The 137399-nt window shown below is 51.6% G+C and overlaps 6 protein-coding genes and 2 long non-coding RNA genes across 15 annotated transcripts in view; 4 read left to right on the top strand and 4 right to left on the bottom strand.

The window, feature by feature from the left end:
* Positions 1-15586, bottom strand: part of ARHGAP25 (Rho GTPase activating protein 25) — a 19724-nt gene extending 4138 nt beyond the window's left edge. The window contains exons 1-10 of the mRNA XM_039564389.1: positions 15526-15586; positions 11236-11429; positions 9133-9220; positions 8604-8723; positions 6192-6399; positions 3377-3509; positions 2417-2490; positions 1743-1864; positions 1037-1230; positions 1-526 (exon numbers count right to left, since the gene is read on the bottom strand). The exon at positions 1-526 is cut by the window's left edge and continues 46 nt beyond it. Of these exons, the coding sequence (XP_039420323.1) occupies positions 1-526; positions 1037-1230; positions 1743-1864; positions 2417-2490; positions 3377-3509; positions 6192-6399; positions 8604-8723; positions 9133-9220; positions 11236-11429; positions 15526-15586 (1720 nt within the window). The remainder of the gene's footprint in view (positions 527-1036; positions 1231-1742; positions 1865-2416; positions 2491-3376; positions 3510-6191; positions 6400-8603; positions 8724-9132; positions 9221-11235; positions 11430-15525) is intronic.
* A 3243-nt stretch (positions 15587-18829) lies between these two features.
* On the bottom strand, positions 18830-42340 carry CDS2 (CDP-diacylglycerol synthase 2). The gene is made up of 13 exons (XM_039564281.1): positions 42272-42340; positions 30124-30266; positions 29178-29274; positions 28710-28807; positions 27755-27894; positions 27329-27387; positions 26856-26938; positions 25719-25806; positions 25303-25371; positions 24601-24753; positions 24201-24320; positions 23568-23671; positions 18830-22963 (listed from the first exon to the last, which is right to left on the bottom strand). The coding sequence occupies exons 1-13, from the start codon at positions 42332-42334 to the stop codon at positions 22834-22836; spliced, it is 1347 nt and encodes a 448-aa protein (XP_039420215.1). The 5' UTR covers positions 42335-42340; the 3' UTR covers positions 18830-22833.
* On the bottom strand, positions 41139-41625 carry LOC109143399. The gene is made up of 2 exons (XR_002043529.2): positions 41540-41625; positions 41139-41433 (listed from the first exon to the last, which is right to left on the bottom strand). It is a non-coding gene; the product is annotated as an uncharacterized LOC109143399 (long non-coding RNA).
* A 634-nt stretch (positions 42341-42974) lies between the features above and the next one.
* On the top strand, positions 42975-47060 carry PCNA (proliferating cell nuclear antigen). The gene is made up of 6 exons (XM_039564463.1): positions 42975-43293; positions 44233-44330; positions 44734-44801; positions 45816-46010; positions 46310-46433; positions 46537-47060. Exons 1-6 carry the CDS (start codon positions 43073-43075, stop codon positions 46617-46619), a joined length of 789 nt encoding a protein of 262 aa, XP_039420397.1. The 5' UTR covers positions 42975-43072; the 3' UTR covers positions 46620-47060.
* Positions 47061-49323: 2263 nt separating this feature from the next.
* On the top strand, positions 49324-54986 carry TMEM230 (transmembrane protein 230). Of its 3 annotated transcripts, XM_039564466.1 has the most exons (5): positions 49324-49420; positions 51364-51491; positions 51897-52019; positions 53158-53325; positions 54418-54986. In XM_039564466.1, the coding sequence occupies exons 2-4, from the start codon at positions 51393-51395 to the stop codon at positions 53296-53298; spliced, it is 363 nt and encodes a 120-aa protein (XP_039420400.1). In that variant the 5' UTR covers positions 49324-49420; positions 51364-51392; the 3' UTR covers positions 53299-53325; positions 54418-54986. The 3 variants fall into 3 exon arrangements, with proteins under 3 accessions (XP_039420400.1, XP_039420398.1, XP_039420399.1); XM_039564464.1 differs by lacking the exon at positions 54418-54986 and having other exon boundaries at positions 53158-54394; XM_039564465.1 differs by lacking the exon at positions 54418-54986 and having other exon boundaries at positions 49398-49443; positions 53158-54394.
* Positions 54987-55244: 258 nt separating this feature from the next.
* Positions 55245-66541, bottom strand: LOC104683757. Of its 2 annotated transcripts, none has more exons than XR_750842.4 (3): positions 66257-66541; positions 62434-62551; positions 55245-56892 (listed from the first exon to the last, which is right to left on the bottom strand). It is a non-coding gene; the product is annotated as an uncharacterized LOC104683757 (long non-coding RNA). The 2 variants fall into 2 exon arrangements; XR_002043528.3 differs by having other exon boundaries at positions 66415-66541.
* A 40-nt stretch (positions 66542-66581) lies between these two features.
* Positions 66582-118823, top strand: SLC23A2 (solute carrier family 23 member 2). 2 transcript variants are annotated; one of them, XM_039564462.1, is made up of 16 exons: positions 66582-66672; positions 88882-89153; positions 90345-90443; positions 95522-95638; positions 96776-96933; positions 99823-99911; positions 101163-101233; positions 102367-102548; positions 105505-105625; positions 106257-106413; positions 108446-108593; positions 109154-109259; positions 112038-112167; positions 112277-112414; positions 113497-113592; positions 114060-118819. In XM_039564462.1, exons 2-16 carry the CDS (start codon positions 89022-89024, stop codon positions 114290-114292), a joined length of 1977 nt encoding a protein of 658 aa, XP_039420396.1. In that variant the 5' UTR covers positions 66582-66672; positions 88882-89021; the 3' UTR covers positions 114293-118819. The 2 variants fall into 2 exon arrangements, with proteins under 2 accessions (XP_039420396.1, XP_010389019.1); XM_010390717.3 differs by lacking the exon at positions 66582-66672 and adding an exon at positions 81088-81184 and having other exon boundaries at positions 114060-118823.
* A 2370-nt stretch (positions 118824-121193) lies between these two features.
* RASSF2 (Ras association domain family member 2) lies at positions 121194-136546 on the top strand. Of its 4 annotated transcripts, none has more exons than XM_039564423.1 (13): positions 121194-121296; positions 122659-122834; positions 125850-125937; positions 128364-128439; positions 129251-129402; positions 129911-129999; positions 131599-131747; positions 131836-131937; positions 133441-133492; positions 134052-134173; positions 134431-134636; positions 135050-135147; positions 135335-136546. In XM_039564423.1, the coding sequence occupies exons 3-12, from the start codon at positions 125879-125881 to the stop codon at positions 135129-135131; spliced, it is 1089 nt and encodes a 362-aa protein (XP_039420357.1). In that variant the 5' UTR covers positions 121194-121296; positions 122659-122834; positions 125850-125878; the 3' UTR covers positions 135132-135147; positions 135335-136546. The 4 variants fall into 4 exon arrangements, with proteins under 4 accessions (XP_039420357.1, XP_039420358.1, XP_039420356.1 ...); XM_039564424.1 differs by lacking the exon at positions 121194-121296 and adding an exon at positions 122058-122138 and having other exon boundaries at positions 129254-129402; XM_039564422.1 differs by lacking the exon at positions 121194-121296 and adding an exon at positions 122058-122138.
* The last annotated feature ends 853 nt before the right edge of the window (positions 136547-137399 follow it).

Genomic DNA, 137399 nt, shown 5'->3' with positions numbered 1-137399 from the left:
TTTCCAGCTTGAGGATCATGCTTTGCAGGAACTCCCTGCTCTCCTGCTCAGGTTTGGAGTCCTCAGCAGGGCTGCTGGTGGGACTGGCTGGTTCCTTTGGCTCGTGGCTGGGACTGAAGCAGGGCAGGAATTCCTTCTCGGAGATGCTGCTGGCAGGGCTGGGGCTGGAGCCGCTGCCTTCCCCACTCTCTGCCTGGGAGGGGGGAACATTGTCGTAGGTTGAAGCCCTGTGGAGGTCGAGCAGCTTAAAGAGATCATGAGACAACGTTCTCTTGTGTCCATCAGAGCCCACGGGGCGCGTGCTGCTTTTCCAAAAGTCACTGGCAAAGACATCGTTCTTCTCCTTGCAGCCCTTCTCCCCTGGGGGAGCCGCTGCCAGGAAAGATTTCCTCGTAGGTAAAGTCTGAGTTCTTTTCCTTGGCTGTGTTTTCCACATTCCCTGTGTGTCTTTGGACTCTGTGTCCTCCCCGGGGACACTGGAGCTCGCAGCTGGGCCAGGGGTGCTGCTGGAATTGGGGTGATCCCTCTGTAAAACAGAGCACGGCTTTGGGAGAGCCCGTCCTGCTCTGGGAGCAGACAGGTGACAGCTGCTGCTGTGACTGCAGGGTTTACAAAGGCCACACTCGAGCCTGCTGGAGGAATGGCCTCGCTTTTCCATAGAAAACTATTTTGAATTGCACCATGATTACCATTAAAAAGAACTTTTTGCAGAGATTCCTTCGGAGAAAAGCCTTTAATACCCAATGCTTTCCCTTCACCAGCCTGAGCTGGAAAGGTTTCACGTGTTCAGCTGTTTAGCCAGAAAGCTTTGGGAGTTTTCATATTTCCCAGAACAGCAGATTTTCCACAGGAAAGTGGAAAGTTTATCTACATCATTTTCCTGATGTAAATATTCCAGGGATGACAGATACAGCTTTTGAACCTATAAATAGCACTTTATATAAAAGTGGTTTTAGGGCTCGCTGACCTGTCAGAGCCTGTCCCAATTAATCACACGTTTAATAAATTGGTTATTCCCCTGGGGATCCCTCCTTACCATTTGCCTTTGGATGGAGCCTCTGGGAGCTGTGGGGCCCTCTGCAGCTCCCCAGCCCACGGAGCTGCGAGGGACAGGAGCTTTCTTCTCGGTTTTTTGGGCAGGTGGGGAGGGAGGCACATCCTTGGATGGGGGAAAGAGCTTTTCGTGGTCACTGATCATCACAGTCATCACCTTCTGGACCTGGGGTGTGCCTGGAGGAATTAGAGATTGTCAGGGGCAAACCCAGTGCCACAGGATCCCTTCCACCACTTGGATTTCCTGCCTGGTCTTTCTGGTGTCTAAAATGGAGATGGAGCAGAAAACAAGGAGAAGGATCACAAAGCCAAATAAAGTAAATGCAGTGAGTAAAAGTAGGTGAGTACCCTCATTTCTTTGAGTTTCCTCTGTTCCCTGGAGAAGGATTTTACACCTCCCTGCTCCAAGCAGCACAGAGATGATCTCACCAAATTCCTGAATGGGCTGAACTCCATGAAGGGAGCATGCAGTGTAATTCCTGAGGGGGTTTTGTCACCACAAACACCTTTAGAGCCTAACAAACACAGGGCTTGACTCTGCCCTGCTGTACTCGCTGTGCCCAGGCACGCTTCTGGCTTATATCCACAGCTCCACCACAGAAAATCATTCATTTCAAGGCTGTGGATGCAACTCAGTATTTCAGCATGCCAGGAGTTCCTGTGCCAATGATTCCAGCAGTCCCTTTTACCTCTCATGATAATTGCAGGGTCCTCTATCTTGGGTCTGATGAGGTTCACTCCAATCACTGTTGCCAGGTTATCCACACTCATCTTATTGACACTGGAGTTGAGTTGGATTTCATAGAGAAACCTGCCAGAATTGGAGAGCAAATATTTCCCATCAGAGGTGGAAGAGTACAAAAAGCCTCACTGGTATAAAATCCTGGTTCATCCTCCCAGCTCTTCCTCTCAGTCACAAGAACAGAAACACTTGGCCTTAGAACTGGAGCTGGGTCTTACTGGTACCAGAATAAAAACCATCATGTGAGGAGCTGCTCCCCTCAAAAACAAATCAGAAAGGAAGGGAATCCCCCCATCAAATCTCCAACCGGAGAAAAACCACCCAGGCTGGGTGAAACCTGGAAGTTTTGGTGCACAATGTTTTTGTCCAGGAAAACTACACCTGGTTTTAACTCTCAGGGATTTATCAGTGAGTCTGAGGGTGGTGGTTTATGCTCAGACATTGTCAGGGGGTTTATCCCCGGGGCTGAAATTCTCCTCTACAAAAATCGGGATCTGGTGACTCAAAGGCAACCAAAGCACAGCTTAAGCAGGCTCTGTCTAGAGGAGTCATCCTTTGGGATGACATTTCTGCTCCCCAACACCAAACCTGAGCTGTCCATGCCTTGTGCAGAGCACTGACCTGCAGATGTAGCTGAGGAGGTTGTAGTTGTCTCTGGGGAGGAGGGACAGCTGCTTCATGAGCTCCTGGTGGCCCTAAATGCGAGGTAAGAAACAGCTCCAGGAGGATTCACAGGCACATCTGGGCCAAGAACAGCTTTGGTCACTCCATCCGTGCCTTTGGGGGTCTCCTCCTGGGGACTCCACCAGTCCCAGGGTGGCAGTGGAGTCCCCATCCCTGGGAGCGTTCCAAACACACGTGGATGTGGCACTGGGGACAGGGGTTAGTGGTGCCCATGGGGGTGCTGCTGGGTCATGGCTGATGGTCTTGGGGATCTTTTCCAACCTCGTGGATTCCATGACTCTGATTCTCTTGGCATTTTCCATCACTGTTTTGTGTATTTCCCCATCCCTGGAAGTGTCCAAGGCCAGGTTGGATGGAGCTCTGGGTAACCTGGGCTGTGGAAGGTGGGATGGTGGAACTGGATGGGCTTTGAGGTCCCTTCCAACCCCAACCACTCTGGGATTCCTTGGTCCCGTGTATAGGAACGGTGCCATTCCTCTTCCTATAGTGGCTTGTTTTGCAAAGGGAGGCTTCTTTTCCACCAAATTACATATTAGGAAAAGACAATTCCCATCTGTTCCGCACTTCTCCCTCTCCCAAACCCCCACTCCCCTCCTTGGTGTCCCCCAGGGCCCTCTGCCAACCCCATGCTCAGCTCAGGAGTGTTGGGCTTCCTTCCATCCTGGTTCTCACACTGGCTGTTTGCTGCCAAGGGCTCCACAAAAAGAGGTGCTGATCAGAAATTTAAGCTTTAACATTCACAAACCCATGTGGTCAAGCTGGGAAACCCCACTGGCTTCGGGAGAGTTTTTTCTTTTTCATTTTTTTCCTTCTTTTTTCCCTCCCCAGACTCCAAAGCTCAGTGACTGGCACTGCTGTGCGCCCTGGCACGGAAACTGAAAACAAAAGCATCTCTACCTTTGTCTCATCAGCTTCCAGAGCCTTCCCACAGAGCAGGAAATCCTCGTACTGCAGCCAGGGCACCACGGGCTCCGGGAGCTCCCGCAGGTAGAGCTTGAACAGGGAGGCCACGGTGTGGACATCGGTGTCCCTGCAAAGTGCAAAGAAGCCACTCAGGGAAAGTCAGGCCCAGCAGGTCAGCAAACCCCCACAAGGCTCTGTTTGAGCTCTGTGGGCAGGTGTGGAGACAGAGAGATGTCAACAGGAGGCAAGAGCAACCTGGGGGAACCCACAGCCAGGGAATGGCCCCAGCTGGCAGCAGAATAAAGGCTTGGTGGAGATTTTCCCCACCTTGAGGGTGGCAGGTCCCAGTGTCCACCCCTGGGCTGAGCTGGGATAGCAGGGAATTCACTTCGAGGGCTCCTGCCTCCTCCCGAAGCCGAGTTTTGAGCAAGCACAAAGCCACGGTCTCAGCTCTACCCAGCTGCCCTGCCCTCGGAAATGCTGGGCCCTGGCAGGCAGTCCCTGCTCTGGGCTGCCCCATCACCCAGGCCCAGGTCTGGGCACAGCAGGAGCCAAACCCAACAGCAGCTGTCCCTGGCACGACACAGGCTCTTGTGTTGCCTCAATCTCCCTCCTTTGCTTTGTGAACCTAAAGTCACTTTTCCTCACCCACTGGACGACTGCAGAGCCACGGAATGAGCGGGAGCTGCATTTCTGGAGCACCACCCTGGTCCTTGTCACTGCATTTGAAGGGGTGGAAACCAAGGAGAAGGGAGCAAAATCCTTCTCCCGTCTCCCGTTCCAAGCAAAACCCTTCTCCCGTCTCCCATTCCAAGCAAAGCCGTCCCAGCCCATGCTGGGCTCCCGAGGGTCCGCGTGCAGATCCTCCCCTGCCCGGCCACACTCCCCAGCGTGGAGCTGGCGGAGCCTCCCTGGGATCTCAGAGCAGCAGCAGTTACTGGGGCTGCTCTGCCGGGACAGGTGTTTGCAGCTTTGCAGCCCTTGTATTTACATTCTGTCAAAGGGACACTGTCAAGATCATGAGCCTCTATTCTGACCTACCTTGAAGTCGCTAAACTCTTATAAACTTCAAGCAAAACCCCCTCAGGTCAGTTATTTTTAGAATTGGTTGGGGTTGTAAAATACTATTATTTTTACGAGCACACATAAACACAGAGGGACGTTTTCAGAGCTGTGTTTTTGTAGGACCTACCAGTACACCCCACTGGGCATGCTGGGTGCCTGGACTGCACCAGCAGCTTTCTAACACTCCCCACTCCACCCTGCCGTGGCTGAGTGTGTGTAAGTGCTCCCCTGAAAACCCAGACAGGCAGCAAGGATGGCACTGAAGGTCGAGCCAGCACCTCGCTGCTCTCAGGTCACTGCAAACCCCATTATCTGCCTTCCTCCTCACTGAGAAAATGTTTTGCTTGGGGTGCCAGGGGGTTGCAGTCACCCTGAGACCACCCTGGCCATGCTCATCCTAAGCCCTGCAGCACAGGGGGAACATCCCGGGGAGGGCTGAGCTCCCCGGCCGTGCCCCGTTGCAAAACAGGGCTGCAAACATTAAAGAAGGTTTCACCTTCCCATGGCCCTGCACAGGTTCCAACAGGAAAGCTCCGAGCAGGGCTCAGTGCCCAGGAAATACTCAGCTGCTTTGCTCCATCCGGCTCTGCCCGGCCGGGGGATTTAGGGGAAAGTGATGGGGTTTTCCTAAAAAGCTCAACAAAAACGGGGGAAGTTTTGTGGTTAGGGACAGGCCTGTGAGCAGAGAGACGGGGCTCCTGCACAATGCTTAGGCAAGATGGGCTTTGCACAAAAATCCAGGGGAGCTCCTGGGTTTGGGGGCTCCCTTTCCTCGAGCATCCCAGGCCTTGGTGGCTCTCAGGGCAGCTCCCAAATTCCATGGCCAGTGTCACCTTCACACACAGCAGCACCCTGGGCACTCCTTGTCTCGGGCCTGGTGCACAGGGCAGGGCAGGAATTGAGCTGAAATCCTCACCTGAAGTGCCGTGCAAAGGCAGGACCCACTTTTCCTCTGTCCCAGCTCCGGGGCTGTGGCTCTCACCAGCACAAACTGGGGGGAAAAACCCTGGAGCAGCACAGCTGAGCAGGGCAGGGTGGGCCATGCCTTGTGCCACTGGGGCCAAAATCAAGGGATCAGGGGGGACAGGACAGAAAACCCCTGGAGAAAGGGAGGCACCAGAAAGAGGGGGAGTTCCCCTCCTGCTCTCATTTTTCACAGGGCATGGCAGAGGCAGCAGCTGCAAAGGTCTCTCTCCAAAGCCTCTCTGAGACCTACGAGCAGGGACAGGCAGCTCTCCCAGATTTAGGGAATTCTCCGTTTCCTCCTGGCCCTGCAGAGAAGGGGGGGCAGGGGGGCACAGCTTTGCAGCAGCAAAAATCTCCCAAAATCTCTCCCATCTCTGTGTGATGCTGTAGGGAAAAGCATCAGGAGGAGAATACCACGGCAGGGAAAGGAACAACTTCTGCTGGGTGTATGAGAGCATCCTCTGGGCTTGTCTGGGACCCTGCCCTTGCTCTCCTTTCTCAAAGCCCTCAGCTGATGGGCCAAGCTCTTCCCTTTGCTCCTTCCTTGGCTGCTCCAAACCATAATTGCTGTGTGTGGCCGGGATTTTCCCAAACGCTTTCCTTTCTTTCCAGGAATCTTATCTCAGCACCCTCTGGTTGTGTGTTTGTGGTTACTGCTGAACCCTCTCTCCTCCTCAAGCCCTTCTGGAGGGTTCTGGAGGGCACTGCTGGGCTCTGGGGGTTGGACTGGGTGCTTTTCCCTGGAATTTGGCAGTGGGAGAGGGGGAATCAGCGTTACCTGTCGAACGAGGGCCTCTCCCCGGCGTCGAAGGCGTCCCGGAGCTGTCTGACCAGGTTGTCCTGGCCGGGCAGGCGGAAGATTCCCTCCTCACTCACTCCATGCTCCCGGATGAACTCGGCGCTTTTCTGCACCAGGATGGGCACCTGGTGCTGCCCGAATTTCTGCTCGTAGGCCATGGTCTCTGCCAGGTGCTGCCCGAACACCGCTGGGGACAGGGCACGAGGTCAGAGCAGGAACCCCAAAGCTCCGCTGGGGACACCTCACCTGCCCCAGCAGGAGCTGCTGCTCTGCCAGGCACCAGAACCCTGCAAACTCCTCGGCAGAAACAAAGTTCTGCAGAAACCAGAGCCTTCCCCGAGGAAATAACAGCAAAATAAAACCTTGTTCCTCCTCCAGTAATTGACAGTTCTCCAAATGACTGAAAGCAAGCCTTGGGGTTTGCTGCCTGTGAGCAGGATGCTGATCCAGAGCGAGACAGGGACAGGGCACAGGGAGGGAAGGAAGCTCATCCCACAAAGCTGAGAAAGCACAGGAGACAACCAAGAAACCAGAAAAGATCCTTGCAGGGATTTGGAGCTGGAATTCTTCCTGATCCCATCGCTTTTCTTCCCCCTCCCCTCTCCTGACCTTCCCCTGTGCTGGGGCCAGCTGTGCTCCAAGGGGATGGTACCTTTCCTTCGGAGCAAAACTGCCTTTTTCCTCCTGAAGCCGCGGCAGAAGCAGCACCTGACGGGGGGCAGGCAGCAGCTCCTCCTCGGAGCCTGGGGCATGGCAAGAGCAGGCAACTCCCAGCTCCAGCCGGCTCTGGAATATCAATGGCAAAGGGTCCCCTGGTCCTCTGCCATACTCCTGCCCTAGCAGTGCCCGTGGTGTGTTCCCCTTGTGCTCTGAAGGCTGAAATCATTCCCCTGCATCCTCCAGAGCAGGGAAATGCAGGTAAACACCCTCAGCTGGAACCACAGGGCTTGTCAGCACCTGCCTGGGCATGGGGCTGTTTCATTTGTCACTCACACTTTTAAATAATGAACATAAACCTGTCACCGTGCACACGAGGAGCAAATGTCTCTCTTTTTTTGGCCTCTGTGCTGTGGTAGCTGATACTGAACTGGTGATTTCACTGCAGATTTGTTGGTCTGGAGACACCTCCCCAGGGTGCTGTGATGCCATGGGAGTGACAACCAACCCTGCAAAACCACACCGAGATTTTGGAGATGCTTTTGCTGTTTCTTTACTCTCTGCAGCTTTTCTGCTTCTTGGTGTGCAACAAGCTCACAGGACCTGGGCCACAGGGCTGCTCCCAGGTGGGCTCTGCCAAAACCTCCCCCATGCAGGGGTTGCTCTAAAAGCTCCTGTTGCCTCAGTTTACACTGAAGACAAAAAACCTCAAGTTTTGGGAGTTTTGGGATCTGCTAACCTGTGTATTGACATAAAATGCAGCTCCACAGTCCCTGACTTCTCTGCTGTCCTCAGGGCCCTCTGTGCTGCTATAAATTTACATTTTCTTTCCTATAAAGTCACTTAATTTACCTGGAAGAGACCAACAGCCTCCTAAGTTTAAAAAGGATCAGAGGCAGAGCCGTTATTAAATATTAGAGCCAGTTGGGACAGTGCCCTGGAAATTCCTGGCTCAATCCTCCGTTCAGCTGGGTGATGCTGCCTCCCCCAGGGCACAGCCTGCTCCCGTTCGGAGGCAGAAAAGCTCAGGGATGCAGAGGAAAACCAGCTGGGACAGGCTGGGAGAGCTGGGGGTGCTCACCTGGAGAAGGGAAGGATCCAGGGAGAGCTCAGAGCCCCTTGCAGGGCCTGAAGGGGCTCCAGAAGAGCTGCAGAGGGACTGGGGACAAGGCATGGAGGGACAGGACACAGGGAACGGCTTCCCACTGGGAATGGAATGGATGGAATACTGGGAAGCAATTGTTCCCTGGGAGGGTGCTGAGGCCCTGGCACAGGTTCATGCCTGGGTGTGAGGAGGGTGAGGGTGTGACCCAGGCAGGCTGAGAGCAAACGGGGGCAGAAAGGATGGGCTGAGCAAGAAAAGCCAGGGGAAAAGCAGAGCGAGGAAACTGGCAGGTGGAGAACCACATTTTCCAAGGCTTTGTCCCTGAATGGGAGTTGTTTTCAAGAACACTTCCAGGGTCAAAAAGCCCAGGAGGAAGTTGATAAAAGAAGATGAAGCCAGGCCAGAAATGTTTGCTCAGGCCTGGCTTTCCTCACCACTGCCCGTGTTTGCAGCAGCCCCAGCGCCGGGGCTGCTCCCGGAGCAGCTCCCAAGGGAGTCATAAGGGACACGTCCCAGCCTCTTTTTCCAGGGATTTCTGAGCCCAGCTTTGAACCCCTCACCCCGAAGCGCTGCAGGCCCCAGGGCAGTGGGAGATCCTCCCTCCAGGAGCTGTCCCTGCTCCCTTTTACCTCCCGACGCCGACCCCAGCGCCCTCCGGATGGATTTCACCCACTCCTCCATCTCCGCATGGGAGCTGGCCATGAGCACACAGCTGTCCTGCCCTGCCCGGCTCTGCTCTCCAGCCACCCCTGCAAAAACAACACATTTAAGGAGAGGATTGGAGGAGAAAAGGCACATTTCTGTTGTTTTCTTCGTCAAACGCTTTTGGCTCCGAATTTCCCCATTAAAGCCCCGCTGGCTGCAGGGGAAGCGGAGCTCGGACATTTTGCACTTGGAGATCTGCAAGAAAGGAACAGAAACTGCTGCAGCTGCAGCCTGGCAGAGCTTCTCCTCACCATGGGACATGGGCACTGACACAGGGCCTTGCTCCAGCCCTGGGTGAAAGCAAGAAATTCATTTTCCCATGAAACAGAGCTCTGGGAACCTCGGAAAGAAGTGGGAGCGGGAGCACAAGGACTGGGAAAGGACTTGCCTGAGTGATTTTGGGTAGTCAACCCCCCCAAAAGCGTGCAAGGAGGAGGAGTGAGGCATCCTCACCTGGGATGATTTCAAAGATGAATTTCCCTCCTTCCTCTGGGTTAGTGGCCACCACCTTGATGGTGCTCCCCTGGAGAGACAGGCAGCCCTAGGACAGAGCAGAGCAAACCCCTGTGTGCCACCTGTGCAAGGTCACAGTGCCACTGAGGGTGGGGGTCCTGCCCTCAAACACCCTGCAGGAGATATATTTCATAGAGGTGTATTTGTGTAGATAAACTACAGTGACTTTTCAAACAAGAGCCACTTCTTAAATGCCAATTTTTCCAATGAAGTGATTCTCAGAATGAGAAAATGGTTCTTTTGCTCTTTCCTATCTTTTTCTCACTTCTCATGTTCTTTCGGCCCTTGTTGGGAGTGGAAGAAGAGAAAACGAAGGAGAATGGACTTGGGAAAACCCCAGAACATCCTGTTTCTGCTGGGCAGGGGTAGGAAAACTGTTCCTTGAACACAGCATCACTTAAACCCAAAAGGCAGCCCTAAGCCGGCAGGAGAGGAGGAGAGAAAAAGAAGAAAAGGGATGGAAAATTAACAAATAAAGTGGAAAACAGCCATTTCTGGGGACCTTCCTTTCCCTGGCTGTGGGGGCTGGCAGAGGGATTGGGGTGACTCAGCCCTGGAGGCCTCCCCGGGCAGGAAATGAGCCTGCGCCTCTAAAATGAAATTTCTCAGCCATTTCAGCCTCCTGGAAGCCACCGAGCTCCTGGAGCCCAGCTGCTTCCATCGGGATCCCTGCTGGGACCCACGGGGCTGGATGCTGGGGTGGTGCAGCAGGGGCAGGGCAGAGCTGCCATGGGAAGGTTTTCACAGCACTTTCTGTTCCCACATCCCATTTCCAGCTCCTCCCCAGCACCCTGGAACAGGGCAGAGCCAGAAAAGGGACCTGGATCCCACCGGGCTCAGCCTGCTGCTCCCACCCCGAGGATCCACGGATCACCTTCCCCCGGGGGTGTTTTCTATCCCCAGAGGAGTTTTGCTGCTGGTAACGCTTTGTAGAGGGAACAGCCTTTCTGGCAGTGGGGACTTTTCCCTGGAATTTCTCCAAAGGAGGAAAAGGTGGTAGATACTCTAGAAGTGAGTTACAGTATGGAGAAAATGGTGGGGAAATAAAATAAAATAATTGAAAAACCACCTGATTTCTTCCAGGCAAGTGCACTGGCCAGAGAGAGAGGAATTTCCTTCCCTTCCAGCTGCCTCTCCTGTGGCAGGAGTCCTGAGGAAGCAGCTGCCCTTCCCTGCCATCTGCCCAGCCCTCAGCCCTGCCAAGGCCTGGCTTGGGCTGACCCTCGCCCTCAGGCTGTGCTGAAAATCCCGCTGATTTTCCCTAAAAGTGTCCTGCCAGGTGCCTTTCCCACCAGAGCAAGGACAGAACCTCTCTCAGAGCTCCCACCCCTCGTGCCCTCACTGCTGTCCTGGAAGGAGAGCCGAGCTCTCCTCCCCAGCCTGTTTCTCCTGGGAAATGGTGACAGCTCCCAGCTGGGGACTGGACTGGGCTTTCCCAGCTCCCCAGTGCTGGGGCTCAGGGGGTCCCAGCCCCCAGCAGGGCTTGCAGGCACCTGAGGAACTGAAATGCATCCATGAAGTTCCCGATCAGGACTGCTCATCTCTGATACTGCCCAGAGGCAGAAAACTCCTTTAATACCCAACTCCAGACCCACCCCAAACCATTTCATGGAATCATGGAATTCTGGAATGGTTTGGGTGGGAAGGGACCTCAAAGATCATCTTGTTCCACCCCCTGCCATGGCAGGGACACCTTCCACTGTCCCAGGCTGCTCCAAGCCCCGTCCAACCTGGCCTTGGGCACTGCCAGGGATCCAGGGGCAGCCCCAGCTGCTCTGGGCACCCTGTGCCAGGGCCTGCCCACCCTCCCAGGGAGGAATTCCTTCCCAATATCCCATCCATCCCTGCCCCCTGGCAGTGGGAAGCCATTGCCCCTTGCCCTTGTAAAAGTCTCTCTCCATCTTTCTTTTGGGCTCCCTTCAGGCCACAATTAAATCACCCCGAAGTTTCTCCTCTCCAGGCTGGACAACCCCAACTCCCTGAGCCCCAATTTCCAGCACGGGGGAGATCAAGGACCAGCACAGCCCAGTAGCCTCGCCCTACCTGCGGCTTGGCATCGTCCTCGTCCTTGTAGTAGTAAAGCTGCTGTCCCTTGAGCACGAAGTAGCGGTGCTGCCAGTTCTTGACGATGGAGCGCTGCTTCTTCAGCCAGCCCAGCTTCAGGGGCCGCTCCAGGGCGCTGGGGGAGCCCGGCCGGGCGCCCGCGGGGTCCCCGCTCATCACGCTCCGGGAGCGGGCTGTGGGGACAGAGGGACACGGGGAGTGGGGACAGAGGGACACGGGGAGAGGGGACAGAGAGGGACACGGGGAGAGGGGACAGAGAGGGACACGGAGAGAGGGGACAGAGGGACACGGGGAGTGGGGACAGAGGGACACGGGGAGAGGGGACAGAGAGGGACACGGGGAGAGGGGACAGAGGGACGCGGGGAATGGGGACAGAGAGGGACACGGGGAGAGGGGACAGAGAGGGACACGGGGAGAGGGGACAGAGGGACACGGGGAGAGGGGACAGAGAGGGACGCGGGGAATGGGGACAGAGAGGGACACGGGGAGAGGGGACAGAGAGGGACACGGGGAGAGGGGACAGAGGGACGCGGGGAATGGGGACAGAGAGGGACACGGAGAGAGGGGACAGAGGGACACGGGGAGAGGGGACAGAGAGGGACACGGAGAGAGGGGACAGAGGGACACGGGGAGAGGGGACAGAGGGACACGGGGAGTGGGGACAGAGAGGGACACGGGGAGAGGGGACAGAGGGACACGGAGAGAGGGGACAGAGGGACACGGGGAGAGGGGACAGAGAGGGACACGGGGAGAGGGGACAGAGAGGGACACGGGGAGAGGGGACAGAGGGACACGGGGAGAGGGGACAGAGAGGGACGCGGAGAGAGGGGACAGAGGGACGCGGGGAGAGGGGACAGAGAGGGACACGGGGAGAGGGGACAGAGGGACACGGAGAGAGGGGACAGAGGGACACGGGGAGAGGGGACAGAGAGGGACACGGAGAGAGGGGACAGAGGGACACGGAGAGAGGGGACAGAGAGGGACACGGAGAGAGGGGACAGAGGGACACGGGGAGTGGGGACAGAGAGGGACACGGAGAGAGGGGACAGAGGGACACGGAGAGAGGGGACAGAGAGGGACACGGAGAGAGGGGACAGAGGGACACGGAGAGAGGGGACAGAGGGACACGGGGAGAGGGGACAGAGGGACACGGGGAGTGGGGACAGAGAGGGACACGGGGAGTGGGGACAGAGGGACACGGGGAGAGGCTCTCGGCCCTGCGCCTGCCGAGAGAACTGACCCAAGTTTACAAAGGAAGTGGCTGCAGTAGCTGCCACTGTGAGCTTCCTTTTTCCTGCGTGGGAGGAATTGTCTTGCAAGTGAGAACAAAATCATTAGCGCTTTTTGGGGGTGTTTTTTTAATGGGAGTGTGTGGTTTTTGCGCCCTCCCTGAAGCTGCAGCGACAGCACAGTGACCCAAACAGTTTGGATGTCACAGTTTTGCTCTGGGAGAACCTGGTGTTCCCAGTGGGGCAGAACCCACATTTACGGGGATGGAAAATCTCCAAGGATGGAAAAATGCCAGCATGGATATAGCACTGGGCAGAGCAGTGTCCCTGTCACCTGTTTGCGTGGCCCCACTGGTGCCAGGGACTGGTGGCATCTCCAAATGCCTCTGTGACAGCAAAAGTCTTGGAGGGATCGCTTCCAGATGGGATTTTTGCCTCTGGACCAGGCACTGCAGCCCCCCAGAGCCAACCCAGCTGGGCAGAGTTTGCATTTAAGACTGCAAGGCACAAATAAGGCCAGGACTCTGGGGGACTTCAGCCTCACTGGTGATTTCCTGAGGTAGAAAATGCTTGGCACCCAGGGCTTCAGTGGTTCAGTTCAAGGGTGTCCCCACTTCCCCTTCCAAAATCCCCCAGAGAAAGAAACTCCACTGGGTGTTCCCTTTGTCCTGTAGAGCACTCCAGGCTCACCTCCCACTACAAACCTGCCACAGGCTGCAAATCATCTCCCAAAAGCCAAAAAGGATTGTGAATGTGGAACCCCAAAAAGGATTGTGAATCCCCAATCCAGCCTTCGAAGCACCCTGGGGTGCTGCACATTTGGTGTGTGCTGCCATGGGATGGCCCTGAAGAGGATGGGGTTGGAAGCAGGGACATTGCACAGGGATTTCCCAGCCAGCTCCCCCAACAAATGCTGCTGCTGGGGATTACCCTGATGGAAAACCCACATGGGGTTTCCAAATTGCTCCTCCAGCCCTGGCAGCTTCTTTGCTCAGCAAAGTGCTCAGGACCCCATAAATCACATTCCTCCATGTCCCATGGCTGTCCCTGACCCCTCAGGGTGAGGATTTTTGGGGAGTGACCTGCAGGGCTGGAGCAGCCACTGGGAGTGAGGAGCCTGCTGGACACAGAGCTGAGCCCAGCCGTGCTGATGTTGCAGCAGCACAAGGTTTGGAAGGAGAAACTGTGGGGTTTTAGGGAAAATCCAACGGTTTGCTATCTTTTCTGGGGGGATATCAACCTCCCCCAAAGCCCAGCACTGCATCAGGGCTCTGCTGAGGGAAAAGGCGCTGCTGCCTGGGGCTCCTCCTGCTCTCAGCCTTGAGCTTGACTTGTCCGTCCTTGCTGGAAATGAGGTTTATTCTCTCCCTCCTTGCAGCCCTTCCCAGCCCCGCCGGGACTCTGGGCACAGAGGGATCCCCTGGAGTCCCCTTCCCTGAGCATCAGCCCCAGGCTCGAGGTGCAGCCTGGGCTTAGTCCTGGCTTAGCCATGTTCCTGCACACCCATGAGCACCCTTGTGAGCCCACAGCTCCATTTCACTCTGCACAGGGCAGCTCTCCCCGGACTTTGGGCCCATTGAAGGCCAAAAGAGCCATTTGTTGTTTTTATTTCTTGTGAGGGGAGGGAGCTGCCCCGGGGCCCTTGGCTTTGTTTTCCGTAAAGTTTTCAGCATCCACAAAACCAGAACCACCGAGGCCGCAGCTCCTCCCTCACTTGTCCAGCTCTGTTCATTCTGTGCCTCGTGCAGCAGAGCTGGACAAGTACAGCACACCCAGCTCAGGTGTGGTGATGGAATTTGGGATGCGGACAAAGCTTTTCCCCAGCTCCAGCACTTGGAACCATCTCCTCCTCCAACACGTCCCTGCACATCCAGCCCTGCCCCTCTCTGCGCTCCCCCAGGGCAGGAAGGAGCCACCAGAGCTTTGGTGGTGCCCCAAAAGTATTTCCTGTGGCAACGGCCTCTGGGGTTGGGCATTTCCTCCAAAACATCCTCGCTGCTCCTGCAGCCCCGGGACCTCCAGCACGGGGAGGTGCCCGTGTGCTGCTGCCCTCTCCCCAAAAACAGGAGCCACAGTGTGGGTGCAGGACAAGGGCAGAGGGGGCCCCATTTGGGGCTTTGTGTGCAGAGAGTGGTTTGACCACTCTGATCAGAGTGGCTTCGGACAGAAATCCAAGCTGCCTTTGCAGGAAAACCCAGCCAGGCCAACCCTGGAGGCTGCTGCAGTGCACGGGGAGGGAGAGCCTGGCAGAGACCAGCGGGGTCCAACCTCTGCTCCAGGGGAAATCCAGCCCCAGCGCGGGCCCTGGCCAAGTTCTGGCACCAGTGCCAGGATCACGGAGGGCCTGGGCCTCAGAGCATGCACAAGGCTGGGCTCCTGCAGCCCTAAATCCCCGCCCCGGCTGCCTGACCCTACCCCAGGCTCTGGTATTTTGCCCTCAGAGTCCACACAGGGATCCCACACTCCTTCCCAAAGGTGTTCTCCGGTGGTTTCCGTGCTGGAGATGGATCCCAGGGTGGGTGAGAGCCCTGCAAAGCCTGGGCAGGGGTGGGAGGTGGGTCAGGAAATCACAGGGTGAGGCTATCCCACGGCCCTGGGAGTCCGAGGGCTCCTCACCACCCCGAGAGGAAACCACTGATGTCAGAGGCGCCGAGACACCTGAGCCAGGGCGAGATTGTTTCCTCCAGCCTGGGCCATGCCAACGTGGCTCAGCCTGAGCCTCACCTCCTGCAGGGTTTGTGCCACCAGAACGGGCCCTGTGTGGTTTCAAGCCTCCCAAAGCTGGATTTTGGGGGGCAGCAGCCCTGTCCCCCTGTCCCCCTGCTCCCACAGCATCCCTCGGTGACAACTCTGTAAATCACTTCTTGCAAATCATTTGCAAATCATCTGCTCTCTCTCAAAAGTGGCACTTGAGGGCCAGGTCCCCCCACTGAGGCCGGAGCCAAAATCTCAACCGGGCTTGGCCACAGACACCCCAGCCCCTGCCCCGCCCCGGGCACCGAAGCGGACACAGAAGGGCACAAAGGAACGGTCACCGTACCTATTTTTGCAGCATCCATTTTCAGATTGAAATCCCAGTTCCGTGGCAGCTTGAGTGACATTCTGGATCAGGAAGGGCTTTTTTTTTTTTTCCCCCAAGGTGAGCTTGCTTAGGAGATGGGCTGGAACCAAACCCTGGCGGTCCCGTGGGGATCCCGCGCCCGGGGTCGATCCCCCCGCAAAGAGCAGCAGCTCGGCGAGGGTTGATTTGCCAGCGAACTTCCTGCCTCCGAGAGCAGCTGTGAGCAACCCCATAAAAGTACTTTCCTGCCCTGCTTTCCTGCAAAGCTCTGGCCCGGCTTCCCCGGCAATGCTCGCAGGTGATGCCGGATTTGCTCCCCTCCTTGTCCCTGTCCTGGCTGATGGGGACACCCAGCCCAGCCCGGGGCTGCTCCCCACACGGCGCTCGGTGCCTTTGAGGAAGTGGTGTCAGAAACACCCGGTGTCCTCCTGGTGCTCTGAACACTGCTCCGAGGAGGAGCAGCCCCGCTCGGAGCTGCGGGGAATGTTCTGCTCAGGGGCAGAGCGGAGCTCAGGTGTGAGCTCAGGGTGACGTCTGATGGCACCGGGGTCTTTGATTTCTCCTGTTAATTGCTGAGAGGTGCCCACGGCTGATTGAAGGCTTTTGCAGCGGTGAAAGCCAAATGGGGATGAAATGAGGCAGCTCCTGGAGGAAAGGCCATAGTAATCGGAGCAGTGAGGACCAAGGGATCTTAGAACCATGGAATGGTTTGGGTTGGAAGGGACCTTAAAGCCCATCCAGTGCCACCCCTGCCATGGCAGGGACACCTCCCACTGTCCCAGGCTGCTCCAAGCCACATCCAACCTGGCCTTGGACACCCCCAGGGATGGGGCAGCCACAGCTTCCCTGGGCAAAGGTGGGATGTGGACACAGAACCCACCAGGAGCAGTGGATCGAGCAAAATCCCTGCTCACAACAGTGAGTGTATCCTGGTTCGTGCTGGTTTTCCACCCCAGAACAGGCTGTGCATGCCCAGAGCAGCCTGGGCTGGGGCTGGGCCGAGCTGTGGCTCTCGAGGCGCAGGAGGATCAGGCAGGGCTGTTACAAACACCCCCAGGAGCGGGCAGGGGGCTCCCAAGGGCTGCTGGAGGCTCCAGCCCCTGTCTCCCCCCACACTGGGAAAGCCCAGGCCTCGTGAAGAGGGAAGTTGCCCCGAGCAGAAGCAGGAACAGCGGCAGGGGAAGCGCAAGGGGATGAACAAGGACGTGGCCACTGGTTCCTGTTGTGATTCCCAGCCCAGCATTGTGCCCAGGAGCCCCTGAGCCACCTGCAAAGGGGATTTGTTTTTAGTGTTGTAACACAAACTGAGGAAAGGAAGGAGCTGAAGGCTGCGCTGGGTGCTCGGTCACAGCACGGCCAGGGTGGAGCTCGCTGGGCTGATCTGGGTTAATCACAGCTGAAAAACGACTCTGCTGCTTTGGGCAGTGACTGGAACCAGCTCAGAGATCCCCAGCTCACAGATTCCACTGCCCAAAGTCCAGAGAATGTGACAGTGTGGAATTTCACAGCAGAGCAGCCCAGGATGTTCCCCCAGCCTGAGGAGATTAACCCAAAACCCTGCTCTGGCCCCAGACTCCTCGATGGGCTCCATTTCTGCTGTAGCCCGAGCAGAGGGCCCCGAGCGAGCCCTGGATTAAGCACCAGGTTTAGCTCTCAGAAATATCTGCAGGCAGCTAAAGGAGCTCCACGGGCTCACACGGTGTGATCCTTTTTCTCTTCAGCCTGGTTCTCTCTGGCAGCCCGGAGCAGCCCTTTCCCACCCGCAGTGTCATGGGCAGGATGTCACGCGGCCCTGTCCCCTCCTCCAGAACGGAAACTCTGCTTGAGCCCAAAGCCCTGCAGTGCAGCTCAACGCTGTGGTCACACCACAGAGCTCAGCCCTACCTGGCACCCCAAAACCGCCCCTCTGAGTACCCCAGAGCTGCTTCAGCCACCTCCTGCTCCTTTCTTAGCCACCCCTCAGAGCAGCCTGTTCCTGAGCTGAACCATGGAATTCTGGAATGGTTTGGGTTGGAAGGGACCTTAAAGCCCATCCAGTGCCACCCCTGCCATGAGCAGGGACACCTCCCACTGTCCCAGGCTGCTCCAGCCCCAATGTCCAGCCTGGCCTTGGGCACTGCCAGGGATCCAGGGGCAGCCACAGCTGCTCTGGGCACCCTGTGCCAGGGCCTCCCCACCTTCACAGCCAGGAATTCCCTCTCAATATCCAATCTAAACCTACCATGCCTCAGCAGGACCTAAAAAAGGCAAATCTCAGCCCCTAAAGTTGTTTTTACATCCCTCTTCAGGTCACAGGGAGGCAGCCCTGGCTTGAGGCTCACTGTCTGTCTGGGGCTGGAGCACAGCGGGCACCAGGATTCCCAGTGGGAATTTGCAGTTTTCCATGTTTGACTGGCACAGGATGGGGGGGAGGCAGGGGGGAGCTGCGGCTGAAGGGCTGGCACTGGGCTGGGCTGGGCCATCAGCTCTGCCTGGCACTGTCACCCACGGCCCTGGTGCCGCAGCTCCACGGCTGCCTGAGGACTCCAGAGTCCCCTTTCTGACAGATTTAACACCAAACGATTGCTCAGCCCTCGAGTTGCTTCACAAATTGCTGGATATTGCCCGGTGCTGCCCAGCAATGCCCTGCTGGACTGGGAGCAGCAGTTGGAATGTGGGAGTTGGGCTTTGGAGCCACCTCGCAGGGATCCCATCGAGAGTCGAGCTCTGCTGCTGCTGCTGGAGGCTGAGGTTGTCTGCAAGTGCCCACAGTGACAGGAAGCCCTGAGAGGCTGCTGAGGGGCTGCTTTGGCTTAGCTGATAAAGTCAAAAACAGACAAAATAACACCAGAGCTAAAAGTAGCATTTTCCTGGGTAAACAGAGGATTCTGCCCTCCTGACCCCAGGCAAGGCTGGAGAAAGGGCTGAAATGAAAGAATAACTTATGGTAAGTGGAACTCCCAACGATTTTTCACATTCCCAGTGAAGTCTTCAGGTAAAATGAGCTGATTTTGCAGGGGGAGCAGTGGCAACACTTCCCCCATCGTTGATCAAGATGAGCCTGGATGATCCAACCCCGGGGTCACCAAAAATCCCACTGGGAATGGGGCTGTTCATGCAGGACGTGGATGGTCCAGTCCTGCCCACCCCTGTCCTTGCTGCAGCCCGGTCTGCTCTGGGGAAAACCCCTGAGGAAGGGGAGCTACAGGGCAAGGAATGAGGGAATGTGAGTTTGTAACACCCAGAGCTGCCCTGTGGAGCACGGAAAGGTTTGAGCGTCCCAGAGCGCTGACTCAAACTCCCCTAGAGGTAATGGAATTTATATTTATTTAACAGTAACATACAGTATATAAATAGGGTAAATACTTTAAAATATACAATATTTCACATTCGAACATTCGGTCAAAGAAAGGCAACTCTACGTGTGTAGCTAAAACCGGAATCAAAGGAGCAATGCACAGAGAAAGAAGCCAGTGGTGGGAGCAGGCCAGGGCTGGAGATCTGGGATTACACAGGGACTACAGGAGTACAGAGCTGCCAGCCCGGGGCTGGGCAGCGAGGGAGAGGCCACGGGAGCTTCCATGCGATGCTTTAGGGACTGGGCTGTCCCCAGGAGGGGCTGGATGTGCCCACCCAGCCCTGCCCTGCTCCCACCACGCACAGGGGGAAGGGAGAGAGGGCAGGACCCCACTGCAGCCAGGCTGGGGGGGCTCACTGCACACACGGGACACAGGAGACATTCCCTGGGAGGCGGCACTGGGATCCCACAGCCTGGGGCCAAGCTGTGGGTGATGCTGCAGGATCCCCAGCTCTGTGAGCCACGCAGGAGCTGCCCCTTCAGCTCAGGGGCACTGCTGAGCCCCTCATGCAGGGAATGTCTGATGAACCCCGGCTGATCCCACAGAACCCAGGCCTGGTGCTTCCCTGAGCAGGGCTGGCCCTGCCTCGGCCCTGCAAACCCAGCTGGGCTACACCCAGGCAGGGAAAAGCCAATTCCCACCGAGGTGTCCACAGGCCCAGCCCAGCTGTGCATCAAACCTGTGTCCAAACCCAACAAACACTGGGGGTGCCCAGAGCCCTGCCCAGCACTGCCAGCCCCTCACACCACACCACAGCAGCTTCCAGTGCCCTCCCTGTGGACACTCCCTGGCTGCCTGTGCTGTGACCCTGGTGCAGAGGTGGCTCCCACACCACACCACACTGACCAAATCCTTCCTGTCCCTTCCTCCCAGCCCACACACACAAATCCCAGCTGACACCACCTCCCCCTGCTGCTCTGCTCTTCCCTTTGGAGCTTCCTGCTGCTGGAGCCCACTGTGAACCAGAACGATTGTGCCACGCTGAGCTCCAGCCCTGCAGCTGGAGCGCTTCCCCATCTCTCTCCTCACCCACCGGCCCTGGGGCCATTCCGGCCCCTCCACACCGAAATTCCTGAGAGCTGCAGCACCACCAAGGTCCTGCAGGGCCATGCGTGCTGCTGCACATCCCTCGGCATCGGTCCCTCCCTCAGAGACTCCCTCAGGAACAGCAGCTTTTCACCTTTGCTCAGGGAGTTGCCGACTCCCCATCCCTGGCAGTGCCCAGGATCAGGCTGGATGGGGCTTGGAGCAGCCTGGCCTCGTGAGAGATTCCCTGCCCGTGGCAAGGGAGGTGGGACAAGAGTCCAGGCCCCCTCCAACCCAAACCCAGGGTCCAGCTCCCACTCCCGTGAGTTCATCTGCACAACTTGCAAATAATCCCAACAATCCCCACCTCCCCGTGGATCCACCGTTCCCACTCCCTTTAATGAACTTCCAGGCAGGAAACCCTTCCCAGGCAGCTTTCCCCGTGGGGAGCAGCCCAGGTTTGGAATCCCACCCTTCCAAGAGGAAGCAGGAATAAAGCTGATCGGGAATTTCTGACCGGGGAAGCCACCCACAGGCAGAGCTGCAGCTGCTGCCGCTGCTCCTCTCGCAGCCACTCCGTGGAACTGCTTTGCCCTCCAGTGCCCACATCCAGCACTTACACCCTCGGGAAAAGCCCAGATCTGCCCCAAAGCTGGGCCTGCAGCAAAGCTTTGCCCCGCTAATTACACCAGAGGAGGAAGGAAAGCTTTAAAGCAGACGAGCAGGAGACTAAAGACCCACCAGAGAAATTTCTCACTATGAACAGAGCACACCTTTGTAATATTTATCAACACTGTCACTTCTGCCTGTGACCCAACAGCCACGACAAGGGATTTTGGCAATGGGCAGGGAGAATCCAGCTGGTCCCAGGGCAAACCAAACCCTGGCACTCCCACCCTGCTCCCACGGCTGCTCCTGACAGGGGCCTCACTTTGCCCCGCTGAACTCAGGCAAACCCTCATGAAACACAGCCCAAACACTGCCCCTGGGCAAGGCCAGATGGAAGCACCTCCTTTCTCCTCTGCAGTTTCTGTATCAGGGGCTTGGACCAATATTGGTTCTGTCGACAGAAAATAAACCCCTGCCTAATTCAAGCTGGAAGGGAACAGTCTCCACAACCAGGAAAATCTGTGTGAACCCCAAACCCAATCCTGACCTGGCTCAGTGCAGAACTTTGCCAGCACCAACTGAGAATACTTCATAAAACCAGAGCCTTCTCTGCAGCCTGTGCTTTCCATCAAACACCTGCACTTGGAGTACGACCTTCTGCCCTGTGCCTCCTGCTCAGGGAGACAAAGCAGAGCCCACCACAGTCCCACAGAAATGCAGGGGAGAGGCTGGGACCTGCTCCATGTATTTACACACACATGAGCTCTCTAGTACACTCAGGGTAAACGAAAGCAGTGGCAGAAGCAGAATATGGAGTAAAAACTCTGAATTTGGGGTATTTTCAGGTGGTTTATTTTCTGTCGATGCCAAGCCAGCTCGCAGCAGGTGCAGGTCTCATGTGGGGGGTCTGTGGCTAAAGGTTTATGGCAGCAACTGCTTGAAAACACCAAGGTACTTCTGTGTGAACTCTCCCTGTCACTCCTTCCCCAGGTTAAAATCAGGTAAAGTTTCTCTCTCCCATGCACAAACTATGGAAAGAAAGAAAATCAGAGTCACCTTGTGTTTGGGAACACTGCATGAGGTGTAAATGGGGATATTTTCACTATCTGATCACAAAAAAAAAAAAAAGGAAAGTTTTACAATCTTTAGGGCTATCATTTTTAAATAATAAAAAAGTATGACAAAATAAAGGAAAGTACTTCGGTAAAACTTGCAGCTATAAAGTACAAACTATTTCTGACAAGATTCAGTAAGCAAAGCAGGACAGAAGCCTGCAGAGAAATGAACCCAGACTGAAATGCAACACAGACCATGGTAAACTCAGCAGCACGACTTCTACAACTCAAGTAATGAACAGACATGATCCCTGAAAGAAAACAAAACCCCCAGCTGCAGCTGGAGCCCACCCGGCAACGAACCCGGCTGGAAACTGCTCCCCAGGTTACTTCACATAGCCCAGTGTGGGGTTTCCAACCTTGGAGAAATGAAGAAGTGTGGTTCTTAAAGGTTATTTAACGGGGCAAAACAAACCAAGTTATGTAAAAGTTGTTCTCACTTGGCAGGAATTGCTCAGTGAAACTTCAACGTTCTTTAAAACTTATTTCCTTCCATCAGTTTTGAAGGAATCTGAACCTCCCACACTCCCACACACAACTGCCACTTTCTTGACTCCTCGTCCCCATTCTGTTCCTGGCTTAATTGGTTACAAAAATCTGATTTGCCAAAATATCAGCCCTGAAGGGAGGGGATGTGAGAGGCAGGTGAGAGCAGCTGCAGGTGCAGGGCTGGGCAGAGGAAACAGGGCTGGGTTAGTACAAGATCCTCTTGCAAATACCTTGTGCAAGGAGATTGCCACAGGCTGGGACAATTCCCACTGCACTCCCAGTTGTCCCTGGGGAGAAGGATGGTCCCCAGGGCTGCCACCCTGAGCACAAGGGCCAGGGCAGGGCACAGCCTCCCCTTCCCTGCCAGGCTCTGCATTCCCTGCCAAACCCACTCACAGGGAAAGCTCAGCTCTGCCCACACACCCCAAAGGTTCAGAAGAGTCCACCAGGGGAATCCCACCCTCCTGCTCCACCCAACACTCCTTCCAAGCCTTAACTCCTTCTCAGCTACAAACCCAAGATTTGCTCATTTGAACCAAAGCTCTATAAATATATTATTAAAAAAAAATAAACCACAAATGCAAACATTTACCAAGAAAGGAAGAAAAGTTACAGTGAAATGAGGCCTTGTTATTGTCTTAAATCAGGCAAGCCAGGAATTCCCTGGAGGAGGCCTGTCTGTTTTCAGTCCTGTTCCAACCACCTCCTGTCTATGCGTCCTCCAGGCTCCCCAAAATTCCCCTGTCCACCAGGTGTGCTTTGAGCGTGTTGAAGATGTGGAGCTGCTGGTCTGGCCTCAGGGTCAGGAACTGCTGGATCAGTTTGCTTGGGTTGGGGCCTCTGCAACACAAAAGCATCGTCAGCAATGGGGGCTCAAGGGCAATTCCATCAGAATAATGGGCTGACATTCACTGCTGTGCTGTCCATTCCTTCCCCAGGTCTCCCCTGGGAGCCCAACTCCATCTGGGATGTGGAAATGGACTCAAAAGGCACAGGAGGCTGCAACACCCCAAACCCAACCTATCTGAAGAGGATTGTGCATCTTATCAGCAGGTGCTGCCCCTCGGAATTCAAAGCAGCCACATACAGGCACTTCCACAGCTCCCCCAGCACATCCTTTATGCACCCACAGGCTTTTTCCTCTGTGCTTGGCTACAGAATGCTTGTCAGTGCTGCAAAATTAGATTTTCCTGCTCGTTTGACTCTAGAAACCTGTCCAAGATTCACAGAAGGAGCATGGAGGAGTTTCAGTGGGACTGGAATAACAGCAGCCCATGGGAAGTGAGGGTTGTGTTTCCAGCTCTGCTAAAGGTCCTTCCCCTCCTCAAGCTCCGTTTCCTCTGTGTTGTATTTCCAGCTGTTTAATCTATCCAGGAGCATAACTGCCTGTGATTCCCAGCCCTGGCAGTGACAGGAAGCCCCCAGCCCAGCAGGGCCCACGCACCTGATGAAGCTGGCGATGTACACGTTGACAAAGGTGGCCATCAGGTACTGGCAGTCGAAGCGATCCATGATCCCCCCGTGCCCCGGGATGGTGTTGGCAAAGTCCTGTGGGAGCAGAGGGATTGCACTGAGCCCTCCCCAGGATCTGTGCTTGCTTTTGTGCCCCCCCACACTGCACTCACCCCCTGCTCCAGTTCTTCCCAGAAGGCAAAGTCAGACCAAGGAAACATTTTGTTTCACGTCTCCCTGCTTTTGGATGTTGCTCTGTTACTCAAAGGTCAGGAAAGGCAAATGTTTTCCTGCTGCCACCCTGCCTTGCCTTTCAAGGCATCTTAACTGAGCACAGGCTGTTTATATGTAAAACCAGCCTGCAAGATATCAAGGGAAACCTCAGATTGCAAAATTTCCTGGCTGGATCTTCCTTCCTCTACCTGCACCACAGCAGGGTCTAGAATATCACAATTAAAATCTTAAGGTCTCTTTCCTTTTGGTCAAAAAAACCCCAGATCCTGCTCCAGCATCTTATCTGTGACTGAACAAACCTCCCTTCCCTCGGAGCCCTGGGACTGCACCGAGTGGCAGCACCCACTGCATGTTTCCTCCCCAAAACCTCCATGACTTTCTCCATCCTCACCTTGATTTTGAAGGCCCTCTTGAAGCCACTGGCAAAGAAGCCTCCGAAGGGCCCGATGAGGGAGGCGAAGGTGGAGAGGGCGATGCTGTGGATTTGGAAGGGGTACATCCGCACTGTCTTCTGCAGGACAAACAGCACACGGGGGTTCCAGTGAGAACAGCACTGCCTGCCCCTCCTTCTCTGCCCCCCAGGCTTTAGCTCAGTTAGTTTTCACATGGGTTCATGTCCCACCAGACTTGGGATAATTCCTTTGGTGTCTCAGTCAGCAACAGGCACCACTACATTCCCCTTATTTCTGGATGCATCTCTGTCACGTTCCTTCACATCGAAACACAGCCCTGCTCTTTCCTTAGGGGTCCTACCCCACTAAATGAGACCCAGGGAGCAGAGAGGGTCGTACCCAGCCCACCACAGACTGCAGCACCACGGGGATGTTGTACTCCTGCAGCTGGAACAGCTCGGAGGGCTCGCAGTCCACGGTGAAGCTGTTGGTGTCGTTGTTGAACTCCACGGGGCAGGTGAAGCAGCGGTACCCAGACATCACATAGGACAGCTCCAGGAAAAAGAGACAAAGGAAACACGATCAGTGCTTTCCTCAGGGATTTCTCAGAGGGAGAGGCCATGCAAGGAGATGAGGGAGGAGGGAACCATGCTCCCAGCTTCATTAAGGAGATCACTGCCCTGAGCAGCAGTAATTGGCTGAAGGCAGAGGAAAGGCAGTGAGCAGGCTGCACCCTGAGGTGGAGGGACAGCAACAGCAGCCACAGAGAGGGACATAAAAACGGGGCAAAACACTCCAGGAGTGTGGAATTCCCCACACAGCCCCTGAAATGATGCACAGCACCATCCAACAGCAGCAGAGGGAAAATGGTTAATTATTGTAATGAGCACATCACAGGTTTAACAGGGACTGAAAACTTCCTCCAGCACTTGGCTCCATCAGCAGTGTCTGCACACAGCCAGGGACCACTTCAAACCCTGAGCAGCAAGGAAAGCTGGAATATCTGACAGAGATTCAAGCCTGACTGCATTTTTTAAACAGAATACCGTGACCCTATGAAGGGAAAACTCCAGTGGAGGAAGCACCATGATGGCCACTTACCAGCAATCCAAACAGAACGGTGGAAAAAAATCCTCCAATAAAACCCTCCCAGGTCTTCTTTGGGGAGAGCTGCCAGAAAGAGAGCGAGGGGGATGATTATTGATACACCTCTGCAGTCCTTCCCCACTTGTGAACTGCTGAGGCCAACACAGAGTGCCACCAACCCACAAGTAAGAGTTTGGTCAGAAGCTGACCCCAGAACCTCGGTCTGAAATGGTTCATTCATGGTTGGACTCGATCTTTCCAACCTAAATGGTTCAGTGATTTAGTTTTATAGCCTCAAAGACTGGGATGCACACCAGGTTTAATCTGGAGGCTTGCTTCAGACCCGTAAGAGGCCACAAAGCAGGAGCTGGGGGAGCTGGGGGACCCAAAGGAACCAAAATTGGCATTTTGTCCCCCAAAGTGTCCCAAACCTTGATGAGCGGCGTGCGGCCGAAGAAGAACCCGAACATGTAGGCCATGATGTCATTGCAGATCACACAGGAGATGGGGACAATGAACCTGCAGGGGACAAGGGTAAAACCATCATCACACAACTCCAGGGCTCAGTGAGCAGCTGCCACCACAAGGCACTTTGCAGTGCCACCACACCAACGTCCCCTCCTCCAGTGCAGTGCAAGGAACAACCATGGGAAGCTCTGAGGGGAATCTGAGGGTTTCTCCAGTGCTCTGGACTAAAAAGCAGCTTGTGTGCCCGCAGTGGCCTGTTTGCAGCACATTTTCCTTAGCCACCCTCAGCAGGGTGTTGGACTCTCCCCTCCTGACCTCCTGTGGAAGTATTTCCTGCATTTTGGCAGTCAGCAGGAGGGTCCCAGCACACTCCGGGCTGGTTGGAACACACTGAGGAACGTGAGCCTCAAAGTGGCCAGAATTCATTCCTGGCCCTGCTGGTTTTGGCAGAACCACCAAAGGGGCCTCCCCTGTGCACAGCAGCTGCACTGAGGTGGCAGCAGCCCCCTCCTGCCTTTCAGTGCTGAAGCCCCACAGGAGCAGCACCTCCCTGGCCATTCGGGCTGTGGGTATCAGCAGAAAGCACCCACCCAGCCCCAATGCCACCTGAAAGGTCCCTGCACCCCACAGCAAGTTTACAAAATTCTCCTTTGCAACATCTCTCTACATGCTGAAGTGGCACAAAGCAAGTCCCAAGTCTCTGAGGACTCACTCAATGTTTTGCTGCTCTGAACAGGCTGGTCCCTCACAGGAAGCACCTTCTCCTTGGCTATTTGTTTTTGTGAGAGAAGTTTTAACTCAAAACTGAATTTTGAGATTAAAAAAATGAGGTATTAGGAATTTAATCCTACTGTAATGGTGGTGAGGCCCTGGCACAGGTTGCCCAGAGAGGTTCTGGACTCCCCCATCCCTGGAAGTGTCCGAGGTCAGGCTGGAGGGGGCTTGGAGCAAGCTGGGATAGCGGAAGGTGTCCCATGGCAGGGGTGGCACTGGATGATCACTAAAGCCCCTTCCATCCCAAACCAGTCTGGGATGCTGTGAAAACACAGCTTTTTCAGGCTGCAGAAACCAAAGCAGCTCAGGAGGCAGAGAAAACTCACCAGATCATTCCTTCAAACAGGTTGTGGATGATGAGGTGTGACTGGGTAACAACAATCAGCAACGTCACGTGGGTCCAGCCAAACTGGAAGAGAGGAGAGCACATTGTCCAGCCTGCCCAGAGCCACTGCCAGCACTGCCCAGCTCAGGTGCTCAGAGCTCCTCAGAACAGCTCAAGCACGAGGGTACCAGGGCACTTCACCCGCAGAAAACTCATTTATTATCTACTGTTTGTTAACCAGTCAAATAAACAGGATGAGCTGTCTTGTACTGAGTTATTTTGGCACCATGGGGTTAACACTGGCCTGGCATCTCCACAGGCCCCGAGTTTAACCTCACCAAGACCTGAATTTAACCTCACCAGGCCCCAGACTTTAACCTCACCAGGCCCCAGACTTTAACCTCACCAAGACCTGAATTTAACCTCACCAGGCCCCAGATTTTAACCTCACCAGGACCTGAATTTTAACCTCACCATGTAGAACTGGAGGCGATAGTGTTTCTTCACCAGACTCAAGACAAACATGCAGAAACCTGAGGAGAGACAGAAGGAAAGTCAGTGGTGGGAATGTACCTTCAACAGTCAGAAATACTTTTGGGCCACGATATTGCACAGCTGCTGGGGGTTCTACTTGAATAAAGCAGCACTGTGGAGTGGGAAAAGCACTGCTGTGGAAGTCACACCAAGCAGCACTTGGACAGATGAACAACCTGGCTGTCCCAGGAAGATTATGGAGTTTTCTCTTCCAGAACCTCATGGAAAAGATTTGCCAGCACAACTCTCCCCATGCAGCCCAGTTACAGCATCCCTGGGGAGCAGAGACGATCCTGCACTGGACACAGCACTCCAGGCAGGAGATTTCTTCCCTCCATCCCCGACATTAATCAAGGTGGTGCCCACCTGTCAGGTAGAGGGCGAAGGAAATGAAGCGATGGTATTTGCTGAGGATCCTCAGGGGCTCCTCCCTCTGCACCAAGGTGAAGAAATAATCTGTCACCGTCTCGCCGTAGAAGAAATAATTCACACACAGCAGGAAGTACCTGGGGAGGGTGGGAATCTCGTCAGCAGGAGCCCCAAAAGGCTCCTGAAGTGGCTGATCCCTGAGGTCCTGGCACTGCTCTAGGATGCTGCCAACAGGTTTTGCTTCTGCCAGCCAGAGCTGCCTCCCCCAGTTCGGAAATGTCACCTTCCTTCCAAGGAGTGGCTGCACCTCTGAGCCCCGCTCTGGGATGGGTCACAGCTGGCATTTGGGGTTGGCCGTGATGCACAAAGACCCTGTCTTTAGGTGGCACTGCTCAACTGGCCTCTGCCTCCCAAAATCCCACACCCTGTGCATCCCAAAACCACTCACCTGCTCCATACCTCACAGAGCCACCTTTCTGGAGCCCACTTTTGGGGCTTCTGTGCCCCAAAAGCCCCACTCCTGCCCTCTCCACAGCCCTTATGTAGTGACACGACAAGGGGGAATGGCCTTGAGCTGAAGGAGGGCAGGGTTAGCTGGGATATTGGGAAGGAATTCCTCCCTGGGAGGGTGGGCAGGCCCTGGAACAGGGTGCCCAGAGCAGCTGGGGCTGCCCCTGGATCCCTGGCAGTGTCCAGGGCCAGGTTGGACGGGGCTGGGAGCACCCTGGGACAGTGGGAGGTGTCCCTGCCCATGGCAGGGGTGGCACTGGGTGGGCTTAAAGGTCCCTTCTAAGCCAGTCCATCCTGGGATTCTGTGATTTTCCTTTACAAGTGCTGCCAGCACAGGTCACTGTCAGCACACAGCAGCCCAGGGCCTGTGGCTGTGTCCCCTGGGTGCCGCAGGGGAGGTGTCAGTGCTGCACACAGGGATGGGGAGCAGCCCCTCACTCACCAGCTGAGCGTCCTGAACCAGGGCAGGTCGTAGGAGTGGTACACGTTGTAGCCAATGGTGATGATCTCGTGGAAACATTTGATCTGGACACACATCACCTGCACAGAAAACACATCCAGGCACTGTAATTCCTGTTGGTTAAACACCTCTTCCCTTGAGGAGACAAAAACCAAGCACGTGCAGAGCAAAAGGTCCTTCAGCAACTGCAGGAGCCTCCCAACCCCACGTGGGAAGCTCAGGATGTCGTTTTTCCCTCCTCTTTCCTCTGCCAAGGAGGTTTCTAAAAACTCCTCGTGTTAGTTCCAACTGCAGCCAAATACTGACCAGCAGATTCCTCCCGGGTTTCCTCCATGGAGAGAGGAATCCAGGACCTCTAGGACACGAGGTCCTGAGCTCCCCACGCCAGCAGTGTCCCAGCAACTTCCCCCTGCTGCAGTGAAGGTCAGGACACCTCTCTGGAGCACTTACTATTGTCATTAAGACCATGGGGCCCAGGTAGATGATGATGAAGAAGAAGGTGATCATCGCCAGCGTGAGGATGCCTCTCACCCACCAATTCTTCCATCTGGGCCATGGAGAAGGAAAACATCAGAGAAGGACAAGACAGAGCAAAGCAGACAAACAGTACTGTGCTCTCTGTGTGTCACAGGAAGGAAATTGAGCCCTGGAAACCCCAAGCTTCCTCTCAGCGGTGCAGAGAGACCTTGATGTGCTGATAAAGGCCTCGCTGCAGCAGCTGCACTTCAGCCCCACTAAATGCAGAAAGCTTTACCCAGGTGCTGAGCACCTCCCAGGGCACTGGAACGGGACAGGGCAGCCTCTGCTCCTGTTCTGCTGCAGCTTTCCCACACCTTGGACAAGCTGCAGGATAAATTCAAATAAAGTGGGGACCACTCCCCCTCTCTGCACTGCTTCCTGTGAGGAGAGATGGCCCCTGTCATGTTGTACCCTCACTGCTTTCCTTCTGTGAGCCTCTCCCACCCTCACAGCACACTAGGAAAGACACTTTCCTTCTGCTGTGACATAAACAAGACACTTTCCTCCCAAGCAGTTTGTGGAGAATATCCCTGGCTTGTTCCTAAATCCTGTCCTTGTCAGTGCAATTCCTCAAGCATTCCTGCAGAACTCAGTCACAGCAGTGGCTAAAAGCCCCCGCAGCTCAAACCTTTGCTGTGAGCGCTGCCAAAGCCAGCCACGAGCTCTGTGGGCCTGCCCCACCGAGGCCCAGACCTGCCAGGACCCAGCAGGCAGCAAGAGCCCCCCAGCACTGCTCTGCCCCCTCCTTTCCCACCCAAAGCCCTGACCCTGCTGCTTCCCACGGCCCCAGGGGCTGGGAGAGGCTGGGGAGCTGCTCCTTCAGCTTCCAGCAGCCCCCACTGGGAGAGCACAGGGGAGGATGCTCAGGGAGGGTTACCTCGAGGACAGGTTGGAGAGAGCCCTGTTCAGCACCTCTGGAGTGTCATCCGACGTCGGCACTGCGGACGAGCCCCCGAAGTCGGATTTGCTCTCGCTGTCTGACGCTGTCTCTCCATCCAGCTTGTTCTCAGACTCTGACTCCTGCAGGTCAAAGAGAGCCAAGGAGCTTCAGCAGCCACTCGGAAGGACCCTGGGCCAGCGCGCTGGCTCCAACACTTACCACCCTTCTGCTTCGGCACAAGAGAGGGAGGAGAAGAAAATATTCTGGGTGTTACACAGGGTTAAACCCATGAGAAACATCCTCAGGTGTTTTAGGTGGCGTCCAGGAGGGGTTGGATGGTCCCTCAAACTCAGCAGCAGGCACAGAGAAGGGCCTGTTCCCCCTGCACAGCTACAGATACCCCGCAGTTGATTAATGAGGATTTCCGAGAGAGCAGCAAGTGCTCCGGGGCTTGTTAGCAGGAAGTTTTACAAGGTCCCAATCCCCAGGCAGATCTCAAAGAATGTAACACTGCCCAAATTAACCAGGAAGAAAGGCCTCCAAGTGGACAGGCTCAAGGCTCCCGGACAGACTTCTGAAATGCTGACTACTTGAGGACACTAAAAATAACACCGAGCCCATCCTCAGGCAGCTAAAGAGGAAGAGCCTGGCTTATCACCCTGGCCCAACCATCCCCTCTGGCCACAGAGGAAACCCGAGGTGCTGGAGAGGGACACACGTGCTCTGTGTTTTCCCTGCCCCTTGGACTGCTCCAGCACCCAGCCCCGAGCAAAGTCCTGTGTTTAGGGGTAAATAAACACAGGAGAGGCCGCTTACTGAAGGCTCTGCACCAGCCCAGGGGTGGGAAGGGGATTTCAGGTGAGTCCTGGCTCTTCCCAGTGGCAGTTTTCACTCTGACCCAGCTCCTGAACAGAGGACAAACCCACAGCTCCACGTTTTGCCCCTCGCTTCAGCTGCACGGCTTCACCCTGCTCCTCGCTCCTGGAAGCAAGGAAGGAAAGGGCCACACCCTGGGGAGCATCCAGGCAAGGCAGAGTCCACACACTTGGCCTCAGCCCACAGGCGATCTGAAAACTCCAGGAGAAGTGAGTGTGCCTCCAGGAAAAGCACAGCGGGAGCTGAGGTGACAAATGCTGGGAGCTCTGCAAACAAAGAGACTTCATCCCTTGGGGCTGCCAGGCAGCACTGCCCAGCTCCAGAACAACCAGATCTGCTGGGGCTGGCTGGGTGCAGTTCATGGCTGGGGGTATTTGGAGTTCAGTAGAGCAGGAAGGCTGGAGCTGCTCCCTTATTTAAAGCAGAAAAAGGTAATTACTCCCCCAGCTGGAACGTGTCAATGGCTGCAGGCCAGGATCTTAAATCAGACAAGGACAGTGAGGCACTGGCAGGTGGAGGCAGCTAAAAATACATTGGTGATGTCAGAGATTATTCCCAGGGATGAGCAGAGCTCCAGCCACAGCAGCACCCAGTGTCACCTCCTCCCTATCTTCCTCCACGCTCCTTCTTCCCATTCATCCACTGGGAAGGAAGAGATTGGGTTTGCTTTCAACCCAACACCTCTGCCAGCACTCACACAGGTTCAGGGAGCTAGCAGTGAAATGCAACCTGGCTTTTTTTTTCAGCTGTTTTTTAACTGACCCATAAAATCCACTTGGACCTCAGATTTTGGAGAGATTTAGTGCCATTTAGACACTCAAATCCATAAGGCAGCTGCAAATGGCAGCAGGCAAAGAGACTGGAAATGATAAAACTCCCTGGAAACCACAGATCTGGCATCTCTGAGCACAGCACAGGTCAGGTTTTGGGCAATCTGTGCTCTGTATTTAGCTACAGCCTCTGTTCCCATTGCAATGCTTTCTCCAATAAAAGGATTCTCTGCAGAATTCCCCTGGGAGCAATTGAAATAGCTGCAACCAGAGGAAAATCAGCTTCTCCTCTGTACAGGCTAAACTGAAAATCCCCAAGCACATTTCTCATGCAGTCCCGGTGTCCCTCACCCCACACAAGCCGCCAAAGGCTGGTAAAAGGAGCAGCATCCCTGTGTTTCACTCCCCAAAGTGCAGAGCACGCAAATCATTCCTGCCTGGGGCCAACAGGAGCAGAAGCTTCACAAAGTGCTGAGAGACCAAAAGGAAGGGAAGGAGCACCTGTGCCTTCCTCACTTCCAGTCCTGGCCAAGAATGGGAAAGAAAAGCTCAAGGACTGAGGAATCTGATGGTGCAACCGAGCTGATGTCCTGATCCCTGCAGTGCCCGATCCCTGCCACATCCTGATCCCTCTCACAGCATGATCCCTGCTGTGCCTGATCCCTGCCACATCCTGATCCCTGCCACATCCTGATCCCTCTCACAGCATGATCCCTGCAGTGCCCGATCCCTGCCACATCCTGATCCCTCTCACAGCATGATCCCTGCTGTGCCTGATCCCTGCCACATCCTGATCACTGCCACATCCTGATCCCTGCCACATCCTGATCCCTGCCACAGCCTGATCCCTGCCACATCCTGATCCCTGCCACATCCTGATCCCTGCCACATCCTGATCCCTCTCACAGCATGATCCCTGCTGTGCCTGATCCCTGCCACATCCTGATCCCTCTCACAGCATGATCCCTGCTGTGCCTGATCCCTGCCACATCCTGATCCCTGCCACATCCTGATCCCTCTCACAGCATGATCCCTGCTGTGCCTGATCCCTGCCACATCCTGATCACTGCCACATCCTGATCCCTGCCACATCCTGATCCCTCTCACAGCATGATCCCTGCCACATCCTGATCCCTCTCACAGCATGATCCCTGCCACAGCCTGATCCCTGCCACATCCTGATCCCTGCCAATCCTGATCCCTCTCACAGCATGATCCCTGCCACAGCCTGATCCCTCTCACAGCATGATCCCTGCCACAGCCTGATCCCTCTCACAGCATGATCCCTGCTGTGCCTGATCCCTGCTGTGCCCGATCCCTACCACATCCTGATCCCTGCCACATCCTGATCCCTGCCACAGCATGATCCCTGCCGCAGCATGATCCCTGCTGTGCCTGATCCCTCTCACAGCATGATCCCTGCTGTGCCTGATCCCTCTCACAGCCTGATCCTTGCCATATCCTGTTCCCTGCCACAGCCTGATCCCTGCTGTGCCCGATCCCTGCCATATCCTGATCCCTCTCACATCCTGATCCCTGCCACAGCCTGATCCCTGCCAGATCCCAGCACTGATTCCCTACACCACCTGCACCACACAGATGTTGCAGGTAAATCCATGCAAAACCACATCACCAGGTCACCTGAGCCACCAACTTCAGGGCAAGGCCAACCCAAACCTCGTCTGCAAAGGGCTCCAAGAGCAGGAGCAGAGCCTCGCTGGGTCAGTCCAGCTGTTCCCCACTTCACCCTCAGCACTGGGAACAGCAGAGGTGGAGCCACAAACACAATCCCCACAGCTCCCACAAACACTGCCAGGTTATTCCCAGAGAGCACAAAGGAGCTGATCAAGAGGTTTGTCACCATAAAGGGAAGTTGTGAGGGCTCAACATGAAATGCAGGACTCATTCCTGCCATGTCTTCCTCGCTCAATTTAAGCCTGATGGAAGAAATTGCCAGCCAAAGCGAGGGATAACTGACATTTTAACATCTTCACTTTGAAAACAACTGAGCAGCACCAGGAGTGAGCTCTTCTCCCTCCTCAGATCCCCCTGAATCGGAGCGTTGAGATTTTATAGGACATTGTGCCAGATACAGGCTACGGAGAAGACTCAGTAAGTGACACTATTTTTATACCTTTTATGCAAATTGCCCCCATCAGCCTACAAATCATCAGTTTAAGCAGCTGAGTGGGTGTTAAATAACGTGTTTAAGCCTGAACGTGATGCACCCTGAATCCAGCTGTGGCACTGCCTGGGGACACCCTGTGGCACTGCCTTGGGGACACCTCCCACACATCTCCTCGGCTCTCCTGTCCTCCAGCCCCATGTTCCCGAGGATCACCATCCCAGGGCGCTGCTGTCACAGGCAGGGATGCTCCCAGGTCTGTGCCAGGGGGATTTCAGCTCCTGACAGGACAGGCAGTGCTTCTGCAAAAGCTTGGGGCTGCGCAGGGCAGGGCTGGGCTGAGCTCGGGCTGTGACCAAAACCCCCTGCAACACCACCACCACCAGGGGAGCAGCCTCTGAGAGATCCCAGTCAGTGCCCAGACACCTCCCAGCAATCCCAGTCAGTGCCCAGACACCTCCCAGCAATCCCGGTCAGTGCCCAGACACCTCCCAGCAATCCCGGTCAGTGCCCAGACACCTCCCAGCAATCCCGGTCAGTGCCCAGACACCTCCCAGCAATCCCAGTCGCTGCCCAGACACCTCCCAGCAATCCCGGTCAGTGCCCAGACACCTCCCAGCAATCCCAGTCAGTGCCCAGACACCTCTCAGCAATCCCAGTCAGTGCCCAGACACCTCTCAGCAATCCCACCTCTTCCCACTGCTGCTCCTGCACGGGCACAGAGCTGTCTCCAGCTGTATTTAATCCATATTCTCCTACCACAGCTCTCCCTCACCCATTTTTCCTGGAAGTTCCTGATATTCCCCGTGTCCCCTCCTCCCGGGCAGGACACTCAGGACGTCAGACATCCACGTGCAGGATGCAGAGCTGGGAAACCACTAAAACTCCTCAGTAAGAGCAAAGCCGACCTTCCCTCTGGTTACCTTGGCATCTGGCTTCATCCTTCCATTTCTTTTACATGGTGAGCATTACATCTCTTAAAACACAATCAGAGGCAAAAGCTTTTACTGTTTTCGGGGGTTTTAACCAATATGGAGTTATTAAACTAAAGAGCTTTTTTGTCCAGCTCTGTAGGTGAGCCCAGGGCTCCTTCTTCCACTTATCGTCTCACTATTGAACACTTCTTACAGAAGGAAAAAGGAATGCAGGAATAAAACCGAGGCAGCAATGTCCATTTTATCCTAATTCCTTGATTTCTACACAAGTCGTGATGAGGAGAAAGAGCAAAACCCCAAATCTCTGCGAGGGCTGTTTCTCCTGACTGCTGAACCGGAGATGGGAAAAGCCAGATACCTGCTCACTTCTTCTACTCATGGCATCAACAGCTCTGAGCAACCTTTGTCAACAGGGATTTCATGACCCTGAGGAAAAGATACCCAGAGAAATTAGTTTGTCTGAGCTTTCTTTAAACAACTCAACTACTTCAAGCAGGTGGTAAGAAATTTGTGCTCACACTGAAATGGTTTTCTCAGAGGAAGCCGTGAGCGCTGGGTTTTTTACACAAATATCCACAACAGGATCTCAGTTGCCATAGAAACGAGCCTGCTCTCTCCCTGCCAAAAATCTTCTGCCCAATACAGATATACAGTTAAGTATTCAACGGTGGCAGATTAAATTAGTTCAAGAAATGCCGTTATTTAGGTACTTTCCTTGGAGGCAGGCACTGTTTTAGACTTCCTGCCAGATTTTAACAAAAAGCTGTGACAGAAAATGTTATTATAAAATAAATGCTGAAGAGGGAAATAGAGTTGCTTTTTCAGGCAACAGAGCTGGCAGCTGGAACAAAAGGGACCAACTGTACCTCTGTTCTCACCTCTGAGAACATCTGCAGGATCAAAGCAAATATAATTAATTTAATGAATACAAACCCAGCGGCCTCAGTAATGGAAACCTCAATGTCTTCCAGAAGGGGCTTTAATTCCTACATTCAGGGAAACTGCTCCATTCCTCTCTTCCCCCTGCTTTAACCTCCACAGCACATCCCAGAGCTGCTGTGCCCCCCAAACCCACCTCAGAGGGACCCACCAGGGTCCAGAATTCATCCCATTACTCCCAAATTACAGGATATTCTCTTCCAGGGGTTTACAGCTCGGGAGGGTGAAACAAGAGAAGTCTGGAGACCATTAACACCAGAAGGAAGAATCAAACTTCCAGGCTTGATTTGTAGGAAGGTTCCAAAAAGCCCTGGGGTCTTTTTGCAAGTGTTTTTTACCCTGGTCTTGTGCTGTGACATTACCTGCAGGGCAATTAAATTCAAGTTTCTCATGTCCCCCCCACCCAGACATCCACCAAGCTGGCACCTAGTGCTGGCTGCCTGATTTGTTGTCTAAAAAACCAACAAAGCTCAGGTTTCATTTATGTTGATATAGGACTGCCTTCCCCATCCCGAAATAACCACATTCCAGTTGAAAACAGGCACAGAAATTAGGACATGCCTAAAAATGGAGCCCTTTAGCAGATAACAACATCACAAAAAGCAGGAATGTTTGCACAGTGGCTGAAAGAGCGGAGAAAACTCATCCCTGATCCCAAAGCACCGGCTTTGTTCGGCTCAGCCACGGGATGTGCTGGGAGCCAGGCTCAGTCTGCAGCCAGCACAAGCCTCTGGTACAGGAGCCTGATCTCCCTGAGAGCAAACAGGATTCATGGAAGTCACACAGGATTCATGGAAGTCACACATCCCCGGGACTCAGCAGGAGCTCCTCCTCTGCTGGGACCCCCAGCACCCACTCCAGGGGCTGCTGCTTCCAGGAAATCCTGGAGGAAAAGGCAGCAGGCACCAGCTGCTGTGTACAAAAGGAGCACAAAAATCGGTGGGTGGTTCTGGCATTCCCCCAGAATTTCCTGCTGCTCAGAAAGGAACCTGCCTCCCCCTCTGAACACGTGATGGAGACGTTTTGGAGAGCGGCTTCTGGGTTCTCCTGGGTCTAAGTGGCATCCTGGTGCTCCTGGGGCATTTCTGAGCTGGCACTTCACTGCAGAGACACAGGAACAGGAGAGCCGAGCTCCAAGAGCCTCTGGGAGTTGGTGCCTGAGGGAGGCTGGGGCTGTGTCTGCTGGAGCCTGCACAGACATTTCAATCTGCTGTTGTTTGGGAGAGCTGGGAGCAGCGAGAGGGAGAACAAACAGCTCTGCAGCAACTGTTCACACTGGGAGGTTACTGCAGGAAAAGGCTATTTTTGTCCTCTGCAATGAGAGCCTGCATCACGCCAAGGCCAGTGGCTTCTGACCCTCAATTCCTCAGGAGTTCGTACAGATTTTTCCAAAACATGATGAGAGAAAAAAGAAAACCCTACCAAGCCATTTAATTTGCTGACTCTGAGGGGGTATCTCGCACTGTCCTGCTCACATTTCTCTCCCAGTCCATCCCACTGGCTTTACCTGGACTGCTCAAGGAGTGCACTTGGACCAGTGTGTTCAGGTATGATCCTGACCAACCCAAAGCTGTGGTTTGCTGAAGTCACAGGGGTCACCAAGGCCAGGCTGGACGGGGTTTGGAGGGCCCATGGCAGGCATTAAGGTCCCTCTCAACACAAACCAGTCTGGGATTCTGTGATTTTAAGGGTTTTACCTCCCTGGGGTCCTGGGGATTTTTCCTGCTTGGAAGATACACACAAACATCCCAAGTTCCCTCTTCTCAGCACCAAACATCCCCCCCAGGAGTCACCCCCAGACAGCACTGCAAGCACATCTGGAAGCAGGAGCAGAGACACTGTCCATGGACAGAACAGTCTGAGTGCCTCAGCCTGCACCAGGGACAGCAGGAATACCCCCCATCACCTCTGCCATCCTGATCTCACTCTCAATAATAACAGCAAACAACCAGGAGCGAGGACAGACTGCTGGAGCAGCAAGAGAGAGCCCGGGAAGAAGCTCCCAGATCCACTAAGATCCAGCAGGAACACAGAAAACAGGACAGCCTGGAGCTGATGGAACACTGCAAAGGGGGACATTCACCTGTGCAGCCCTCCAGAGTAGACAGAAATAAATCTCCCACTCACTGAACAAGGATAGGAAAGGGAAGCCAGCTCGGAACTATGCAAAGGTCTGAGTAACAGGAAAAACAGCTTGGGGGTTTGACGTGAGCACTGGGAGTCTCCCTGCTTTCTCTGTCACACACAAGTGCTGCACACAGAAGGAAACAGAGCTATCCAGCCTTTAAAATGACAAAATCTTCCTGGGATCAAACTTCCCTGGCATCACAACTGAGCAAGGACACAGGTCAGTGAAAGGAGCAGTGGCCAAGTCAAACACCTACCAAAGGAAGTGCTGGCAAAGGTGTTAAATTTGAGAGTCACTTTTCCACTAGGAACACACCCAGCCCAGTCCCTGTGGCCACAATTAACGATGCCCAGGAGTTGTCAGGCACATACAGAGCCGAGCATCAAACTGCAGGGAAGGCTGGAGTGTCCTCTCCCAGCAGAGCTGAGATTGTGAACATCTATCAGCAATACATGAGGCTCGTGCTCCAGCAAACTGGTGCTTGGAATTGAGCCCAAGATCATATTAAGAGCTATTAAAAAAACAATCTTATGGAGTGGACCTGGAAGCAGACTTGGACTTCAGCCTCCCTTTATGGTGGGTGAGATGAAGAGAGGCATCACTGCAGTGGTTGATTGGGTTTGGTCCTGCAAGAGCCTCATCTTGTTATCACAAACTCCCAACTAGCAGGAGCTCTCCTGGAATCTGGGAAGTAACAGGATTTGAGATTGCCTGAACCTCCAGAGTGCCTGCCCTGTTATTTCTCTGTGTCCTGCACCTCTCCCAAGCTAAAAGCCACAACTGGAGCTGCTGCTCCCATTCCAGCTCACCCCAGGCCACTGTCCCCAGCCACCCTCCCTCCACCCCCCTGAGCAGACCCAAGGGACAGCAGAGCCCTCGTTTAGCTCAGCATCTTCAGAGCACGTCAGACCACCAGGGAATTCTTGCAAAATGCCTGGAAGCACAAGGAATAAATGCCTGGAAGCACAAGAAATCACGAGGCTTGGATGCCAGAGTCTTTCACTTTTTGTACCACACAGACCAGATGTAGCCAGATAAAAGTCACATTGTCAGGCCCCTGCAAAACCAGGCTGGAAGGAACCAGAATTTTCCTCATGAAACCCTTGGTGACACAGAAGGAACCAGAATTTTCCTTATCAAACCCCTGGTGACACTGAAGGAACCAGAATTTTCCTTATCAAACCCTTGGTGACACAGAAGGAACCAGAATTTTCCTTATCAAACCCTTGGTGACACAGAGTTATCCCACCCTGGCACAGACAGCTGCTCGTGCAATGTCTCAGCAAGTAGATGGAAAAGGAAAAACCCCCCAGTCCTCACTGTGGAGTCACACAAAGTACAAACAGCTACTGAGAAATGATCATAAAATCCCCCCAAACCAGCAGGAGCCTTCAGGAGCTCGGCAGGCACCAAGAAACAATTTTCTTTTGCGCTTTTCCTGTTCTCTTTGGGGGCTGCAGAGAAAATGTGATTTCATGGGATGTACACAACACTAGAGGGAAGGCACTGACCTCTGGGTTTAGATTATGAATGAGACCATAAAGCAGAAGAACGAGTCTCTAAAGACCGGGATATCCTTGGGAGAGGGTGGGACCTGTAAGAAACTGGAACTTGTTTCATGGTTAAGCCCTGGCACAAAAGCTGTGGTGCTCCATCCCTGGAAGTGTCCAAGGCCAGGCTGGACAGGGCTGGGATAGTGGGAGGTGCCCCTGCCCGTGGCAGGGGGTGGCACTGGATCCGTTTAAAGGTCTCTCCCAACCCAAACCATTCCATGATTCCAGGATCCACTCTCAAATACCAACAGACGCCATCAGGTAACAGCATCCTTTGGGCTCAGCCAATGGGTACAGGCAACACCAGGGCAAGGTTCCCTGGCTTTTCACCACGGAGAGGAGAGGGAGCTCACTGACCAGAACAAACAGATGTTGCCTTGTTCCCTCTGAGATGAAGACTTTGTGCTGCACAGCGGTTTTAACAAAAATCGATTTTAAAACGTTCTGGCACGAGGATCTCCTGAGGCAGCCCGGCCTCAGCTGTGCCAGCAGGGGGGACACATCAAAGCTGGGCCAGAGTGCAAGGGTCAGAGCAGCAGAAAGTGAGTCCAGTCTCTCACTTCCCAGTGCCAAAACAGGAGAGTGGCAACAAGCACAAAACACCGCGATCTAAAACCCAGCCTCGATGTTTGCATCCCACTGAAGCGCGTTTCTGTCAACATAGAGCTGGGAGCTCTTTCCAGAAGCCTCCAGGGTTTCTGTCGAATAAAATATGCACTGCTGAATTATTCCCCTTGGCAAGGCTCCCCAGCAGGCACGGGAATGCCCCCTCTCGGAGCAGCACCTGCACAGAGCCCTGGGCAGCCCCAGAGCACCGGGAGCGGCACACACACGAGCAATTCCGCTGCTCCCAGGCTTTTCCAGGCATTTCCCCCGCACTGAAAACACAACTGCTGGATCTCAGGGCAGGAAATCAAACCCTGCCACCGAGCATGGAAAGCACAACGCTGAGGAGGGTGTCACTGAGGGCAGGGGTAGTAACCAGGTAACCTCCCAGCAGCTGCATTTGGCAATTTGGGGAAATTCTCTGCTCCCATCGCTGCCTTCTATTAGGAAACATCACATTCAGCACCTCAGAGGAGCTGTTCCTCACTGCTTTTTTCCCTCTTGCAATTCATTTTGAGCTGTTTTACGAGGAGCATCAACATTCCTTCTCTCTAGTAAGGAACCTCCAGGTCGCTGACTCAAAGGAAATAGCAGAGGGGTCCTTCCGAAGGCTCATTATATGTGAAAGCACTGGCGTGGAGATAACAGGATTGCCCTGGGAATAGCAGCCCTCTGACCTTCTTTAGGAGCACAGCACGAGGAGCTAAAGCGAATCCCAGCTGGCCCAGGGAGTTTGTTGTGCGCCAGTTAAGCAGCACGAGCCCTGCCAGCCTCTTGAGGGAGGTCTTCCAACTCCCACTAAAGTTCTGGAATAGAAAACTCCCTGAAGGTTTTCTGCTGCAGAGTAAATTCCAGCTGAGATAAATGCACTTATCTCGAGGCCTCACCCTTTGCACAACCACCACAAAACTGGAGCCATCTTAGAGCTCCCTTCCCTCAGGTAAGGAAATGTGGTGGCAGAGAGCTCCAGGTTACTGTGAGAGAGGCCCAACCTCCAGATCCACACCAGGGTGACCCATTCCCACCACTGCTGGCTCCTTCTGCCCCAGATCCCTCCCTGATCACATCAGCACAACGAAGTTTCCTCAAACCTGCCCACACAGCCTCTAGCAGGTGTTTAATTGGCATTAAAAACCACATTAAAATCGCATTAAAATTGCATTAAAATCGCATTAAAATTGCATTTAAATTGCAAAAGAGTTTTGTGTGATGACTTCATGCTGCTCTCAACTGCACCCTTCGTGCACTAGGAGAAAACATCAATATGATGCTGCTGAGGGCTGATGGACCAGTCCAGGGTCGTTCCCAAGGTAAGTGCATTAAACACCAGCACAGCACGAACCGCTTTTCCCTCCAGCCTTTGGTCCCTGTGACCCTGCAAATGTTATTTACAAAGTTTTCCCTGACTGTTTATTCCTCTTGGTCCCTTCCTCTTCAGGGAGACGCAGGAGCAGAGATGACAAAGGTGACAAATGACTCACAGAGCAACCTCAAGCATCCAGACGGGCTCAGGCTTGGAACAGAAGAGACGTTACAGGAAAACAGAGCCAGGTTTGCTTCCCATGGCTCTTCTGCCGTGAAAAAGCAAACTCTTTCCTCTGGAGAAAGGCAACGTTAACCCTCATTAAACTCCCACAGAGCCCTCGCTGGGAGGGCATTCCCTGGGCATGACTTCGGAGGCACCAGAGCCTTCCCTAAGGGAACCCGAGGGATTCGGAACCCCCACCCGATTCCCTAAGGACGGCTTAGGAGGTACCCAACTCCTCGCTAAGGGGAGGTTTGGAACCCCCACCCGATTCCCTAGGGGTGATTTCGGAGGCGCCAAAGCCTTCCCTAAAGGCAGGTTTGTAACTCCCACCTCGGTCCCTGGGGCTGGCCTGGGAGGCACCGAACTCTGCGCTGAGGGCAGGGCTGTGACCCCCCCACCTGAGCCATCCCACAAACGCAGCTCACGCCCAGATCTCCGCTCCCACACGGCGGATCCGCTTCTCGGAACACCCCCGGGGCCGGGCTCCGCTCCTCCGCGGGTGTCGCGAGGGGCGAATAAACCAAGTGCGGGGCAAATTCCCCGAGCGCGGGGCAGCCCGGGGGCCGCAGAGCGGCCTCACCGCGGGGCGCCGGGACCCGGCGGCGCACAGGCCCCGCGACCCCCGGCGCTCCCCGGCTCTCCCCGTCCCCCCAGTCCCCTCACGCCCCCCGGGGCCGCTCCGCACCTTGTCCTGGGGGTCCCGCGCCCCGCCGGGGCCGCGCCCGGGCCGCAGCCGCGCCTCGCTCATGCCGGACCCGCGCCCGCCGCGCCGCGCCCCGCCGCCGCCGCCAGGGGGCGACACAGCACCGGCAACAGCCGCCGACCAATGGGCTGCACGGGCCGGGCGGCGGGGGCGGGGCTAGCGCGGGGATGGCCGCGCCCAGGTGTACCCGGATGGTGTGGGGCGCCATGATGGGTGGCGCGAGTACGCCGCTGAGGGAGGGAGGGAGGCAGCGAGCGAGCGGGCGGTCGGTCGCTCGGTCGCCGCGCGCGGGAAGGTCCCTGGGCGCAGCGTGAGGGGTTTTTCTAAAGGGACAAACGGGTTTGTGTTATGGCTGACTTTCGCTCAGGCCTGGAGTTCCTGTCAGGATCCGGTGCCTGAGGAGAGGCGCGCCACCGAGCCGTCCCTACGGACAGGCCCCGTGTGTGCCACCGACGCCGCTGCACGGATCGGGCCCCGCCGCCATCGCTGCGCAGCGAGGCGGGCCGCGGGCCTCTGTAACGCGCGCGGTGATTGGCTCCCGCTGCACGAGGGGGCGGGACTAAACAGAGGAGCGGCGCTGGGATTGGGCGGAGAGCGGGGGGGCCTGTATGTGAGCTTGAAGGGGGTTGGGCTGCAGGAGGACAGCGGCGCTGGCGATTGGCTGCTGCGCGCCGGAGGGCGGGGCAACGAAGTGTATAAAAGGGCTTGGCGGGCCGGCGCGGTTAGTTTTCAGTCTTTCCGTCGCTCGATTTCGCCGGTGCTGCTCCCCCTGGTGTTGCCAAGATGTTCGAGGCGCGCCTGGTGCAGGGCTCGGTGCTCAAGCGAGTGCTGGAAGCCCTCAAGGACCTCATCACCGAGGCCTGCTGGGACCTGGGTTCGGGCGGCATCAGCCTGCAGAGCATGGATTCTTCACACGTCTCGCTGGTGCAGCTCACGCTGCGCTCGGAGGGCTTCGACACGTACCGCTGCGACCGCAACATCGCCATGGGCGTCAACCTGTCCAGGTCAGGCGGCGGCGGGGTCTCATCGGGCGCTGGGATGGGGCGGCCAAGCAGGCCCGGGGGCTGTGGCGCTGAGAGGAGCAGGAGCCGCCGGGGAAGGGGGTTTGTGGGGGTGTGAGGGCAGATCTGGGGGCGAGGGGGTGCTCTGGAGGTGAGGGGGGTCCCGGGGGCGCTCGGAGCCCCCTCAGCCTTTCCCTCCCCCCCATTCCCCTCACGGCTCTCGCGCCGTTTTTCGCGGCGCGCGCGGGGCCCGTCGCGGCCGTGACGTCACTGCCGGCACCAAGTGGCGGGAAAAGCCGGCGCTGGCGGGGGCCGCCGCCATGGCCGCTCCTGTGGGGAACGAATGGCAGCTTTAGAGTCCTGTCGCTAGGAAAGTCCCTACAGAATTATGCGGAGCGTCAGGAAGAGTAATGCCAGTAGGTCGGGGAGGTGATCGTTCCTGCTCCGCTGCTCAGCCCTGTGAGACGCTTCTGGAGTGCTGTGCTCAGGTCTGGGCTCCTCACGAGAGGAGCGACACGGAGCTCATGGAGCGGGTCCAGCGGAGGGTGACAGAGATGAGGAAGGGCCTAGAGCCTCTCCGTTATGAGGAAAAGCGGAGGCAGCTGAGGCTCTTCAGCCTCAGGAAGAGACGGCTGAGAAGGAACCTCATCCCTGTGTACAAATACCCAAGGGAGGGGTCAGAGGATGGATCCAGGCTCTGCTCCGTGGGGCCCAGGCATGGGACAAGAGGAATAGGGAGGAGCTGCTGCACGGGAAGTTCCACCCGGATATGTGGAAGAACGTTGCTGTGTGGGTGTCCAAGCACTGGAACAGATTGGCCAGGGAGGCCGGGGGTCTCCCCGTACACCCACTTCTCCAACAGTGTTAAAACTGTGTATATCACATCCCCTCCTGCTCGGTCAGCTCTCAGTCCCATGAGTCACCTGCCTTTCTCCCCTCCAGCATGTCCAAAATCCTGAAATGTGCAGGGAACGAAGACATCATCACCCTGCGAGCCGAGGACAACGCAGACACCTTGGCCCTGGTGTTCGAGGCACCGAGTGAGTGTTGGGTTTGGGAGCTCATTTGTTACTGGGATGTGTTCAGGCAGATTCATAAACCACATGGATGCAGGGGGGAAAGAAAGGGCAATGGATCCTGCAGGAATGGGAGAGGACACCTGATTCTTAAACTCTTGGAGCAGCCTGGAGATTGAAACTTCATCAGCTTGGCCAGTAGTTTCTTTGTAAGAGGAAGGCTCTTTGAGGCTGCACACAGATGCTCTTGGCTGTACCTTTGCAGCCTGTAAAAGGCTGTTTGGGGCATTTCCAGATTCCCAGCTCTAGGGAAATGAGGTGGATCTTACTGCCATTGTGGAGGTGGTTTTACTTGGAGGGAGTGGGGAGGAGCAGCAGGCAAACTGATGGTTGGAAACACTTGGTGTAACTGTGCTTAACTTCGCAGATCAGGAAAAGGTTTCTGATTACGAGATGAAGCTGATGGATCTCGATGTGGAGCAGCTGGGAATCCCAGTAAGTGACAACTCAGGTGGCTGGTGGCACTGGTGTGGAACTGGGTGTTTGCCACGTTCCCATCAGATTCTGTAACACAATGACCTTTGGACTGCTGGACAAGCCTGGCACTGGCCAGGTGTCAGTGCCCAGCGCTGCCCGGGTGTCACTGTCAGTGCCAGCCCTGCCCGGGTGTCACTGTCAGTGCCCAGCGCTGCCTGGGTGTCACTGTCAGTGCCCAGCGCTGCCCGAGTGTCACTGTCAGTGCCAGCCCTGCCCGGGTGTCACTGTCAGTGCCCAGCTCTGCCCGGGTGTCACTGTCAGTGCCCAGCTCTGCCCAGGTGTCAGTGTCAGTGCCCAGCTCTGCCCGGGTGTCACTGTCAGTGCCCAGCTCTGCCCGGGTGTCACTGTCAGTGCCAGCCCTGCCCGGGTGTCACTGTCGGTGCCAGCACTGCCCAGGTGTCAGTGTCAGTGCCCAGCTCTGCCCGGGTGTCACTGTCAGTGCCCAGCGCTGCCCAGGTGTCACTGTCAGTGCCCAGCTCTGCCCGGGTGTCACTGTTAGTGCCAGCGCTGCCCGGGTGTCACTGTTAGTGCCAGCGCTGCCCGGGTGTCAGTGCCCAGCGCTGCCTGGGTGTCACTGTTAGTGCCAGCGCTGCCCAGGTGTCAGTGTCAGTGCCCAGCTCTGCCCGGGTGTCACTGTCAGTGCCCAGCGCTGCCCAGGTGTCACTGTCAGTGCCCAGCTCTGCCCGGGTGTCACTGTTAGTGCCCAGCTCTGCCCGGGTGTCACTGTCAGTGCCCAGCGCTGCCCGGGTGTCACTGTCAGTGCCCAGCGCTGCCCGAGTGTCACTGTCAGTGCCCAGCGCTGCCCAGGTGTCACTGTCAGTGCCAGCCCTGCCCGGGTGTCACTGTCAGTGCCCAGCGCTGCCCGGGTGTCACTGTCAGTGCCCAGCGCTGCCTGGGTGTCACTGTCGGTGCCAGCTCTGCCCGGGTGTCAGTGCCAGCCCTGGCAGGGTGTCAGAGGTGTGTCCCCCCCAGGAGCAGGAGTACAGCTGCGTGGTGAAGATGCCCTCGGCGGAGTTCGCCCGCATCTGCCGGGACCTGAGCCACATCGGCGACGCCGTCGTCATCTCCTGTGCCAAGGACGGCGTCAAGTTCTCGGCCAACGGCGAGCTGGGCAATGGCAACATCAAACTGTCCCAGACCAGCAACGTGGACAAGGAGGAGGAGGCTGTGAGTGGGGCGTCTGCGGGGCTCACAACCAGCTCTGCCCTGGGGGGCAGCACGGGACAGGGGAAGGGTTTGGCTCAGAAGGGACCTTCAGAGGTCACGGAGCACAGGCCCCACGGGGAGCAGGGACAGCGGCCAGGGCTCCGTTGGTTCGTGGAGTGCAGGCCCTGAACCACTCGGGGTTAGGGCCTTACCCCGGGAGCTCCGGCAGGGCAGGGCAGCACTGGTGGCCTTGGCCTGAGCTGTCCAAGGGGTCTGGAATTCCTGCAGCTGCCTCTCCTGAGCCTGACCTATTCTCCCAGGTTACAATAGAGATGAACGAGCCCGTCCAGCTGACCTTTGCCCTGAGGTACCTGAACTTCTTCACCAAAGCCACCCCCCTGTCCCCCACGGTCACACTCAGCATGTCTGCAGACGTTCCTCTGGGTGAGTACCAGTGGCTCTGCCTGACAAGTCTTGGAGAATTAGAACTTGAGACTGGATTTTGTGTAGAACCTTCTGAACGCCCTTTTTTTCTTCTCTTCCGCAGTTGTGGAGTACAAGATTGCTGACATGGGACACTTGAAGTATTACCTGGCCCCAAAGATCGAGGACCAGCAGGAAGGCTCTTAACTGGAGTGGCACTGAGGGGGATCTGCTCCTGGCTGGAGAAGGGAAGGGTGGAGGCAGCAATTCCAGTGCCCTGGGGCATCCTGGGAGCGCTGTAGCCCTGTCTTGTAGATATCTCTGTAAATATTTCTCAATTTACTATTTTGCTATACCGGTATCATTGGAAATAGGAAACCCAAGTTTTTCTAGTCTGTTCCTGAACTCCCAATAATCTCTTGGATGCTGTCTGAAGGTGAAATTTCTTACTCCTTTCAGCTTGTGTTGGAGAAGAGGGGCAATATTTAATGGGTCAAGACGTTTCCTGGAGTTTCCCCTGCGGAGCTGTAGTTTAGGGTTGCTGTTTTATTACACCACAAGTTTATGTGACCTTACTTCGTTTATTTTTGAAGCTGATACTCTGACTGAAACTTGGAAAGTGGAAATAAAAGAATATAATTTCCTGGAGTTTTTCCTGTTGAAATGGGGGTGGGTGAATCAATGCTTTTGCAGCTGTGCTGATGTGCCCTGATTCCTTCCTCAGGGCTCAGAGTTGCAGCGTTGATCGCTCAAAGGTGGGAGAGGGGTGCCAGAGTCTGTTCCTGGGCCTCCCCACAGGGCACTGGTGTCACTGGGAGCCACTGGGCTGTGACCCCTCCTGGGTTTGGCTGTGCCGAGCTGCAGCTGCAGCTCCCTGGGTGCTTCTCGCCCACCCTGGGGCTGTCAGGGCCGGGGCTCTGGGCTCTGACAGGAGGGGGCAGCCGGGGGGGTCGGGCTCTGCTCCCAGGGAACAGGGACAGGAGGAGAGGGAACGGCCTCAGGCTGGGCCAGGGAAGCTCGGAGTTGGATATTGGGGAAAATTCCTTCCTGGAAAGGGCTGACAGCTGGACTTGGTGATCTTGTAAAGGCTTCTTCCAACCTCAACGATTCCACGATTTCAAGTACATTATTTGGGAGGCTATGCACTTCCCACGGCTCAGTAAGACACGAGAATCCTGGACATGAACTGCCTGAAAAGCTGTCCCTGGGCAGCCCCGGCGGGCGGGCAGCAGGATGGCACCAGTAGGATGGCACCAGTAGGATGGCACCAGTAGGATGTCACCAGCAGGATGGCACCAGCGGGATGGCACCAGCGGGATGGCACCAGCAGGATGGCACCAGCAGGATGGCACCAGCAGGATGGCACCAGCGGGATGGCACCAGCGGGATGGCACCAGCAGAACGGCACCAGCAGGATGGCAGCAGCAGGATGGCAGCAGTAGGATGGCACCAGCGGGATGGCACCAGTGGGATGGCACCAGCGGGATGGCACCAGCGGGATGGCACCAGTAGGATGTCACCAGGTGGCAGCGCCGGCGAGGGAACGAACTCCGCTGGGTCAGTGACGCTGCTGCCGTGGGAGGGACAATCCCTGCTCGGAGCTGGGGACGGGACAGCCCCGGCTCTGGACGCCCGTTGGGACCAGCACTCCTGGGGATGGCCTGGAAGTGTCCAAGGCCAGGTTGGACGGGGCTTGGATCAGCCTGGGACAGTGGGAGGTGTCCCTGCCCAGGGCAGGGGTGGCACTGGATGGGCTTTAAGGTCCTTCCAGCCCAAACCATTCCAGGATTCTGATTTTTAGACACATTTTCTGCTCCTGTGATGCAGGTGCCTCCCTTGCTGAGCTGGCTCGTGTCTCCAGATCCTTTCCCATTCATCCTCCAGCTTCCTTGGCTTGCTGGTTAATTCAGCACCCTAATGAAAACATCTGGAAAAGATCTTTTGCCCTCAAGGTTTTTAGCTCTTGCCCAGAACAGGGGGGGTGCCTTAAATAACCAGGGTCTCCTTTCCCCTCCAGAGGTGATGCTGGGATGGAGTTTCCTCTGCGGTACCCATGGCAAGCAGGCACTTGTGGAAGAATTTTGCAAAAACTCGGGCTTTAGTGAGGAATCCGAGGTTCGTGATGTGGAAATAGGGAAGGGTTCTGGGAGGTGATGTAAAGCATAAAGCTGGGCCAGTGATTGAAGCAAATTCTTTCTGATGCAGCTTCCTGCTCTAGTGGGGGTTACCAAACTCTTCTCTGTGCTGTTCTACCCATTAACAAATTGTAAAAATCAGCCAAATGCTGTAATTTATTTAGGTTGTGGGTTTTTTTACAGCTGAAATGACAAATTGAGCAGCCTCGTGTTGCAAAAAACATCCTTTAACACTGGTATTTACACACTTGTGTCCTGTCTGCTCTGCACAAATCCTGAAAGCAGCTGGGGGTTTCCTTTGCCGTTGCCATGCCCAGATAATCAAAAATGTAAAGAATACTCCTCTTAAAATACGACAAAAAACCCCAAGTGCACACGCACCGCTCAAAAATGGCTGGGCAGGTTAATAAATGCTGGGTGTGTTTCTCCCTGTTTGAGAGAGGAAGCTTTCAAGCTTTATGTTTAGATTTTCTTAGCAAGGAGAAATTAAATAAGAATTCTTTTGGAATTTTAGGAGCTCTAAACCCACCCTGCACTCCATTAAGTCACAGGAACCTCCTTGGGGAGCTCCTCGGAGGTGCCACACCCCCAGCTGTCCCCCCGATTTAACATTAGCTATTAAATTCTCTCTATAAAATGAAGTCCTGCCCGATGTCTGTCACCTCCCCAGCCCTGCCGTGTGACATCCCGCAACGTCCCCACCTCCCTTTGGAGAACCAGGGATGGATAAAACCCCTCCGAGCTCCGCGGCCGCCGGGCCCGGGACACGGGACAGCCCCGGCCGTGACCTGGAAGGGAAGCGGCGTCACCGGGATCAACTTCCCGGGGCCGCGGAAGGACGGGCGGGGCCGGGATGGGGCTGGCCGGCGGCAGGTACCGGGGCTGGCTGGCCTTGGGTGGGTTTGGGGTGTTTTGGGGTGGGTTCGGGTGGGTTTGGGAGCGGCGCGGGGCCGCGCGTGCCGGGATCCCCCATCCCAAAAGGGCCACAAAGCGACATCCCCGCCCTTCCTGGCTCCCCGTGGGGGGAGATTCGGGGCTGTGGTTGAGGGGATTCAGGATTCCGGATGGAGGTGCCGTGTTTGGGTTTCCTGGCGCTGCCCTGGCGCCTCCACGGGGTTTAAAGCACAGCTGCCACATTAGAAATTTTGAATTTCAGCGTTAATTGTTTTGGCCAAGTTGCTCAGGCCCCGAGGATTTATTTATTTGGCTCACAAAGAGCACAGCACTGTGCTGGTTCGTGCTCCTGAACCTTTGTGGTGCTCACTTGGTGTGAGGCTCAGTGGGGTTGAACCTGGCCCTGAAACGTGAGGCCTGAGGGAGTATTTTATATTTCTATTTTATACACGTTTGTCCTCAGCAGCCTCTTTCTTGTTGGTAAGTGAGGCAATGGGAAGGACAGGGCAGCTTGTGCAAGTGTAAAATGGGAATAATTCCAAAGAAGCCACTGAACAGCCTGGTAAATAATGGGGCAGAGTCGGGAAATCGGGCACCTTTCAGAAAGGTTGGTTTATTCTGGCTTTTCCCCCTCCTGCACTTCCACCCCGGGCATGTGGGAGAGCCTGGGGGTGTTTGGGTCAGTGACCTGAAAAACAGGGATGTGCAGGGAGCAGGGAATGCCGCCTGCAGCTGGGGCATGTTTCCATTATCCATGGGGCTGAAAATGTTTTGTCCGTGTTTGGGTTTTGCTACCAACCAAAACAAAAGCCCAAAGTTCAAATCAAAGGTTCAATGGTGGGGATTTCAGATCAGAGGGGATTTTATAAAAGTCAAGTTTACAGCAGGAGGAACGAAGCTGGGTGGGGAATGTGGCCAGCAGTTAGGGAGACAAAGGGTTTCAGTTCAAGCGGAGACTCAATATTTTGAGTGGATGCATCACCTCTGATGCTGAAGAGTGTTGTGGAAACAGAGCCTTTATCCCTTCCTGTTGGCACCGCCGGAATGCGCGCTTTTGTTCTCTAGATTGCACACGTTCTCAGAAGATAAAAGCGCTATTGAGGCTGGCAGGTGTGGGAAGCCCTTTCCTGCCTCTCCCCTGGGAATCCCGGTGTCCTGCTGGCAGAGGTGCTCGGCCCAGACCCGGCCCTGCAGTGCCAGGGGGAGGTTGGCAGGATGGATCCCGGCTCCGGGCCCTGGGAAGGCTCTGAGGGTCAGCAGCTGGTCCTGGTCCCTGTCCCCAGGGTGCCCCTGGGCACAGAGGGGCAGGACTGGCCCCTCGCTGGGGCCCTGCGCTGCACACCCTGCCCGGGGCTGTCCCTGGGGTTTGGTGACCTCACCACTCACACTCCGTCCCCCTGTCCTGCTCCCTCTGAGTCACTCCTGCTGTCTCTATTTCATTCCAGTTTCCAGTGGTCAGGGTTGGGGTTTTTTTTTTTTTCCCAAAATTGCTCTATTGCAAAATCTCCTGGTGGTTGAAAAGCTGCTTTGTTTAGCTCTGGTTTGGGTTTATTTGCTGGTGTCCCGTTCAGAAATAGCCGGAGCTCAGACGCCTCCGTGCTGGCAGCTCCTTGTGGAGTGAGAGCTGGGTCATACCCTGGGCACTGCTCTGGAATTTCGACCTGGTTTGAAGCACAGGTTCTACCTTGATTCCAAATACTGGCAAGCCCTGTTGCAGCTGTACCCATTTTGTATTTTAGGCTTCAAATGAAATGCGGAGATCCTCTGCCTGAAAAGTTTTCATTTATGAAGAGGAGCAAAGATGCCCTTTGGGTAGCACAGCCTTGACACAGGAGTTTCTCTTCAGAAACCTTAGTTCTGTGTCTCTCAGACTCCCATCACCCAGTTTTCTCTCCTGGTTTTGCTCTGCCCCTGTTTTCCAGGCTGTAGCTGATGCCCAGGCACCCCTGGAATGATGTCGTCACGGACCAATCTCTCTGCTGGGATTCCCAGTAGCAAAGTCAAATATTCCAAGCTCTCCAGCACCGATGATGGATACATTGACCTGCAGGTAAAAAGTGGGGAAGGAAGGTGTAAAACCACAAGGATGGGCAGCCACAGCTCAGCACTGCACAGGCAGCTGCTGCCTGTGCATCTCTGGTGGAGCAGCTGCAGCTCAGAGAGGGACAAAGCCTGGTGGGAGTCAAACCCTCGGCCCTGCCCCTCTGGAAAGCCCAAAGAGCCTTGCTGGGAACAAGACTGGGAGCAGATGTGAAGGGATGGGAGTAAGGGCTGGCTCAGCAGGGTCTCCATGGGCAGAATTCCTCATGGAGGGGCCGTTGCAGAGCCCAGCAGCAGAGCTGCTGCAGCACTTTGCCTCATGTCACCTCTGCCAGCTGTGGGCTCACATCTGTGCTGCAGTGGGAGGGGAGCTGTGCTGGGTTCAGCTGTTCAATTTTTGGGTTTTTCCATCCAGTTCAAGAAGAGCCCACCAAAAATCCCCTACAAGGCCATCGCACTGGCTGTGGTGCTGTTCATGATCGGGACCTTCCTCATCATCATCGGAGCCCTGCTGCTGGCAGGGTACATCAGCGAAGGTGTAAGTGGTTAACGGCACCTCTGGCACCGGTTCTGCACTGTCCTCAAAGCTGCCCTGAGCCCTCATTGACCATCAGGAAACAGCCTCAAGTCGCACCAGGGGAGGTTTAAATTCAAAATTAGGAAAGGTTTGTCATGGAAAGGGTGGGAAAGGCCTGGCACAGCTGCCCAGGGCAGCGGGGGAGTCCCCGTCCCTGGGAGTGTTCAGAACACGGGGATGTGGCACTCGAGGACATGGGTTAGTGGTGACCATGGGGTGGTGCTGGGTCATGGCTGGACTCGATGACCTTAAAGGTCTCTTCCAGACTCAAGGATTCCACGATCCTGTGGTCATGTTCAGTGTAGGAATCCAGAGCCAAAGGACGTGAGCAGGGAATTCATTCCCAGCACAGCCTGGCTGTGCTGGCAGCCCCGCTTCCCTGGCAGCAGAGCTCTTGGATCCCCCAGTCAGCCTGGCTGGAGCAGGCTCAGAGCTGGGCAGGGCATGTCCAGGGAGGGCTGAGTTCCCGGTCCCTGTCCCTGGGGAGGTCACATCGCTGTCCTGGAGAGGCCTCAGCCCGTGCAGATCATGCAGGGAGAGGGCAGGAGCTGCCAGACCCGTGTGGGGCACGGCAGTGCTTCCCCATCTCCCTGTGGCTGTGATCCATGGAAAGGGGATCTGCTCCTGGAGTTGTGGGTGCTCGTTGCCCTGCTCCCTGTGCTGTGTGGGCTCAGGGTACCGTTGGCAGCTCTGTGTTATCTCTGGGGGAGCAGCAGTCCCTGGGCTCTATCAGCAGCGCTCCAGGCACAGATCACTGGGCTCCTGCTCAGCCACGCTCCCAGCCCTGGCTGCAGATCCAGGGGGTCCCTGGCGAAGGACAAGGTCCCTTGAGGGGTTCCTGCAGCAAGGAGGAGATGCCAGGACAGGATTAAAGGCTCAGCCTGACGACAGCTGAGGTATTTCTGATTGAAGATGGGTTTTTATTTCTCAGCTTGCCAGGCCTTGGGGATGGATCACAGGATCATGGGATGGTTTGGGTTCAAAGGACCTCAAAGATCATCTCATTCCAACCCCCACCTTCCCCTAGACCAGGCAGAGTGTGAGAGGGAGGAAAGCCCCTCGTGCAGATCTCACTGCCCTGGGCTCTCTGTCCCTGCAGGAGACCGACCGGGCCATCCCCGTGCTGATCATCGGCATCCTCGTGTTCCTGCCTGGCTTTTACCACCTGCGCATCGCCTACTACGCCTCCAAGGGCTACCGGGGCTACTCCTACGACGACATCCCCGACTTCGATGACTGAGCTGTTAATTAATCCCACTCTAATTAGGTTGGTCAGAGCTGGTAGTTCCCCTGGGCGCCGGGGCCTGGCAGGGCACAGCTGATGCGTGTCCCTCACGCGGCGCCGCTTCCCGGGTTTGAGGTGTTGCAGGTTTTCCAGTTTGGGGGGTGGGGGCTCGAGCACGGAACTGACCAAAAAGGAATCGCAAAGAACTTGGGATTTATGGGATTTTTCCTCTCAGGGTTGCATAATTCCGCTCGCTGGGAAGTTCTTCCTGGGCGAGGCAATTCTTGCAATTTTCCAAAAATAGGTGAGCTGGTTTCAGCAGCAGAGATCCTTGTTTTTTCTGCCAGTGTTTTCTAGAGTTTACTTTAGCTTCCCACGAGATTGTGGTTATTGTTGGGTTACCTTTGCAGACAACCAGAGTTAAACTCTCCTTTAGCTCTCTGTCCATCAGAATGCTTCCAAGCTATGGGTCCTGAGCTTGCCTGGAGTAAATAAAGTCTGATGTGCACGAGAAGGGGAGGGCAGCACTTGCAGGAAGTGGTTTTACACACTGTGCACTTGCTGCACAGCTCCCTGTCAGGCTGACCAAGCCCATTTCCTCACACACACAGTTCTTCCCACGTGAGCTTTCCTCGTGCCACTGCTGCTTTTGGCAAAATCCGCTTGTCCTTCACAAGGGCTCCTGCTGGATTTTGCTTATTATTTGAAACAACCAAATGGATACTGGGAGAAGGATTGGAACCCAGACCAGGACTCGAGTGTCTAAATACCAAAATCTTGGGTTTGGCTAATGTGGGTGTTGGGGACACTTGAATTCCAGCTGTCTGTGTTTTGGAGTCCTTTTGTCCTTGTGTAGATAATTCACTGTGCAGAACTGCCCAGACCAGTGCAAAGAAGTTCCCTGTGTAGTTTGTGCTGCACAAACCCCCTCTGGATTGCTTTGCCAGCTTTGCTGATGTGTCATCCAGGGAAAACAGAGGGATGGCTCCACTGCTGTAGGGTAGAGCCAGCCTCTCCTGAGCTGGGAGTGTCTCGGTGTCCTGGAGAACGAGCAGTGATGCGAGTGGATGCATTCAACATGAATAAAGTTCTGTATTCTCTGTAACCAAAACTTTGTCTTTCCCACCTTCACAGGTGTCAGACTGCACTAAAAGCTGTCCTGGGCTTTAGCTGCTGCTGCCTCCAGCTCCCAGGTGCTGCTGGAGTGAGGGAATGGGGCAGCAGCTCTGGAACAGCCCCACCTGCTCTGGAACAGCTCCCAGCACCCTGGGCCTGCTTTGGGGCAGAGCTGGGATTGCGGCATCAGGGAGGACAATCCCGAGTGCTGGGGTGGGCAGGTGCTGCTGCAGAAGGTCAGGAGTCCCTCCTTGAACCCCAGCCCTGGTTAAACAGCAAAGACCCCGAGCTTGAATTGCTTTGTCTCAGGTCCCAGTATCCCATTCCTTGTGCTGTGCAGGGTCACCCCAGCAGTGTCAGTCTGCACAAAGCACTCCACAAGTCTCACCTGAGCCTCGGATGGGCTGAACGTTCCAGAAGGAGGGGGCAGGAGGGACTGACAGTGCAGGGCAGGCCCATGGAGGTGTCCACAAGAGCAGGGCTGGACAAACACCTCGCTCTGAATGTACTCCTAGAATTGCCTTTTTTTTCCTCCGTCAGTGCTCCAGATTAACCCAAAGCCTGAGCCAAGTTCTTTTTTTAACCTACATCTCGTCCCTCATTTGTGTCAATTCCCCTGTGTGAATCCCAGCGCTGCACTCTGAGGAAGAACTGGTTAAATTCAGGATCTCCCTTTCCGCCTCTGAAGGCACAGCCTGGCACGTTCTCCCCTGCTGCCAGCCCCTGCTGCCAGCCCGGGACAGGGGACAGGGGACACGTGCTGCTGGAGCAGCTAGAATGTGTCAGTTAAAGCTGGGTCTGGCCAGGACAGCGGCTGCTGACATCAAACCACAAACCAGCCTCTCTTAGGGGTCAAGAATGTGGGTTTATTTGGGTTTGGGGAGAGGGGACAGGAAGTGGAAGTTTAGATGGAACAAGCAAAGAGGGAGGGAGAAGATGCAGAAATTTGGGAAGTGGGGGTCACCCAAGTGGGATCAATAAATGTAGAGGACAGCAGAAGAAACTGGACTTTTGATGATTCTTGGGGGCTCCTTCCAACTTAGGGCATTCTGTGACTCTGTGATTCTGAGAACATGCTGATGTTCCTGGAGGAAAGGAATTCATGAATTTATTTTTCTTTGACAGAAGCAAAGTCCTCAGGCAGCAAGCACAGTGGATAAATAAGCAGGGCTGTGTGAGGGATGGCCAGGAGAAAAAGTCCTCTCTACAGGGTTTGGTTTGTATCTAATTGGGGAAAAGAGAAACACTTCTGGGAAAGAAAAAGGGGATTCCGACCTCTGGGAATATGTGTATCCAGAGGACTTCATTCTTCAAGCTGACGTCCAGGTTTTGGGCAGCCCTGACTGACTCCCTGCAGTGAGAGGGAATGGGAAAAGGCCTGGGAAGGAGTTTCTGGTTCTAGAGCAGGGCTGGAATGACAAATCAGGCACTGATGAATGAGGATAATTCTGAATAGCTGTTCCCTTTATGGAGCATCCTCCATTCCGGGCAAGGCAGCTGTCTCAGGGAAAAACAGTCAGCATTTGTAGAGCCTGGTGGGGTGTTACGCACAGAAGCTGTGGAGAAAGAACAGGCAGCCAGATTCCAGGCTTTTCTCTGGTTTGGGAGTGCTTGGATTCGTGTCTCCTCAATGCCATTCTTCGATTGCTGTTGCAGGGTGTAGTTACACAATTAATTACCTGCTTAATTTAACCATGGAGTTACTGGTAAGATTTGGAAATGTGATTTTGGAGTCCTGTGGCCTGAGCTACCAGCAGTGCCAGAGAAATCCTCCTGCTGTGTTCTTCATAAAAGCAAAGATTTTAGTCAATCTCATTATTTTTTTTGAGTGAACAAAGCCATAATTATGCAAAGTACTGTGAAAATGGTGCCATAAACCCTTGAAAGAAGAGGCAGAAGTTGTGCTTTGGAGGTTGTCCAAAGTGGTGAAGGGATGGGGAGGAGTTTCACCAGCCTGGGGATTGTGTGTGAGCCCTGAGTCCAGGGCCCTGAAGGGATCCTCACCCTGTCCTGGGCTCTCAGTTCCTCTCTGCTTGAAGTTCCCCAGCAACGATGACTCTCACTCTGAGGATTTTGCATATTTCCATACACAGATCATGTAAAGAGACATGGAATCGTTAGGTTGGAAAAGAGCTTTAATTAACGTCATTGAGTCCAACCACGAATTCCCAACTGACGCCATTCCCGCTGCAGGGAAGCAGCTGCAGGCTCTGCAGGCCAGTCCTGGGAAAGCAGGTGCAAGTACTCCAGGCAGCGACTTGACTTGTGCCATAGATGTTTTTGGCATCACTGCTGCTCCTCTCTGAGATTCTCCGTGTGCTTGTGCTGCTGGAAGTTCACGGGGTAGGGAGAAGAGCAAAGCCCATCGCTGATCCCGTGGAAACTCGAGGTTGGAACTCCTTGCTCACGTTTTCTCAGCAGTGGTTTCTATTTCCTCTTACTTTTTGGTAACCTCATCCTCGGGGCCTGGCTGTTGTGCCTTTTCCTCTGGTCCTAAAATACGAGCCAGACACAGGTAAGGTGACAAAAGGGGTACCTTTTAAGAGGATCCTCAGCTGGGTGTTGTCCTGTTTGGAAGAGGTGTGAGGAGGCTGGGCTGGGCAGCAGGGCACTGACCTTTAGTCCTGGAAACACTGCAGTAGAAGTTGTGTGAAACAACCCGGAGAGGTTGTCAGGCTACGGCCCCCGGGCTGTAAATACAGCCACGAACCCAGGGCCATGTTTGAGCCAACAGCAAAATGTGCTGCAGCATCTCTGCTGCTTCCCTGGTGCTCATCCTGCAGGAGCACTCAGCCCAGGCCGGGTTTGCTTTCTGTCACCTGCAATTAGCCAAATCCAGCATCACTTTTCACAGAGTCACCGTACAGAAACAGGGATTTGCTGTGGCATAAAAGCCACGTAAAGACCCCTCGGGGCAGGAAGAAATGATTCAGCACAAGGGCTCTGTCCCTGCTCCGGCGATCTGTGCTGTGCCCTGCTCCGAATGAGCTTCTCCGGTGCTCTCCTCCCCCTCGTGCCTGGTCCTTAAAAGTCCCAGACATCAGCCCATTCACGGAGCTGCTCCTCACGCCTCTGCCTCTTCCTGAACCTCGCCTTGAGCCTTCTCCTGGCCCTTCCCTTGGGGTGTTTGTCCTGCTCTTCGCGAGATCTCTGCCCTGAAAGCACCTCCAGGTCTCCGGGGCTGATCCTGCCTTCCCAGGTGGCCTCTCCCCGTTGCTGTCCTCGGGAGCTGCATCCCTTCAGCAGGTAAGGAACACCACCCAGCCCTCGGATCGCTCTCAGGTTTCCCCCTCCCAGCTCGGGGCAGTCCTGCCTTCACTTCTGCCTTCTCAACCTGGTGAAAAGAAACCATTTTTGCCATTCTCCCAGGGCTCTGTGTTGACCCAGCCGTGCTTCCCTGCTCCTGTGTGGGACGTGGATGTGCACAAGCACAGCAGTTCCTCTCCCTTTCCTGAGTACAAAAGCAGCTTGAGGTTTTTTAGGAATGCTGGATTTGACTAAAAATAGTCCAGACAGTCCAGCAAGGCCGTGGCAGATTCCTGCCTCCCAAGAGAGGCAGGCGGAGCCAAGGGTCGTGGGGGGAAAAACTCAATTGTGGATTAGAAATTATTGTTTCCAATTGATTTAATTGACTGGTTTGCTGCTCTGAGCTCAGAAAGACCTTGGTTTGTGCTGGTTCAGGACCTGTCACCCTGAGGCCTTTCCTTCCCTGTTTTCTCCATGTTTAGGAAGGTGTTAAGAAACTGCTTTTAATCGGAAGCAAGGCAATTATGGAGAGCTCTGTTTGTGGCCTGCATGGACAGAGCTTTCTTCTGATAGGAATCAGGAAGTTACATTTCCTTCCTCCACACTGTACTTGGGTTGGATTCTGAGCCATGCTGTCCTCATCCCTGGGGCAGCACAAAGGCTGCTCTGGGAGCTCACAGATCCACGAGATTCATGCACAGCTTTTCCAGCTCTGCAGTTACAGAGAGGAACAAAACTGTGATGAATCTTCTTTGAGAGGACTTCCAGCTCCTGTGAAACAGCAGGTTTGGCACTGAAGCAAAAGTTCTGTGGAGGAATCACCATTTCATCCCAGGCTGTTACAGCAAAGGCCAACAAATCCACTAGTCACCACTAATTAATTTTATTTTGAAATATTTACTCAGGCTGAAGTAGTAGCCGCTCTGAAGTATTTAAAGGATTAGCTGCCTGCTAGTCTTTCATGCCTGCAACCACTTATTTAAGCTGTTGCTGCAAATCATGCTGTTAACCTGTCATGAGAGGTTTTAACCTTCCTTCCCTTGTCAGTGGGAAATGCCTGGTGCAGATGGTCCTGCTGATGTGACAGTGAGAAATTAAACATCCAGTCAGGTCCTCTGGGCTCTCTCCCCAGCTTCTTCAAGGAGGGGCAAGACAGAAAATGAATACAGTGATAATTGTCTACATCAGGGTGTTGCAAAGCCTACGGAGGGGCTGTGAGGAGTTCTGGGAACATGAGCTGGTTGGAAATGCATCCCAAAAGCCTCTGTGCTGTTACCAGGGCAAATAATTCCTCTCCCCCCTGCTGGCCTGCCAGCACCAGCAGCTCCAATGCTCAGCCCTCCAGCCTGGCGTTCCCTTGCATTGGTCAGACCGTGCTGTGCTGGGTTTAATGCAGGTGGGCAAACCACAGGACCCAAACCCGCTGCCCAGGGAGAGTTCAGTCATGCAGGGGCATCAGTTTCTGAGCTAAAGCCATGTGTAGCAAAGGAAATGTCCTGGATCTAGAACAAATCCTCGAAGAATACTGAGAACTCACCTCAGCAGGGATTATTTCTTACTCTCAGGCACGTGTTCAGTGTAAAAGGGAAAGATTGCAGGTCCTTAAACCTACAAATACTAATTAGCATCACCATGTAACTTTCTAGCAGCTTTCATTAATGTGTCATTAGAAGAAGCCTGTCAGCTCCTATAATCCTCATTTTTCTTGTCTCTCAGCACTAACAGTCCATATCACAGCATGGCCTCTTCCCTGCTATTTTGGGTGGTTCTTTTCCAGACAAATGCCTTATTTTCTCTGTATTTGATACTGGAGGTCAAGTGAATCCTCTCTGCCTTTTATTGCACCAGAACAGAGGCAGGATTGTAACACGGCCAGTGCAAATGCGTGCCTAAAAATAAACCAGTAGATGGTCTCCAACTTCAAACACAAAAAGTGTATTTGTAGAGGTCTCTCTTTGTTGCACGACTGCATTTCAGATCACTGAGGAGACACTTCAAAGTTCAGCTCACAAACAGCTCATGGTTTAATCCTCCCTGCCAAACAAAGGCGACTCTTTGACTGGATCCGTGGTCGGCTGCCACACTGAGCCCTGGATCATCCCTGGAGCAGGGGCAGTGCCTCCCACCCTGGCCACGGGCCCGGGGCTGCAGAGGGACAGGCAGGCCCACAGCCCTTCTCCCACCTGCACTGGAAACAATTCAACAGTGGCAGGAGGGCCCAGAGCTCGCAGAACACCTCAGTGACACCGTTTGGCATCAATTAAGAATAGCAGAGAGGTGGCACTTAAGGCAGGGAAGGGGTTAACCAACGGGCAATTTTTGGGGGAGAAGTTGGAGTTCATTGTTCCAGGCTCTCTGTGGATTTCTTTTTTGTCCTTTCATCTCTGATTCTTGGTTCTTATCACAAAAGGGGTTGCTAGTCCTTGTTCTTTCTGTTTTTATTTGGCCTGTGACCCTTTCAGGGCATGGCCTGTGCCTTCACCTGTGAGCAGGAGCACAGAGGGAAAGCTGTGCTGGGAGGGAACTATAAATAGAGAGCGGGCCAGCCCTGTGGCATCTGTGCTGCTATAATTGCCTGCTCTGCACTCCTGTGACAAGCCTTGCTTCAGCTGTCAGGGCAAGGAGGAACTGCAGAGTGTTTCCACAGCCAGTTCCAGTGCTGGACCTGCCTGTGGAACTCTGCTTTGGGCCCAGTTCTCCCTCTGCCCCCAGGAGTTCTGCTTTTTCTCTGTGTGAGTGACCGTTCCTGGCGTCTGCCCAGCAGGATTCGGGCAGTTCAGTTTCAGGAGCTGCTTTGTAGAGGGCTGGTGGTCTAACTCGTGCCTCAGCACCACTCTTGTTTATTCTGCCTTTTGCCCCTTGCTGGAGAAGGCCGATGTGTTTGTGTCACTCCTGATGTCACTGTGTGGTTTCGTTGCTATGTGCTCACACGAGGGATTAAATGAGTCACGGGGTAAAAGTGACCCAAGCCCATCCTTCCTCTCTGAGGATGTTCTTTGGGAAGGACTTGCAAGTGGGTTACACCAGGGACTGTGTTTCTGCTCTCCCTTCTCTGCTGAGGGATGAGTAAGCAGCCACGAGGCGCTGCTGCCTGTGCTTTGCAGAGTAAAGGACCTTCCCTTGAACTCCCAGTGCAGGTGGCTCAAGAAAACCTCTTTTATTCTGTGCTATAAAATTCCTCTAATGGACTTTAAAATGACTTTGTGCACCATGTCCACCCCATTTTGGAAGTAGTTTAAGTGGGAATGAGTTGCTCTGGCCCTGCTTATCCACATCTGTCCACAGCAGCTGCTCTTTATTGCCAGAGCTTTGAACAGCCACACCTGAATGTGACACAAGGTGACAAATCCCAGCTTGTCTCCCCCTTGGAGACCATCCCTGCAGATGCCTCAGGCTTCATCCGATGGGAGAAGATCTAATGCAACAGAACTCCAGGGTGAGAGTGCCCAGGAGAGCAAAACCATGGGGAGCTGTCAGCCCCAGGCTCCCGCCGTGGCTCTGCTGTTGCCCTGACACCTCCGAGTGGGGAGATGTGGCTCCAGCGACTCAGCATTTTGACAAGGAGAGCCTGGCAGCAGAAGAGACCAGGGAGGACAAATGCATGCTGCTTTCCTAGCCCCTCCTGCTCCCACTCTTCCCAGGATTTAAGGGCTCTCAGCTCATTTCAGGGGCTGTGCTTTCAGGAAGCAGACTGGGGATGAACTCGAGGTGACTCAGCCCATCTCCTCCTCCTCCTGCCAAACACCGGCTTTGCCCCTGACTCAGCAAGTGAAATCTCATTTCTTTGGTACAGCCCTGAGGTACCAGACAGAACAGCATCAAGAAAATTGCCTCCTCCTCCAGAGCACAGGCTGTCCAGCTGAGTTAGTGTCACGGGGAGCGCTCTGCAGCACTCTCCCTGCCCTGTATTCCTGACAGCTTGGGATGAATATCCCATGGCCAGCATGGCTTGAGCAACACTACAGGGAGAAGCAGAGGGACTTGTCCTGGGTTGTTTGTACTCTCCTGGCTTGTTTGTACTGTGCTGGTTTGTTTGTACTCTCCTGGCTGCCACAACTTCGTCTCCACTTAGAAAATACTTTGCAAACCCAAAGCTGAAGGAAGGTCCCCTCTCTCCAAAAGCTGCCAGAGGGGAAACCATCATGAGAGGACCAGCAGGGATCCAACAGTTCTGCAACCACGCAGATCTCCTCTCCTGCTCACCTATTGATTTGTTCATTCTGTGAATTCAGACCGCTGTCACTTTGCAGGCGCTGCTGTTCCTCCCCTGCTATCGCAGGCACAGCAGGGGCTCTGCCCTGTGGATCGCTGGCTGGAGCCTCCGTAATCTGAGTACTTGGCCTGAGATCCTTGGACCAAAAGCCCTCTTTGCTACCAAGAGCACTTTGCACTAATTAAACTTCATAAGATTCTTCCTGCCTCCATTTTGCAGATGACAAACCGGAGGGCTGAGCTCGGCTGACAGAGCCGATATCGGTTCTGAGAAAGAAACACATTTTTTCTGACTTGATTTCCACCTAACATTGGGGGGAGCAGAAAGTCATGGCTGTCCCTGAGATAACGAGAAATCCCTGTGGGTCGGGAGCCTGGTTTCCCACCAGGTGTTGTAGATGGCGTTTTAACCAAGGGCTGTTCACACTCGCTTTCCTCACCTCACAAAGTGAAACTCAGGGTCTGCCCAGCTCTTCCCCTCGGTTACCACTCCATATTCCAGAGGGAAAAGCAAAAACATCACTGTTGGTGAGTTGTTAACATTTTTTTGCCTTATTTGGGGGAGTTTTCACTCACCTCTTAGGCCGCTGTTGAAATACCAGGCGTTTCATTTTTATTTTGTCTAATCCAGTGAAAGATATTCCTGTTATCCATACACAGGAATGCTGGGTTCTTCTTAATTGCTGGACTCCATCTGTGGGATTCACATAAAATATTGTTAATCTGATGCAAGGCAAGCTAATTTTTTTAAAATTTTCTTTTTTTATGTTGTAAAAACCAAACTCAAAACACACCAAGGAAACAGGATTGGAAACGAGCTATGGATGCCAGACCCAAACCCATTTTAGAATCACAGGATGGTTTGGGTCCATTGGAAGGCCCTTGAAGACCATTTCATTCCACCCCCCTGCCAAGGGCGAGGATGCCATTCACTAGATACCATCCCTGCATGTGAAGTTTTGATTTGGTCTTTTGGACATCCTGTGCTCAGATCAATGATTCACATCCCACCCGAGACACCACTTGGATTTAAAATGGAAATTTTGAGTAAGAGACGCCAGCCAAAAACATTTCAGCATTTAAATTTATGCCAGTAACGTCCATGCTGCATCTGAGGAAAACCCTGACCTGCAGTCCTTGTCTTCCCATTTGATCCACACACAGAGCCATGAAGAAACAACCAAAATAAAGCTGGGGAATGTCCTCAGTAAAGGTTCCTTGGGCTGTTGTGATAGCACGGTGTCCCTGGCTCTGCAGAAGGACACACAGCCTGGGGGGAGGCTCGACGAGGCCCCACAAAATCTCCTTGTGGAGACTTTTAGCTCCACGTGGGCACGATCTCCTCACAAAAGCCCATCCCTGCTCATGGGCTGTGGTGGGGCTGGCAGAGCTCCCACAGCTCCCAGTGCCCAGGAACCCCCTCATCGTTACTACCAGGATCAGTTAACACCGGAATATTTATCCTGCAGGATGCGAGCAACATGATGGGTGCAAAGCAAGGGAGGAGCTGGGACCTCGGAAAGCCAGTCTTACAGGAACTTAGGCTAGTTAGGACAGTTCCAGGAGACATTTAGGTTTTATATTTTTGACAGACAGGTATTTCACACTGGATGAAGTGGGAAGGGTGGCATAAGCCTTCTCTAGGGACTAACTGGATGCAGCAACACCTCACCTGTTCAGGTAAGTCCCTGAGTGAGCTTTGAGGAGCTCAGGAAATCTAGACAAGATGTAGGATAGAGGAGAAAACAAAGGGAATGCGTGTCCTTTCAGATCTCAAAGGTCTGCACACCAAATGATTGATGAGTGCTAATTTCTGCTGCTGCGTTGTCACGAAGGACGTGCACATCCCATGGCTCCAATTCTTCCAGCTTTTTTATGGACCTGTGAGTCATTCAGGCAGGGAGCGATTGAATGTTTAGATAAATTCCTCAGGGTTCTTCACCACATTTTAATAACACAAAGGATATATGCCAATAATCCCAGTGAAATTATTTCTGCTTCTGTAGCAGGACAGTGTGATGGCATAAGATGGGCTCTGGCTTCCTGAACAAGGGAAATACCAGGGAATTTTCTCAAACTTTGCAGCATGGGAGGCCACCTGGGAAGGAATTTATCAATTTAAGATGAAAAAGGACTGAAAAAGGCTTTCCTGGGTTTGAGTCCATGGTTTTGGGGGGTCTAGCTGTGTCAAATTCAATTCTTGGAGCACTAAATCCACCTTTATCATCCTTCCCCTGCTTGTTCTTGGGATTATCATGACCCTGAGGTCTTTATCTGTTACATTTCAATGTGCCTGATGTGTTTTAACTCCCCTCCTGCAGATCTCTCGCTGCATCACCTGTATTCCCCTCTGCCATCTTTCACCTGGGGAGGGCAGGCTGGAAAATTGTAACACTCAGAAATAAAATAAACAGAGCCGTGTCCCTGTCCCTGATTCTGAACACAGGGAGGCCTTGCAGGGAGACTGAGCACGCACGATCCGTCTTCCTGCACAAACTCCTGTCAACAGCAAAACTGCTGCAGCCTCAATCAATCTGGCATTACAAAAACGTCCCTCCCGTCACAGCCCCATGCTCCCCCACCCTGACAAACAAAGGCTTTCAACGTTTAAAAGCTGCACTAAAGTCTATGTCTGTGTTTGGGATAAGGCCAGGTATTGAATAATGCCGAGGGATCGATATCCACAATCAAGCGTTGTGCCTTAGCCCTGCCCTATACAGTTCTCCGTACGTCTCACTGGAAAACCTTTTAGGAACTTAACCAGCAGAGTATTGCAGTGAACGTGGGAAAAAATATGCCCGAGGATAAGCACAAATGCTCCAGAGGCCTCACAGGGTTTCTTGTCTTAAAGTAAGCTCCTGGGTTTTAATGGGATCGGCTGAAACCCTCTTTATGGGGCAGCAGGAGGGAAGGGGTTGGGCAGCTGTGAACAAACACCCCGCCAACATTCCCGGTTGCCAAACACTGCGCAAACAGCAACGTTTGAAGCAAGGACCCGGAAGATCAACAGAGAATTGCAGGTCTGGGTGAAACTGCTGCAATGGGGTCCAATTAGTGCCAGGGGTCTGGGGAGCACTTTCCCATCGACTCGGGACTGCACCTTAATCAAATAACAGCAGGGCTGGGGGAGAAAGCCCAGCATGGGTCAGTATCTCCTCAAGGACAGCCGGGATAAGGGAGCAGGGTGGGGGTGTGAGGAGAAAGGGCAGGAATCAGCTGCAGGGGCTCGGCCCCGGCTGCCCAGAACAGCCCTGAGCAAGGGAAGCACCCAGGAGCTGATGTGTCTGAGAACTGCACGTTCTGGGAAGGGCAGGACACAAATTAAAGTGAGTTAACGTTGTCAGAAGCCATTAGGAATGTCAGATGTTGCCGAGAGGGACGTGAGAGAGGCAGCGTCCAGCGCTGGGTGCCGCAGATGTCAGTGGTGCCTGAAAACACCCCGCTCTCGGGGCTGGGGGGGATTTGTCACGTTTGTGTCACATTTGTCCCAGCCCCCACCAGAAAACTGGAAATCTCAGAGAAGTGGGATTGTGGGACGAGGATGGATGTGGTGGAGGTGTCATCTTTTGGGGGACTCAGCTTAGCCTCCGCTAGTACAACAGGGGAGGTTTAGGTTGGAGGAATTTCTTCACAGAAAGGGTGATTAGACATTGTAATGGTCTGCCCAGGGAGGTGGTGGTGTTACCAACCCTGGAGGTGTTCAAGGAATGACTGGATGTGGCACTCAGTGCTCCAGTCTGGTTGGGATGGTGGTGATTGGTCACAGGCTGGACTCAACCTCAGAGGTCTTTTCCAAACTAAATGATTCTGTGATTCTTTTGTTCCTCCCTAAACTCACTCTCCTATTGTAAAAGTTGGATCTTCCCTAAAAGATAATAATAAAAAAAAAAAATAAAAATCCAAAAAGAAACCACAAAGCCCCAAGAGGGCCAGGGCCGGGGGCACCAAGAGAGCATGTTTTCCTAGGGGCTGGAAGGGACCCCCAGCTGAGGAGCCCAAGGGGCTTTACCTGGGGACCTCATCAATATCCATCAATACCTGCAGGCATGTGTCAGAGGTGGAGCAGGCTCTGCTCCCTGGGGCCCAGCAACGGGACAAGAGGCAACAGGCAGAAAATGACGCACGGAAAGTTCCACCTGAACACGAGGAAGAACTTTCCTGTGTGGGTGACCAAGCACCGATTCCTATAATCAAAATAATAGAATAACATAATCTCCTGTGCTGGAAGGGACCCATCAGGACCACAACTCCCAGCCCTGCACATCCCAACAATCCCACCATGTTCCTGAGAGCATTGTCCCAACGCTCCTGGAGCTCTGCCATCCCTGGCACCAGAACCATTCCCTGGGGAGCCTGTTCAGTGCTCCACTGCCCAGAGAGGCTGTGGAGTCTCCCTCACCGAGGATATTCCAGACCCGCCTGGACACACTCCTGCGCCATGTGCTCCGGGATGCCCCTGCCTGAGCAGGGAGGCTGGACCAGATGCCCCACTGCGGTCCCTCCAACTTGACCCATCCTTGACTGTGCGATTTGTGTCTTTCCTGGATAAACCGTTACCATGTCCCTGCAGCCGGAGGTTTCTCCCTCAGGGAACACGAGGCTGCTTCCCCCGCCGAGCGCCGGGGCCGCCATGGCAGCCGAGTCCTGAGGGAGCGGGGCCGAGGCCGCGCCATCTTGTCGGGGGCGGAGCGGGGCCCGTCCCGCCCCGTGCTCTGCCTGCCGGGGCCGTCCGGCCCCGCCGCACTCGCCGCGGAGACCGAGGGGAGCGGAGCCGCAGCCCCCAGCGCCATTGCCGCCCTCAGCCCGCCATGGCAGGTGAGCCCGTCCTCCTCCTCCTCCTCCTCCTCCCGCCGCCGCCCGCCCTGAGGGAGCAGCCCCGCGGCGCTTCCCCGCCGCGCTCTCCCCTCAGCGCTCTTCCTTCAGCGTTCTCTCCGCCGCGCTCTGCCTTCAGCGCTTTCGCCTCGGCGCTCGCCCCCCAGCCTCCCGCCCGCTGTCACCTCCATGCCGGCCCCCCATCCCCGCACACCCGCGGCTCGCCCCTCGCTGCCGCGGGCCGGAGGGTCGCGGCTCCCCGCAGCCTCCACCATGTTACCCGGCCGCGGTTCACCTTGGCCGCGCGGCTCCCGCGCCGTCCGCACCTCTCCTCCTCTCCTCTCCTCTCCTCTCCTCTCCTCTCCTCTCCTCCTCTCCTCTCCTCTCCTCTCCTCTCCTCCTCTCCCTTTTATTCCGCATTAGTGGATTAAATAAACCCTTCCCTGTGCTCCGTGCCGGCGTCCTCTGGCTCGGCATCATCTCCCTGGGATGGGGAAGGGGCGCGGGGGGTGGCCGGGGTGGCACCTGCGGCGGGGTCACCTGCCCGGCGAGCAGGACCAGGCGGGCATCCATCCCTGGGGTGCGGTCTTTTCTCTGTACCGCTGAGGTCATTATTTTTTAAATTTTTTTTTTCCCCTTTAATCTGAAACAAAATGGGTGGCAGAGCCTTAAGCTTGTAGATGGGATGGAGAAATGCAGGTTAATTCTCGCCTGGTCCTGAAGGGGTGGCCTCGCTCTTTCCTGATCCCGTTCTCGTGATACGCTTTAAAGCTTCCCCCCCCCCCCCCCCCCCCCTTTTTAGATTATTTATTTGCCTTTTTTTTTTTCTTTTTCAGTGCACATCGAGGCAGTAAATATTTCTGTTTTCTGGTTTTAACTTGCAAGCCCCGTTCGATATCGTGTGTGGTTTTCTTTTGTTTTAAGGTACATTTTGGGTAGAAAGAAGTGATGTAGGTAGCGCAGAAAAATGCCCGAACAAAGCTTGTTGCAAGCCTATTAGGCTTCCTAGAATAAGGACTAACCACTATTATCCATTACTGTTATTAGTGACTTTTGCCTTTTTCCATAAAAGCTGGGAATGAGGCAGAGGCTTTACAATTTCATTCCCATCCCTTCATTTTGGAGCCGTCGTTGTTATTTTGTACCCTGGGAAGAGCAGCCCTTGAGGCAGTTTGGGGCTCCCCTCGCCAGGTGAGTGCAGACTGGGCTGACCCCAAAGGCAGCAGCAGAGCCAGTGGAAGATTCTGGCAGGGAAGGGAAATCCCCAGAGGTGTTTAAGACAAGGTGAAGACCTGGCCTGTTAATTTTTTCCGCCTTGTCATTTCCCACATGCGGCCGACTCTTGGTGTGAGTTCAGTGCCAGGTAGATGCCAGGCTCCCTGTTGCTGATGAGCTTTATTTTTCAATAAAAACATTAAATGCTCTGTATCCACAGGGAGCTTAATATGTCTGTGTATCCTCACTGCAGCATAGTGCTGCCAGTCTTGAGCAAGCTTTAAATACCCAGTTTAAGCTCAAAAAAAAGGGTGGTTTGGGTAGTGTTTTTGCTGGCAGGTGGAGTTTGCTGCAGGCTGTGAAACGAAGTGGAGAAGCAGCACAAATGCTGGAGTGATGGGCTGCACAGACTTAACTGCACACCTTGGTCTACCAGGTGATTTCAGTGTAGATAAAGGATTATTGCAACAAGTAGCTCAGGTTAGCAAACTGGAAAATAATCCCTGAGATATGTGGAACAATGGGATTAGTAGTTGACGAGCTCTTGCACCCCTACTCCTAGCTCCCAGTCATGATCCAGATAGCTTGAAATTAGAGCAGTGTTAATGTGGAGATGCACTGAAACAAATTCAACCTTGGGCCAGGGAGGAGGTTAAACAAGCCCTGAGATTTTAATCATGGATTTAAACGAGCATTTGGCTTAGTAAAGATGCAGGAGGACTTGAAAATGTGTTGTCAGAGCCCTGGGGACAAGAGGAGTTCGAGCTGGGGTTCTCGAGGGTGGGTTGTGCTCCTGCTGTGCCTTAACGGGCCGAATTCGAATGGTTTAAGATCCCTCCCAGGGCTGTAAACCCTGCCCTGAGGCAGGCTTGGCTTTGCTGATCTCTCTGGAAGCACACGGCTCTCAGGAGATGGAAGGAGCAGGATGGGAATCAGGTCCTCAGAGCACGGGTCTGTTGCTTCTTCTGCATTTTCAGCATGGAAACAAATCGGAAGGAAAAGCAGCTTCTCAAACAGTGGGAGGGTTTGGGCTGCAGGTTGATGGGCGTTTCCTTGGGTGACAGCAGCAATTTAAGCAGCTCTCATCCCTCGAAGCCTGGCAGTGTCCCCTGGGTGCTGGGACCCCCGGAGGGATGGCAGCTCAGTCAGGGGTTAGCCCACAAAAGCCTTGTGTTTCTATGGCAGCCCGATCTGTTCAGGGAATTTTTGTGCTCTCTGCCCTCCCTGAGCCCAGGTGGACCTGAGTGTACCTGCCTAAGTCCTTACTGGGTGGTGTGTGGGTGTATGGCTTTTTAAAGGTTGCTAATGTGAGAATTTCTGAGGTCCAGTCTAACAGGGAGTTGAATTCCATTGGAGAAATAGAAACGATTTCTTTGTTGGTATTACTTGGTTGGAGACTTCTTCAGAGGAAGCTTGAAATAATGGCAGCGTTTGAGGGTTGGTTTTTTCCTAACAGAAAACTTTGTGGAATTCCCCCTCATTTGTTTAGGAGAACCTGTAAAACATACTGCATTGGTATGCTGTTCCTATTTCAAATGGTTTTTAAATTAAACCAGGTAGAGTTTTTTTGTCTTTCATTCTGTCAGTATGTTTGGGGTTTTGTTTCTTCCTGGTGTAGCCAAATCTGCCAACTTCCCCAGTACGATGGACTGTCCCGTGGGGCTGTGACCTGGCTTTGTTGTGTTGTGTAAGTTGACTGGAGACCATTGACAGGAAAATGGGTGAGGCTTCAGGCATTGTCACTATGGATTCCTCCAGAAGTGGCTGCTAAGCTGCTCTCGTGACTGGTCTGAACTGCAGCAATTAGACTTTTAAACTTCTCCTGCTCCCGGAGGGCAGGGGAGGGCAGCAGGCACACCCTGGGACCTGTTCCTGCCACGAACTGGCGTCCTGTGCAAGGTGGTACTTGGAAGGTGATAGAGTCCTGGAATGGTTTGGGTTGGAAGGGACCTCAGAGTGCCAGTGCCACCCTCTGCCATGGGCAGGGACACTTCCCACTATCCCAGATTGTTCCAAGCCCCATCTAGGCTGGCCCTGGACTCTTCCAGGGATCCGGGGGCAGCCACAGCTGCTCTGGGCACCCTGTGCCAGGGCCTCAGCACCGTCCCAGGGAAGGATTTCTTCCTGAGAAGATGTTGTCCTGCTGTAGCTGCTCCTTTCAATGTCTTCGTGTGAACCACGTAAGAAATCTCAAGCCCCAGAAGTTTCTGTAGGGCCGTTTCTTCAATAGATTTATTTTACTTCCAAACACTTCTTTATGTGTTTATCCTTACAGGAGAAAATGCAGATGGCTGCACACAACCTTTCTACTCCCATTGGAGCTGATGGTTTATATGTTGCTGCAAAATCTATTTATATCAAGTGTTATTTATGAAGCCTCGGTGGTCATGACATGGCCTGACAACAGTTACCGTGGGGGTTATTTTACTTAAAAGCTGCAGGAAGACAATATTGACAGTCAGGATGAGTAAGAGATGTGCGTCCTGATGTAGTGAAGGCAGGAATAAAATAAATCATTACAAATGAAACTTCTTGCTGTGTTCTCCAGCCTTCCGGGGGTGAAGTGTGTTCAGACACTGCCAGCTTCGTGGGGTGCACTAAATATTTCTGTCAGTACTTGGGAGCACATTTGCTTTATGGGCAAATGTTTTTAGTTGTTATGAGCTGTCTCAGGACAGGGTTTCTTTGATGGCAGGAAAGAAATCTGATGATATTTGGCTGTTTTCAGGTTATGGGAAGGAAATACTTGCTGTCTGAATGTTTTTCTGTTGGAGATGAATCTAAATGGGGATTTCTTGCCATGGTAATTTGGCCATGAAAGAAGCAGAGCTACTTCCTTGGAAAGGCAGTTGGGGTGTTGAGACATCGCTGGCACTTGGTGGGGAAAGGGAGGAGGAGGGAGAACTGGACTTGTAGTTCAGAAGTCTCCTGTTGTAATTTTATTCCGTGCACTCGGCATCAGTCTTGGCCATTCCTGTTGCCGAACAGCAGCGGGAACGCGTGTGGCATCGGCAACGCCGCGTGCCTGGCGGTGCACGACGCGACTCCCTGGCCTCTAACGCAGTTCTCCAGAGGGCTGGGGAGCCGAGTTTGTGGTCCCGAATGTTGTCACCAGCCCCTAAGTAGTGAGTCACCCTCACCCTGGGCTGAGGAGCCGAGTTTGTGGTCGTGAATGTTGTCACCAGCCCCTAAGTAGTGAGTCACCCTTGCCCTGGGAGCTGTGCCTCTTCCCCTGGCTGTGCTGGGGTCCCGGGGCTGGGTTGGGCTCTTGGGCTTTGAGAGCTCCGGGATGGTTTTGGGAAGGATGAATTGGCCGTGAGGTCCCAGCCAGGCTGTGCCCAGGGGGTCTCAAAGCATTCTTTGGGTGTCGAGCTCCAGGATGGTTTTGGGAAGGATGAATTGGCCGTGAGGTCCCAGCCAGACTGTGCCCAGGGGGTCCCAAAGCATTCTTTGGGTGTCGAGCTCCAGGATGGTTTTGGGCAGGATGAATTGGCCGCGAGGTCCCAGCCAGACTGTGCCCCGGGGGTCTCAAAGCACTCTTTGGGTGTCTCCCTCCTGCGTTGTGGGAGTGGATTGAAATGCTCTCTGTTCCCATCCCACAGCTCCATTTGATTATTTGCTGAGGAATGGCTGGGCTTGAGGTAACTGTAAAACTAGTATTTTAATGAGTTTATAATTAGCAATTCAATTATCTGAATCTCCCTGTGTCTCAGTTCTCAGGCCAGAAGATGCAAGTGCTGGGTAAGGAGGGGATGAGGGCAGGGAGTGCGCTTAACATCCAGGTGTCTGCCCTTACTTAATTTATTTTAATATTACTTTTAAATAGCAGCTTCAAGAGCGAATATACTTTATCCTATTTCGGTGAAAGGGAATTTCCAGAGTTCCTTCTCAACACATTCAGGCAACCAGAACATTTTATTCTTTCCCCAAAGCCTACGTTACTAAGCAGTAATAAATTCATGTGTCTTGATAAGAGTGTCCCAGGCACCTTGGGGGGTGGCATGGCTGCATTTTAGCTGCGTATTTTGGAGACTGATACATCTCTGTCTTCTGAACCAGGAATGTTTTGATCTTGGACTTGGCGTCAGCAAAATACCTCAGAAAACAAACTTCGTCTGATAGTTGTATTTTTAGGAGCAGGGGAGTCCAGTTGTTGTGGTGGAGGAGCTGCGTCCCCCGCAGCACCTGGGATTATCTGAACTCTCCAGCTCTGTGTGTTCTGAAAACAACAACTGACCTGATAAAAGGGACTGTTTGAATTTGTCACCCACTTTACGCTCACTTTAAACTGCTTGAAGAATGGGCCTCAAAGGAGTACAACGGTGAAGGAGGGATTGACTCACCATTATTTGGTTTTGATTGTTTGGAAATACCGTGAGTCCCCAAACTGATTTTGAATTTGATTTTGAATGGCTCCATGTCCCCCAGTTTGTTGTCTGAATTTATTTTTAAATCAAACTGTTGCAGGGCTCATGCCATTCCAGCAGTTGGCTGAAGCATTTTGGCAATGCATGGTGGTGAGAAAGTAAGTGGAAAGCAACTTCAGGGGTGCTTATGCACTTACAGTCCTGGGTATTAACCTGGGGTGTGAGCTTTGAGTAGTTTGGGCTCTCAATGGAGCGACACATTTTAATTGGCTTTATTCCTGTTTTGCATGGCCGTGAAATGGCAGCCCAGGGCAATGAGGTCGATTTTAGTGGTTTGCTGGCTGTTACACACTTGTGAGGTTGTAAAAGTTAACAGAACAAAGTGCAGCTTTAATGGGAAGGCGCCTTAAACACTCATGCACTTGGCTGTGTTAATGTGCCTTCAGTGAATTCATCCCCGTCTCCCAGCCCCTGGAAGTCCTGTTGATGTGCTGCTAGCGATGGGAAGGAAATGCTGGAAGTCTTTGACCACCAAGCCCAGCTTTGCTGAGCACCCTTCTCCAGCCCAGAAGCCACCATCTGAAGGGTTTCCTATTTTTCTTGACCTTACTCTCCACTTACCTGGATTGTCTTGAATTTCAGCCTGAAGCTCAGTGGTGCTGCTGTGTTGTGCTTTTAAAGGGAATTGTGTGTAAATGTTCTTAGCAGCATTCAAGGTCATGGAGAGGATCTCATAAAACAGGCACGTGACTCCGTGTCGTGACTTTCACTTTTTATTTAGGAGCTTGGAAGGGAAATAAAATGCTGCACTGCAAAGTTAGCAACCTTTTATTTTGTATGCTGGTTGAAATGAAGCTGTCTCAGAGCTAATAGCACTTAGTGGACTGTGCTGTGGGAAGGTTTGAATTTTCACAGAGTCTTTGAATCCCTGTGACAGGAAAAAACTAATTTTGCTGTGTTTATTGCTTGTCCTTTGTGTGGAGAATCCTGTACTCTCACTATACCCAAGCAAAGGAAACACATCCTTGTTTTGGCAGGCTCTAAAGCACCAGCTCTTCACAGGTTACAGCAGCTTTATTTTTCCCCCTCCCTATTTCATTTTTTGTACAGAATTAATTTTTTCTGAAAGTTAACTAAACCTTCCTGATGCGAGAAGCATTTGCTTGATCATATTTTAACAGATTGGGGTTTTTGATAAAAGCTGACAGATTATGGTTTCCTGATGAGCATTTTGTTGTGTAAAGACCAAACCTAAGGAGTAATTTGGGTTCAGACTGACAAGAAAGAAACTGGAGCTGCAGGTCCCTGTTCCATAAGCTCAGAGTGCAAGAAATAATTGCTGTATTCTCATACTGTTCTGTGTCCTTTTATCTGTGGGAACAATAACAGCAGTAATTTGCTGATATTGGAAGTATTTGCATGGGTGCCATTTAATTTTGTGTGTGGAATTTTGGGAGGTTGTGCTGAGCAGAATCATTATTACCAATATAATTTCACAAGGCTCTGGTCTGGTTTATTCAGCCTGTTGGACACTTGTTATTTAATCTCTTTCAGCTCACTAATAGATGCCCTTTAAAAAAAAGGACGAGGGAGAGGATTTGGGGTGGTTTTATTAGCCAAGTGTTGGGGGTTTGTTGCAGTCCTGTCAGATGTTTTCCTTGTCCATCTGTCCTGTTGGCAAATAACAGGAAAGGCAAAGGATGGAAGGCTGAGCTCTTTTGGAGTCATGATCCTCCTCATAAAAAGATGATCTGAAAAGCCCCTCCTGCAGCAGGGGAAGAGCTGCTGGTCCCTGTAAACATCCCCTGCTAATGAGCTGCTCTGCTTTGGAGGGGATCAAACACATCTAATGCTTTTCATGGAGATGCCTAATCAGGCACAATAGAACCAAGCAAAGCTGTCAATTAAACCTTCTATTAAATTTCTCTGTATAAATGAGCCTGAACCCACAGCACTGTCTGAGCTCCCCTCCGTGGCTGTTGGGGTTTGGTAAAGATTTTGTGATCAGTATTAGCCCCGTTTTGGAACTCACTTAGGTACACTCCATCTGCATTGGTCTTTTCTTCTAATTATTCAAAGGGCAAAATGTGTGCTGAAGTGCTGTTCCTTCAAATAGCAGCAGCTAAGAAGTCTTGCATTTATCTGATGCCAATTAAGTAAGAATAATTGAGATTATTTTGTTAAAAGCAGAGCTAAAACACATCTGCCAAAGAGCCCTGAAGATGAAGCAGCCAGTAAGGTACAATATTAAACCCACAGTATGTTAGTTAAAAAAGGATTGGTTTGCTGGCAGAAATCACAAAAAAGTATTTTACTAAATTTTGCCAAAATGCTTCTTTTCAAAGTCTTGCCAAAACCAAAAAGTTTTCCTTCCATAACCTGTAGTTGGTATAAATATTATTGTGAGTAATGTGAACTCTGAAAACATTACAATTCTTCGTGCTTTTCCTGAGCAGCCAGTTGGGTGTTAAACTGGCTGTTCCATTTCTGTCCCATCAGTTGGAGAAGCCACTTAACCTCCTTTAACAGTTCTGTTGCTTGGAGGGATATTTAATGCATTAATATCTATTTAATGCATTCTTAATTACCCGCTTACATAGGGAGGAAAATCTTCAAAGCCATTGCAGTAAACGACATCCCCCATCTCTGCATGGTGACGTGGTGTGTGACGTAGGGGTGAGCTGGCAGCTGGGCTCCAACGGGTCCTGGTCCCCTCCTGCTCCCCTGACCATCCCTGTGGGTTCAGAGGATGGATGGACAAATGCACATTTATGAGGAGCTCGGTGCTGGTGGCTGGGCAGGAGCTGCTTTCACCTGAGCCTGCCTGAAACAGGAGCACAGGAGTCACCCAGCAGGTCTGGCTGAACACAGGCCTGCTCCAGAAACGCTTCCAGGCTTGTTGTGAAATTAATAAATTAGTAATTGGTTGGCGTAACGAGTGGGAATCAAACCCAGGGCTGCTTACAGTTGTTTGCTGTGTGAGCAGGGAGTAAGGAGTGCTGGTTTGGTGTAAAAATCATTAATGGCAATAATGATTTAATTTTTCCCCAGTGGCTGTGGGGAACCAAGGTGTGCTTGGTGACCAAAGCTCCCGGGGCAAACAGTTGGGCACCAGTTATAGGTAGGAATATTAGCATCTATTATTGCTAACGTAATGAATAATAGCAGCTGTTCTTGCTCTGTGACACCGAGAGATGATCTGCTTGTGCCCTGCCTTTTGCCAGCTCCAGCAGGAACCTTCTCCTGCTGATTTGGGTTTGGCTCCAGGTCGGGACCTGGGGGCTCCAAACCCCGGTGTGGTGCCAGCCCGCCCTGGGAAGGGGTCGGAGCAGCTGTGCCAGGACTGCACTCAGAGCAGTCCTGGAGCCAGAGGACACCTCTCCTGCAGCACTGAGGGTCCTGGGAGCACAGCAAAGATTCCTGCACACAGAGTCACGCTGGCTCTCCCCCTCAGCCTCAGAAGCCTTGGAACGTTTCCTCTGTAAGTGGTATAAATTCGCTGATTATTCCCAGGAAAGATTTTGAAGTAATCTCGAAGGAGCGAAAGGTCACTGAGCAAGAAGGGCATAACTCTCCCAACTGGATAATTAAAAAGAAAATTAAAAAGTGTGCTAAGTTGAGATTGACTTGTGGCCATGCTTTGAAGATTAAAAGGGCTTCTTTCATTTTGGATGCAGGAGGTTGGGATTGGTGGGAGGAGGAGTTGTGGCTGCCGGAGCAGTTGGGCTGCGAATTACTGAGCTGTGAACAAGATCCCAGGACCACTGACCAAACCTATGCATACCTGCTCTTTTCCCCCCACTTTTTAAAACATTTAGTTTTGCAGCTGGAGTTTTCAGCCTGGCTGCTCAGTGTGTGATGCAGGGAGATTTTTAGGCATCCAAGCAAATTACATACTGAATGAAAAACTATATAAGTGATTTTGGATAGCAATGTTTTGCCTTTAGAAAATAAAAATAACAGCAACTTCAGCTAAAGGATGGAACTTGTCATGTTCTTCGCACAGCCTACAGAATTTTTCTGTACATGAGTTTAGCCCACACTTTTGAAACTATTAGCAGTCACAAAAATAGGGAGAGAAAGCTAAAATACAAGTGTACAAACTTAACTGGTAACAGCAGTGGAAGGTTCCCAGCCCGTGGCAGGGAGTTGGAACTAGATGATCTTCTGAAGTCCCTTCCAACCCAAATCATTCCATGATTCTATAAAATAATGCCTAGTAATAAAAAAAGTCACAAAATCACAACTTGAGCAGATAAGAGTAGATGGTTTAAGTCTGGACCTGGTGTGTAAGTCTGCATATCTGCTGGGTTTTGTGACCCACGGCATGGGATAGGGCAGAGCTGCTGGGCTGGGCGTGGGTTTTGCTCGTGGCTGGAACTCTGAGTGCACCCAGATGTGCTCCTGTGGGCTGATGTTTGAGGGGTGAAGAGATGAAAGGTCCTGGAGGTGAAATCTGACTGTAAAATTCAGTTTGTAGCTGGCTGGGTGTAGGGCCGTTTTATGCTGGTTTATTAGGTCGCTTGGGTGTTGTTCCTGAGCTGAGTTCCCTGAGCATTCCCGAGCTGGGGCTGTGAATCGTTGTTCTCCAAGCGTGAGTTTGATGGAGTTTCCTTGGGCATGGAATGGTTTGGGTTGGGAGGGACCTCACAGCCCATCCAGTGCCACCCCCTGCCACAGGCAGGGACACCTCCCACTATCCCAGGTTGCTCCAAGCCCTGTCCAACCTGGCCGTGGGCGCTTCCAGGGGTGGGGATTCCAGGAATACATGAAGGTAGTGATGCGTTAAGGGTAAACACCTCTCACCCTGCTCTGGTGCCCAGTACACAGGAGTTACTTCTGAATTTTCTTAGAAGACAATGGCTTTGAGCTTTTGCCTTTAATTACAGGATTACCTGGAGCTCCAGGAAAGACGTAGGAGTCTGACTTAGCTTACAAATGCAGTGAATACAGTAACAGGCCCCAAAAAGCACATTCATTCTCCATTAATTTTGGAAATGCTTTGATCTGTGCCTGTGGAGTGTAGGGCTTTGGCTCCCCTGTTCTTTTGTTGTTCTTGCTTGAAAATGATTCCTTATTTCTTGCCCAGAAATCAGCTACAGGTATTTTTAAAGGCACTTCCATCTTGTAATTACTTTTTCACATAGAACTCTGTATCTGCTGTGATGTACTTCTCAGACCCTGGGGTTTTCTTACAAGTATTTAAAAATACACAGTTGCAGAAAAAGTTCTAATAAACACCACAGTAATATGGGCTGTAGCTGAATTAGGGATTTAAGAACAGAAGCTGGCCACAAAGCATTGCATTCTCCAACTGGAAATGTGGAATTCACCCACCATGGATTGCCCCAAGGTGTCCTTTCTCTAGGAGAGAGGGATGGTGGGTTCAGTCAGGTACAAGGGGGACGCTGTCAGCAGGAGCCAGGACTGGGCATCACTCCCTGAATTAACTGGGAGCTTTCAGAGCAGTTGCAGTAATTCTTGGTGTCGATTTGAGTCAGCATTAGGGCAGAGCAGTGGATGTTTTCATACTACAGCAGATCTTCTGGTAAGTGCTTTTTCAAGGAATTCATAACTCAATGAATTTATAAGTGTCACTCTAAGATCAAACTTAATAGCTGAGTCTTTCTGCTGTTCCCAGTTGTGGGTGGAAGTGGATCTATTTATTGTACTCGTGTGTGATGCTATTTTCTGTGTTTGCTGTATTAAGTTAAGTGTGTTCTGGAGGATGTTCATGGGAGGCTGCTGATTAAATAAGCTGATGTAAAAGATTACAGATTTGCTGTGGCTTTGGGAGGAAGAATACTTAAATTAGGAGATCGCTACGAAAATGTAGTGAGGAGGCTCATTGAGCTGTCAGAAACAAGGCCTCCTCCACCTCATCCTCCAGATGAAACAGGATGTTCTTGCAGAGAAGCTGTGCCTCTCCCTGCATCTCTCTTGCCTTTTGGGTGTTTTTCTAGTTCTTGCTGAAGGTTCAAAGGAGGGATTTGGTTCCAGGTGTTTGCAGCCCCTGGGTCACATTATTGTCATTTCGGTGATGGGACATAACCATTGTGTGCCACTCTTGTGCAGTGTTGTCAGTGCAGGGGGAATAGGGGACTTCAGAGAAGGATTTTATCCTGCCTGAGTGCTGCAAAACTGTAGAGAATATCCTCAGAATAAATACTCCAACTCGGAACATTGTCAGTAGTTTACCAATGTGTGTCCAAGAGCAAACAGAATTTGGCCGGAGCACTCGGAAGTGTTGGTTCATCCTTAGACTGAACACGGAGTGTCTGAGAAGAAGGCAGAAAATTGGATTTTCTCATAAGAATCAAAGTGAACTCCTCCTAGGAGTAACATTTCCAAGCCGTAGAAATGCTTCCACCAGTTTGCACTTCAGATATTAAGCAGGTAATAAAAATGATGAGTGACTGTGTCGGATAATCACGACAAAGCTCCCTGTGCTGAAGCAGAGCGGGATAAATCCTCTGCTGTGATTGCCCTCCCACCAGTAAAGTGCAGCCATACACAGAGCTCTCAGCTGTTTATTCCCACCTGGCTTCCACAGCATTTTGAAGCTTGAAGCTGCACCGTGAAATATTCCAGTGCTTGAGACAGTGGAGTCACATTTGGAATTAGCATTCCCCTGGAGTGTGACAGTGATTCCAGTACCTGTTCACTGCAGGGAATTGTAACACAACAACCCGTGCTTGGATCTGTCCCAGCATCAGTCCTGGGAGCTGGGATTGGAGTGGAGGTACCCAGATTAGAAGATGGTTTATTTGGATTGAGTGTAAATGCGAAGTAATCAGAAATAAATTGTTCAAATGTTGAAGTTCTCCACTCACCAGTGATGAATTTTGGAGCGATTAGTTTTAATTGCAAGGTAAATAGACAAGTTTTTAATTGGATACTTAAGAATTTTAATTGCATTGAACTCAATTATACTTTGAACTGTGATATTCAGGGCAAGAAGTATTTGAGTCCCTGGCATTGTTTAATCCAACTATTAAAAAAATTCTGGACATTGGAGTAAAAAAGCAAATGGCTTATTTCTTTCAAAACCTAAAGTTTTCCTCTTGCCATTGATCACTTAGTCCTGTAGCTCCGTGTGAGGACATCAAACACCTTGAATCTAAAACAATTTCCAGCATGCACCTTAAAAGCATCATAGATCAGCAATCTTCAGCCAGTCTGGGTACAGCAGTTGGTATTTTGTAGTCTTAAGGTTTGATGATGTTTGTGTTAAGGGCTCTAAGATTTCTTTATGTTGAAATTAAGGTATTTGTGTTTGTGAAAACATTTGGAATTCAGAAGGAAAGAGGAAAGGAAAGGATCTGATAATTGGAAAAGGAGCAAATGGAGGGGGAAGACTTTTCAACATCTCTTTGCAGCGGAGAACTAAAGGCTGGAACGTCCTGTGGGTTTGTGTGCACACACATTGCACAAAGGAATCGGTGGAGATACTTGGATTGCTTCCATGGATCTGAGCGAGGGATGAATAAGGAGCATTGCGTGGGACAGGCGTCAGCTTTCAATTAAACGTGCCCTGCTCAGGCGTTGGCTCTTTGATGCAGGACCAGCACACGCCGAGCCCGGAGCCGCAGGAGCCGGCGGCAGGCGGCAAATTCCGACTTGTGTGAGGCTGCTGGGACTGGATGGAGCCAAAGGGGTCACCAGGGGAGCTGGACAGCCTGGCCCTGCCTCCACACACTGGGGTGCAAAAAGGGCATTTCAGGTACCGTGAGCTCATCTTCGTGCCCTCGAGCTCCACGCTCTTGGCCCGCTCTCCAAGGGGTGGAGTTGCTGCCGGTAAATCCGGGCAGAAGCTGCTCACGGGGTGCTGCTTTGTGGTGTCCCGTTCTGGTTATGGCTTCAGTATCAGTTGTAGGGTGATGGTGTCTCGTTAACAGTTTGGAAAGGGAAATGGGGGGTAGGAATGGTGTAGCTCGGTGGCAGCTCGAGGCAGGGGCTGTGATATGATGAATTACAAAATGATGTTGAAGAGTGTAAGGGCAGCTTTAGGCAGGACTGTGCTCCCACAGAAAGGGAGTGGGGCAAGCCGATCCATGGGAAGCAATTCTAGAATCGTAGAATTGTTTAGGTTGGAAAAGACCTTTAAGATCAAGTCCAACCATTAAGCCAGCACTGCCACGTCCACCACTAAACCATGCCCTGAATGCTACATCTGCATGTCTTTTAGATACCTCTAAGGGTGGGGACTCACCCACTTCCCTGGGCAGCCTGTTCCAGTGCGTGGCAACCCTTTATTTCCTGTTGGTTTTGTTGTTGTTTCAAGTCTTTCAGTTCTTCTCCTATGTCCCTTTCCATCTCACTTTGCCCTGTGCCCAATATCATTGTTACTCAGCGTTTTCCATTGGGGAAGTGAAGGAGCCCAGCACGAGTCCTGGTGTGTTTCAGTTCCCAGTGAGGTTGTGGATCAGTGACCTTTGTCTTAGGGAAGAGCTTTGAGATCTGGGACCTCTCGAAAATGTGTCCAATTGCTAATACAAACATTTCCGTGCAAGTTGCACAAGGGAGGCTCATGGAAAAACACTGGGAGAAAAGCCCCAGCCTGATTCCAGCTGTTGCAGCCAGGCATGTAAATATTTGTGCCAGTTGTGTTCGGAGGGCTCTGGCTGGGTGTTCTCCCCGTGGAGCTGCAGTTCGTGTCCGAGCTGGAAGCTCCCGGCGCTGGGCTGCCCTGGGCGCCCGTTCGCTTTGCGTAAGCCCGGAGGAGGTGTGGAGTAACTGGGGAGTAACGGGGGTGTCCAGGGCTGCCTCCTGGCCGGCCCTTGTGTAAGCACGGGCTGGGATTGGGCACGGAGCAGTTACACAATGGGAGCAGCAGGATATAAAAGCGCTCCCGGGGAATGTCGGCATCCTTCCTCCCAGGCTGCGGCTCCGGCTCCGGCTGCCACAGGCACTGCAGAAGCTGCCTCCGAGAGGTTGGTGCAGGTTTACCTTGGGATTCACGTCCCGGTGGGGGTGACTGGAAAAATTCAACTGCTTTGGTGTCAGCGTTATTTGATAAGAAACTTAGAAACTTGTGTTTGCTGGTGTTAATAACTAATTTTCCTTATGTTAAAGATTTGAGGACTTAATTTTTCATTTTGAAATTTCTATCACTATAAAAAGATACATTTACTATTTCAAAAGTATTTACTTTTTTCTGTTTATCTGTAAACTTTGCTTTGCTTTTAATTTTTGAAATGGGAAAATTTTGTATGAGATTTATGTAGTAAAAGGGATTTTAAGAAAGCTTGAGCACAGAAGTACAGCATCTTGGTTAGTTCTTGGAAGTTTACTAATTCCCAATCTTACTAAGTTATGCTAAATGGAAGTGAAGTGTTTATTTCAAGACAAGCCGAACAGGTAACTCAGTGTAAAACTTTTCAAGTGTGGGATCAGTTGCTGGGTTTGTATTGATTACTGGGCTCAAGCTGTTCCCTTTCCAAAGGAGGGAGTGTCCGATTCCAAAGTAGCCACAGGGATCCTCAGCCTTTGGGAAGGAACTTCATATCCAGAGCTGAAAAACTGGCACATTACCTCGATTTACTTAATAAATGGAATTTTTCCTAGATGAGTCTCTAACCCCACCTTTGTTTTAATGTGATTAAAGTCTTGGAAAGAAGGCAGCTTTCATCAAAGTGCCAAGTCCAAGTACAAAGCAGGCTGAGAAAGGACCCAGTGTGTGCTCAGGTTGCTTTGAGGGCCGTGAAGGAGCTTAACGAACTGTGTATTAATATCCATAATAACGGGGAGCTATCGGAATGCCCAAATTATTAATTCTCCCCAGGGAGACTGTAAGGACTCCATACCATTATAAATCAGATGAATGTGTGCCATACGCTGTGCGAGGTGTGCTGAGCCCCGACGCAGACTCTGAAGTAGCTTTGTAGGGAACAGTGAGACAGGATTTAATTTTTATTTACCCTGAGTCTGGAGAACTCTGCAGGTGTTAGTTCCCAGCAGTCTCTGTGTACAGATAACGAGCTGGAAAATTGTCATCTCCCACCTTCTGCTTGTGCTGCTTTGGAATTTTAATCTTCTCCCATGCCCTTTTCTCATCTCTGTGCACTCGTGGGGGTTCCCCAGGGAGGGTGGCAAATGCACTGCACAAAATTTGGGCAAAACTGCTGCCTTTTGGAGCAAGAAAATGGGGGTAATGGGGTGAAAGATGAGCAGGAACTGCTTGGCCAGCAGTGTTTTGACCAAATACTCTTCAGGTTGATTTATGCTGGAAACACTCATATTTCAGCTGTTTTAGTTTAGAATCACAGCCTAACTAAGCTCTTAGTTAATAACTTCACTAACCAAACTTGTAGTTTTTGAAAGCTGGGAGATCCTTTGTTAAACATCTCATTCAGCTGGATTTAAGTCCCCTTCTCAGCGAGCTCATTCACACAGGAAGTTAATGAGATTTAGCTAATGTGCTTTAAATACATGGAAGGTTTGAGCTCGGCATAACTTTCCTGCTTATCCTTGTGTAGACTTGCCCTAATAATGTTGGTCAGTTATTAAAGCATCGTTCTGGATGGCAGTCAAAATACCAACTACTTAAAAATTCATTAGTGCCTACAAAGAAAGAATATGTTTGTGCTTTGATGAGCTGCTTTGAAGTGAAGAGGGAAACTTCTTAAAGTGCTCATCGACTCTTTTTAAAACCTAAATTTAATTTTTTAAAATTCAAATGTTAGGAAGTTTGGGTATTTTAGCAGCATTTTATTTGTCTCTGCTGCAGGTAAAGAGAAGCGATGCCTTTTTGTGTGGCGTTAGGTTAAGTTTGAAGTCTGCTTTTCTTCAGTCGTGGATGTGGTTCAGTGGAGGAGGGAGATCTCTGGAGCATTTAAGGATGTGGTGGCATTTCAGTGCAGCTTCAGTTCATGGGAAGGAACTCGGGGTCCGAGAGGCCCCTGCTAAAGACGAATCACGAGTTTCCTGGGACCAAAGAGGCTGCTCCAAACAGCCCGAGGCAAAACTCGGTCTAAGATTGAAGCAGGAGGATGGTTTTTACCATGTAGCAAGAGAACACTAAGTGTGGGTTCTGGGCACCTTTTTCACATCTGTGAGATGGCGAAAATGCCCTGGAAGGCAGAAAAAATGCCTTTGGGGCACTCCTCCGTATGTGGGCAGTGGGTGGGACCTCACAGGTGCCATATCCAGGTACGGATCTGGGATGTAACAGCGTGAAGCAATTGGACTTGTGGTTGTGGTTCTGCAGACAGGACTCTGATGGCATCGTTTAAGTACTTACTGGGCTTTTTTAACCTCGGTGATGAGATATTTGTGGAATGTTTTTAACTGGGGAGAACCGTTTTTTCCTGGGAAAACATCGAGCGTCCCTTGGACACCTCTGAGTAGCAAAGTGGGTGCTCTTTTGGTGGCTTGTAGTTTGGTCCTTAGTATTTGAAAACCCTTTGGTAATGGGCTGTTTCATTTCTAACAGTTTCTCAGAAACAAGTAACTCTAATGTTTATTTATAAAAGCTGTGAGATAGGTGTGAACAGCTGTGCAGGCTGGAGAAGGAAATGGGGAACCATGTTCTGAGGTTCTTCTGGTATTAAAAACAGCAGAAAAGTGAGAACACAGATAAATCCAGTGCCTGGACCTGATGCACAGCAGACAAGGTCTGGATAACAACGAGAAGATGAGGTTTGGGGTTTTAATACCTTAATGGCACAAAATCAGGACAGAAGTTTTATGTGAGGGTGTAGCCAGTGCCAGTCTGGGGAAAGCTGCTATTCCATAATTAACTGGGAATTGCCTTGCTTTTGTGTGGAATTGCGTCTGGCCAGGCATAGCTGTGCTCTGTAAGCAAACTTTGTCTAATTAGGGCCTCTACAACATCCCTTAATTGTCTGCACTGCTGGAGCACTCCTGTGCCCCTGATCAGTTTGGTGCAGTGTTCTGGGCAAGGAATTCCTTTCACAACTTCCCTGATCTCTTGGCATCCATCCTGTCCCTTCTGTGTGTCTCCCCTTTGGAATCCTGGCTGTCGCATGGCAGCTCTGTCCCACAGGGGTGGTTCGGTTCCTCTGTGACTTGTCCGGGAGAGCAGGATGAGCTGCTTGGCCCAAATGCACTTTTTTACCCCAAACAAAGTCAGTCCAGTGTGTTTGTTACTGGCTTCCAATTCTTCACAGCTGTGACACTGCAGGAACTGAAAGTTTGCTTTAGCCTCAGTCTCTGGTGTGTCCTTCCCACTGTGAGCTCCCCAGTGCTCAGTGCCTTGGGCCTGAGCGAGTGAAGTGGGGTTAGAGCTGGTTTTATCTTCTGCTCAGACTGGGTACATTTAACAAGAAAATAGCGTGCAAGGGAGTCCAAGTCCCTTTCCATGCCTCTGTTGTGCGTCTGCTGCCAAAAATACAATCTCAGAGCTAGAGGATGCCTTGATTTGTGTTTAAACACATCATGTGCCCGAGTTTCAGATGTGCCAAACACTTGGAAGTGCCATGGGAGGTGGTGAAATTCCAGAGGCACCTCAAGTGTGACAACTTCTGGCTGAGCATCATTTCTGCTTGCAGGAGAAAGTTGGTCTGTTCACATGAGCCTGACAGCTAATTAAAATAATAAATTGATGATTGTAATTAAGCAGTGACCTTAATTTGATTCTAATCTCCTTAGCGTGTGCAACAGCCAGAGCTCTCTTGGCTCCTCAGCCGTCTGTAGCAGCCAGAAGGGTCCTGGCTGGCTGTGCCATGGCTCCTTCCTCGGGGAGGTGTGACATGGGGCAGTCCCACCGTGCTGCTCCTGGGAGCTTTGCCATCCATGCCCTCCAAAGGATTGCAGTTGTTTCCCAAGCCTGGCCTGTTTCATCACCAGCTGCTTTTATCACCCCACTTGTTGTGCTTCCTTCACGAATATTTCCTTTGTGCAGCAGGGAAGGGCCACCAAATTCAGTCCGGTCTTTGCTTTGCCCAGCTCTGGATTCAAGTGTTAACGTTAAAGGCCCTCCCACTGGGCCTTCAGCTCTGTAGGGACAAATTGCCATCACAGCAAATCTGATTTAGGGAATATTTTTAGTGTGGTTCAGCCAAAAACTATATCCAATGCACGCAAGGGAGGTGTCTGTATTACATGGCCTAATCCTTTATGGGTTCATGGCCAGTTCTCCCTTGCATGGTAATAAGCTCTTTATGTCCATCTGTACCTTCTGTCCTGCCCAAGTTAACCCTTGGATCCACTTAAGAGAGGAGCTTTCAGAGGATTTTTACTGACTCCCAGGCAGTTTGGTACCTCGTGAAGTAGCAGCCTTTTGTGCAGCCTGTGGTGGCACAGGGGCAGATTTTCCTGTAGGAAAAGCTTTGTACTCCAGTGGATGTTTTTATTTGCGGTGGAGGTTCCAGAGCAGAGACTTGCAGGAAGAAAAAGAGCACTTAAACACAGTCTTGCATCATAGATCTCCCTATCTGTGATGGGTTTCATCTTTCTTTCCATGAGCTTCAAAATGCATCCTAACTCCTTTAAACGAAAGAGGAGCAACCTTGGCAAGAGGGAAAATGTGGTGAGTGGTCATGGAAGTGTGAGGAGGTGATGTTGTGTCAGACCAGACACTGCCATCTCTTTGTGTCCTCTCCTGATGGCTCCAAAGCTGGAGGGAGGTTTTTGCTGGAGAAAAGGCAAGTGTTGAAGGTGCAGAGTGGCCTTTCCCTGGCCAGGAGGCTTTTCCTCCTGAACTTGCACCTGGGCTATTTCCTGCCCTTTGTCTAAATCGTAATTTTATCTCCAGCACTGTAAACCCCTGGCAGCTCTTGGCCCTCTGTGTTAAGCACAGGTGTGCACTGGAGTTAATTTGGTGTGGAAAGGTGAACTTTAATCAGAGTCCTGATGGAAATTTCACTTCTGGCCTTTCCATTTAATCCGAGCCTGCAGATGACTGATTGTACTGAGTGTACCTGCATGAGTTTTATCTCTTTCTCCATGGCTTTTCAGCTGCTGAGGAGTTGGATTTGCTGTGGAGGGCTGTAAAAATGCCTGAGTCATGTGGTGCAGCTGGGTTCAGCTGGTGGGACACAGGAGCTGATAGGGAATGATACCTCCCAGATAGCTTTAGGCAGCAGAAGAGGTAATCTGCTTCACTTTGATACTCGAGATTGCAGAATCAAAGTATTCCAAAAATCCCTGGTGATCATCTGAGCCATTAAGTGCAATTTTAATTGCTGGGTAGAAGCAAGAAGAGCTGGGAAATTTCTTCTCCTGGTTTTTCTTGGACCAAGCCCTCCTGACACAAACACTCCCTCTCTTTAAGAAAAGTAGCAGTGAGGCTCTTTTTGCCTGTTACTTGGGAGGTGCCTGTTGGGGAGCCCTCATGCAGAGTTCTTTTAGCTGTGTGTGTCAGCTCTCAGCAATCCAGACAAGGCAAGCTTTGCTGCTGTCCTGCAGAATTCCCAGGAACAATTCCTGGGAGTGACCCGATCCTGGAGCAGATAGCAGTCCTGCTGTTGTGCAGTGCCCAGCAAAGCAGGATTACAGAGTCTTTTCTTTTTTATCTGGAGGTGCTGGTTAATGCCAGCTAAGCAGCTTATGCTGCCAGAGCACCTTACAGCAGATCCCGTGACTGGCAGCTTTCCTGGCTCCAGGTTTTACTGGCCCTGGCTTAGGGAGGTGTCCTGCTGCCCTTTCCCTTTCCCTTCCCAGTCCAAGAGGATAAAGCTACCAGACTAAACCTCGCCTGTCTCCATCACTGATTTTCTTGGAGAATAAAATACGTCTACAATGACAGAAAAAGGCAGATTCTTTTCTCTTTGTTCTTGTGTGCTTGGAAGAAAAAATCCCTCGCTGCTCTGCAGTGAAAGCAAACAAAAAACCCCTCCAAAGATCCCAGCCCAGACCCCCCACTCCCCCCAAACCTTTAACCAGTACCTGTCTGCACTTTGAAGAGCTTATTCAAATTATTATTATTATTATTATTATATAATATATATTATTATATATATTATATATTATATATATAATATATTATATATATTATATATATTATTATTCAAATTATTATTATCTTATTATTAACCTCTTTGAAGAGGTTATTGTAAAAACGGGAACGACTGGTTTTTTTCCAGAACAAGACAGTGAGTATTCAAACCAGTCTTCTCCTTCAGTCTTCAGGTGAGAAATAATTAATTATGCTACCTTAATATTTATTTTCATAAACAAATCTTAACGCTGATTTGCAGGCACTGCCTTCCATCCCATCTTGATTTAATTAATGCTTCGAGGGATCTCGGTGCCCAAACAGTCTTTCTTTATGTAACTTTTCAAGAGATACCTGCATTGAGGTATCTCTTTCACCTCAAGGAACCAGAATTTTCCAGCAAATGAGCAATTAACAGCTATTAAGAGGTTCTAAAATATTGGTATTCATGTATTAGTACAGTCCTGAATTGCCTTCAGCAGAAGTCTTTCTCAAGTTCAGTTATTATTGCAATTACAGTAGACAGGAGCTGCTGGCATTTCCTGAGCAGCATCTGGAAGGGAGACTTAAGGAAAAACCCAAGTCCTGCTTCTGTTCCAATCCAAACCTGTGTTTGTGAGTGCCCATGAGCTCTGTTTCCACCTCAGGGTTCAGCTGAACCTGTCATTAACTTGCTTTTGAAGTAACACCAGTGGGAGTGGGTTCTGCTGCTTGAATGGATGCAGAAAATTCCACTTTTTGTGACTTTCAAGAGACCATTTTTCTGGTTCTGTCCTGTACTTCCACCTGTGTCTGACCCGGTTTCACCTGCAGGTGTTGGCAGCTGCATTTTCTGTTTGGGGCTCAGCAACCAGGTTGCAAAGCTTGGTTTGCTGCAGGATTTTCTGTGCTGTCCTGTGGGAAGTTGGGGTTCAAATACATTAATTCCTGTTCTTTAATCTTGGAAATGGAAAATGTGGGGATGATAATGGACTGGCTGGGCTAATTTAAGGTGCAAATGGGGGAAAACTGTGCTGTAGTGACCCATCTGGCAAAACCAGAGACCCACTAAGGTGTGATCTTTCCTGTCCTTGTGCCAAAAGAGAAGTGAAACTAATTAAAATACACCAGTTTGTCCTGAAGCAGTTCTTTAACATCATCAGTCAGATTGCTTGGAATGTTCTTCATACGACTGAGAATTTGGGGATTATTCTGGGTTAGGATGTTCAGCAGAAGGAGCTGGTTCTCTCTGAAATAGGCTCACTGAAAGGCAGGTGTGCCTCCCTGTCCATCCAGTCTGAGCTTCCCAGATGCTTCTTATTTCAAAGGAAGTTTGTTTCAAAGAAAGGATTCAGTAATACTGAGGATAAATCTGCAAGCAGCTCTGCAGATTAAAACTCCTTGGAGAAGCCCAAGTCTTGTTTGTAGTGGATGTTCAGCTGTGCTGCACTGCTCTGGATGTGGAGTACAGGGGTGCTTTGTTCCCAAAAAGTTCTGTGGAAATGGCTGTGAGATTGGGAAAAAAGGTTTCAATATACTACTAATGGTTGAAAAACACAGGAGAAGAATGAGATAATAACCAGAGCATTCCCAGTGTGAAAGAATTTCAAATACCTTGAATGATAATTATCAGGAAGGAATGATGAGAGTTGGTGAGTCATGAGCACGAGAGGGAGCCCAGGCTGTGGGGCTTGTGCTTTTGCACATCTCTTTTAGGGAATAAAAAATACCAATTTCTCCCTTCACTCCTAGGAGCCGTTGATGCAAATGATACCCTGATGTCCCAGCTGGATTACTGAGCACTTGTGTGATTCCCAGAGCTGCTGCTGCTTGAATAAGGAGCTGTCCTTAGTTCTTGGCCTGGCATCCCAGAAGCACCTCCTGGGTGCTGCATGCAAGTCCTGGACGTTCTGGAAACGATGGGGATTGGCAAGAACACCACTTCCAAATCGGTGGAGGCGGGAGGCTCAACAGAGGGCAAATATGAGGATGAATCCAAACATCCCACCTTCTTCACCCTGCCTGTGAGTAGCACATTCCAGCACTGCCCAGTCAGGCTCGGTGTGAATCAGGGATTAAAGCTCCAGTCATGTTGTACAAACCCTTCATTTCCACGAGCAGTCAGTGACAAAGCTCTGCTCCCCTGAATAGTTGTGTATAAGCACAGCCAGTCCTGCTGTGTGTGGTTATTCTGCGTTCCCAGGACGTGCAGCACCCCAGGCACGATCAGGGCACTGAACTGTCCTCCTGCAGCAGCCCCTGGGGTAGAATCATGGAATCACTGAGGTTGGAAAAGACCTCCAGGATCATCAAGTCCAACCTGTGACCTATCACCACCACGTCCACTAAACCATGAAGTGCCACATCTGCTCTGGTTTTGAACAGCTCCGGGCATGGGGACACCACCAGAGCCCTGGGCAGCCCATGCCAGTGCTTAACCACTCTTCCAGTGAAGGCATTTCCCCCATATCCAACCTAAATCTCCCCTGGCCCAGCCTGAGGCCGTTCCCTCTCCTCCTGGCCCTGTTCCCTGGCAGCAGAGCCCGACCTCCCCCCGGCTGCCCCCTCCTGTCAGGGGCTTGTGCAGAGCCACAAGGTCCCCCCTGAGCCTCCTTTGCTCCAGGCTGAGCCCCTTTCCCAGCTCCCTCAGCCGCTCCTGGGGCTCCAGCCCCTTCCCCAGCTCCGTTCCCATCTCTGGACACGCTCCAGCCCCTCAGTGTCCTTCTTGCGAGGGGCCAGATCTGGACACAGCACTCGAGGGGCCTCAGCAGAGCCTCCCTGCCCACCTGGGCTCATGTTCAGCCCCTGTTGACCACCTGAGTCGCTCAACTGAGAGGAAGAGGCAACAGCAGGGAGACGTTTGCTGTCTTCTACTTACGTTTTCAGTTGAATCATTCTGTTGTACACCTCTCCTCTGGAGAACTCTTCCAGCCAGTGCTGCTGGTTCCCCCTGCCCCAAGCTGACACTGCCCAGGTTTTCAGGAGCTCTCTGTGATGGTTTTCAGGAGCTCTCTGCAATGTCTATCAAGTCTCTCTCTATCCCTAGACCTGCTGTTACAGAAATGATGGCTTGTTATGCTCCTCATGTTTTCTGACAAATTGTCAGAGGCAGATGTCAAGTACCGAGGGAGAAAACTGAGTGACACGAGGTGTGATCGCAGAGGAAATGTTTCTTTTAAAAGACCTTGTGTTTCTGTATTTGTTATATTTTTAAGGTTGTAATAAACGGTGGAGCAACATCCAGTGGTGATCAGGACACAGAGGACACGGAGCTGATGGCCATCTACACTACAGAAAATGGCATAGCAGAAAAGGTACGTGGGGGTTCCCTGCTAGGTGAGAACTCATTCTTGCTCTTTGAGCTCATGATCTGCCCACAGCAGTCTCCCCTGGCTGTGAGAGTTCCTGTCTCAGCAGCCCTGCTGACTTGCAGATTCACATCAGCCTGGGGAGTTCTGCCCTCATGACTCCTTGTCACACACTTTGGTTGCAGCACTTTGGGCATGACTCAGGAAATTGTGGAAGCAGTTAATGCCCTTGGTTTGCTTTTTCCAGCTTTTTTCTCCATTCCATCATTCCCCAGGCCTGCTCAGTAATAATCCCACAAGATGAGATGGTGTGAATCTGAGCTTTTGTTTAAAACAAGGATGAAGATTATGGTAAATCTGAGCTTCTGAAATGTTCCGTCAAACTGGCTTTGTGGTAAAGCCTTGTCTCTGAAAAGTCTCAACTTGACCAAAGTTTTTCAAATGTCCTGATTGAAACAAGAACAAAACCCCTGGTTCCAAGCAAGAGCAGCATGATGCTCCTTCCTTCGAGGCCGTAGTTTCTGTTGGAGCAAGGATGGCACCGAGGGATGCAGTTAAGGTTTTCTAACTCAGACACCAGAAGTCACTCCTGAATTTCAGATTTAAAATACCCCCTGAGCAGCTGATTCTGCCAGAGGCCTGCCAGTGTTCAGCTCCAGAGGAGGCTGTGAGTGCCCCGCTGTGCCCGGTGCACTCCCGGCTCCCACGCTCAGCCTGCCCGGGTGTCTCACTCTCAGCCCCACAGCCATCGTCATCACTCTCATGTTTAGTGGACAGATTTTCCTTGACCTGCCAAAGTCTTTGATGGCTGAATTTTGGAGCATGCTGGGGCTGGAGTGGAGAGGCACAATCTGATAAAAGCCTTGAGCAAAAGGTGTTTGGGTGAAATTGTGCAATGAGATAAGCGATCTCTAGACAAGAAAGTGCTCCTGGGTTTTACCACGGCCTGGTTTTACCAAATGTGTGCTTTTCTCCCTTCCAGCTAATCCACGTGATCAGAACTGTGGATGATGGAGAATAATTCACCTTAAAGTCACTGTGAGCTTTTGAGTAACCAGATCTCCTTGAGTTAAAGCTTTGCTGTGACTTACAGTGAATGAACAGGATGCTGGGCAGGCCCTGGCACAGGGTGCCCAGAGCAGCTGTGGCTGCCCCTTGATCCCTGGAAGTGTCCAAGGCCAGGTTGGATGGGGCTGGGAGCACCCTGGGATAGTGGAAGGTGTCCCTGCCCGTGTCCCTGCCTGTCCCTGGATGGGCTTTGAGCTCCTTCCAAACCATTCCATAATTCTGTGTTCATTCTTGGCTATCCATTCCTCCTGAGAGATCCTCACCGAAAGAGCAAGCAAAAGCTCTTGAATAAAAAGCCTTTAGCAAAGAGGCCTGAAATGTCCTTCATCCCTGGAGGATGCCCAGGGCTCGCTCTGGCTCACAGCATTTGTTACCTGAGACAGTAAACTGATAGCCCAGCTGAGCAATACCTATTGCTGCATCCCTGTGAAACAAGCAATGCCTTGTTGCTTCGTGGAATAAAGTCACAGGATGGTTTCCTTTGGAAGGGATTTTGCTTGAAGATCACCTAGTTCCAACCCCATGCCATGTTCAGGGGCAGCTTCCACTAGAGCAGAGTGCCCAGCTGGGGGCTCTTCATGGAAGGTATTTCTCTAGAGACCTTGTTCCCCACAGCTCATCAGTCCCCTTTTGGGTTTTTCCCACTAGTGCTTCGTACCAGAGCCTTTGTCTTGACTGTTGGGGTTTGTTTCTTTGGATTTTGGGATGGGTTTGTTGTGGGGTTTCTTCTCTACCCACAGCATTCTCTGTACATCTCTTTCTGTGTCAATCCCCCTGTTTATACTTACCAGGGAAAAACTGAGAAAAGCACAGCACGTTGTGCCTTTGGCCAGTTAAAATAATCCAAGGCAGGGTCAGTGTGTGATGAGTATCTGGCTGGGAAGGCACAGCCCATTCCCAGCACTTCCCTGTGGCACACCTGGCAGGCACCGAGGCAGGGTCAGCCTGGCAGGCCCAGGCTCGAGGTGCCAAAGGGCCAGTGAGTGCCCGCTGGGGTGTCGGGGTGGCCAGGGCTCACCTGAGTTCTCCAACTCCTCCTTGTTCAGTCTTGGACTCTTTTGTGTGTGTTCCCTGCAGCCATGATCTGCTCAGGGCTGAGAGCTGCCTCTCCCAAAGTGATGGAAGTGCCTTTTGGAAGGAATGGGAGTATCCTGGGTGGGATTTTTCCTTTAGAGCCGCTTTGCTGTGTAGCACAAACATCGCTGTGAAGTTTGAAATTGTTTCATCAGAAGATTTATAACCTTCAGTTCCTCAAGGAGGGCTTGAAATGGTTGGCAGTTGTTGATCTGTACCCAGAGAGATCTTTCTCCATGCCATGGACCAGCTCACTGCTTCCCAAGCCCTGTGCCTGCTGCTGGGTTCTGCTCTTTGCAGAGTAGTTTAGAGGTGGAATCACAAGTGGAGAGCTCTGAAAGGACTCAGAAACTTGCTCCATGAGCCATGGCCCTCCTGGCAGGAACAGGCCAGCACTTCTGCTTTCTGCTGCCCAAAGACGAGGAGGGATGGGATGGGATGGGACGGGACAGGACAGGGTAGGATGAATAGAACAGCAGGTGGAGAAGCTAAGGAATGCACTTCATGCAACCTCATCAGTCCTATGAGGAAAAATCAGCATTTGGCACCAAGTGGAGCAGTGGGAGAGCTGCTGGATATTGGTCTGGCAAAGCTCGAGGAAGTAAAAAAGAGGCCCAAAGATGGGTTTTCAAAAGGCAGGGCCGTAACAGAGTCATCAGTCTGCACAAATCACTGGCTGGGTGTTTGGAGAACCTGGGATCCCTGCTGCTCTTGGGGTGGCTCCACCAAGCCAGCACTGACGCGATTCCTGAGGCAAACAGTTCATTTCTGCTGCAGCTCTTCTGCTCCTGCCTCGGGAGCAGATGTTGTAACATCTGCCCCTCTGGAACTGTGTGGTGACCTCTCAGGCAGAAAGCTGAACAAACACAGGGCTTCAGGTGAATCTGTTCTCATGTGGAGCCTCTGTTCCAGGGAAAGAGGGGAGGGATGAGGCAACCGGACACTCCAAGATTTTCTTTGTGGGTGGAACTCAGCTTCCACTCCAAGAGAGACATTGAGGGGCTGGAGCGTGTCCAGAGATGGGAACGGAGCTGGGAAGGGGCTGGAGCCCCAGGAGAGGCTGAGGGAGCTGGAAGGGGGCTCAGCCTGGAGCAAAGGAGGCTCAGGGGGGACCTTGTGGCTCTGCACAAGTCCCTGACAGGAGGGGGCAGCCGGGGGGGTCGGGCTCTGCTGCCAGGGAACAGGGCCAGGAGGAGAGGGAACGGCCTCAGGCTGGGCCAGGGGAGGCTCAGGGTGGACATCAGGAGGAATTTTTCTATGGAAAAGGTTGTCAGGGATTGGGAAGGGCTGCCCAGGGCACTGGCAGAGTCCTCCTCTGTGGAGGTGCTCATGAAATACGTGGATGTGGCACTTGGAGATGTGGATTGATGATGACCGTGGTGGTGGTGCTGTGTCAATGGTCAGACTTGATGATCTGAACGGGCTTTTCCAACCTTGATGATTCCATGATTCAAATTCCTGATCTTTTTCATGTGGGTTTTTTTTTTTTTAAGAGAATTGGGTCAGGAGAGAATTTGTTCCTTTTTCAGTCAATGAAAAGCTGTCACTGGTGCTGCAGAGGGGAGGAGGGGTTAGGCAGGGAAAATTTCCCTCCTGGCTCTGTGCGGGCGCTGTGTCCTGGTGAGAGGATTGCTCAGTGCTCACAGTGCTTTAAGGAGTTCTCTGAAATGAGTGTTTCTATATTTTGCTTTTCCACTGCAACACCCTCAACCTTCCCACAGCACTGTGCTCCCCTACGCTCCCTGAATGTGAATTATCCCAGTGGATTTGTTTTCCCAACAGGAGGCTGAGGTGGGAGGGGAGAGCCGGGGCTCAGTTTGCCTCACTGACCTTGGAGGTGACACCAAATGGAGATAACCTCAGCGTAATCCATGGATGTGTTGGGATTTTTGGAGAAGTAGAGACCATTTGAGGCAGTTACGAGTCTGGCAGAGTTCCCAGGCTCCGTGTGAGGCAACTTCACGTGGGCTTGCTGTGTCCTGGGGTGGATTAGGGCAGGGAAGTTGTTGTATAAGGTAATTTTTTAGTTACTTGATCTGAAATTACAAAATCTGATACCTCCCCCTGCTTTTATTGTTGTGCTGGGGCTTTGGAGCATTTGTGGGTTTGTTCTCAGGAGTTTCCAAACCAGAGAGTTGGGGGGAAAGGTTTCCACTTGGTTGTGAAAGAGAAATGGCAGAGCTGGCTCTTGTTTTAATGGAGACTCTGCAGGGGTGTTGATGTGGGACTGTGTGTGGTCAGTTGTCCATTGGCTCTCTGGAACTGGGGCACGTGGTAGGGCACAGTGTGGTCTTGCCTCAATTCCTGGGGGAATTTAAATTCCTGGAGGAATTCCGCTTGACTGATGTAAATTGGATGGGGATTAATTTGGTTATAATAATTGGCTTTTTTCCTGACTGCATAAATGGGGGGGCGGAAGCAAAAACGATAAATCCTCTGGCTAAAAGTGGTTAACCAAGATGAAATTGGGTAAAAATAAAGCAGGGAAGCAATTACCATAATGAGGATTTTTTTTTTTTGCCAGTGATTTCAGTCTCTGATGCAAGGACAGAGCCCTTTGGAAACAGCCAGGGTTGGCTCTTCTTCTTAGTTCCAATTCTTCTCTGTTTTCTTTTTTTTTATTATTTTTGTGGTTTGGGGTTTTGGTGGGGTTTTTTAGCAGTCCTGTCATGATGAATCCATTTTTGGGCACCATTTGGCTGCCCGATCAGTTCTCTCATAAATCAGCAATTATAAATGAATAAGCAGGGAATGGCTGTCAGAAGGGAACGTGTTGAGTACAAATTCAGGAGCTGGATGTAAAAGGCTTTGAAAATGTCACAAATCAGCGTTGCTTGGGAGTGCTGAACCAGCCCTGGGGTATCTGGGAGTTGCCTGACAGCTGAAATTCACTTTATTCCTGTGCAGCAATAACCTGCTGTTGTCCCTTGTTCCTCCCCCAGAGCTCCCTGGCAGAGACCCTGGACAGCAGTGGCAGTTTGGATGCCCAGAGGACTGACATGATTTACACCATTGAAGATGTTCCTCCCTGGTACCTCTGCATATTTCTGGGCTTACAGGTACATCCTAAGACACAGACAGTTTTTCCTTCTGTGACTTCTAAACCTTGCTGAGGATTTTCTGTCCAGTTCATTTGTTTGTGTGTGTGAGTTTTATCCTTCTCCACTCTGAGGTGTTTGAAGAAGGTGTTAAGAGGTTTCTTCTGAAGCTGATCACACTCTGAGATCATTGTTTGATGATGATCTGAGCTTTCAGCTCAGGCATTTGTAAGATTCACTCAAATATTTAGTTCTGTAAGCTGCCGTTAGTAAATGCGTGAGCAAAGGCTCAGTGGTGACCTTCACAAGTGACATTGGGCACCTCTGGAGTTAAGGATGGGGAGAGACAATGGTTTAGACCTGAAATATTGAATATTGAAAGGTGCTGCTGTAGTTATTTCAGTTCTGGGAGCATCACCCTGGACCTGCCTTGCCACTTCTGTGCTCCTTGGAGTACAAGCTTGTGCTTCCTGCCGGGAGTGGAGCTGTGGTGGGCAGCTGGGCCCTGCTGCCAGCTCAGCCACTGCTTGTGGGAAGCAGAGCAGCTCCTGTTCCATCTCCTTCCCTTCTCCAGTGGAAGTAATATCTGTCCCACAGGAATGCTGAGAATTTGGTAATATCTGCAAAGGACGTTGAGATCTCCAAACAAATACATTCCAAAGCATCCTTTTAATTCCTGCCTTTTCCTCAAGGACAGGCACTTCCGTAGGAATTCTGTTTTTCCTTGTGTGTGGAATATGGTGAAAATTCGTTTGTTCTGCTTTTAATGTGCTTGGCTTGAGGAAGGATTAACGAGTGCCCAGTTGCTGGTCCTTGGGAGCTCGTTTGCATGTGCTCCAGGTTCTTTTGTGAGCCAGTGGACCTGAGCCAACGTGAGTGAAGTTATTTCTCTGCTGCTCTGGGCTGGAGGCTGCTCCCAGCACAGTTACCTGGGTACCTCCTCAGGAGAGCAGCTGCAGAGCTGTTCCAGTGCCCTGTGTATCCCACAGAAACTGGGATCACGGGCGAGCGGGAGCTCGAGGCAAATACTGAAAGGAAAGCTCAGGACAGGGCAGTGAGAGCTTTGGGGGGGGATTCAGAAGCAGAAGGAAAAGCCAGTGATGAATGAATTTGCTGCTCAGCCCTGGCTGCAGCACTAACCCAGCCCTGTGCCCCCAGCACTACCTGACGTGTTTCAGCGGGACCATCGCCGTGCCCTTCCTGCTGGCCGATGCCATGTGCGTGGGCTTTGACCAGTGGGCCACCAGCCAGCTCATCGGGACCATCTTCTTCTGCGTGGGCATCACCACCCTGCTGCAGACCACCTTCGGCTGCAGGTGAGATCTGGGACTGGGGCCGGGTGTTGGCCCGGGGATAGGGCCGGGCATCCTTGGGGATTTCCCAGGATCCAGGAGTGGGGGGTGTTTCCAGAGGAGAAGCACGGAACACTAACGGCAGCTCAGGTACAGGGCAGTTAGGGAAAGCTTTTGGAAAGCTGCTCCCAAAAAAAGGTGCATCAGAAATAAGACAAGGCATCCCAAGGGTAAGAAAATACAGCAAGGACAGGGGAGAAGGAGGAGGGAAACCCAGGAAACGTAGGAGCTCACTCCTCTGCTTTGTATGAAGAGTTCACTCTGATGGCAAAACAACAGTGTGAAAACTGTTGAAAGACAAAATTTTCTTTCCCAATGAATTTTCTTTCAGTACTCCCCAGAGTTAGTAATCTTCCAGCCTGGTTGGCTCTTTGTGCTGTAACCATAAATCCTCATCTACCTTGTCTGGAAGTTTGTCATATTTGGGTTTTTTTTTTTTCCATAACTAGCCTTGGCTCTTTATTACTTACTAGAGAGGGATTTGGGGCTCATTCAGAAAGGAGGGGACCAAAATGATGGTGCCATAATTTTGAAATTCTCTATTCTTTGTGTATAATCCCACTCCTGCCCACCATCCTGTTGGGATTTTTCCCTTTCCGGTGGCTTCCACTTGCACTGTACTTACATGTTGATATCCCTGAAGGCCACATTGTGTTTGGGTCTTAAAATAACTTGTGTTTAGGAGAAAATTTCCACGCTTGGATGTTTTATAACTATTTCCCATGTGATGGTGGGTTTATGTAAGGCTGGGAATGGGATACAGCAGCACAGGCCTCTCAATGAGATTTGCAAGTATTCATTGGCAAGTCTGTCAACTGCAAAGTATTTCAGCAAATAAAGGTTTCAAAAGGTCAGATTCCATGGTTTAAGGGTCCTTAAAGATGGATTTAGCTCAATTACGAGGCGGAGTTGTGGTCAGTTTGGTACCCAGACCAGTTTTAGGAATTCCAGCTATTCATTAGGTTATGTAGCCAGCCCAGAGCTTTGGCAGGGGTTCAGGGTAATTAGTGAGACTGCGACTATCAAATTCAGCTTTAATCTACCCCGGGATGGCAGCGCTGTTGCTGTGCCCATCACTGCACTGGCTCAGCTCTCACATCTGTGGGACATGTGAACATAATGAGACATTTCCAGATGACTTTGACTGCATAAAAACTCTTGTCTTCACGAGGGCTGGTGCCAAAACGGAGCAACTTGATGATTTAGACATGAAATTTAAATGATATCCCACTCATGAGCTTTAGTACTTTAAGCTTTTGGTGCTTTAGCTGGCTAGCAATGAGTGCCTGGCTTAAAATCCGTAAGTCACATTCCAAACTGCAGCTGTCTCTTGAGAAAGAGGCAGATCTTGGTTGACTGATTTTGAGCAATTAGTTTAAAAATTTTTTAAAAACTAAATTGACTTTTTTTTTTTGCCCTGCTCAGGGAACAAAGCCCCCCTCACTATTTTGAGCCTTTCAGGAGCTCCCTCACCTGTGTTGTGTAAAGGCTGGGCAGGACGTGCTGAGATGTGATTTTCCATCAGTGTGCTGGTGTTCAGTGTGATACAGAACAACCCAAGCTCGTAGCCGTGACCTCAGCACTGGAGAATGTGTTTGCAGTGTGTGTTTACAAAACCTCTGAGGGGGATGCGGGGCTGTGTAGGTGGGATGGAGCAGTAACAGCTTGTTCCAGGTATTGCAGATCTGCCATGGGCACCAGCCTGCTCCGTTTGCTTAATGAACCTGGCAAAATGAGGTGAATCATTCCCTGAGCCACCAGCCGTGACTTCCCGGAGATACAGCTGGGATTTGTGCTGGAAGGAGCTCCCAGTGGGAATTATGTCCAGTCAGCCATGCTTGGATGGCTCATGGAGTTTATGAAGTTTGAGTTTCTAATGCAGTTTTCAGCATTTGATGGGTTTAAAATCGCCCATGGCCCAAACTGCTCCAGCTTCTGCCTGTGAACCTCACAACTGCTGTTACTGACATGCCTCTGGTTTGATCTCTGCTGTGCTCAGGGTGTGCACCCTTTTTCCCCCCACACTTCTCCTCCTTTGAGCATTTTCTGATGTTTACCTGAATCTCAGCAGTTCTTTCTCCTGCCCTGGTGTTTGCCCTGCCATCGAGGTGCTGTGAAACAGCCCGTGAGCAATTCCCTGGGTCACACCTTGGGATCTCCTGTTAAAGGGAATCTCATGGCAATCCACGAGTGTCACTATTTATAGAATAGTTCAAAGTGCACCCTGTCTGTCGTCAGGTACCATCAGGATATTCGTTACACAGGGTACAGAGAGTTCAATAAATTCGTAGTTGGTGCAGGTAGATGCTCTTTAGATCTTAAATCTTTTGGGAAGTATAAACATCAATGCTAAGAATGCCATCTTGAAATTCTTGTAGTGTTTGTATTTATTGGTGGTAACCACTTGGAACATCTAATCTGCTCTGATCAACCCAGCAGTTACTGACACATGCACTTAAAAATGAGTGTACAGGTGAGTGCACTCGGAGTCATGCACAGGGAACGGATGGAGCCTGCAGGCTGCACCTTCAGAGAGCTTTTCCCCTGTGCTGGGATGGCAAAAGCTGCACATTCAGCAGTCTGGTTCTCCCACCACAGTGTCCTTCTGTACCCCTGTGCTGCTGAGTCACAGCCTGGCATCAGTGCCTGGCTCCTGGAATTACCTGGTTAATAACTCAGGCAGGTGCTGTCGGCTCTTTGGCTTGTGAAGTCTTAGTGTTTCTCTGAGTGGGTTCTTTGGTGAGAAATCCTCCTCTTTCACAGTTTTATAACTCAGTAAAGGGTGGTTTGAGTGCCCACCCAGCTGCAGTGAGCCCACAGAATGTCACCATCTCTCCTTTCCCTTTCCACCAGGTTACCCCTGTTCCAAGCCAGTGCTTTTGCGTTCTTAGCACCTGCCAGAGCAATTCTCTCTCTGGAGAAGTGGAAGTGTAATAACACAGGTAATTGTTGTTTATCCTTGTTCAGGTTTAAGTGACAAACAGCCCAGGTCACGTGGAGTGCAACTGCCAGAGCTTGTGATATGGAAACTGGGAGTAATGAGCAGGGAATATGGAAAGCCTCTCTTTTTACAGTGCTAAAATACGGTGCCACAGAAGGAAGACTCCTAAAAATGTCCTTGTGGAGTTCTGTTTCTGGGGATTTTTTTTTAATATAAAAAATGTTGACAAAAGAAATCAAATAAACATAGAACAAAGTACTTCTGTTCCATTTACATTCCGTAAATGTTCCTTCCCAATATTTGGAAATAGCGAGCCCAGCTGAATCCTTTTGAAGTTGTGAGTAGGAGGGAGTTTGGGCAATGTACGGCATCACCTCCAGACCAGGATTTTCCCCTATTTAAGTCATAACCTGACAGGTTTTGACAAGATTAGGGTGTTCTTTTTCACTCTTTCTCTGCTGATGTCGTCATCCTGGAAGGTTTGAACTCCAGAGGGAAAATGTGCTGGTTGGGATTGGGAGCATTTGCTTTAAATTGGGTTGGAAAGTGGAAATGACTCTGGCAGTTTTCTCTTCAGTGGGGGGTGGTTATTGAGTACCAAGGCTGTGGGCAGTGGGAAGCAGCAGCACAGGGACTCAGGCTGCTCAATCCTGACTGAAGGTCTTCCCAGGACTCCTTTGGATTCTCTAATAATTTAATTCCTGTTATTTGTATGTTTATACATCTCTGTTGGCTCACATTCAAGATGTGATTAATACACATCTTGTTGAAAGAAAATGCTGTCTGATCACCTTGGGTGGCAGAGCAATTTCCTCCACTACTCCAGATTTTCAAAAAGAGCTTTGCTGCATCTTCCTCCTGAGCCCTTTCACCTTCCAGAGATGCCAGCTGGGGTTGTTACCACGGGTCAGCTCATTCTGTGAGTGACCTAAATTGGGGAACAGCGAGCACTGCAGTATGTGATTCCTGTGTGCAGCTGAGTGCTTCTCCATTCATCCATTTGTGGGAGTGGGAAGAGAATCCCTGGCTGACCTTTGTGTCTGGAAGTCAGGGCGTTTTTCCACTGTGGTGCAGAGGGTGAAGTGAGGGGTTGGCTCCTGGGGGGTGTGAGCCTGCTGAGGCTTCGTTTGTAGCAGAACTTGGAAACTGGGGCTCGTTCGTCAGGCGCAGCGCAAGGAGGGATGTGTTTTGTGTGGAACGGGGCCAGAGTGGCTGGGGAATAAATGCCTCTGTTTTTTCTCCTCTTTGCAAGATATAACAGTTACAAACGGGACAGCAGAGCTGCTTCACACGGAGCACATCTGGTACCCCCGGATACGAGAGGTAATGTGGGAGTTGCCTTTAGCTGTCACTCTCTCCAATTCCAGTTAAGTTTCTCACTTAATCATCTGTGTGTTCTTGTCTTTAAGTTGGTAATTTCTTCTTTCACTGCGATCTCCATTTGAATATATCCCTTTACTCATTTCATGGAAGTCTTCATCTTTTCCACCTGTTCATTGCTGGACAGCAAATACAAGGAGTTAGTTACCACATTCCAAAAGACGTGCAGTGAAATGCTCAAGTGAGATGAAAACTCTTCTTGTAAACTTTGATTTGTGCTCACTGGCAGCAGTTCAGCTGCTGCCAGACCTCTTGCCTGCTGTCCCTGTGCAGCGGGGCTGGCCCCAGGAAGGTGAATCCGCAGTTAGGAAATCTGGTTCGTCCTCAAGTGTCTTTAAGTTGGAGACTCTTGTGATAAGACATTGATTGTCCCAAGAGACTTGTGAGATACCTGGAACTCCTTCTCCACTCGCAGCACTGCAGTGTGAAGTCGTGGTGCCCTGCAGGGCAGGCTGAGGGCTGTGCCACGCTAGGGTGGCAGGTAGTGTAGTCCAAATGAAGGCGTGTGTCATGGAATTTATCTCCCATCCCGTTGCTTTGGGCTGCCAACTTTTTCTTAATTAAAAACAACCCCTCTCTCTTCCCCATGTTCAAACCATAGCTACATCCTGCCAAGAGCCCTGCAGCCAAGAGGGCTGACAGTCTCCTGAGACCACAACGCTGCTCTAATCCAGCTTCTAAGGAGCACTTGTGACCAATGCAGCACACACTCTGCCCCTAGGAGCTAGGAGCATCACCTCGTGGCGCACCAACCCTTGCCGTTCGATCTGAGAGCTTAAAGGTTAGCCTGGACCCCAGGTCTCCTGTCTGACAGTGTGATGTGCTTTCCACACAGCTTCCAGACTGGCCCACTGGTCTGTTGTGTAATAGTTTTGTGGAGAAAACCATAAGTGTTATGCTTAAAGCAATAAGTCACTTAAACATAATGAGCTGTTTTATGACGAAAAATTTGCTGAGTTCTTCTGTGTCACTGAATTCTTTTAACTGCAGTTTGTAATCCAGAGCAGAAAAACAAACGGTTTGGCTTTGCCTGTCAGATGGGACTGAGCTGCCTCTCTGCCCTGTTGTGTGTTCAGATCCAAGGTGCCATTATCATGTCCTCGCTGATCGAGGTGGTCATCGGCCTGCTGGGGCTGCCCGGGGCTCTGCTGCGCTACATCGGCCCCCTGACCATCACCCCCACCGTGGCCCTCATCGGCCTCTCCGGATTCCAGGCTGCTGGGGAGCGAGCTGGGAAGCACTGGGGCATCGCCATGCTGTGAGTACTGCTGGAGTTCCTGCTGGGGAGTCACAATTTTGGGGTGCCAGGGAAAAGCCAGAGGCAGCTCGGCTGCCTCAGTGCTCCCAACATGGAGAAACAGCACGAGCAGGAATGTGGATAAGTCTGGATAAGATCAGCTGGCAGTGTGGCAATAAAGACAGCAGCAGCTCAGGAGAGTTCCCTGAAAAAGCTCTTCCCTGGGAAGAAATCCTCCCCTGTGAGGGTGGGCAGGCCCTGGCACAGGGTGCCCAGAGAAGCTGTGGCTGCCCCTGCATCCCTGGGAGGGCCCAAGGCCAGGTTGAATGGGGCTTGGAGCAGCCTGGGACAGTGGAAGGTGTCCCTGCCCATGGCTCATCCATGGCACTGGATGGGGTTTAAGGTTCCCAAGCATTCCGTGGTAATGTGAACTCCAGGAGGGAGCAAAGGACAGAGGCCAGAAATGAGGTGTGTGGAGAGCAGAATTTCATAAAGCAGGAGCTGATCTGGGAGCCATTGGCTGGGTGGGATTCAGTGCTGTGGAAAAGATGATTTAACAAAACACCAGAGGAATGAAACACAGCGAATGATTTGTATTTCTAGGCTGTGATTGCCTGGTTCCTCTTCCACAGCAGCAGGTAAATACCACTGGTGGTACTGGTCCCTGTCATTGGTACTGGTTTGCTTACCTGTGCCCAGAAATGTGTGTGCTGACAGAGGGCACAAGCATTGCCATAAACACCATCAGTGGCTGAGCCATAAGCAGAGAGATTCCTGCTGGGTGGACAGAAAGGCTTTTAGAGGGGATTTCAGGGCCTGGTGTGTGTGTGCTGTGAGCTGTAGGGGCCAGGGAAATGACAGAATGAGCTGAGTGGTGTGAAAAGGAGTAAGTGAGGGAAATGAAGAGAAGACAAAAGCTCCCCGTGAGATGCTGTGGGTGAGCAGCCAAATAAGGCTGGAAACCCCATTTTAGGGAGAAGGCAAGAGGCTGAAGCAGCTGCTGTGTTCCACGTGCAGCACCCGACCGTGCTGGCTCTGCAGGAGGAATGCCTTGATGAGATCAGGTTGTGATCTCACTAATCTGTTTGCACAGGACTTTGAACATGTAAAGTATTCTGTAAGTGCAGATTATGATTAAAAGGGCTCTTTAGTTCTCTTTTATCTTGGATGTTGGCATCATGAATATTTTTATGATTCTATTCTATTAAGCAGCTGATCCAAAGGAACGTTTTATTTGCCTGTGAAACAAATTCTGTGCAAGTTGGGACTAACGTTGAATGAATCAAAGAGATCTTTGAATTGGACATGGAATTGTGTAATTAAAGTTAATGTTTTGCAGATGGAAAAAAAAAAAATAAATCAATTCAGGAGCGGGATTTAAATACTACCCAGTCAATAAAGTATTTCTGGCTTCTGCCATGCAAAAATGTTGCACTGGATTGTTGAAAACAACTCCACAGCCACGGGGAGCCACTCAGAAGTGACTCCAGCTCTGTGAGATGTGGCTCCTGGAACTGTCTTGGCTGTTGTGATGAGATGAAGGCCCTGGATTTCTCGCTGGCCCTGCAGAATCACCGGTGGCAGAGCTGGGGGCCTCGGGGAGCTGCAGATGCTTGTCCGTGTTGGACAGGATTCCCAGTTTCCCAAACAGCTTTCTGATGTGACTCGTTCCATGGGTGCTTTAATCCATAAGACACTTGGCTTTGTGATTTGTGAAAAGGGGAGTTATTCCTGAGTTGGGCTTTGCCCGTTTATCCCCTGAACAAATTTTCCTGGAGCATTCAAAGATGTGGTGCTGTTTCACAGCCCCTCTGCCCTGTAGCCAATAAAATGTTCATTGCAATCATAGAATATTATATTTTTTTACAACTCTGTACTAAATAAATCAAAATCCAAAGCGCCCTGTCCTCAGGACTGGTGTGTGAGGGAGCGGAGCCCATCTTTCCATCATGGATTTTGGGAGAGGTGCTGGGTTTCCTGCAAGGAAAAGGAGCCTTTTGCTTTTCTCTTGGAGTGCTGAGGGCTGTCAGTGCCCCTCCTTGTTCCAAGCTCTGTTCCTGGAGGCTGACGGAGAAGAAAACTGGTTTGTGTCTGACACTGATCTGGGGCAGAAGAGGGAGAGAGGCTGAAAATCCTCTTTTTATTTTTTGGGTCTGCTGATAAAAACATAATCTTAAATTTCAGCAAAGCTGTGCTTCTTCAGACAGCTCCAGTCTTTGGGAGGCCCTTTCAGAGCAGAGCTGGGTTGGCTTGATCAGAATTGAGCAACGTGCCCTGGCTTCTTACTTTTCAGTGCAGTGGGGGTTTATTTTAGCTGTAAAAATGAGTTTTTAATGTATAGAGGAGCTTGGCAGCTTCAGTGAGGGGGGAAATCATAATTAAAACATTTAATACTGGTGAGCTGCACTTGCAGCAAATCTTGGGGGTTTGGCTCCATTCTGCTTCATTTGCAGCTATTTAGTGAAAGATTCATCTAAAAAATGGATCTTGAAGAAAGGAAAAATTTCCCTGACAACAATTTTTTAAGTGCCTTGGAGTTTTACACAAATTCTGAGATGTAAAATTTACTGTATACAGGCCTCCAGTTTTCCTGTTTCCTCCCACTTGCTGGCAGCAAGTTTTGTGCTTTACAGAGCAATGCTGGATCACAGGTAGAGTTTGGGAGGAAAGAAGAGGCAGCACAGGGCAGCTCCTTCCTAACTGAAAATCTCCCTTCAGTCTGGTCCTGGTCCTGATTCATTTATCTGCTTGCAGCTGCTTCGTTTTGCAGCACTTTGTAATTCAAATTCTGGTTTGGCATTAGAGGAATAATAATTTTAATAATTTTGCTGCCTTGTCTTCTGCTAAATTGAAAATCCCGCATTTATGTTCTGCATCTGAAGGGTCTGAAGAGTTTTGTGCTGAGAAGTATTTATAATACATTGGTGCTAATGACATACCTCTCTTGTCCCACCCTTCTCCCCCCTTTTTTTCTCAGGACTATTTTCCTAGTATTGTTGTTTTCTCAGTATGCCAGAAATGTCAAATTTCCCTTGCCCATTTACAAATCCAAGAAAGGATGGACAGCATACAGGCTGCAGCTTTTCAAGATGTTCCCTGTAAGTTGTTGAACTTGTTCTTCATTTGGCAAAAAAAAAAAAGAAAATTACTTCTGTTTCAGGAGGTTTTTTTCCTTGGTTTTGATTTTTCTTAATAATAAAACAGCTCACAAAGGTGAGCTAAAAGCTTAAATGGATTTATTGGAAACTTAACGGCTCGTTGGCCACAGGAAATACTCTGATTTTGTGGCCACTCTGGTGTCTGCCTCTGCTGAGGAGCTGTTGGAGTGATGGAGAGCCAGGAGGGGAGGGCAGGGCAGAGAAGAAGGGAGGTTTGTGCTCAGGGAAAGTCTAAACCAAGCCCTCCAAGCAGGGCTGCTGAGATCCTTAGCGTCTCCTCTTACCAAAGCAATCCCCCTGGTGAAAGGCTGCTCTTTATTCCTCTGGTAAAACTGAGACTAATTCCCTGGTTTGTTCAGGTGCCCGTTTGGAGACTTGCCCATTTGTTAAGGAGAGGAGAGACTTGCTCTGATTCCAAGGCTTTTGAAGAGCACCTTCCTTGGGGCGGCGGGGAGGGAGCACCGCTGGGTCTGTCGCAGGACGCGCTGCTCCTTCAGACCCGCGCGTGTGCAGCGGATCCCGAACGGGAGCTGAGAGTTACTTTATCAGCTTTCCTGCTCCTCTCTCCCAGATCATTCTGGCTATCCTGGTGTCGTGGCTGCTGTGCTTCATCTTCACGGTGACGGACGTGTTTCCCCCGGACAGCTCCAAGTACGGCTTCTACGCGCGCACGGACGCGCGCCGGGGCGTGCTGCTGGTGGCCCCCTGGTTCAAGGTCCCTTACCCCTGTAAGTGTGGCTGCTCCCCAGCAATGCTTTGTGGCATTCCTGTTGTTCAGAAGCTCTGTGGTACATCCCATAACACTTGGGGATGATCCATGCCTGGAAGTGTCCCAGGCCAGGCTGGACGGGGTTGGAGCAGCCTGGGACAGTGGAAGGGGTCCCTGCCCGTGGAAGGGGTCCCTGCTCATGGAAGGCGTCCCTGCCCATGGCAGGGGTGAGACTCTGGAAGGTCCCTTCCAACCCAAACCACTCCACAATTCTAACGCACACCTATCAGTACTTTCTGGCTGGGGCTGATGCTTTTTCCTTGTTTCCCTCTTCAGTTGATACCTTACGGTCTCACCTGAGGAAGGCTGAGTTTCTCAAACTGCAATTTGTAGAGAGCTCTTGCAGGGCTTATCTGGGCATGTCTTCTGATAACAAGTGACTGTGCCTGTAAGGTGGAATTGCAGCGACTGCCTGATTTATCTGTCCTTGGCAATGCTGTTAGTGTTATACAATGTCAAGGACGGGTTATTACAGCTCTGCTGAAGTCATTGACTCTCGTCGTGTAAAGAATCACTGTTGTGGGGAGTTTCTCCCAGCTTACTGCACTTCCCTGCCCCAAACACACCCATTCCTGAACGAACACAACTGTTAATGACACAAAAATGCCCTGACTTGCCAAGGCAGTGCTGGCACGAGGCCGATGGGCAAGTCAGAGGATGCCAGGTCCTGCTTATCAGAGGGCAATGAAATTATTTACAGGTGAGCACCAAGCACTTTACACAATGTTTTGGATGCTTTGGATGTATTTTTATGTTGTCTGCCTCTGTAAAGCTGCTAAAGGCTGTGTTTATGGCATGAGGTTGCACAGCTGGTTCACCCTTCAGAAATTAACAGGGTAATAAGAGAATAATATTATTTTAGAATAGAATTATAGAAATTACCAGCTGTACCACTACACTTGTGATGAGGCAGCTTCGTTGTGGTTTTCCACATGCTTTGGTTCTTAAAAGAAACCACTTCTAAAGCAGAAGATGAAGAATAGAAGCTTTTGGGAAAGAAGAGGAGGAAAACTCCACCCTGATTAGCCTTTCGTATTTGTGAGGTTCATTCACTCTTGTGTGACTGAAGATCCCTTTGTTGCAAGAGGCTCATCTATTTCAAAGAGATAAAAGCATCGAGGCAATTGCTGTGGAAAACCTGCCAGGCTTTTCTGCAGGCTTAAATTAATCTTATTTTCTCTACTACAAAAGTTTGGAACTGGGAGGTGTTTGTGCAGTGAGCAGAGCTGCTTGTTGCCCATCCTCTTTGGTAGACTAAACTTGTGACCAAAGACGGAGCTTTTGGAGCAGTAATAATTACGTGGCATTTGCCTCACTGACCAGAATTGTTTTCTCACAAGCTGTAGCTCAAATTCCTGATTTCTGAACAGGAGAAGTTTTTTTACTGGTGTTTTATGGTTCTCTGGGATTTTTCCAAGTGTGATCAAAGCAGTTGGTTTGGCAGTTTCTCCTTTGCTGCTTTCATCTCCTTGAACTTGCCAGACCGTGTTAGAGTGAAGGGAGTTTGTTGTTTCCATTAAGGAGAAATAAACAGTGCCCAGGACAGTGCTGGGCAGTGGGGAGCCCCCCCTCAATCCCAGAGTCACTTCTGGGACCTCACAAGAGAGACGTTGAGGGGCTGGAGCGTGTCCAGGGCAGGGAATGGAGCTGGGAAGGGGCTGGAGCCCCAGGAGCGGCTGAGGGAGCTGGGAAAGGGGCTCAGCCTGGAGCAAAGGGGGATCAGGGTGGGTATGGGGGAATATTTCTTCCCCAGAAGGGCTGCCCAGGGCAGTGCTGGAGTCACCATCCCTGGGGGGATTCAGCAGCCCTGTGGATGTGGCACTTGGGGACAAGGTCAGTGGTGGCCTTGGCAGTGCGGGGGGATCAGTTGGATTCAATGATCATAAAGGTCCTTCCCAACCCAGACCATTCCACGGTTCAGACTGATGTTTGTTTTGATGCCCAGACTGTTCCTTGGGGCAGGAGAGATTTCAGTTTTCTTCTCTTCACAGTTCAGTGGGGGCTGCCAACCATTTCTGCCGCGGGGGTGATCGGGATGCTGAGCGCCGTCGTCGCCAGCATCATCGAGTCCATCGGAGATTACTACGCCTGTGCCAGGCTGTCCTGTGCTCCTCCTCCACCCATCCATGCAATAAACAGGTTTGTCCAAAGAAGAAATGCTTTCTGTGTCTCAGGCTGCTTGGGTTTTTACTTTTCTCCCCTTGGGATAAGACAGGAATGTGCTCTGAGATGAAATGTTACAGTTTGGTCAAACACAAGGGCCAAGGATCTGAAATTCAGGATGAAACTGTCATCTCGAATTATTTTGTTGTAAATGGAATCCCAGTCCTACTCCTGCTGGAGTCTGGGGAAGTTAATAGCACAAATTCCATAGGGATAGAACTCTAAACTGGTTCTGGGATTGGGGTTGTCAAATTCACCTGGAATGCAGTTTAGAAACAAAGGGCAGCTCTGAATTTTTTCATTTATTTGAATTCTTTATATTATATGATTTTCTCAGTTTAAGAAAGTGGGTATCTAAGATTCAGGAAACAGAGCTCCAATGTGTTTTCCAGGTGTGTTGGAGCTTGAAACATGAACTATAAGAATTCCATAATGGAACAGATGCCCCAACAGGCCCCCCTGTGGCATTCAGCCTTAAAACACCCTCCGAGTGAATCTGTGCTTGTACAAATTTGTTTTCTGCTTGGGATTTACAGGGGGATTTTCATCGAGGGTCTCTCCTGTGTTCTGGACGGAGTGTTTGGGACAGGGAATGGATCCACCTCCTCCAGCCCCAACATTGGTGTCCTGGGCATCACAAAGGTAAAGGGCTTTGCCCTCAGGGACTCGAGTGTTTCCTCTCCTCGGGTGTGTTCCTTATGGTCATGATCCTGTTCCAGGAGACCATTCAGCTCCATTCCTTATGCAGACAAACTTCCCAGATCGTTCTGAATGTACCTGGCTGTCTGAACCAGCTCTTGTCCAAGGGAAATGCATTATTCTTCATCAGGAGCTCAAAACTCCTTTTATTTAAAGGCAGTTAGAATCCCCATAATGCAGATGCTGCTGCATAAACTATCTCTTGGAAAACTCAGGCAGCATTCCAGAGCTCTGGGGTGGTTTGAGTTGAGGCATGAACACTGTAAACTGTATAGAAATTGGTGCTTTTTGGATGTCTTGGCTCTCAAAAGCATCAGAAGGAAGTGACTTTTTAATGCCTCACTTACACAGTAAAATGCAACTTGAGGTGCTTGGGCTTTATCTACATCTGTACCGGGGCACTGCACTGACACAGGGGCTGCAGTCAAGGTCATTTCACAGTTAAATGTACCCTAAATGTTTGTTTTTAAGGCTTAGGGGTTTACGTATTTCTTGTGACGTTGCTCAACGAAATACACGAGCTCTTGCGGAATTCCTTTGCTCACAAAGACTGGATCTGTGCCTGGAGCCAGGAGGCCTTGGGCTGCAGAGCTCTGCTTGATAGTGTTAATTAAACCTTGGTAAGAAATATCAGCAGCATTGGTAAAGTAGTTTATGTTGTAAACAGGTCCATCTTGTTGGGTTAATGTGGAAACCATCAATACTTCAGTGCAAGGATAGAAAATGTCTGTCCTCCACTTGCAGTAACTCATCCCCCTGGCCTCATCCCATATAAATGATACATTTGTCTTCACCCGTTCCTTCTGCTGCACAAAGGCTGATTCTCTTGGGTTTGGGGTGCAACACAACACTAAGAGCACCACCTGCTGTCTGTCCCAGTTGCCATTCAGCTGCTGATGGAAATTCCCTAGGAGGAGTTTTGGTCAGAAAAATCCTTAAAGAAAGGTTTATTCTGTTCTGCCTCCTTTCTGTTGTTACTTGATGGGGGCTGAGATGAATTAACAGCCCTTTTATTATGAGCAGCCCACAGAAATGAGTGTGCATTTCATCCTGGAGCAGTGGAACTTGGATGCTGAAGTGGCAGCTGTGGCAGGGAGTGGAGCTGCCCAGTTGGGCTGTTCAGGGCACGTGCTGCCACGGGGAATGTGCCTTGCCCAGAGTGGCACAGCTGGATGGCTCTGCAACACTGCTTGCTCTTGTTCCCCTGCCTGCACATCCATTCCCAAAAACCCAACAGTTTTTCAACTTCAAATAGAATTTTGGCATTGAGATACTCTGCTGTTCATTTGGGAGGGGAAATCTTCAGTGCTGCACCATCCTGCTGATCCCAGGGCATTTCCCTCCCGTGAAGTTGGGATATAATTACACTTAGAATTTAAATTCAGCTGGATGGAGGTGCTGCAGAGTCTTTGAGCTGGTGTGAGTTTTATTTGATGAGAGGAGCATCAATTACCTCTGATTAGCTGGGGCTAAAGCAGCTCGTGCCAGAGTGGTGATGCTGAAATGGAGGTACCAGGTACCATTCCATGCACTCCAAAACAATCACTTCAAGTGTTGTGTGCTGGGAATAAATACAGAGCCTGAGCTAAATGCTGCCCAGGATGTTTCCAGCAGCTTTCCAGAGGAGCTTAATTTGTTGGCCTTGTAGTGATGGAGCATTTGCATAACTGAATGTCACTATCATGCAGGTTTTCAAAGAATCTGCCTGTTTCTGGCAGGGAGGTAAGGACAAGGTATCAGCGGAGGACAAGGTATCAGCGGCCCTAAGGAAATGAATATCTTTATAAAGAGTAGAGAAAGGTGCCAGCTAAATTCTGTTGTAGTTCCAGTTAATGGTGCAGCTTCTGTTTGCAGGGGAAGGATCTCACCTGGCAGCTCAGCAGTGAGGAATGTGGGGGAAGGAAGGACTTTTCCCCTCCCCAGGCCTGATGGATCTGTTGTTTCTCATTTTGCTCCTTTAGCTCAGTCACACATGATCAACAAATGAATATTTCCTTTTTGAACCCCGGTGCTCTGTACCAGGGGACCTGCAAAGGGCTTTTCTAGAAACCATCCTAATGTAAAAGTGGCGGTTTTTTGTCCCTGGGCCACCTCTTATGGCAGTAAAACTGTTAAAATACCAACTGTTCAGGTTTATCCACTACCACTGCAGCACAGAGACCCCCTGATTGCTTGAATTTTGAATGCTTAAAATAAAACTGGGAAGGAAGTGCAGGCCCTTGGTTTCAGTATTAGCACAGCCCTGATTTGCATGAGGCTGTGCATTCAGCCCTGGTCTCTGAGGATGTCACAAAACCAGCTGCTAATCTCAGTTTAGAAATCTGCACCTCCTTCACATGAACTGGTGACTGTTCCGTCTATCCCTGCATCCAGGGGCAGCAACACATGGAATTTATTTTCCCACTTGCCATCTCTCCTCGGTGTGGTTTGTCTTGTTTTGCTTTCTCTCTTGCAGCTGGGTTGCACCACACTTCATGGTGATTGTGGCTGCAGCAGTTCCAGATGGTTTTAGGGCTGGCTTGGTGCTCTCAGCCCCAAGGCAGGGAAGCTGTGCTTGGGTGCAGAGCAGCTGTGCCTCAGCTGAGCCTTTCAGCACCAAAATAAAACACGTGCGGAGCTGGAAACGAGCTCAGATTCAAACTGAACAGTAAAAGCAAACGCCAGCTGTGAGGCTGGGCTGAGTGCAGACCTTACCCAGTGCCCTGTGCTGTTTCCCTGCAGGTTGGGAGCCGCAGGGTGATCCAGTACGGGGCAGCCTTCATGCTGCTGCTGGGCATGGTGGGCAAGTTCAGCGCTCTCTTCGCGTCGCTGCCCGACCCCGTGCTCGGGGCTCTCTTCTGCACCCTCTTCGGTAAGGGCATTGCTGCTCCTCTTTGCTGTTCTGAGGATTTTGCTGTCTTTTTTTATTGAAGGAAAGGACTTTATCTTCAAGCTGATCTTCGGGTTTGTTTTGTATTCAGGGATGATCACGGCCGTGGGTCTGTCAAACCTCCAGTTCATTGATCTGAATTCTTCTCGTAATCTCTTTGTACTTGGATTTTCCATTTTCTTCGGGCTCGTCCTCCCAAGCTATCTCAAACAGAACCCCCTGGTCACAGGTACGTGTTCCTGCTCCTTCTCATCAGCGTTTTTGCCTTGTGCTCACACGCAGAGTCCATCCAGGTACAAAGTGCCTGAGAAAACCCAGATTAGGGAGCCAGTAAAGGCTGTAGGTCTAGACAAGCTCTGTGTGTGCTCAGAGCAGAATTCATTGGGAGGTTGAGACCTGCAGGGAATGTTCCAGTTGGATGCAGCTGAAGCTTTTCTGCTTTCTCTGGGTGCATTGCAGAGCAATGGAAGGAGGCAATTACCAGCTGGGCTGAAAGAAAAACTGAAAGGGTGAATGTGAGTTGGAAATTATGTTAAAAGATTGAGGGGAAGCACCAAGGCAGGGTTTGGAAGGTGGGGATTTTTTTGGGGGTTGAAACTTTCTGTCACGCAGACGTGTTCTGAGCGTGAACTTTAGTTTTAGTGAATTCCTTTAACTGTTAATCAAGTCATAGCTTTGAGGAGTTCACTGGGAAGGATTTCTGTTTTAATATTACCCTCAGCAGTGGTTGTGACAGTGTATGTCACCAAAGATGGACTCCAAGGAAATACTTCACTGCTTTGGGTTTGTTTGGGGTTTTTTAAACAAAATATTACCTGACTTTTCTTTCCACTGTGCCTTCAGACCAGGATTTAAGGGCATATCTGTCCTGCTGTAAGTGGTTAGAAAAGCAGATCCTTCAAGCTTTATGTGGTTGATGCAGTGTTCTTCCATAAGAATTCTTGCCCCTCCAAAAAGTAAAGATTTATGAAAAGAATTATTTCAGTCCCCACAATTTTACAATCTGAATGTTTCTCTTTTCCATTTTATGGTTTTCTGCTTAGTTCAGATCAGTTGTGTCTGCAGTAGGAGCTAAAACGGTGTTTTGTGGCATTTCTGTGAGCAGCTGAGAGTTCTTGAAGTTGCATTTTGGGGAGCAATGTCCCATGGTGGTGCACTGGGGGAAGGTTCTTGTGCACCAATCCCCACGTGGTTCAAGCAAATCCCTCACTGACCTCAGGAACAAGTGTTCCTGGTTGGCCTGGGTGTGAATCAGCAGGATGTGGATGATGATAAACCCCCAGATGAGCTCTTTTTTCCCTGTTGCTGCAGGAATAGCAGGCATTGATCAGGTGCTGAACGTCCTGCTCACCACAGCCATGTTCGTCGGGGGCTGCGTCGCCTTCATCCTGGATAACACCATCCCAGGTGAGCCCTGAGCCTGCCCTTTCCCTGGGTAACAGCAGCATTCCCCGGAGGCATGCAAGAGGAGCAGGAGATGCCTGCTTTTGGGGCTGCCTGTTCCACACCAGGAGCAGAGTCCTTAACCTGCCCTCCCTTTCCCTGAGAACACCTGGAATCCTTCCCAGGTTAAGCTTCCATCCTGTTAAACACCTTAAAAGAGCTGACAAAAGCCAAACCAGTCTCCAGAGGAAAGAGTAAAACTGGTTTTAAGATCCAAATGGAGAAATTTGCCTTGACTTCCAGTTCCAAAATAAAACAGATAATGTGTTTTTCCCTTTTCCTGCCTTTTTGAGGAGTCTGGAAGATCTTTCCAGAGCTTTGCTGAACATGGTGGCTGAGCCTTGAGGTTTTCTTTCTTCTTTTAGGCCTGTGTGTTCATGCAAAGATATCCATGAATATATATATTCTTCTCCTTTTATTTTGACTTGTAGGGAGCCCTGAAGAAAGGGGAATACGGAAATGGAAGAAGGGGGTTGGTAAAGGAAGCAAATCCCTGGAGGGCATGGAAACGTATGATCTGCCTTTTGGCATGAACTTCATTAAAAAATACAGGTGTTTCAGCTTCCTGCCCATCAGCCCCACCTTCATGGGATACACGTGGAAAGGCTTCAGGAAAAGCAGTAACTGCAGGAGTTCAGACGAAGATTCGGAAGCTACAGTATAGCCTTAGCTGAAATTATATTATCTAGTTGTAGTAAAAGATGTATTTGCAGTTTCTTGCTGATTAAGAAGCATTAAAATATATGTTTTGTATATCTGCATTTAAATTCTGGAACCAGAGCTGAGACGGATTTAAAAAAAAAAAAAAAAAAAAGATAAAAAAAGCTTTTCCAGCTGTGGGTGGTGGGAGCCAGGTCTGGTGTCTCTGGGGCAAATCCCACTGATTTTGGGAAGTTGGAGAGAGCTGTGCACCTAAGTCTGTTTGTTTTAAATGGATTTAGGTCCTGCAGGTGTGTAGGTGCTGCTGCAAACCTTTCGTTTTCATGGTGATTTTATTGAAGCTCTCGGCGGTGGTTACGCCAGGAAAGCTGAACCTCGGAGAAGGAGGGGGGAAAAAGAGAGAGAAAAGGAAAAATACTTCCTTCTGATTGCATCAAATCCCACAGATGCTGTTCTTTACTCAGTGATTTGCACGTTCCACATTCTCAGTGCCCTGGAAATGGGGTTCAGCTGGTGCTGGCACATCGTGAGAGTGTTTAAATCTGAATTATCAGTGGCTTCAGTGACATCCAGTGTTAAGACAGGAAGTTTCTGGAATAACTTTGCCCTTGAAAAAAGCCATGACTGATTTGGCTCAGTGCTGCAGAAGCCACTTATTTCACAGCATTTCTCATTTTTAAACGTTTGCTTTTCCCACCTGGGATTCTCCCACCCCACCGCAGTGCCCAGGATTTCCTTACGGGGACACACGAGGCTGGAGCGTTCAGGGATGGGAAACCTGAACTTCCAGACAGGGCCTGGTGGCACCGTTTCAGTTCAGTGCCTGTGTCCAGCACGGTGTTTCCTGGCCAGGAATGCTAATTAGCTGAGCAGCTCCAAGCAATTAACAGTTGTTACATGCAGGGAGAGCCACACGGGCACTCCTGCCTTGGGTCTGAGCGGGGTTTTATTGCTGGTGCTGCACAAGCCTCTTTCTTCTCCTCTTGTGGGGCTTCTCCAGAGGCTCATTCCTGCTGGGAAGGGGCTTTGGGACAGCAGAGACACGACACCTGCCAGCCTCACCCACCGGATGGTTTCACGGGTATTGGGTCCAATCAGGGCATCACTCAGAGATCTTTTTCTTTTTTTTTTTTTTTTTCCTGGAATAGTCTCAGCTCTGATGTTATGTGGGTGTTCACGCTCATCATGCATTCATAATTAACAGTTTTATTCCTGTTTAATGTTCTTACTATTGCAAGTTAGTTTTAGACTTCAGTGTGGCCCCAAAAGCATTTTCAGCTGTGGAGATCATCAGGGAAATGTTGTGTAATGTAATTTCAAGGCCAGTAATGCTCTACGGTGCTTGCGTTTTGTATTCCTGGAAAACCATAACAGTAGATCCTGTAACCCCCTAATATATTTATCAAAGTTTGACTACTGGACAGGAGCGCAGGAGCTCTGTTTTCTGAGTCTGCTCCCAGGGGAATTTGTTCTGGGTTATTGAAGCATGGACGGGTTGGGGTGGGGAGGGCAAGGACGGAGCTTGACGGATCAGTACTGAGTAGTGTAGAGTCGGAATGGTTCCGTGGATTCCGTTCTCAGCATGCCATGGCTGTTTCCAGAAATTGTTTTATCCCGCTTTTCCCATGTCCAAGCATGCGTTTGTTCCTGCTTCCTTTGGGGAACTTTCAGTAGTTTGCAGTCTTGGTGTCAGTTGGACTCGAGAGCTGGTCGGAAGAGTTGTTGTGTAGTAGACGAGGTTCGTTTGCCTGTGAAACAAAAGTCATTTTTGCTGATTTTTCAGTGCTTCCTCTCCAGGGAGTGAGGTGTTGGATTCCCACGCCCACCCGCACACGGTTTGGGTGCGGGGACCTCTGAGCAGTGGCACGAAGCTTCCAGATTTCCCAGCTTTCTGTGCAACCAAAGATGTGTGGCAGACGTGGGGGAGTTAAAAATACCGACCTGAAAGGAAAACAGAAGCCACCTCTGGTGGCTGTACAGCCCAGGGGGTTGTGGTGATGCCAAATGCCAAAGTTGGTTATCCTGTGAAAGTGGAGAAAGGGAGGAAAGAGGTTTTCATTTCCAGCTTTTTATTTCCAGAGCGTTCCCGGCTTCCCCAGCTCCTCCCGCAGGCAGAGTTTGGTAACTCCAGAGAGAGACGAGGGGATGGGAGCAGAGTTTCTGTCTCACCTGGCTGAGGGAGAGCCGGGCGAGTTCTGCTTTGCCTCAGCAGAGATTCCCCAGACGCTCCAAGTTCCAGGGCAGCAAATCCCGGGACAGTTCCCTGCCCCCAGCCCCGCTCAGCCGGCCCCAGGCCTTGGGAGCGCTGAGTTGGGTCAGTTTGGATCCAGCTCCTCAGTGTGACAGCTCTCCACCTCTTCCCAAGGGGGAATGGTGGGAGGTGAGCCCCAGGCTTGGGAAGGACTCCTGGATGTGCAGGAGGGGCTGGGCTGAGGACAGAGCTGGGCACAGCAGCCTTGGGAAGAGAAGCTCCCCTGTCCCTTCTGGGGCTCCTGGAGCCCTCCCAGCGGTGCTTTTCTTTGTGAGGGAAACCCCCGGGTTCACCCTGGGTTTGTGCAGCTGCAGGGGGGATTTTGGACCTTAAATCGTTCTCCCACCCTCACTTTTCCTGGTCGCTTTCCCAAGTGGTTGCTGTGAAATTCCAGGGAGCCCATGCTGAGCTGCTGGCAGGGGTGGTGGAGGATGAACCTGCAGGTTTGGGCAGCGTTAAAGTCTCGTTGTGTCTGCTGGGGACGTCCAGGTGTGACCTGACTGCCAGTGCAATGCTGGATTTTCCTCTCTGTCCTTACCTGCCTTTCAAACTCCAACCACCCAGGGAAGGCGGCACCTGAGAGGTGAGTGAAGAGGCGATGAGAAGTTTCAACCAAATTCGAGAGGGAAGGGCAAATATTCATGGTAGAAATATCATTTTGTCATATCAGAGATGGTATCAGTGTATACAAACAAAGTAACTTGGGTTTTTTGTAATTGATATTCTCTTGTATTTTTTTTAGGTTAAATTAAGGGTTCTTGCTGACATGTTGAAACACGTTTTCTAAAGCAAATACTTGCAAATTATGCCTATAGAAATTTAGGTTTCGTAGCTGACAGCTATGACTGATTCACATTGTCATATTGGAGGGACTTCACCATGTACCTCGCTCAGAAAGCTCAACCTTTTCAACCCCAGATTTGCTTTATTGCCTTTTAATACTGACTTGAAATATGACAACTTGGTTTGTACATGAATATTGCAGTATTTTATTTCCATATATTAAAAAAAAAATAACATTTCCGCTCAGGATAACGACGGCGGTTTTCCTGGGAGGGAGTGGTATGAGTGTCATGACAATGTCATGTGATGGTAGAATTTCTTCATTGACGAATCTATAGTAGTTGTGTATACTTTATTTACCCATGTTTGTGTTCCTACCCAAAACTGGAGGGTTTTTGTTGTTTCCTCCCTGCTGAGCCCTCGGGGCTCCCGGGGCAGAATTGGCGCGTGCAGAGAAAACCCCTCAGCGACGCCCCGAGGAGCATCAGCGAGTGTGACCCGTCATTGACACCACAGAAAGTGTGGAAATCCCGTCCTTTTGGGTACAAACAGCACTCCAGGCACTCGTGGTGGCAGATCCCCGGTGTCTGCTGGTTTGGCTGAGCCCTTGGATGCCTCCACCCCACCTCAGCAGCCTGTGCTTGCCATAATCGATGCATTGATGTGTAAAACGCGTGTGTGAGACCAGCACGACCTTTCATGTTGCTTCTTTGTGGCCTTCTTCCACCAAAAGCGGCTTTTCTTTCCCCTTTTCCTTTCATTTTTCCAAGCAGGGGGAGTGGGGGGGTCACTCATTTTTTGCAGCAAAGTCCCACTTGGTGCACGTTTCTCTGGTTTTTGAGGCTGCCGGCCCCGGGGAGCCCACGGGGTCGGAGCTGTGCCGGGGCCCTGGGGTGCGAGGCCACGAGTTCCCGGGGTGGGCTTGGGCTGTGGGAGGGTTGGGATCGGTGTTGGGAGCCATCCCGAGCGTTCCTGGCTGGAATTCCCGTTGGGCTGTGGCTCTGCAGTGACACCCAGGGTGGCAGGGAGGGCTCGGGTGGCCTCTGACTCTCCCTGCACCTTCCCCGGGCGCTCCTCGTGCTGCCGGCCCAAATTCTGTATTTGTCTGTTTCTAACAACCCTTGGTGTAACAAACTATTGACTGTTCTTAGGCGGTGGGGATACATTTTGTTTTTCCATGACTTTTCGTGACTGACTTTGGCTGTAAAACTTTTTTTGTTCAACAGCAAAAGTTTATTTTGGGGTTTTTTTTTTTTTTTTTTTTTTTTGTTTGTTTGATTTTTTAGTTGTTGTTGTTCCGAGATGTGTAATTCTTTTACGGAGGTTTTTTTTTATTATTATTCCTTTTTTTTTTTTTTTCTAACATTGCTTCATTAAACAATTAAATATTTAAAAATGTAATATTTGGACCAGATGTTGTGAATAATAGTAGATAAAGCTATTTTATTCTGTATTTTTAAAGCTGTTCAGTATAAATAAACGCGGGCATAGATGCAATGTGGCAGTGTGGTGTCACAGTTCCTTTCATGGGGAATCATGGAATTCGAGAATCCTGGGATAGTTTGGGCTGGAAGGGACCTTAAAGCCCACCCAGTGCCACCCCTGCCCATGGCAGGGACACCTCCCACTGTCCCAGGCTGCTCCAACCCCCGATGTCCAGCCTGGCCTTGGGCACTTCCAGGGATCCAGGGGCAGCCCCAGCTGCTCTGGGAATTCCATCCCAGCCCCTCCCCACCCTCACTGGGAAGAGCTCCTTCCTAACTGATTCATTTCCTCTTAGTGGATAATTGATTTTGGAATCCAGGTGAGGGGAAGCCCCAGAGTCTTTGTAGGAGGTGCTGCCCCAGACCACGACCCCCAAACCCTTTCCTGACCTCGCAGCTCTCATCCCACAGCTCCTACCCCACAGACACACGGAATTCCTTGATTTGTAGGGAAGAGGCACAGCTTGCTGCCCGTTCCTGTGGTTCACTGCCTGTCCCTGCTCTCAGCTGAGGCCCCTCCAGCTCTCCTGGGTGTGGATGAAGGAGCCGAGCGTCCCCTTGGCTCATCACCCCCTCCCCTCATCCCCAGCCCTTCAAGGACCTCATTTCCCTGCAGCTCCAGTGGCAAATTCCCGCTGTCAGCCCGGAGCAGCAGCGATGCCTGGAAGGGCTTGGGAGCTGGGAGCACCTGGTTGAGGGTACCCAGCACCCTCAGGAATCTGCCAGCCTCCAAGGGAGCTGCTCCTGGCTTTGGGGACGTGGGGACCCCCCAGCACCGCCCCGAACCCATGGGGTGTGGCCCATGGGGACGAGTCCAGCAGTGCTGGAGTCAGGTGGGAACTAAAATAGCAAAAAATCACCCAAATCCACGGCGAGGGGGTGAGAGCAGCTGTGGGATCAAAGCCAGAGGAGCAGCTGTGAGCAGGCCCAGGGATTTCTGAGCGCTCAGGTTTGGGTCCATGATGAAAACCTGATCCTAATCCTGGCTAATCCCCTGGGCTGCCATTTTACAGCTCAGGCCATAATTGTGTTTTCTCCCTGTGCCTTGCCCCAGTCAACATCGACCCAAGGAGGGCAGATCCTGGGCAGAACCTCAAAATGTGGGGATTTCCAGGATGACTGAAACACCCCCGTGTAGGGAGGGCGGTTGTGTGAGAGAGACACAGGTCAGGGATGAGAAGAGGCTTTTCCAGAGCCTCTTCCCATCTGGTTCCCAGAGCTCCCTAACAGCTCTCAGATGCTCCCACACTGACGTGGATCCTTCCAAATTGCTCGGTATTTACTGGCAATCGGCTGGGGGGGTCTCAAAGCTGAAATAATGAGAGGCTGCCAAGGTAGGAAAAAAGGGATTTTGGCTGTTTGCTTGGTCTGGGGGGGAAATAATTGAATATTGGAGAATTCTGGAGCTGGTGCTTTATTCTGGGCCCTGACTGAGCTCCTTGGCAGGAGTGAATCCATCCAAGCTCGCGGTTTAAAAGGCATCTGCTGTGACCCCGCAGTGGCATTGAGCACAGAAATGCTGATTCACCCTGTGGAACAGGTGCTGTAACTCCCTTTTGCCTTTTCCTGGGGGATTTTTGGCAGCCTGGGGGGATGCTCAGGCTCTGGAGGGGTGGAAGTTCTGCTCTCCTCGCACGTGCATTTGGTTCCTCGTGGATCCGTGCTCACCCCGCTGTGGGGAAGGAGGCAGCAGCAGCCTTGCAGCTGCAGGGATCCCTCACAGGGCAGGAATGGGTCAGATTCCTTTGATTTGGTAAATAAATCCCTCCACCAGGCTTGAGCGTCCCCTCCCCATCACCTGTGGAGTGAGCAGAACATGGCAAAAATCAGGATTTAACCCCAATTCCACAGCCAAGATCCCCCTGTGCTCCCGTGGCGCCTACCCCAAACCTTCGATTTAATTTTATTTTTCCTCTTGCTCCATTTGCCTCCACCCCACGAGCTGAGGGTCAGTGGGAACTCTCCCTGGGGTTTGGGGCTGGCTCCATTGTGCGCTCGGCCGGGCTCTTCCCACCACAAAGGGCCTCTCATCCCCGCCAGCCCTCGAGATGCTGCTGGAATATCAATCCTGACCCGGCCCCGCTCACTTTCGCCGAGTCAGTGCTTCCCTGAGCCAGATGGCTCCTCCAGAACTTCTCATATTTTACATAGAAATCCAAGAAAAAAGGGGGGGAAAAGGCCCATTCCAGCCGTGCCTGCAGAGACGCCTGTTTGGCTCCAGCAGCTGCTTTGATTATTTCTTTGTTTTGGTTTTTTTTTCCTCCCTTTCGTGTGGGCTGTTTCTAGGCAAATTCCTTAAAAAAGAAAAAAAGCCCAGAGAAGCCACAAAGCACTGGGAAAGGTCAGGGGCAGACAAAGGAGGAGGGACATGGCCGCTGCTCCTCGGGAATACTGAACACCCCCAAACTGCCCCAAACTCTCCCCAGGGTGCCGGGAGCGGACGGGCAAGGTGGGACCCTGATCCCGGGAGTGCTGAGCGCCGGTGCAGAGGTAACTGTGACCCCCCCCAGCTGCAGCAGCTGCTTCCAGGCAGATTTTATTTCAATTTATTTCCCCCTCCATCCCCTTCTCAGAGGCGGTTTTGGATCCGGATGGGATCCCAAGGCCGAGGTGGGGAACGAGCACACGGCCCCGTTGCACCATCCCGACAACAGAACAGCCAAGTGTGATGCCTGCATGGCTCTGGCACTGGATATCCCAGGAACTGGGGCTTTTTAAGGCAGAAATAACCGCTTGAGCCTGTGTGATGCAGCCCACAAAGCTCCCTCTGGGGATTCTGCACAAAGCTGGAGCTAATTGTGAGAGCATTTCCAGCCTGGCTGCGTGGGATGGGGATTCCTTTGGGATTCTGCTCTTGGCAACGGGGTTGGAGAATCCTTTGGGATCATGTTCCTCACATCAGGAACGGGATCCTGGTTCTGACGGCGGGGATGGGGCGTCCTTTGGGACTCCGGTCTTGGCACCAGGGGTGGGTCTTTGAGACCCCAGTCCTGAGGTGCAACCCGGGTGGAGCCAGGGTGTCCTTTGGGAACCCCAAACCTGCTCCAGGGATGCGAGCTGGAGCATCCTTCGGGATGTCCGGGCGGGGACATCCCAGGTCCCAGAGGTGGCATCCTTTGGGGTCCCTAGTCCTGGCACCCGGATCCCGGAACCGAGATGTCCTTCGGGATCCGGGTTCCGGGATGACCCCGGCTGAGGGAGGGGGTGTCCCCCGCGCTCCCACCCGCGGCCCCGCCCGCGCCCCTCCCCGCCGCGTCCCGCCCCGCCCCGCCCAGGGGCGGCCCTACGGGGGCACCGGCTGCGGAGCGGAGCGGGACCGGCACCGGCACCGGGTGAGTGCGGGCGGGATGGGGCGTCCCCAACCCCGTCTCCAACCTCGTCCCCATCCCCGTCCCCATCCCGGTCTCCATCCCCATCCCCGCCCCCTGCGCGGGGAGCGGCCCCGGGGCTGAGCCGCGGCCCCTCCGCAGCCGCGGCCGCAGCGAGCGGAGGCGAAAACCGCGCTCACCGCCGGGAACGGGGGGGATCCGGCCCCAAAACCGGGGTGTCACCTCAGCACCCACCGAGCGCCCTCAGCATCGCCCTCCCGCCGGGCTGAAGCAGCCGCAGCGCCCGCGGCTCCCACCCCGGACACGGCACCCTCTGGCCCCGTCGCGCCCGGGCGGGACCCGCCCGCCGCCGTCCCGGAGCCCACGAGGAGCCCCTGGTGGGCACCGGCTCCTCCCGGAGGGCTTCACCCTGAGCGCAGCCAACGGGTCCCCTCGCCTGTCCCCAAGTGACCCGGCACCCCCCCGGCATCCCCGGCCGGCTCTGCCACCGCTCAGCGCTCCCTCCTTCCCTCTCCCCTTCCAGGACGGAGCAATTGGGCTGGAGAACAATAGCGGCGCTGGAAAACAATGGAGCTGCCGCACCTCCCCGCCTAGGGATGCGGGCCGGACGCGGGGAAGGGATCCCAGCTCAGGAGTAGCGGCCGGGCCGGAGGCAGCGCCGGCAGCGCGGCTGCTGCAGCGCAGGATCCGCGGGACGGGGTGAGCGCTCGGCCGCGCGTGTCCGGTCGTGCCCCAGACACCGCTGAGCGGAGCGGCTGCTGGAGGCTCCCGGGAGGAATCGCCGCCTTCGGATGATGCTTTGCTAGCGATCGCAGCGGGATCGAAGCGCCCTTGGGCCGGTTAAAAGCCGCCCCGGGCTGCCGGGGAGCGGCAGCGTTGGTGCAGGAGGGAAAATCGCGGCCTCCCCGGGGAGCGGGATATTCCCACAATCCCTCAGCTGCGCCAAATCCGCCTCTCCCGCCCCAGCGGGGGATGCCGGCGATGCTGCCGAGGCTCCCGTGTGCTGCGAGGGGGGGGACCGAGGCAGCAAAACCCCCCCAAAAATGCAGATTTCTTTGCAGGAGCGGGGAAGAACATCCCTCTCCTGCTGAAAACACGGTTGGGGGGGAGGGTTGGTACTTTTTTTTCTTGTTTTGTTGTGTTGGAGCTTCGCATCTCCCCGGGAGCTCGGCGAGGGTGAGGGGCTGTGAATGCGGCCAGGCTCCCTCTGCCCCGCGGGGCAGGTTGGGCTGTAGGGTTGTGGGAAGGGGGTTTAGGGAGGTCTATTTTTAGGGAAGGGAACAAGTCTGGGCTCCGTGGGGTCTGTCCGGCCTGGAAGCAGCGGCGGGGGCAGCCGAGGGCTGTGCGGGGAGGCAGCGAGGGCTGGGATCCTCCTGCCGCGGGCGCAGGGCGTTGGTTCGATGCGGAGCTCAGTTAAAAGCGCTTTGCGAAGCATCAGGAGAAGCTCGGGCCGGGCAGGGCACGGCGGAAACGCGTCAGCTCCGAGGGGGAAACTGAGGCACGGCGGTGCCGGGAACGGAGACGGCCCCAAACTGCTGCGGTTGAGCAACGGAGAAACTTCCACTTTGCCAGCCCTTGGATCTGGGTGGTTTCCAGCCTTTTTCCAAAGCCGCGGCGGGATGTCGGGGTCAGCAGTGCCTGGTCTCCGCTGGGGAAGCTCCAGGAGCCGCCTCTCCCCTCCACGCGCAGCCTGCTTCTCTCCAGACCCAAAAAAGGAAGAATTTGCCCCTTTCCTCGGAAGGGGATGTGATGACAGAGGCGAAGGTGGCAAAGCCGGGGCGTAAACAGGAAACGACTCCTCAGCACGGGAGGATGAACCTGCATTTTGGAGCTCCCCTTCCCTCCCAAAATGCGCCTTTTTTTGGGCTGCAGTTCATCCCCGTGTCCTCTTCGAGGGAATGGGGACTTTGGCTTCGCCCCTTTGCGTCACCAGGATGCTCTGGAGCAAAGTTCCGAGTGGTACCAAAGGCTCCACCCTGGGCTGTGCTGCTCCAGGAGGGGTTTTTTCACTCACTCTGATGGTTTTGGCACCACTTTCACGCGTGCCAAGAGCCGCGTCCTTTAATCCTCCTGGAACATCCCCAGAGCTTTTCATCACTTGCCAGGGGACACCCACGGTCAGGATGCTCCTTCCTGCATCCCACAGCTGGGAACCCTCAAATCTGGGGCCCCACAAGCAGCTGCTGCCCCCACGTTTATCCCAAACCTGTGAAGTCGGCTGCAGGATCGCCCCCCGGTACCACTTTTGATGGATAAATAGGATTATTCCTGGGTTTGCTCCCTGTGGGAGGATGGATGGGGGCAGCAGAGGCGGCTGCTGGCTGCGGGAGGAGGGCTGGTGCTGGGTTTTGCTGGATTTTGCTGGATTTTGCCAGGTTTTGCCAGGTTTTGCTGGGATGCTCGTGCAGCTCCTCAGCTGCTCAGGAAACCCAAAGCTTTGTCAGCTCTTCTGTGATTTTTCGGTGGCAACTTTTTCTTCTGCTTTTTCTCCGGGCAGACCCTGAGCCCCAGGGCTGGGCTGGGCCAGTTTCCTGCCCTTCCCCTCCTGCTCTGACTCCAGCACGGCCTCGTGTGGGGTTTCAAACCTGCCAAGGAGTATTTTTGCTGTTGCCAATCGTTTATTTGCTGGGATTTATCCCAGCGTGTGGGATGGGACACCGGGACTGTTGCCCTGCAGAGGCTGTAGGGTTTAGATTCATCCTCTGACAGGTTTTACAGCCTTGGTTGTTATTTACCCGCCTGGATTTTGGCGTGGATTTGGGTGTTTTTCTTACAGGAAAAGGGTTTTTTCCCCCAGGGGACTGGGAGGAAGCACATGGCAATGTGGGAGGTGGAAGAAAACAGCAGCTTGCAGAGCAAACACTTTTTTTCTCACCTCAGTTTCTCTTCTGGGAGAAGGGAAGGGAGGGAAAAGACCCTGGAAAAATGAAATCCTGTCTAGGAGACCTTGCACAAACATCCAAGGAAAAGCACGACCCCAAAAGCCCTTTTTTCATCGTTCAAAACCACCCCAGTTTCACATTCCAAGGTCTCTTCAACACCTGATTTCCAAACTGTTTTGAACCCATGAGCGCCCCAAGGGCTTCACCCCAAATCCCATTTTAATTCCATTTTGCAGCGTCCAGAACTCACACTTCAGATCTAAAGGGGGGCCTGTCCCAAGGTGGGATTCTGGGGACTTCCCAAGTGTTTGCAAGGCCCAAAAATCCAGCTGGGATTATTAAAAAGCTGAAGGAACAGCCCAGCATCTCTGCCTGCTTGGAAAATCACCCCTCGTGCCACCACGGGGCTTGGGGTGGCCCAAGGCAGCAGCAGCCTCGCACAGTTGGAAGCTTTGTGGAATGAAATAAGAGTAAAACAAACGGAGGAAAGGAACAATTCCCATTTACACCCCTCCCACCCCCAGCCCTGGCGTCGCCGGGACACCCGTGGATGCTCCAAATGCAAATTTAGCGTAAGGATATCTCCGCAGGGATTAAATTTTCAGTGAGTTTGCGGCGCCTCTGCCCTTATCTGATCTCCCTCCCTTCGCACCGCTTTTCCCGCAGGAGCCTCTCCGAGCTCCACCCACACCTGCGTCCTCCGGGGCCTTTGCCAGCCCCGAGGGAGTTCTATTTGTATTTTTATTTGTATTCCCCCCGTTCTCCGCGGGAGGGTGGCGGGGATGCGGGGATGGGGCGGCTCCCGCTGAGGGCTCCCTGCTCCCTCCCGCAGCTCGGCTCCCATGAGCGCGCAGCCCGAGGATGGATTTCGGCGGCGGAGGGGACCTGGTGCCCTGCGGGAAGGACAAATTCATCCCCAAGTAAGAGCCTCGGGAACGCCGGGACGGGCAGGGAGACGGGGGGAGGCGGGAGCTGGCAGTATTCCAGGGGGAATATGTGGGATACGGGATACGGAATGTAGGGTACGATGGGCTACCTGTAATCCGAAATGTGTGAGGTCATGTGTAACGTGCTGTCTGTGACCTGAAATGTGTAATGAGTGACATATAACGATACATGACAATATATAGCAATATATAACGGTATATAGCAATATATAACGGTATATAACAATATATAGCAGTATATAACAGTATGTAACAATATAAAATGGTATATAGCAATATACAAGAGTATATAGCAATATATAACGGTATATAGCAATATATAACGGTATATAACAATATATAGCAGTATATAACAGTATGTAACAATATAAAATGGTATATAGCAATATACAAGAGTATATAGCAATATATAACGGTATATAGCAATATATAACGGTATATAGCAATATATAACGGTATATAACAATATATAGCAATATACAACAGTATATAACAATATATAACAATATATAGCAATATATAACAGTATATAGCAATATATAGCAATATATGAGTATATAACAATATATAACAGTATATAGCAATATACAAGAGTATATAGCAATATGTAACTATATAGCAATACATAACGGTATATAGCAACATATAACATTATAAATGCAATATACAACATTATAAATGCAATATATAACATTATGAGTACAATATATAATATCTAACAGTATATAACATTATGTAACAATATATAACAATATATAACAATATATAACAATATATAACAATATACAACAACATAATGTAACATTATAAATACAATATATAATATATAACAGTATACAGCATTATAAACACAATATATAACAGCATAAACACAATATATAACATAAATACAAGATATAACATATTATTTATTACCTACAGTATTTTTTGATCTAAATATATATAATAGTATTAATATATATTTTATAAAAATGTAATATATCATGTGTAACATATAACAATAGATAACAGTATATACCAGCATGTAACAATACATAGCAATATATAACAGTATATAGCAATATATAACAGTATATAACAATATATAGCAATATATAATATATAATATGTAACAGTATATAACATTATAAACACAATATATAACATTATAAATACAATATATAATATATTATCCATGATCTATAACATACAATATATCTTTGAACTAAATATATATATACTAATATATATAAAATATATAATTTATAACATCTAACAATACATAGCAATGTATAACAATATATGACAATACATCATTTATAACCATATATAAAGTTATAAATGCAGTATACACCACTATAAATACAATATCTATCATCTTGTCCATGACCTGTAACACACAATATTTCTTTGAGCTGGAAGGATGGGAGCAACTCTGGGTTTTAACTCAGTTCAGAGGGTTTTGGGAAGAAAAAGCCATTCTGGGTGGAAAAAAAACCCCCACAATTTCCTGAAAAAGAAAATGGTTGCCAGTGGGATTTGGAAGTTTTCCTCAGGAGTGTGGCCAAATGTGGCCATAAACTCCCATAAAAAACGGGCTTTGCTGAAAAAGCCCTGATTAAGAATTGTTCTCCCGTTCTTTGGTGAAGAACAAAGTGACTCCTGAGTTTTAAGGGAGATTTAAAGGGAGGTAAAGCAAATATTGGACATTTCCCTTCGCATGGCCCCATGGTTTGGGCTGGTTTGTGTCGGCCGGACGGTGCTGAGCCTCCTGAGCCTCCTCCAGCCTCGGGAATTAAGGGAATTAAAGCCCACCTGGCCTGCCTTATTTTGACTTTCCAGCGATTTTTCTCCTTGTCCTTTATTCATTCCATTCTCATTTTCATATGTATCTTTATTTCTATTTTTAAAATTTTATTTTTATCTGGATTTTCATCTTTGTTTTTAATCTTTATTTTTGTTTTCATTTTGAATTTGGCCCTGGAGCGGGGCTCAGATCTTTGTTCTGAGGGCTGGAGCCGGGAGCCGACGTGACCAAGTGATCACTCGTGACTCCAGCGTGACCCCTGGAAAATTGATTTGTTTTTCAGCCTCATGACCAGCTGCCCCGAGGTCTGATGGGGTTTCTTGTGCCTTTTTGGGAGATTTATGGGGGACACGGTCACAGGGAGCTTCTCCCCCTAACTGTGGGTGCAAAATGTTGGACCCCCAGCAAAAACCTTCAACCAGGGAGGGCTGGAGGAGGCAAAAGACCCAGATCTGGCTCAAATAAAGCTGGATTTGGGTCCCCAGCAGCGCAGCAGGTTCCTCAGCCAGGGAAGCAATTCCTGCTTTCAGCCCAGGGGTCCCTGAGCGGTGCCTGCAGCGTCCCCCTCCTCCCCCAAAGCCCATCTCAGCACCTTTCCCGTTCTTCCCTCCAGGAATGAGCTGCTCCTGCACTTGAAGACCTACAACATCTACTACGAAGGGCAGAACCTGCAGCTGCGGCACCGGGAGGTGAGAAATGTCCCAGGCAGAGGGAAACTGAGGGAAGTGAGACAGAGAATCGTGGAGCCATGGAATGGTCTGGGCTGGAAGGGACCTTAGATCAATCCAGTGCCACCCCTGCCCTGGGCCGGGACACCTCCCGCTGTCCCAGGGTGCTCCAGCCTGGCCTGGGACACTGCCAGGGATCCAGGGGCAGCCCCAGCTCCTCGGGGAATTCCATCCCAGCCCCTCCCCACCCTCACAGGGAGGAATTCCTTCCCAATATCCCATCCAAACATGGAATCGTGGAATGGTTTGGGTTGGAAAGGACCTTAAAGATCATCTCGTTCCAACCCCCTGCCGTGGGCACGGACACCTCCCGCCATCCCAGGGTGCTCCAAGCCCTGTCCTTGGACTCTGTAGACTGGAGAAGAGAGACTGGATCTGATGGATCACTCAGTGGATATGGAATTGGTCCCTGAGGTCTCTTCCAGCCCAGACCATCCCACGGTTCCCTGTCCTGTGGGGCACTCCCAGATGTTCTGCCCTGGTCCAGGTGGGCGATGTCCGTTCCCCCATCCTGGAAGGTCACCGAGTTTTCCAGGCCTGGTTTGTCCCAGTGGAGCCACCCTGGCTGTCACCAATCCTGATTTTCCCTGTGCCTCAGCACAGTTCTCAGGAGGATCTGCCCCGTGGCCTTACCAGGAACGGGAGTGAGACCGAGTCCAAAAAGTCACAGAATCACAGAACATTTGGGTTTCAAAAGACCCCAGAGACCCCAATCCCCACCCCACACTCCTGGCCGTTCCCTGGGGTGCTGAGGATCCCGTCTGTGCCGCAGGAGGAAGGGGAGCTCATCGTGGAGGGGCTGCTGAATATCTCCTGGGGGCTGCGCCGCCCCATCCGCCTCCAGATGCAGGATGACAACCAACGCATCCGCCCGCCGCCCTCCTCCTCCTCCTGGCACTCGGGCTGCAACCTGGGCGCCCACGGGTGAGTGGGGGGGGGGGCACAGACAACCCCAAAAACTCACAGACAGCCCCAAAAACACATAGCCCCAAAACACACACAGACAGCCCCAAAAACACATACAAAACCACACAGACGCCCAAAACACACACAGCCCCAAAAACACAGACCCCCCAAAACACACACAGCCCCAAAAACACACACAGACAGCCCCAAAACCACACACAAAACCACACAGACACCCCAAACACACAGCCAGCCCCAAAACCACACAAACAGCCCCAAAAACACTCAGACACCCCCAAAACCACACAGACACCCCAAAAACACTCAGACACCCCCAAAACCACACAGACACCCCCCAGCCTGTCAGGGTTTGCTGGTTGCACCCCCAGCTGCTTCCTCTGGGTTTTCTTTGTCCCAGCTGGAACCAGCAGCAGGGGGGCTGGAGGGGCAAAGATTCCCTGGGTGACCATTCCCTCTGCGGCCACACGCGGACAGGGCACCCACCACCACCTCTGTCCTCCCGCAGGTCCGTGCTGAAGCCCAGCACGCTGCCGGACATCCAGGTGACGGACGCAGAGGCCGCGCCCAGCACGGAGACTCCCGGGAACGGCGCAGGTGAGCCGGGCTCGGATGCGCCTGGGCTCCGCTTTGATTTGAGAAAACAGGAACCAGGCTTGTCCTTAACTCCAGGCTCGGTTTCCCATCCTGCTCCAGTCAGGCCACTTCCAAAATTAATTCTTTTATTCAATCCTTTCTCGGATGGCCCAAAACTCGATGATCTTAAAGGTCTTTTCCCACCTCAGTGATTCCCTGATTCCCAAGGGGTTTTGCCCGCAGTGAGATGTGCTGGAGATGAGCTTGGAAAGAAATGGGGGGATGGAGCAGAGATCCCTCGTGGGAGCACAGGGAAAAGGATGTCGGCGCTTCCCCTTCCCGGAGGCTCCGCGTTTCGGGAAGAAGAATGGGAGCATTGGGAAGCGCCGTTGCCATGGGGAAGTCAACACTGCTGCAAAGTGTTTGTGCCCTCCCTGGTTTTTCCTCTGCAGAGGGGGAAGAGCTCCGCCAGAGCTTCGTTAACCCCTTGTTCTAAGGAGCAGGGCACAGCTGTCCCACCCGGAATTCCCACAGGGAAAACCTGCTGGATGCATTTTGCTCGTTCAGCTGGGGCGTTTTGCAGATGTTCTGGGCTTTTGGCGTGTTTTTTGGGGGTTGGGGGGATAAAGAAGGACCAGCTCATCCGTTTGAGAGGAGCTGGGTCCTTGCAAAACTTCATCCACGAACCCCCATCCGTGGTCCTCCAACTTTTTCCCTTTTTCTTTTTGTTCTCCCCACTCACACCACTTTTCCCCTTTATTAAGTCTCTCGCAGGCAATCCCCACCCCAGGTCACCCCACCACGATTCCCCAGCAGCTCTCTCAGCCTTATGGCCTCAATCCTCTGCCAGCACATACAAAAAAGAAGCCTTTTATTGCATTTTCCCTAAAATCCAGTAAAAAACCAGTGCCTGGCATGGGCGTAGAGCTCCTCGGGAGCACTCGGTCACCGCGTGTGCAGCTGGAGCAGCGCCTGCTGGAGATTTCTCCCTGCTGCAGACATGCTTTGAATTAAAACACCCAAAGCCGGAGCCTGAGAGGTTCATTAAAAATGGATGAAGAGCTGGTTTATAATAATCTGGATCCGGGCCAGTTTTCATGCAGAGATCTGAGGCTCTGCCCTCGTTTGCCTGTCCTCATTAAAGGGAAGGAGAACAGAGAAAGTTAAATTATGGAAAAGCGAGGGAAGATGCTCGAGTTCCCGGGAGAAGAGGTTTTATCCAGGTAGCAGCACGGATTTAGGCAGCTAATTCTGAATTAATGACCTTCCTCGGGAGCTGGGGGAGAAGAAACCGGCTGCTGCGGTTTAAGTGGGGGGATTAAACGCGTCCTGGGAAGTTTGTAGGGGTGAGGAAGTTTGATCCTGGGGTGAGGATTTCTGCACCCACGTGGGGACTCCCAGTGGCTGTTTTGCAGCAGGAAGATTCTGGAATCAGGGAATCTCCTGAGTGGGAAGGGACCCACAGGGATCATCGACCCAACTCCCAGGACACGCCAGCAAATCCCACCCTGCGCATCCCTGCGAGCGTTGTCCGAGCGCTCCTGGAGCTCCGGAGGAGAACCTGGGCGGTTCCCCCTGCTCCCAGCGCCCATCCCCCACGGTCCCACGGGTGTTTTGCAGCCCCCAGGCCGCCGGAGGAGGCCCCGCAGCTGATGCGGACCCGCAGCGACGTCGGCGTCCGGCACCGCGGCAGCGCCCGCACGCCCGGCGAGCAGCGGCGGCTGCGCCGGCACCGCTTCTCCATCAACGGCCACTTCTACAACCACAAGGTGAGCCCGGGCTCCGGGGGGATCCGGGGGATCCGGGGGGATCCGGGGGGATCCGGGGAGAGCCCTCAACGGCGTTTGTGCCCCGCAGACCTCGGTGTTCACTCCCGCCTACGGCTCCGTCACCAACGTGCGCATCAACAGCACCATGACCACGCCGCAGGTGCTCAAACTGCTGCTCAACAAGTTCAAGGTACGGTCGGCAACCCCGCAGGGCTCCTGGGCTGCTCTGAATGCAGAGTTTGTATTAAATGGGTAAAATCCGCATTCGTTTTATGCACATATATATATATAAATATGAATTTTTATATTATCTATATAACTTTTTATATTAGCTATATAAATTTCTATATTATAAAGATATCTGAATTTTTACATTTTATATATCAATTTTATATTATATATATGAATATTTTATTATATTTATATCAAATATTTATATTATATGTATAAAATCTGCATTCCGTTTATATTTATATTTATATTTTATATATATATATGTAAATATATCTGAATTTTCATATTATATATAAACCCTTATATTCTTTATATAAAATCTGCATTCCGTTTATATATATATTTATGTAAGTTTATATATATATTTATATTTTATACATATATGTATATATATATCTGAATTTCTATATTATATATATAAATCCTTATATATATAAAACCTATATATCATATGTATGAAATCTGCATTCAGATTATATATATATGAATCATTACATTACGTATAAATCTTTATATTAGATGTATAATATCTTTATATATATAAAATATATATAAAGATTATATATTTTTTATATAATATATATTTTATATATTATATATGTATGTATTTATATATAGTTTTAATATGTGTATATATTTATATTATATATTATATATATAATATATAATATATAATATATTATATATTATATATGTGTTATAAATAATATATATAATATATATGATATATTATATATGTTATATATTTTTTTATATTTATATTTATATATATATAAAATCTGCATTCAGATATATGTGTGGTGTGTACTCTATACACATCATATATAAAAATATATAAATAGATTAGATATATCAGATTTTTATAAATTCGTATTTGAATATATATTTATAATGAATATTATACACGCAATTATAAAATATCATATTAAGTGTAATTTCATTAATGTGTTATATATTATATATAAATATATATAAATCATATCAATAAAATACGTGTGTATCTTAGTAAATATAATAAATACTACAGAAAATATGTGTTAATGCATACTTATAAATAAAGATATGTTAGTGTGATATATAATATATACTAAATCTAATATCTAATATTATTAGAAGTATTATATATATGATTAAATGTAGACATTACACAATATTTTATCTAATACAAATAATACATATTTAGTATATATAATGTAATATATAATGAATATGTATTATATATTCTATAGAGGAATAATTTATCATATCTATAAATACATTTAATGTATTTAATGATTCATTAATTGTATAGTTGTATGAATATTTGTATACCTTTGCACTTACACAGATCTGTAGTTACATATCCGTATCTCTGTATAAAATGCACCAGCCTGGTGAAATAATGGGATTTTGGGGTCGATTCCTGGGGCAGCCCAGGGCAGAACCCGTCCCTTTAGCAGAGCTTTGTGTCTGCCCCCAGATCGAGAACTCCGCGGAGGAGTTTGCTCTGTACATGGTGCACACGAGCGGAGGTGAGTGCCCCAAATCACCCGGGAGTGCCCCAAATCACCCCGGGTGTGATTGCCCCAAATCACCCTGGGAGTGAGTGCCCCAAATCACCCTGGGAGTGAGTGCCCCAAATCACCCTGGGTGTGAGTGCCCCAAATTATCCTGGACATGAGTGCCCCAAATTACCCCAGAGTGAGTGCCCCAAATTACCCCGGAGTGAGTGCCCCAAATTACCCTGGGTGTGAGAGTCCCAAACCCTCCTGGATGTGAGGGCCCCAGATTATCCTGGATGAGCGACCCAAGCCCCCCCTGCAATGAGTGAGTGCCCCAAACCCCCCTGGATGTGAGTGCCCCAAACCCCCTGGGTGTGAGTGCCCCAAACCCCCCTGGATGAGTGCCCCAAGCCCCCTGGGTGTGAGTGAGTGCCCCAAACCCCCCTGGATGAGCACCCCAACCCCCCCAGCAATGAGTGAGTGCCCCAAACCCCACCCGGGAGTGCCCCAAAGCCCCTCGGTGCCGCCGCCTCGGCCCCGGCGCCGCCCGGGCACTGCCGGGCCCGACCCCGCGGTTCTGGCGTTGCAGAGAAGCAGAAGCTGCGCGGCAGCGACTTCCCCCTGCTCGCCCGCATCCTGCAGGGCCCCTGCGAGCAGGTGTCCAAGGTGTTCCTCATGGAGAAGGACCAGGTGGAAGAGGTCACCTACGACGTGAGTGTGCCCGCACGGGATGCGCGTCACCCTCGGGTGGCCTTGGAAAAACCGGGGGATCACCGGAGCATGGGATGGTTTGGGTTGGGAGGGACCTTAAATCCCATCCGGTGCCACCCCTGCCCTTGGCAGGGACACCTCCCACTGTCCCAGGCTGCTCCATGCCCCGTCCAACCTGGCCTGGGACACTGCCAGGGATCCAGGGGCAGCCCCAGCTGCTCTGGGAATCCCATCCCAGCCCCTCCCGACCATCACAGGGAAGAATTTATCGCCAGCGAACAGATGCGTGCTGGAGCTGCAGGAATTGCTTTGCTCCTGGGTCTCTCCACGAAAACTCCCGGTCCTACGGGAAAATCCTCGTTCTGTGCTCCAAGAGCAGCTTCCAGCCGGAGCCGACGCCCCCAGCCCGATTGTGCCATCCCGAATCTGATCACGGAAGAGCGATTTCAGCGCAGCCTTTGGCGTAATTGGTGTTTTTCCAGCCGGGAACGCGCCGCGGGTGGGAGCGGCTCCGTTGTGCCATCTGCCGGCTCGCCAGGCAGAAATCCCGGCTCCAACGAGGCGCTTTTGGGCTGAATTTGGGCTTAAGCAGCTCTGAGACTCCGGGGACGCTCGGACAGAGCCACCTCGCGCAGCCAGGGGGTGAATTAAAAGAAATAAACCTTAGGTGGATTTTTTGCCCCAATAATTATCCGGTGCTCGCTCGTTTGCGCGAGCTGGCGGTCGCTCCGTGCAGAGGAAACGTCATTTTTTTAGGGTTTGCTGCAAAATTTTGGGATCCTTGATTTCCCCGGTTAAATCTAAGGAGAGGATGGGGGCAGTGGGGGTCAGTTCTTCACCCTCTTCATCATTTCCTGCTCTTCCTCTCCCGCCCAGGTCGCCCAGTACATCAAATTTGAGATGCCCATCCTCAGGAGCTTCATCCAGAAGCTGGAGGAGGAGGAGGACCGGGAAGTGAAGAAGCTGAAGCACAAGTATGTGGGGCTGGGAGCTCCAAGGGGGGATGCCAGGAGGGAAGGACATTCCTGGGGGGGCTGCTTTGGTCACAAAAATTCATTTGCACAGCCCTGCATCCCGGGTGCGGGCTTTGCATTGCTCCAGGGTTTTCTTGGCCAGCTGGGCGCTGGAAAATCCCCTTTTCCTTGTCCTGTGCCTCCCCAGATACTCCATTCTGCGGCTGATGATCGAGCAGAGGCTGGAGGAGATCTCTGAGGGTCCGACGGCGATGTGAACGTCCGTGGGAAGTGCTGCACCAAATCCCAACCCCCCGCCGTTCCCAGTGTCCATCTGGATCGCTCCAGCTCCGAGCCAACCCCCCTCCCACGCCTTCATCCGTGCACAATCCTCGGGGGGCTCTTCCCAGGAAGGCTCTGGCTGGTGGCAGCTTCAGCCAAAACCTCAAATCCCCTGGAAAACACGGGGGAAAACCAGGAAAAATTTAAAAATTAAAAAAAAAAAAAAAGAGGAAATCTGTGAGCAGCACAAAGCCGAGGACGGGGCTGAGCGAGGGCTGCCAGCGCTCCAGAGCTGGAGCTGGGGGCTCGGTTTGGAAGTGCCCAATGTGGCTCCTGGCTCAGTGGCAAGAGAGCACAAAAAAATTCCTCTTTTTTTTTTTTTTTTTTTAGAGAAAAGCACATTCCTATTGCAATAATTCACAGGTGTCGGGAGGATTTTGTAAATCCAAAGGGTTGGCTGAGGTTTGGGGGGGTTTAACCCTGACCTGGGGGCTCATGGGTGGATTTCCAGCACAGGAGAAAATCCCATTTTTTCCAGCGCGTTCCCCAAACCTGCATCTGGCGGCGCAGCCCCCTCCACCCCCCGCTCTAATTTGCACTAATATTTAGGGATTTTTAAGGAAACCACGATGTCAAACCTCTCTGGTAGCTGTAAATGCCAAATAGCACTCGCAGGGATAGCTGAGGGCCTCGAGCGTCTCGAGGGATGCTGGATGGAAAGGGGGGAAGGCAGGAGGAGGTGGGAGGAAGAAATAAAGAGGATTTTATTTTCCAAATCCCTTTTCCAGCAGTGCCAGCGCATTATCCTGGTGAAACCAGGACTGGACTGGCTCCATTACCACCATCAGCTGGAAAAACCTCTTTCCTCCCAGGCTAAACCAGCAATATCAATTTTATACCTCGATGTGAACTAAACCTCTGACTTTCTCCCTCCCTTTGAGTTTTTGCAATGCATCTTTGTAATTTTTTTTTTTTTTTAATGTTAATGGTACCTTTTCCACCTTTAACTCATGTTCGGGAAAGTGTTGTACAGCGAGAGGAGCTTCTGATGTGTTTGAAGGATGATTGTGGCACTGCTGCGTGGATTAACAAGAAAATAAAATAAAATAAAATATGTAGCAACTTAATGCAGAATGAACCCCCCTGCGTCAGAGCCTGGCTTGTCCAAAATAAATCCCTTTTTATGGATAGAAATGCCATGGAAATGGGCTCCATGGGAGCTGGGAGAGATAAGGGGAAAGAGTAAAACCTGCCTGAATCCCGGTGGAGAAGTTTCCCACGGAGAAACGCTCTTCCCTTACAGATTCACAGACTCACATCTAAATTGCTGGAGGATTTTGGGGGAATATCGGGCTGGTTTAGGGCTTATCCAGCCCTCGGGGGCTACTTATCCCCGGGCACCGCAGTCGGCAGGCTCCGTCCTCTGGCTGTTTCTCTCGCCGAAGGTAAAACCCCGCCGGTTTCGGCCTCCCGGAGGTGGAAGGCGTGCTGCCCGCAGGGTGTCCCGGCTGTGCTGTGTCCCTGGAGCCGGCTCAGCCAGCCCCCGCAGCCCCGTTATCCCTCCCCTGCAGGAGGGGACAGGAGTGACGTTGGCCCCGCTGATCCCACCGGGAAAAGTCCGGAGCGAGCCGAGGCTGGCGGGCACAGACGGGAAGAGCCATCACCGGCCCCGGGCGCAAGGGTAAGGACAGCACCCCTGGAGCTGTGGGGTGAAAAGGGAAGGAGCTGGGTGCAGAGCGAGGCAAAAAGCAGACGGGTTTGGCGCACAGCTGAGCTGGAGGTTGGGGTGGGGAGAGGAGCCCTGGGATGCTCCAGCGCTGGGATTTTCCCTGGCTGGTGATCCACAGGTTTGGGTGATGGTGGGGAAGTAGAGAGGGGTGAAAAACAGGAAGGGAAAAACCTTGTGGAGGAATTTTTGGTGGAATTTGCGGCCCAGTTTTGGGGTATTTCCAGTGGTGGTGCAGCTGCCAACAGCTGGAAGGGGGACACTT

This window comes from Corvus cornix, chromosome 22 (assembly GCF_000738735.6).
Source record: "Corvus cornix cornix isolate S_Up_H32 chromosome 22, ASM73873v5, whole genome shotgun sequence".
NCBI lineage: Eukaryota > Metazoa > Chordata > Aves > Passeriformes > Corvidae > Corvus > Corvus cornix.
This window is presented reverse-complemented; position numbering and strand designations above follow the sequence as displayed.

Bases quoted from the DNA above. Each gene is read 5' to 3' on its own strand.
- CDS2 (XM_039564281.1), bottom strand. From the start codon at position 42,334: ATGAGCGAGGCGCGGCTGCGGCCCGGGCGCGGCCCCGGCGGGGCGCGG. The intron at 27,895-28,709 runs GTGAGTGAGGGG...CACCCTCCCCAG, and splicing joins TGGTTCAGGACGCTCAGCTG to GTACTTCCTGCTGTGTGTGA. The intron at 22,964-23,567 runs GTGCGTGGGCCC...TTTGTGTTGCAG, and splicing joins TACATCGCCAGCTTCATCAG to AGGCCCCAACCCAAGCAAAC.
- TMEM230 (XM_039564466.1), top strand. From the start codon at position 51,393: ATGATGTCGTCACGGACCAATCTCTCTGCTGGGATTCCCAGTAGCAAA. The intron at 51,492-51,896 runs GTAAAAAGTGGG...TTTTCCATCCAG, and splicing joins ATGGATACATTGACCTGCAG to TTCAAGAAGAGCCCACCAAA. The intron at 52,020-53,157 runs GTAAGTGGTTAA...CTGTCCCTGCAG, and splicing joins CAGGGTACATCAGCGAAGGT to GAGACCGACCGGGCCATCCC.
- PCNA (XM_039564463.1), top strand. From the start codon at position 43,073: ATGTTCGAGGCGCGCCTGGTGCAGGGCTCGGTGCTCAAGCGAGTGCTG. The intron at 44,802-45,815 runs GTAAGTGACAAC...TGTCCCCCCCAG, and splicing joins TGGAGCAGCTGGGAATCCCA to GAGCAGGAGTACAGCTGCGT. The intron at 46,434-46,536 runs GTGAGTACCAGT...TCTCTTCCGCAG, and splicing joins GTCTGCAGACGTTCCTCTGG to TTGTGGAGTACAAGATTGCT.
- SLC23A2 (XM_010390717.3), top strand. From the start codon at position 89,022: ATGCAAGTCCTGGACGTTCTGGAAACGATGGGGATTGGCAAGAACACC. The intron at 89,154-90,344 runs GTGAGTAGCACA...TATATTTTTAAG, and splicing joins CCACCTTCTTCACCCTGCCT to GTTGTAATAAACGGTGGAGC. The intron at 112,168-112,276 runs GTAAGGGCATTG...TTTTGTATTCAG, and splicing joins TCTCTTCTGCACCCTCTTCG to GGATGATCACGGCCGTGGGT.
- RASSF2 (XM_039564423.1), top strand. From the start codon at position 125,879: ATGGATTTCGGCGGCGGAGGGGACCTGGTGCCCTGCGGGAAGGACAAA. The intron at 125,938-128,363 runs GTAAGAGCCTCG...TCTTCCCTCCAG, and splicing joins AAGGACAAATTCATCCCCAA to GAATGAGCTGCTCCTGCACT. The intron at 133,493-134,051 runs GTGAGTGCCCCA...CTGGCGTTGCAG, and splicing joins CATGGTGCACACGAGCGGAG to AGAAGCAGAAGCTGCGCGGC.